This window comes from Salmo salar, chromosome 01, assembly GCF_965601325.2.
Source record: "Salmo salar chromosome 01, fSalSal1, whole genome shotgun sequence".
Classification (NCBI taxonomy): domain Eukaryota; kingdom Metazoa; phylum Chordata; class Actinopteri; order Salmoniformes; family Salmonidae; genus Salmo; species Salmo salar.
This window is the reverse complement of record NC_138291.1, coordinates 55,549,500-55,693,678: the sequence shown is the minus strand read 5'-3', so window position 1 is coordinate 55,693,678 and position 144,179 is coordinate 55,549,500. Positions and strand designations below refer to the sequence as shown.

Here is a 144,179-nt window from a genome sequence, read left to right as displayed (position 1 = left end):
TCAGAGACTTGTCCTGAAGCCACTCCTGCATTGTCTTGGCTGTGTGCTTAGGGCCGTTGTCCTGTTGGAAGGTGAACCTTCACCCCAGTCTGAGGTCCTGAACGCTCTGGAGCAGGTTTTTATCATGGCTCTCTCTGTACTTTGCTCAGTTCATCTTTCCCTTGATCCTGATTAGTCTCCCAGTCCCTATCGCTGAAAAACATCCCCACAGCATGATGCTGCCACCACCATACTTCACCGTAGGGATGGTATTGACCAGGTGATAAGCGGTGTCTGGTTTCCTCCAGACGTGACACTTGGCATTCAGGCCAAAGAGTACAATCTTGGTTTTATCAGACCAGATATACTTGTTTCTCATGGTCTGAGAGTCCTTTAGGTTCCTTTCGGCAAACTCCAAGTGGGCTAATATGTGCCTTTTACAGAGGAGTGGCTTCCGCCTGGCCACTATTTGATAGTTTGCCCTCCGACGAACCATCAAACAGGCAAAGCATCAATACAGGACTAAGATCAAATCGTCTACACCGGCTCCGACGCTCGTCGGATGTGACAGGACTTGCCAACTATTACAGACTACAAAGGGAAGCACAGCCGAGAGCTGCCCAGTGACACAAGCCTATCAGATGAGCTAAATTACTTCTATGCTAGCTTTGAGGCAAGTAACACTGAAACATGCATGAGAGCATCAGCTGTTCTGGACAGCTGTGTGATCAAGCTCTCCACACCCGATGTAAGACCTTTAAACAGGTCAACATTCACAAGGCCGCAGGGCCAGATGGATTACCAGGACGTGTACTCCGAGCATGCGCTGACCAACTGGCAAGAGTCTTCAGATATTTTCAACCTCTCCCTGTCTGAGTCTGTAACACTAACATGTTTCAAGCAGACCACCATAGTCCCAGTGCCCAAGAACAGGTAACCTGCCTAAATGACTACAGACCCGTAGCACTCATGTCTGTAGGCATGAAATGCTTTGAAAGGCTGGTCATGGCTCACATCAACACCATTATCCCAGAAACCCTAGACCCACTCCAATTTACCACCCCAACAGACCCATAGATGATGCAATCTGTATTGCACTCCACACTGCCCTTTCACACCTGGACAAAAGCAACACCTATGTTAGAATTCTATTCATTGACTACAGCTCAGCGTTCAACACCATAGTGCCCTAAAGGTAATCACTAAGCTAAGAACCCTGGGACTAAACACCTCCCTCTGCAACTGGATCCTGGAATCCTGACGGGCCGCCCCCAGGTGGTAAGGGTAGGTAACAACACATCCGTCACGCTGATCCTCAACACTGGGGCCCCTCAGGGGTGCGTGCTCAGTTCCCTCATGTACTCCCTGTTCATTCATGACTGCATGGCCAAGCACGACTCCAACACCATCATGAAGTTTGCCGATGACACAGCAGTGGTAGGCCTGATCACCGACAACGAGACAGCCTATAGGGAGGAGGTCAGAGTCCTGACTGTGTGGTGCAAGGACGACAAACCTCTCCTTCAACGTGATCAAGACAACGTAGATGATTGTGGAATACAGGAAAAGGAGGACCGAGCACGCCCCGATTCTCATCGATGGGGCTGTAGTGGAGCAGGTTGAGATCTTCAAGTTCCTTGGCATCCAGATCACCAACAAACTAACATGGTCCAAGCACACCAAGACAGTCTTGAAGAGGGCACGACAAAACCTATTCCCCATCGAGAGCATCTTGACTGCTTGCATCACTGCCTGGTATGGCAACTGCTCGGCCTCTGACCGCAAGGCACTACAGAGGGTAGTCGTACGGCACAGTACATTCCTGCCATCCAGGACCTCTATACCAGACGGTTTTGGTATTTTTTTAAAAACTGCATTGTCGGTTAAGGGCTTGTCATTAAGCATTTCACTGCAAGGTCTACATCTGTTGTATTCGGCGCATGTGACAAATAACATTTCTACCATAAAGGCCTGATTGGTAGAGTGCTGCAGAAATGGTTGTCATCCTCATCTCCACAGAGGAACTCTGGAGCTCCCTGACCAAGTCCTTTCTCCCCCGATTGCTTAGTTTGGCTGGGCGGCCAGCTCTAGGAAGGGTCTTGGTGGTTCCAAACTTCTTCCAGTTAGGAATGATGTTCTTGAGAACCTTCAATGTTGCAGAAATGTGTTGGTACATTTCCCCAGATCTGTGATTGACACAATCCTGTCTCGGAGCTCTACCGACAATTCCTTCGAACTCATGGCTTGGTTTTTTCTCTGACATGCACTGTCAACTGTGGGACCTTACATAGACAGGTGTGTGCTATTCCAAATCATGTCAAATCAATTGAATTTACCACAGGTGGACTCCAATCAAGTTGTAGAAACATCTCAAGAATGTTCAATGGAAACAGTTATTCTTGACATTTTTGCAAAATGAAATTGAGTTCAGATGCATCCTGTTTTTGCTTTGTCATTATGGGGTATTGATAAATACCGAATGCACTGTATGTGTTCAGACAGCAGTCATTTGCTGGCATGTCTAAGCTAATTATCATAGTAAGCACGGGTGTGTGCCCACTGGTGTAAGCTGATTGGTTGTGGTGCACTTGTTTCCTATCACTCAGAAGTTATGTAGCAAGCTAAGGTGACAACAATGGCTGCCATGGACATTTCCCAGTTGCTTTGAATGTTCAAAATCATACCATAAGAACACCTTTAAAGCCTCAAAGGATAAGATGATCCAACTTTCAAAACAAGTCCTTTTTGGCTAGCCAGTACCTTTTTAGCTAGGTAGCTGTTTAGCTTTGTAGCACATTCACTAATTTGTCTGTAATCAATGAACATGCTAGTTAGCTACCACATGCATAAGGGATAACGTACATCAGGGTTCATCAACTAGATTCAGCCGCAGGCCAAAAATTTTTTGAGTGGGGGGCCGGAATATAATTACAAATAATTTGTAGACAGCAAATTGACCGCAAGAAGCCCAAACAGATATAATACTTGACTAAAACAATAATTTCAAACCTTGCTTACATTTGTATATGATCATTTATATACTGCTCAAAAAAATAAAGGGAACACTTAAACAACACAATGTAACTCCAAGTCAATCACACTTCTGTGAAATCAAACTGTCCACTTAGGAAGCAACACTGATTGACAATAAATTTCACATGCTGTTGTGCAAATGGAATAGACAACAGGTGGAAATTATAGGCAATTAGCAAGACACCCCCAATAAAGGAGTGGTTCTGCAGGTGGTTACCACTTCTCAGTTCCTATGCTTCCTGGCTGATGTTTTGGTCACTTTTGAATGCTGGCGGTGCTTTCACTCTAGTGGTAGCATGAGACGGAGTCTACAACCCACACAAGTGGCTCAGGTAGTGCAGCTCATCCAGGATGGCACATCAATGCGAGCTGTGGCAAGAAGGTTTGCTGTGTCTGTCAGCGTAGTGTCCAGAGCATGGAGGCGCTACCAGGAGACAGGCCAGTACATCAGGAGACGTGGAGGAGGCCGTAGGAGGGCAACAACCCAGCAGCAGGACCGCTACCTCCGCCTTTGTGCAAGGAGGAGCAGGAGGAGCACTGTCAGAGCCCTGCAAAATGATCTTCAGCAGGCCACAAATGTGCATGTGTCTGCTCAAACGGTCAGAAACAGACTCCATGAGGGTGGTATGAGGGCCCGACGTCCACAGGTGGGGGTTGTGCTTACAGCCCAACACCATGCAGGACGTTTGGCATTTGCCAGAGAACACCAAGATTGGCAAATTCGCCACTGGCGCCCTGTGCTCTTCACAGATGAAAGCTGGTTCACACTGAGGACATGTGACAGATGTGACAGTCTGGAGACGCCGTGGAGAACGTTCTGCTGCCTGCAACATCCTCCAGCATGACCGGTTTGGCGGTGGGTCAGTCATGGTGTGGGGTGGCATTTCTTTGGGGGGCCGCACAGCCCTCCATGTGCTCGCCAGAGGTAGTCTGACTGCCATTAGGTACCGAGATGAGATCCTCAGACCCCTTGTGAGACCATATGCTGGTGCGGTTGGCCCTGGGTTCCTCCTAATGCAAGACAATGCTAGGCCTCATGTGGCTGGAGTGTGTCAGCAGTTCCTGCAAGAGGAAGGCATTGATGCTATGGACTGGCCCGCCTGTTCCCCAGACCTGAATCCAATTGAGCACATCTGGGACATCATGTCTCGCTCCATCCACCAACGCCACGTTGCACCAAAGACTGTCCAGGAGTTGGCGGATGCTTTAGTCCAGGTCTGGGAGGAGATCCCTCAGGAGACCATCCGCCACCTCATCAGGAGCATGCCCAGGCGTTGTAGGGAGGTCATACAGGCACACGGAGGCCACACACACTACTGAGCCTCATTTTGACTTGTTTTCAGGACATTACATCAAAGTTGGATCAGCCAGTAGTGCGGTTTTCCACTTTAATTTTGAGTGTGACTCCAAATCCAGACCTCCATGGGTTGATAAATTGGATTTCCATTGATTATTTTTGTGTGATTTTTGTTGTCAGCACATTCAACTATGTAAAGAAAAAAGTATTTAATAAGATTATTTCATTCATTCAGATCTAGGATGTGTTATTTTAGTGATCCCTTTATTTTTTTGAGCAGTGTATATCTCTCTATTAAGCCTGGGATTACTTTGGAACAGATTTCCAAAATTAAAATCACTCAGAGCTGATTTGCTGTTGTTTTTACAATATTTATTTATTTTTTGCTCAGAACTTGGGGGGCCAAATAGAATCCCCCAGGGGCTAAATTCGACCTGCGGCCCATCAGTAGGGAAACCCTGGCATACACAGACGTTTTGGCTTTGCAGCCTTATTCAGTGTGTAGATCACTTCAAACTGCCAATGTGAACAAGGCTTAAGTGTGAGATGTGAGGCATGAAACCTCAAGTGTATTTGCTTTAAATGGCATCCAGGGGATAGAGTGTGAGCAGCTCTGTGTATCCTTACATTTAGGTTCAATAGTTTATTGAAATATCTATTAATATCTTTGAATCTGAGCACGATCCATTCATTTTAAGTTGCTATGCATAGAGCACAGCTCCTTCTCAGTTTATCCGCTAGAGGCTCATTAGAATTATGCCCTTAATTGACTGAAAGTGAAGTGTTTATTTGTCGACTGATCTAGCCCTTATTCTGTTAAATGAAATCTCAGGCAGAGAAAAAAGCAATCTAGTGCTCGTCACCAGACATCCGGCATTACTGTGAACCGCTGAAAAGGTAAAGGTGGAAGGTAAAGGGAAAGTTGGAGCATTTAGACACACTGATGCTATCTTCCTACATTTCAAAACACACTGCAGGCAGACAGATGGACGGACATGCAGGTGCACACTCCCTTCTACAGCTGCATTACATCTCCCACACTTAGCACAGGTCCCCGAGAGCAACTTGGGGGAAAAAATGCACAGGTTACATTCACTCTGTTAGTTATGAGAATGTACAGACGTCCATGGTAAATTGCAGGGAAGCACTGGAGAATTTACCCTTTGTCCCTGCAATTGACTTTGGCTACATTTAGCTGCTCTGCACTTTGAGCTGTGACACTGAATTCTCCTTTGTAACATTTGTACAGTATCACAGCTCAATTACTAATTTGTTGTCCTTCATGCCAATATTCGGTCACTGGTGTATTTCACAGAGGTTTCATGGTGTGAACAGTGAGACCATATCTCCATAATACCCACCATCTGGACGCTAGCCCACTGGTATCCACCAGCCATGGTTCTGTCTCTGACCTTAATTCACAACTCTCCATAGACCTCCTCCTTTATCGAAATGCATGTACAAAACCTAGCTGTTTATCTCTCTTGAGTCAGCTATGTCCTTCCAGTGAGGTGATTGTTAGGAGGAAGGTGGAAGGCTGAGAGGCACCTGGGCCGAGGAACCGTCTGCCTGCCTGCCTGCCAGCACCAGGAGTCTGAAGCCCCCGGGGACGCTGCAGGAACATTTATTTGCATTTATTTATTTATTTATTTATAGTCCACCATCCAAATCATCCTCATTCTGTCAACCACAATGCGCCAGTGTGCTCCGCCACGGCTCCATGACTGACATGCAGGCAGGCTGACCCAGTCAACGGCGGGGGTTGTCACGGCAACACTGACGCAATGCGATCGAGATGACCCCTCTGAATGCTCTCAGTTGCGGCACACTTTATTTGCGCCGTGTAACTTCATATTACATATGGTGTGTTGATTTTCTCCACTGTCTCTTGATGTAATCAATGGTGAAGAGGATAATAGGCCTTTAAAATGCAGCTCAGGGAGGATCTCTTTATAATTGGGTATAGAGTGAGAAGCATAATGGAGCCATGAGGTAGTGTAGACAAACAGAATGTTCGGTACTTATTTCCTTCTCAGTCTGTCCAATTACATTCCAGCTCAGTTTTTTGAAACACTTAGAATGCAGTTGTCAGCGGCATTCTATCTAACGTATTGCTTTTCTTTACACAGGAAAAACGATGTCTCTTGTCAAGATTGGTCTAATTATTGAATCCCAAAGCTTTTACATTATAGTGGTTATCTTTCAATGTCTCCCCCCCCGGTGAATTACAGTGTGTGCGTGTCCAATCTGTCATCTCACAGTTCCTATACTTCTTCCTCTTGTTCATCAGAGAAAAAGGGCCAATTTTATATTCCCTGAGTGAGCCACAGGAGGCTGCTGAGGGGAGAACGGCTCATAATAATAGCTGGAACAGAGCAAATGGAATGGCATCAAACACATGGAAACCAATTAAGGTGCCACCAACCTCCTGTGCATTTGGGAGAGCTGTTCTGTTCGACTCATTATTTTTTAATAACAAATTATGACGTGTGTAACTGTATTCTGTGGCTATGACTGTGGGCTTACACAAAAAAAAGACAGGAAGTGCTTTAATGGTACTGAATAGAATATTTCACTTGTGAGAGAACATTCTGACTAGCTATACTGTACTCACAAACCATATTGTTTTTATATCATACTTTTTACATTTTGGTTCCAGAAACTGGTCATTGTTACTGTTAGAGCCATTTTGCATATATAAAATGGAAGAAGCCTTATAGAGCTACAGTTTTCTACCGTTTCATTTGGATGTAATTTGCCTGCTTCTTACATTTTTGTGTACCTTTTGGATCCTACATTTTTGCTATCTTGTCTATTTAAATAGTTTTCTCACTGATTGAGACAGGCGGGTGTCCACCCCAAAGTGCAGCATGTCATAAGCACGACTCAGAAATCAGGTGTTGCGTTGAAGGACACTCACCTGCCTCAATCAATGAGAAGATTTGAAATATACAATATGTTGGATATTTCATGGAGAAAAACATGGATTTAATTGAATAACGGAGCATTTTCTAAATTCAAACGGACCACCATTGGCATGTATTCGTGGACGCCAAAGGAACCCACGCTTGCACAAATATTTGACCAATAAAAACATTTAAATGATAAAATAATTAATTTTTAGTCTCTGTGCTTTCATAATTTTCCTTCAAATTGCAAGTGGCAGAATCTCACAGGAAAATCATCCAAGTGAGGGAAGCAGATCCCCTCTGTCTATGAATGTGTAGCACATGTATCTGATGCTGTCTGCAACTAGCCATGGACGTTTAGAAGGCGTTGTCTTCCAAGTCGGAAATTGAGTAAAGCGGTCGAAAATAGTAAAGCGGTCGAAAATTCTCTGTGCTCTGCTTTACACTACTTGAGTAATAATGCCTATCAGCCAGCTGAAACAGTACTGTATTACTGGTCTGACTAGGCAGTCTTTTTAATAGCTACCCTTACTGTATATTTGTGGACAGCAGAGATGCATTCATGCACATTTATGCAAGTCTTCTATTGACATCCGTAGATTATATATATGAATGTCCAACCATATGTCAGGATATTGGCTGGATGGTACCTTTTTTATACTATTGTCCCCTCCTGAACATTACTGTGCTGACAATGATATTTTCTTTGCACGTCGTCCTTTTCAGCATGGTTCCAGCAACTAAGGAGGATGCTTAAGCAGGCCAGTACAGTACAGCTTGGCTCGGTTTGGCTTGGTTCAGATCAGTAGTGTGAAAGGATCTACCTGATTCCCAGAGCAGGGCCCATCTCCTTTCCTCCACTCCCAGATCCTCTGTGGGGACGGTCTGGCTTGTAGCTCCTCCCCTTGGCTGGCTCCTCCTCTTGGTGCTATGCTCCACGATGTCACCAATCTTTTCCACGGCAAACTCATACTATTTCAGCTACATCTGCTGCTCCACTTTGCTCTCCTTCTTTTGCAGTCCTGTAAAAGGACAGTTCCTTTGGAGTCTGAGGCATAGAAATAGAACGACTAGAATGGGAGAGCCTCTGACCACATCCCTGACTGCACCGTCATAGGTACACTCAGTAATGGCTGACAAGACATTGTGAAGCATGTAGTTCTATTTCTATGGTCTGAGGACTACAACTGTAGCTACCAAAATGGAAGAACCATAGAGATCCTATTAATTATATGGGAAGCACACTGTGCCCTTGAAACTACTCACCCTATTCCATTATAGAAATGTTTCGGGCTTGCCTGGTAGGTCCAGGGGCTTGTGGTACAACTTAACAAAGCCCTGAGAAACCTTATCACAGGGCTCCGTGCTCTCTTTTGACTCACACTCGAGGAGGTAAGGAGCAGCAGCACAGTGTAATCTATATTCACACACCAGGCACAGTAACAAGTAACATTCAGGGACTGTTGTTGAAGAGATGCCCAACACCAATCAGATGCCAAGGCGTAAGTAGGGCCAGGAGTTTTTCCCGACCACATGACCTGGCCTGAAATAGCTCTGAGCCTTAGTTCTAGACTTGTCAAATCACATGGTAAATAAAGACTCCTGGTCCACATTCATTGGACACCAAATGGAATAAAGGGTGACTAAAAGAGGGAGGGACAACCTGAACTTGTCCAATAAGAACCATCATTTTCCTTTTCTTTTGCAAAACAGTTTGTTACATTGTGCCCTGATGAGCACAACCCTTACCCTGCTTATGCCATCAGCTTTGGTGCTAGGCCTGGGCATGTCTAGGTATGATGAATGAATCAATAGGTCACATGGAAAAATAGATAAAGAACAGAAAAGGCAAACCAGTTTGTAGAAAGAAATCTATTTCAAATGTTATTCTATGTTTTTAACGAGAGGTAGAGAAATATCACTTAGTTTTGCCCCTTCAATCAACAGGCTCGTCATTTTCAAAATCCATCGGTAATGACAAAACAGTAGAGAGCTGGAAGCATAGGGTGTCTGAGGGCCACACTGATCATGTTAGATGGGGAACTCTGATTTCAGCCTCTACTAATTTGTCGGTCAGTGGCATTCAGACAAAGCATGAAATACGCTGTTAAAGTAATATACGAGCACTCCATTTGCACTCTATTTACAATGTATGCATTGTTTTGTAATGTGGACTAGGTGTATATACTGCCATATGGCATTGTATTGTATTAATGACCTTGTATTAAAGGAACAAAAGTCAGATTTGCATATGGTGTAAAATGAAATATGAGCTATTTTGCTTTTGGGAGAGAGGGAGAGTGATGACAATGGCATTCCAAGAAATTACAGATAATGCTTATAGTATCTTTCAAGTAAAACACATCATTTTAACTTAAGTATATGATGTGAATACAGAATTTGAAACAAGTTTCTGGGGGATAGTAGAATTTAGTAAAAGTTAAAGGCCGATCACCCCCAAGGATTGGGAACAACATGAATCAGCAGCACACCTCTGTTATCCTCAGCTTTGAGAAAACTCGTGTCATTTCGTCTGACTTTGGTCTTCTCCTGGTGGAACTGTTCTATTTTCTGAGTGTGGCACAGCCATCTGTGGAGCTCCCTCGCCTCTCCCTGTCCTTTAGCCGCTGATCCTGGCCTCTGAGGAGGCGGATCTGAACTTTCTCCCTGAACGAGGGGACAGAAAGATGTAAAAAGATTCCCTTTCCACAGCAGTGCACCTCAACAACATCAAACATCCCTGTATGAGAAACCAATATGAGTGATGCTACTTTGACATATTATCCTGATAGGGCCCGATCGAGGCTTTATAGCACAGCGAGTCTGATGGAAGGAGGAAATGGTATCACATGATATTTCCATTCCCACTGTGGCGGAGCCTGCCCTAAATGACTGTAGGCCTACTTAAAGGCTTAATAAAGCACTACGCACAAGTACACCGAGAGCTGGAGGAAGGAAGAGTACTGTACCTCATGTTAATGTGTTCAATGGCCTCGTCCAAAAACATTTCCCTTTTGCCGACAGGTCTCCGATAGTTTCTGTTGTGTCAAACCCAAACCCAGTAAAATTGCCAAAGAAACTGCATTGCAGACAAAACTTTGGAAATCAACTCATTCTCTTTGTAGAATGTAGAACTTTCTCCCTCAGAACTACGGATTTCAACTCCTGGACCCCAGACTTGACAAAAAAACACATTTTCTAAATGTTGAAAAGAGGTTTCTCCCCTTCGTACCCTTTTCAGCTTTCTGTGTAGCTGTTGAAACTTCTCCTTCTCTCCTATCATGGTCTCAATGTCCTGACGCAGGGTGGAATTGGTTGATACCAAGGAGCTGAACCTGCCATTCACCTGGTGTATTCAGAGGGCAGAAATAAGGGCCTTGAGCAGATGAATGTACTGTACTCTCTTTGCTTTGGTCAAATCATTAAAAAGCTTGTTTTAAATAATTATGTGTGTGTTTGTACACAGTTGCATGTCATATTTTTCGGGATCTGCAAACTGATATGCACTGTGGATTATTGCATTGCTCCTTAGTTGGAAAATGCTGTTATTTCTGTTTAACATGCAAGAAGACAGACATGGCCATGCAAAGGAAGCAAACAACATTAACATCATCAAGAGATCTGTAATCCTTTCACTCAATTACTGTGTGCACTGCTCTCAAGCACCAGAGTAAATGTACTATTCTGACCTCCTGCTTCTAAAGACTTGCAGACTGGAACCTGGTCTGAATATAAACTCTTTGGCTATGTTGACTACGCTAGTAAAAGACTATCAGAGTGTTAAAGCATGGCTGCATCTGAAAAGGCACCATATTCCCTATATAGTCCTGGTCAGAAGTGGTGCACTTTGTAGGGAATAGGGTGCCATTTCAGACTAAACCAATCTCTGCTCTCCTTGGCTATTGTCTCATTTTAGTGGGTGAAAGCTGTAAATAAGATTACGAGTGCTTCTATTGAGAGTGTTGTTCTCTATTGCCAACCTGTGGCAATCACATTGGACCTATTGTCAATGACTCATGGAAGGTCAGAGTGTTAATTGCAATGGAGCACCAATTGCGTCATTGCAATGCCACAAGTCAAGGATGAGTCAATGAGAATTGCTCTACTTCCATACTGCCTTGAACAACAAAAAGGCTGCTATTCTACAAAGCCTTTGAGGTGGGATGTCGTTGCAATAGTGTCACCAGGCAAGCTTTAGATACTGGCCCAAACCAGCTCAGGAGATTCGAATCAAGTTTTGTTTCAAAACACTTGTGAAACGGCAGGAAAATGTGTCAATAATGGATCCTTTTCACAGCCATTCACAAGGCTGCAATCAATGAGCTTTGCATGAACAGAACGGTGTATTCTACAAAGCCTTTTAGGTGGAATATTGATTAAAGTCACTAGATAAGCTTTAGATACCAAACTAAATGGAGAATTCAGGGACATCAATTCAGGTAGAGAATGACTGCGGGGTAGATTTAGCAAATTTACATTGACAGTTATGTTCCAAAGACTTTTGAAGTGGCTAAAAGTTCTTAAATGTTTTCTTTTTGAATTGATCCATTCAACAGTCACTGACAGGAAGCCGCAATCAATTTCCTGAACTAGATCCAGTTTAGATACAATATGTCAGCAATTCATAAACAATGTCATAACATACTCGTTAAAGAATTAGACAAATATACATTTCTTATTATATTAACATATTAGGAACAACACTGGAAGTTTGGGAGAAGGGCTGAAGTTTAGGAGAAAACATTGAGAGTGAAAATAGTCAATAGAGGCCTGGAACAAAGCAGGCGGCATCACAGCACCGTCACGGCAAATGGAGTGTGATGGCTTGTTAAGAGGAATCTAATTAAACTATGCAAAATCAATTAACTTATATCTGAAAGTGACGAAGTTCCCCAAACAGAAAACAGGTCACACCGTATAGTTACAGATATGTCACACGTATGAGTTTTGATATCGCGGACTGGGAAATGTTACGGGTTGCCTCTGAGAATAGTATTGACGTATAAACTGACTCGGTGACTGAGTTCATCAGGAAGTGCATTTAGGATGTTGTTCCCTCTGTTATGATGAGAACTTATCCAAAACAAAAAACGTGAATAGAGAGCAGAATTCGCGCAAAACTGAAATTGTGAACCATGGCATTTAACCACGGCAAGGTGACTGGGAACATGGATGTTTCAAACAAACCAGCTATGCCCTCCGTTAGGCAATCAAAGAGGCAAAGCAACAGTACAGGGACAAAGTGGAGTCACAATTCAACGGCTCAGGCAAGGGAAAGCCAGCCACGTCGTGGACACTGACGCCTCACTCAAAGACAAGCTAAACACCTTCTTCACCCGCTTCAAGGAAAACAGCGAGCCGCAGACACGGGCAATCGCCACTTACGAGGATTGTAAGCTCTCGTTCTCTGTGGCCGACGTGAGTAAGACATTTAAACATGTTAACCCTCGCTAGGCTGCTGGCCTAGACGGCATCCCAAGCCACGTCCTCAGAGCATGTGCAGACCAGCTTGGTGGGGTGGTCTGCGTAAACAACTTGCAGACTTGTTTACGCTGCTGTGTGTTTTTGTTGCCGATCTTACTTTGCTATCTGACGGTTTTTACTTTTTCATTACCGTATATTTTAACTTTTTCCCTCACTCAACTTTTTTCATTCAACTTTTTTTACCCCGGAGGTTTTATCTGGACATGGTTCGTCAGGACTTCAAACAGCCGAAGCTAAGTAACATTAACATGATGCCTTCTAATTGCAGTCGTTGTACTTATAATATACAGGAGAACGATCGCCTTACGGCAAGGATAGCTGTGCTGCAAGCCCAGCTTCAGACGCAATCGTTAGGCAAGGGTAATTTCAGTGTAGGAAAGGATGAAACGGCGTCTGTGCCACCAGTAAGTACAGATAGTAACGTTAGTATAAACCCCCTCGCACTGTCCCCGCAGCCGGACATCTTTCTCATGGCTTCTGGAGGGAAACGCTGTAGGAATGCTCAACCGGTGTCGCTTATTCAGCCGACAAACTTTCAACCGGTTCTCCCCATTAAGCGAGTCGGAGTCGGAGGCCGAGACTTCTCTGGTCTCTACTCCTCCCGTTGTGGGGTCTGAGACGCCGAAGGCTCCCACCATTAGCTCTGACAAATTGAAAACCCTAGTCATTGGCGACTCCATTACCCGTAGTATTAGACTTAAAACTAATCATCCAGCGATCATACACTGTTTACCAGGGGGCAGGGCTACCGACGTTAAGGCTAATCTAAAGACGGTGCTGGCTAAAGCTAAAACTGGCGAGTGTAGAGAGTATAGAGATATTGTTATCCACGTCGGCACCAACGATGTTAGGATGAAACAGTCAGAGGTCACCAAGCGCAACATAGCTTCAGCGTGTAAATCAGCTAGAAAGATGTGTCGGCATCGATTAATTGTCTCTGGCCCCCTCCCAGTTAGGGGGAGTGATGAGCTCTACAGCAGAGTCTCACAACTCAATCACTGGTTGAAAACTGTGTTCTGCCCCTCCCAAAAGATAGAATTTGTAGATAATTGGCCCTCTTTCTGGGACTCACCCACAAACAGGACCAAGCCTGGCCTGTTGAGGAGTGACGGACTCCATCCTAGCTGGAGGGGTGCTCTCATCTTATCTACGAACATAGACAGGGCTCTATCTCCACAATGAAATAGGGTGCAGGCCAGGCAGCAGGCTGTTAGCCAGCCTGCCAGCTTAGTGGAGTCTGCCACTAGCACAGTCAGCGTAGTCAGCTCAGCTTTCCCCATTGAGACCATGTCTGTGCCTCGATCTAGGTTGGACAAAATTAAAAATGGCGGTGTTCGCTTTAGCAATCTCACTAGTATAAAGACCTCCTCCATTCCTGCCATTATTGAAAGAGATTGTGATACCTCACATCTTAAAATTGGGTTTATTAATGTTAGATCCCTCACTTCCAAGGCAGTTATAGTCAATGAACTAATCACTGATCATAATCTTGATGTGATTGGCCTGACTGAAACATGGCTTAAGCCTGATGAATTTACTGTGTAAATGAGGCCTCACCCCCTGGTTACACTAGTGACCATACCCCCCGTGCATCCGGCAAAGGCGGAGGTGTTGCTAACATTTACGATAGCAAATTTCAATTTACAAAAAAAAAAACAATGACGTTTTTGTCTTTTGAGCTTCTAGTCATGAAATCTATGCAGCCTACTCACTCACTTTTTATAGCTACTGTTTACAGGCCTCCTGGGCCATATGCAGTGTTCCTCACTGAGTTCTCTGAATTCCTATCGGATCTTGTAGTCATAGCAGACAATATTCTAATTTTTGGTGACTAACATTCACAGGGAAAAGTCCACAGACCCACTCCAAAAGGCTTTCGGAGCCATCATCGACTTAGTGGGTTTTGTCCAACATGTCTCTGGACCTACTCACTGCCACAGTCATACTCTGGACCTAGTTTTGTCCCATGGAATAAATGTTGTGGATCTTAATGTTTTTCCTCATAATCCTGGATTATCGGACCACCATTTTATTGCGTTTGCAATTGCAACAAATAATCTGCTCAGACCCCAACCAAGGAGCATTAAAAGTCGTGCTATAAATTCTCAGACAACCCAAAGATTCCTTGATGCCCTTCCAGACTCCCTCTGCCTACCCAAGGACGTCAGAGGAGAAAAATCAGTTAACCACCTAACCGAGGAACTCAATTTAACCTTGCGCAATACCCTAGATGCAGTTGCACCCCTAAAAATTAAAAACATCTGTTATAAGAAACTAGCTCCCTGGTATACAGAAAATACACGAGCTCTGAAGCAAGCTTCCAGAAAATTGGAACGGAAATGGCGCCACACCAAACTGGAAGTCTTCCGACTAGCTTGGAAAGACAGTACCGTGCAGTATCGAAGAGCCCTCACTGCTGCTCGATCATCCTATTTTTCCAACTTAATTGAGGAAAATAAGAACAATCCGAAATTTCTTTTTGATACTGTCGCAAAGCTAACTAAAAAGCAGCATTCGCAAATGGAGGATGGCTTTCACTTCAGCAGTAATAAATGTATGAACTTCTTTGAGGAAAAGATCATGATCATTAGAAAGCAAATTACGGACTCCTCTTTAAATCTGGGTATTCCTCCAAAGCTCCATTGTCCTGAGTCTGCACAACTCTGCCAGGACCTAGGATCAAGGGAGATACTAAAGTGTTTTAGTACTATATCTCTTGACACAATGATGAAAATAATCATGGCCTCCAAACCCTCAAGCTGCATACTGGACCCTATTCCAACTAAACTACTGAAAGAGCTGCTTCCTGTGCTTGGCCCTCCTATGTTGAACATAATAAACGTCTCTCTATCCACATCCACCGGATGTGTACCAAGCTCACTAAAAGTGGCAGTAATAAAGCCTCTCTTGAAAAAGCCGAATCTTGACCCAGAAATTATAAAAAAACTATCGGCCTATATCGAATCGTCCATTCCTCTCAAAAATTTTAGAAAAAGCTGTTGCACAGCAACTCACTGCCTTCCTGAAGACAAACAATGTATACGAAATGCTTCAGTCTGGTTTTAGACCCCATCATAGCACTGAGACTGCACTTGTGAAGGTGGTAAATGACCTTTTAATGACGTCAGACCGAGGCTCAGCATCTGTCCTCGTGCTCCTAGATCTTAGTGCCGCTTTTGATACCATCGATCACCACATTCTTTTGGAGAGATTGGAAACCCAAATTGGTCTACATGGACAAGTTCTGGCCTGGTTTAGATCTTATCTTTCCGAAAGATATCAGTTTGTCTCTGTGAATGATTTGTCCTCTGACAAATCAATTGTAAATTTCGGTGTTCCTCAAGGTTCCGTTTTAGGACCACTATTGTTTTCACTATATATTTTACCTCTTGGGGATGTCATTCGAAAACATAATGTTAAATTTCACTGCTAAGCGGACGACACACAGCTGTACATTTCAATGAAACATGGTGAAGCCCCAAAATTGCCCTCGCTAGAAGCCTGTGTTTCAGACATAAGGAAGTGGATGGTGGCAAACTTTCTACTTTTAAACTCGGACAAAACAGAGATGCTTGTTCTAGGTCCCAAGAAATCTTCTGTTGAATCTGACAATTAATCTGGATGGTTGTACAGTCGTCTCAAATAAAACTGTGAAGGACCTCGGCGTTACTCTGGACCCTGATCTCTCTTTTGAAGAACATATCAAGACTGTTTCAAGGACAGCTTTTTTCCATCTACGTAACATTGCAAAAATCAGAAACTTTCTGTCCGAAAATGAAAATTAATCCATGCTTTTGTTACTTCTAGGCTGGACTACTGCAATGCTCTACTTTCCGGCTACCCGGATAAAGCACTAAATAAATTTAAGTTAGTGCTAAATACGGCTGCTAGAATCCTGACTAGAACCAAAAAATTTGATCATATTACTCCAGTGCTAGCCTCCCTACACTGGCTTCCTGTTAAGGCAAGGGCTGATTTTCAAGGTTTTACTGCTAACCTACAAAGCATTACATGGGCTTGCTCCTACCTATCTTTCCGATTTGGTCCTGCCGTATATACCTACACGTACTCTACGGTCACAAGACGCAGGCCTCCTAATTGTCCCTCGAATTTCTAAGCAAACGGCTGGAGGTAGGGCTTTCTCCTATAGAGCTCCATTTTTATGGAATGGTCTGCCTACCCATGTGAGAGACGCAGACTCAGTCTCAACCTTTAAGTCTTTACTGAAGACTTATCTCTTCAGTAGGTCCTATGATTAAGTATAGTCTGGCCCAGGAGTGTGAAGGTGAACGGAATGGCTGGAGCAACGAACCACCCTTGCTGTCTCTGCCTTGCCGGTTCCTCTCTCTCCACTGGGATTCTCTGCCTCTAACCCTATTACAGGGGCTGAGTCACTGGCGTACTGGTGTTCTTCCATGCCGTCCATGGGAGGGGTGCGTCACTTGAGTGGGCTGAGTCACTGACGTGGTCTTCCTGTCTGGGTTGGCGCCCCCCCCTTGGGTTGTGCCGTGGCGGAGATCTTTGTGGGCTATACTCGGCCTTGTCTTAGGACGGTAAGTTGGTGGTTGGAGACATCCCTCTAGTGGTGTGGGGGCTGTGCTTTGGCAAAGTGGGTGGGGTTATATCCTGCCTGTTTGGCCCTGTCCGGGGGTTTCATCGGATGGGGCCACAGTGTCTCCTGATCCCTCCTGTCTCAGCCTCCAGTATTTATGCTGCAGTAGTTTGTGTCGGGGGGCTAGGGTCAGTCCTGTCCTGTGTGAATTTAAATATGCTCTCTCTAATTCTTTCTTTCTTTCTTTCTTTCTTTCTTTCTTTCTTTCTTTCTTTCCTTTCTTTCTTTCTTTCTTTCTTTCTTTCTTTCTTTCTTTCTTTCTTTCTTTCTTTCTTCTCTTTCTTTCTTTCTTTCTTTCTTTCTTTCTCGGAGGACCTGAGCCCTAGGACCATGCCTCAGGACTACCTGGCATGATGACTCCTTGCTGTCCCCAGTCCACCTGGCCGTGCTGCTGCTCCAGTTTTAACTGTTCTGCCTGCGGCTATGGAACCCTGACCTGTTCACCGAGGGTGCTTGTTGCACCCTCGACAACTACTATGATTATTATTATTTGACCATGCTGGTCATTTATGAACATTTTAACATCTTGACCATGTTCTGTTATAATATCCACCCGGCACAGCCAGAAGAGGACTGGCCACCCCTCATAGCCTGGTTCCTCTCTAGGTTTCTACTTAGGTTTTTGGCCTTTCTAGGGAGTTTTTCCTAGCCACCGTGCTTCTTTCACATGCATTGCTTGCTGTTTGGGGTTTTAGGCTGGGTTTCTGTACAGCACTTTGAGATATCAGCTGATGTACGAAGGGCTATATAAATACATTTGATTTGATTTGTTTATGTACATATTCAATCTCTTCTTATCCCAGTCTGTTGTCCTCACTTACTTCAAGATGTCCACCATTGTTCCTGTACCCAAGGAAGAGAAGTTAACTGAGCTAAATTACTATTGTCCCATAGCACTCACTTCTGCAATCATGATATGCTTTGAGAGGCAAGTTAAGGATCATATTACCTTCACCTGACCCGACACCCTAGGCCCACTACAATTTGCATACCGCCCCATCGCACTGCACACTGCATCCCATCTGGACAAGGGGAATACCTACAGTTGAAGTCGGAAGTTTACATACAGTTAGGTTGGAGTCATTAAAACTCGTTTTACAACCACTCCACAAATTTCTTGTTAACACACTATAGTTTTTGCAAGTCGGTTAGGACATCTACTTTGTGCATGACACAAGTCATTTTCCAACAATTGTTTACAGACAGATTATTTCACTTATAATTCACTGTATCACAATTCCAGTGGGTCAGAAGTTTACATACACTAAGTTGACTGTGCCTTTAAACAGCTTGGAAAATTCCAGAAAATGATGTCATGGCTAAAGAAGCTTCTGATAGGCTAATTGACATCATTTGAGTCAATTGGAGGTGTACCTGTGGATGTATTTCAAGGCCTACCTTCAAACTCAGTGCCTCTTTGCTTGACATCATGGGAAAATCAAAAGAAATGAGCCAAGAAGTCAGAAAAAAAATTGTAGACCTCCACAAGTCTGGTTCATCCTTGGGAGCAATTTCCAAATGCCTGAAGGTACCACGTTCATCTGTACAACTAATAGTACGCAAGTATAAACCCCATGGGACCACGCAGCCGCCATACCGCTCAGAGATGAACGTACTTTGGTGTGAAAAGTGCAAATCAATCCCAGAACAACAGCAAAGGACCTTGTGAAGATGCAGAAGGAAACAGGTGCAAAAGTATCTATATCCACAGTAAAACGAGTCCTATATCGGCCTAACCTGAAAGGCCGCTCAGCAAGGAAGAAGCCACTGCTCCAAAACCGCCATAAAAAAGCCAGACTACGGTTTGCAACTGCACATGGGGACAAAGATGGTACTTTTTGGAGAAATGTGCTCTGTTCTGATGAACCAAAAATAGAACTGTTTGGCCATAATGACCATCGTTATGTTTGGAGGAAAAAGGGGAATGCTTGCAAGCAGAAGAACACCATCCCAACCGTGAAGCACGGGGGTGGCAGCATCATGTTGTGGGGGTGCTTTGCTGCAGGAGGGACTGGTGCAAAATTGATGGCATCATGAGGCAGGAAAATTATGTGGCTATATTAAAGCAGCATATCAAGACATCAGTCAGGAAGTTAAAGCTTGGTTGCAAATGGGTCTTCCAAATGGACAATGACCCCAAGCATACTTCCAAAGTTGTGGCTAAATGGCTTAAGGACAACAAAGTGAAGGTACTGGAGTGGAAATCACAAAGTCCTGACCTCAATCCTATAGAAAATATGTGGGCAGAACTGAAAGAGCGTGTGTGAGCAAGGAGGCCTACAAATCTGACTCAGTTACACCAGTTCTGTCAGGAGGAATGGGCCAAAATTCACCCAACTTATTGTGGGAAGCTTGTGGAAGTCTACTTGAAACGTTTGACCCAAGTTAAACAATTTAAAGGCAATGCTACCAAATACTAATTGAGTGTCTGTAAACTTCTGGCCCACTGGGAATGTGATGAAAGAAATAAAAGCTGAAATAAATCACTCTACTATTATTTTGACATTTCACATTCTTAAAATAAGTGGTGATCCTAACTGACCTCACAGACAGGGAATTTTTACTAGGATTAAATGTCAGGAATTGTGAAAAACTGAGTTTAAATGTATTTGGCTGAGGTGTATGTAAACTTCCGACTTCAACTGTATATCCACTGCTATATCCCTTAAACAATGTAAACTATGCTTTATTCTATTATTGCTCACACAACTTCTATTTGGCACAAAATTTAAACACCATGTAACTGGGAATCGAAATGGTATGCCCATACTCCAATATTTCCCAATAATGCCTAGCGATCTGGAGGGCAGCTTTTTGCATTCCCCCAATTGTCCAAATGTGGAATCCGTACCCTTGCCGATATCATGGACAGTAATGGTTTGAGAACATTCCAAGATTTGAAAGAAGCATACATATTACCAGGAAACTCCTTTTTACTATATGTACAACTTAGGAGTCCCTCGGGAAACCCAACTACCGAACCATCCAATGATGGAATTTAAAAATAAATGATCGGGCCTCCCAAAAGGACTGATCGCTATAATATATAAACAACTTTTGGAAAGCTCAAATTCTGAGCTAGCCATTAAAAAAATATGATCAACAGATCTAAGTGAATCTGAACAACACTTTAACTGGAACAGAATATGGAAAAATATGACCGTAATCCCAACCATCAATTTATACATTTTCAATTTGTTCACAGACTGTATTTAACACCTAGAAAAAGTTTAACGATGAAATTGGCCCCAACTCCCAACTGTTCACTGTGTTCCCTAAATCAGGTAGGCACATTCCTTCATATGATGTGGAGGTGCCCTGCAGTTAATGCTTCTGGGACAAAGTTACTAAATTCATTTTGAAGTGCAAGAATGCAAATATTCAATGCATTGCATCTACATACCATGTTACTTAACGATGATAGGTCCTTGAATCTCTCAATCAATCAGAGACGATTGATACTGGCAGGCAGCACTGCCGCAAAAAAAAAGATGTACGCTCTTAGATGGTAATCACCCCACTCTCTCTCCCATTTCGCAAGTGGATACAGTTACTATTAGAAGTTATGACATTAGAATTACTGAGAAAGAATGGTGCTACTGAAGGAACAATTGAGGCCTGGGTAAATATACTTGACTCTGTAAAGAATAATCTCAGCTAAAGCCCAACACAAACAAATAAACAAAGCCCAACACACACATACATTGCATTCGTAAAGTATTCAGACCGCTTGACTTTTTCCACTTTGTCACGTTACAGCCTTATTCTAAAATGAATGCAATCGTTTTTTCCCCTAATCAATCTACGCACAATACCCCATAATGACAATTCAAAAGGAGGTTTTTAGAATTTTAACAAAAAATGTAATAAAAATTAAATACCATATTAACGTATCAGTTACTCAGTACTTTGTTGAAGCACCTTTGGCAGCAATTACAGTTTCGAGTCTTCTTGGGTATGATGCTGCAAGCATGGCACACCTGTATTTGGGGAGTTTCTCCCATTCTTCTCTGCAGATCCTCTCAAGCTCTGTCAGGTTGGATGGGGAACATCGCTGGACAGCAATTGTCCGGTCTCTCCAGAGATTTTCAATCGGGTTCAAGTCGGGGCCACTCAAGGACATTTAGAGACTTGTCCCCGAAGCCACTCCTGCGTTACCTTGGCCGTGTGCTTAGGGTCGTTGTCCTGTTGGAAGGTGAACCGTCGCCCCGGTCTGAGGTCCTGAGTGCTCTAGAGCAGGTTTTCATCAAGGATCTCTCTGTACTTTGCTCCGTTCATCTTTCCCTCGATCTTGACTAGTCTCCCAGTCCCAGCCGCTGAAAAACATCCCCACAGCATGATGCTGCCACAACCATGCTTCACCGTAGGGATGGTGCAATGTTTCTGGCCAAAGAGTTCAATCTTGGTTTCATCAGACCAAATAATCTTGTTTCTCATGGTCCTTTTGGTGCCTTTTGGCAAACTCCAAGTGGGCTGTCATGCGCCTTTTACTGAGGAGTGACCATTGGGTTCTCGGTCACCTCCCTGACCAAGGAGGTGACCCGATTGCTCAGTTTGGCCGGGCAGCCAGCTCTAGGAAGAGTCTTGGTGCTCCCAAACTTCTTCTTCCATTAAAAAATTATGGAGGCCAATGTGTTCTTGGGGACCTTCAATAATGCAGAAATGTTTTGATACCCTTCCCCAGATCTGTGCCTCGACATAATCCTGTCTCAGAGCTCTACGGACAATTCCTTTGACCTCATAGCTTGGTTTTTGCTCTGACATGCACTATCAACTGTGGGACCTTGTAGAGACAGGTGTGTGCCTTTCCAAATCATGTCCAATCAAATGAATTTACCACAGGTGGATAGATATAAAAGTATGTGGACACCCCTTGAAATTTGTGGATTTGGCTATTTGCTGACAGGTTGCTGACAGGTGTATAAAATCGAGCACACAGCCACACAATCTCAATTGACAAACACTGGCAGTAGAATGAACATTCAATTCTCTGGCAACAGCTCTGGTGGACATTCACGCAGTCAGCATGACAATTGCATGATCATTCAAAACTTGAGACATCTGTGGCATTGTGTTGTGTGACAAAACTGCACATTTTAGAGTGGCCTTTTATTGTCTCCAGCACAAGGTGCACCTGTGTAATGATCATGCCGTTTAATCAGCTTTTTCATATTCCACACTTGTCAGGTGGATGGATTATCTTTGCAAAGGAGAAATGCTCACTAACGGGGATGTAAACAAATTTGTGCACAACGTTTTTGATAAATAAGCTTTTTGTGCATATGGAAGATTTCTGGGATATTTTATTTCAGCTCATGAAACATGGTACCAACACTTTATATGTTCCATTATATTTTTGTACAATGTATATTAAATGTAGAGTAGTGTAATACTTGCCTGACAACTTTGCATTACACTTTAAATATCTCAAGTATAGAATAATTACAGTATTGTCCCCAATCTTCAAACCAAGAAATGCCCTTGATTTGGCTTGTACGCACATACTGTACTTGCAAAATACTTGACATTCAGTGATATGTTGACAATAGTCTATAGATTGAATGCAGTGCAATCATAAGCATCTTGTGTATACTGGAAACTGGGAAGAGGAAGTAAAGGTTGGACCCCTGGTACACAGTGTTTGCCTACAGTAACAGACCTTGAGCCGCTCATCTCAGGGCCTTATCATAAACAAGGCATTTTTATGGCTCTAAATGTTGGTATGGAATGGGCACATGTTTGTATGACCACAGTTACATCAATTGAGAGTTGTCTGATAAGCTAATGAGACAGCTCTTCCTTCCTCACTCTTACTGAACATAGTATCAAAATGTATTACTCCAAACAGAGCTGTTCAGGGGTAATAATCTACAGATACCAGTTTGAGCCTGAGGCCATACAAACCATATACAGTACGTTATATAGGAAGAACATACGTTGCCTGCCCATTGAACTGATATTATCTGAACAAGGGAAACAGGGATGAATGGGCGTTCTCATTTCTCCCTCTATTGGAACCCAGCCTTTACTGTACCTTCTTTATCACTGTCCGCCTCCTTCTCTCCCACTTGTCTCCTGGATTCCCAGAACGCTCCTTGGAGGAACCTTCAACCACAATGACACACACACACACACACACTGCCACGACCTAGCAGGGCCTTCTATTTTGATATAAAGTAATTGAGGACAGCTTCACATCCAGAGTTCATGGACCTCTTAAAGTATAAGACCATTATCCACCCACCACAAGACAAAGATGTTTGAGGGAGCAAACATTTTTACCAATTAACAACCATTTTTCAGCAGGATAAAAGTCAGCAGGATATAACAACAACTACTGGGAAACTGAGGATTACAAGCTTATGGTTAATATTCTGGTTGCACTGCATAACCACATGTCCCTGAATTAGAATCAATAAACCCCACACAAAAAGCCCCATTTAATTGAAACAGTGAATCATGTTCTCTCAGACACCATGTGAACTGACAAAGCCTCTGCTTTGTTCATGTCGACAGAATGTTGATTTACCGTAGAGTACAAAATCCAATTTTTATTTAAAGATACTTGTGTGACATGCATGTTACAGAAATCAGAGAACATCGAAAAAGAAAACAATTATCTTAGTTCAAACATCTCTACCAAGGGTGCTTACAGCTAAGACTAACCTTAACGTTAATTCAAAGATGGCTCGCATTCACTTTGCCTTGAGATTCAGGTGGTCATACTTAAAAATCTGCCTCAAGGCAAACATTCACTCAATAAGCATTGAAGCCTCTACAATAACATACAACATACCTGCTTTACGAGAAGTAGATTTTCTAGAGTTTTTGGACTTGCCCATGGCTCCTCTAAACTATGTTTGGTCAGATCAGTTTTTAACTCATTGATCATTCAGTCCTTTATGTTAATCTGAGTGATCTCCAAGAGATGGATAGAAAGAGACATAGAAATATGGAAAGAAAGGGCTGTCAAGAGTTTTACAGTGACTCTTGGATACCAGATAACAGCCAACATCCCACTTATCATCTAGAGTAGACTGTTAAGGTATATCTTGAGTAAACACACAACCAAAAGACAACACGGAAGCGAGCACCATAAACAACATGGTTGCTAACAATGTGTGATGTATCGACAGGGTGAAAGATCTCAAGAGCAACACACACAACTACTTCAGTTGCATCTGCTGGAACGTCAAGGGGCACAAATGTTATTCGTGACCAGGGGCCGTATATATCCAGCGTGTCAAGAGTGCTAATTTAGGATAAGATTAGACTTTTAGATTACAATGAAATAGGTCACAGACAGCATGGGGGGGCCTGATCCTAGATCAACCCTCCTACTCTGAGACGCTTTATACATACAGCCCCAGGTGCTGTCCTGTGGCCTACTGTAGACTTAGTCCTCTCACAACCAACCCATGTGGTCCAAATATTATGTACTATACATCCCTATGTTTTTATAGAGTTTTATTACATTATTGGTTTTGATAACAGTGTAATTCCAAAGCATGGCAGAGCTCCATAGGGGAGAACGCTTGGGGAGTGGATGATAATGCTTTAGAGAGTTCCTTCTTACCCAACCCTGTCTATCCCACCACTGGCACCAGGTGCATTAGATGGCTTATTTCTGCTAGGCGCAATAAAACAGATGAAACAAGTGGAGGCAAACAATATATTTATTTATTCACTGAAGCCAAGCAATGAATGGTGAACTGTCTCTTAGAGAAACAGCTAATGCATTTTTGGGATCTGTTTGTAATTGTACAGCCTTAGGAATAACTGTGTTATTAGATGACATTGTGTTGATGTTTATCTTTAATAAAACAATTTTATGAATATCCTTAAATTTGAAGGAATGTTACGAGGGACTGAAGTGGATCATGTAATAACTAAGTTAGGCAGTCCATAGATGACACAATTGAAGGCTGATGGTGAAGTGGTCAGTCTTGGTTGAGCATCATGAGCATTCCCATCTCTATTTACTGAATCCTCATGGCATATGGTATCTGTAGAGAAAAGAGAGATGGAGTATGAGAGAGAGAGAGAGAGAGAGAGAGAGAGGGTGACTCATTAGGACTAAAAGGGAGTGAGAGTGACATAGGTAGCACACGCAATGTGCTCCGTCTTTTAAATCCTAATAATTTACAGAGTATTCCGTTTGAAGAACATTTTAATTCTAGGAATTGTGTCATGAATGGGATAAGCAAAAAATCACATTTTGCTTGGTGGCAAGACTAATTGACATCTGAATACATGCACTTAACCCTTTACACTCGTACTCGTATACAAGTTGAAAATGGCAGATTTGGGCACTAATAAGCACCTACATTGGAACGCAGTGGCTGTACAGTAACATGCTATACATGATGTTGAGTACAGGTTCTCCGCTTCACAGTGCTGTATGGGTTTTGACTGAAAGCCGTACTGAACTTGAGCATCATGAACTTGAGCATCATGTGACCAAAAGTTGCCCCCATCTATCCCGGTTAATTGGGCAACTTTTGTCAATGTTTTGTTATCCGACTTAGGGAAATGCTGTAAATGAAGATGACTCGGTGTATTCTGAAAGATGAGACGTTGAGGATTATAATAAATACTGCTTTGATGCCATAAAAGCAAGCCAAACACCAGTGAGTCCAAATGTGCACTTCACATTTCCAAACTCATGTCATATACAATGTCAATATTCATGATCACTATGTTTGATGTACAGTTACAAGATTACATGGCATCATACCCTGGGTTGTTCTGAACATGAGCCTGTTTGTTTATTGTGAAGAAAATCCACAGCTGCATACACACCTGAATATACTCATAACTCATTTCTATGCACACCAAAACTACGAACAATGTATTTTAATTGCCTTGTGAAATCCTAACACTGTAAAATTATATTTTATAACTTACCTAGTCATATTAGGAATAGAACAAGCTTTCAAGTCATGCCGACCTGACCCAGATTGTGATTTATAATTGACCGTTTTTGGATTGTGTAAACAACAGTAATTGTCTGATGGCAGGGAAGCAGGGTTGTGTTCCAAATTAAACGACTACAAGTATGCTTGCTCTAGTTCCTCAACGGCAGTTACAAAAGCTAAAAAAAAAGTACCTTATAGTTGAAATTGCTTAGGAACTGTGCACACTTTGGAGGTGTATGGCCACGTGGGGACACCAGTTAGTCGTCTCACTCAAACCCCTGTAATTTGTATTGCACCTACCCCACATTTTCCAGGAATATTCTTATTAGGTTACTGAATGTATCCAGAACATTTTCAGATTTCGTTATAAACAAATACAGCAAAAAAGTACAGTAAAAGTAAAATGCACATAAAATCAACAGTGTAAGGTTTGGATTCAGTCTTGTGTCAGGTGAACTGTTCTGTACTCACCTTTGGTCTAATAATTTTCCCATTATCTCCAAACTGTTGCCTTTCAATTGCAACCATGGTCATGCATATGCCATTCATATTTATTCTGTAAGAAACATTTCAATTTAGCCCTATCCATATAGGCCAATTCCCACTAGTGTAAAGGATTACACTAGTAATCCTAGTAAAGGCTCACTTGATGAATGGCATTATTCCCGCATAGTGCCACCAACAAAAATGTAAACAACGGAGCAAATGCATCCCATGGCATTTTTGTAAGCACTCAACATTCTTCCAAATGGGTATATTTAACTACATATCAATTTCAATATATTTGCTCACTGCCTTAACAGAATACTACCAGATATGATTGAATATGGCCCAGCTCCAGAGTTGTAGTGATGGTATACAGTATATAGCCTACCATCTGATCCTGCAGTGTTTGTCTCTTTCTCTGTCCTCTGGACTTCTCCCTTCCTCAGTGCATGGACAGTCTGGCCAGAGGTCAGGCCCACCCTCAGGAGATCTACAACACATGAAAACACACAGTACACAACACATAATATGGCTATTCTTAGACTTCATATCACACCTTAAATTTAAAGCTGTCATGTCCCAGTTTAGGTTTATATGAAACTGTGTTTAATTTACATACAGTAATGTGCATCAGTAACAGTGTATTGAACTCACTCTCCATGACGGAGTCCATGTTATTTATGTTCCTTTGGGGGCTGCTGTGCCACTGGTTGAGCAAAACACAACGGACGCCACTCAGAGTGAGTAGCAGGGCTGTCTCCAGGGGCCTCTCCAGGGCCAGGTGCCCATCACTATAGGAGAGGGAGAAAGCGAGAGAGATAGAGAGCGAGAAAGAGAGAGAAAAAGAGATGGATAGAAAGAGAAATATAGATAAAGGGGAGCGAGAGAGGGGGAGATAGAGAATATATAGATAAGAGGTAGAAAGAAGGATAGAGAGACGGAGACACATGAGGTCTAAAAAGGAACTGTCCAACGTCTTATATCCATCCTGAGACTAAGCATCAAACAGCTGTGGTGTATCAGCTGTGAAGGAGGGGATGCAACTTAATTCACTTCATTGGATAAAGTCATAGGAAGCTCATGCAATTACCTCTTTTGCACATCTAGCTTGGATTGCCGTAGCATGCTGGCACTGTTCTGGACGAGGTCGAAAAGGACAGCCATCTGGCACTCTGAGGACAAATAACAACACATTATCATCATCTGGTCATGGGTCGTTCCACAAAGTGACTTTTGTGTCCCTTTGATATTTTATGTAAAACTGGTGCACCAATATTGCATTTTAAAAGCCAATGTTATATTAAATGAAGTGCCCCTAACATAAACCACATGGACAATTCAATGAACTCAGATTTTTTATATGAATAAAGACTTGCTAAAGTGCATGTTTTTCCGACTTCTAGGAAGATTTCAACCCTCTTGACCCCAGAATACGGAAGATTATTATTTATTTCACATTATTAGTGATTTATTTACATTTGTCCCTCATTTGAAGTTAAACCCTGTTTCTACTGAACTCTCATTTTAATATTGTCAAACTATTCCATTAAATGATATTTTCAAAAGATAGTGTAAATCATAGTGTAAAAGCATGTCAGCTGGTTTGACTCTTTTTGACCATTTTCTGGTGTTTTGTGGTGGAAAACTGAACGGGTTGAGCATAACACATCAACCCTGTTACCCATTGATAGATAGGCTAGAAATGTTTAACTTTATATATACAGTGCCTTGCGAAAGTATTCGGCCCCCTTGAACTTTTCGACCTTTTGCCAGATTTCAGGCTTCAAACATAAAGATATAAAACTGTAATTTTTTGTGAAGAATCAACAACAAGTGGGACACAATCATGAAGTGGAACGAAATTTATTGGATATTTCAAACTTTTTTAACAAATAAAAACTGAAAAATTGGGCGTGCAAAATTATTCAGCCCCCTTAAGTTAATACTTTGTAGCGCCACCTTTTGCTGCGATTACAGCTGTAAGTCGCTTGGGGTATGTCTATCAGTTTTGCACATCGAGAGACTGAAACTTTTGCCCATTCCTCCTTGCAAAACAGCTCGAGCTCAGTGAGGTTGGATGGAGAGCGTTTGTGAACAGCAGTTTTCAGTTCTTTCCACAGATTCTCGATTGGATTCAGGTCTGGACTTTGACTTGGCCATTCTAACACCTGGATATGTTTATTTGTGAACCATTCCATTGTAGATTTTGCTTTATGTTTTGGATCATTGTCTTGTTGGAAGACAAATCTCCGTCCCAGTCTCAGGTCTTTTGCAGACTCCATCAGGTTTTCTTCCAGAATGGTCCAGTATTTGGCTCCATCCATCTTCCCATCAATTTTAACCATCTTCCCTGCCCCTGCTGAAGAAAAGCAGGCCCAAACCATGATGCTGCCACCACCATGTTTGACAGTGGGGATGGTGTGTTCAGGGTGATGAGCTGTGTTGCTTTTACGCCAAACATAACGTTTTGCATTGTTGCCAAATAGTTCGATTTTGGTTTCATCTGACCAGAGCACCTTCTTCCACATGTTTGGTGTGTCTCCCAGGTGGCTAGTGGCAAACTTTAAACTACACTTTTTATGGATATCTTTAAGAAATGGCTTTCTTCTTGCCACTCTTCCATAAAGGCTGATTTGTGCAGTATACGACTGATTGTTGTCCTATGGACAGAGTCTCCCACCTCAGCTGTAGATCTCTGCAGTTCATCCAGAGTCATCATGGGCCTCTTGGCTGCATCTCTGATCAGTCTTCTCCTTGTATGAGCTGAAAGTTTAGAGGGACGGCCGGGTCTTTGTAGATTTGCAGTGGTCTGATACTCCTTCCATTTCAATATTATCGCTTGCACAGTGCTCCTTGGGATGTTTAAAGCTTGGGAAATCTTTTTGTATCCAAATCCGGCTTTAAACTTCTCCACAACAGTATCTCGGACCTGCCTGGTGTGTTCCTTATTCTTCATGATGCTCTCTGCGCTTTAAACGGACCTCTGAGACTATCACAGAGCAGGTGCATTTATACGGAGACTTGATTACACACAGGTGGATTCTATTTATCATCATTAGTCATTTAGGTCAACATTGGATCATTCAGAGATCCTCACTGAACTTCTGGAGAGAGTTTGCTGCACTGAAAGTAAAGGGGCTGAATAATTTTGCACGGCCAATTTTTCAGTTTTTTATTTGTTAAAAAAGTTTGAAATATCCAATAAATTTCGTTCCACTTCATAATTGTGTCACACTTGTTGTTGATTCTTCACAAAAAATTACAGTTTTATATCTTTATGTTTGAAGCCTGAAATGTGGCAAAAGTTTGAAAAGTTCAAGGGGGCCGAATACTTTCGCAAGGCACTGTATTTTTTACTTACATTCAATTTAAGTAACTCATTCCATTCCCCGTCACAAAGGGAGTTATGCCTGATTTAAGATGAAATCGTCAGCCTTATTACGTCAATCCTGTTACTTTAAATGGCACTTCATTCTTAATTTAATCCTTTTGAGATGTGAATACATGCTTTTTATCAAATCAAATTTTATTGGTCACATACACATATTTAGCAGATTGCGGGTGTAGCGAAATTCTTGACTATGTGCTCTTTATGACAACATTTTGAAATTAGGTGAAATAAATTGTTTTTTTGGGACCAAATTACACTACCCAAAAGGCACTCTATGGGTGGAATGGTACACTACTGTTCAAAAGTTTGGGGCCACTTAGAAATGTCCTTATTTTTTAAAGAAAAGCACATTTTTTGTCCATTAAAATAACATCAAACACCAATCTCAACGTCAACAATGAAGAGGCGACTTCCGGATGCTGGCCTTCTAGGCAGAGTTGCAAAAAAAAAAGCCCTATCTCAGACTGGCCAATTAAAAGAAAAGATTAACATGGGCAAAAGAACACAGACATCAGACAGAGGAACTCGACTCCGGCTCTTCACTGTTGACGTTGAGACTGGTGTTTTGAGGATACTATTTAATGAAGCTGCCAGTTGAGGAGTTGTGAGGCGTCTGCTTCTCAAACTAGACACTCTAATGTACTTGTCGTCTTGCTCAGTTGTGCACCGGGGCCTCCCACTCCTCTTTCTATTCTGGTTAGAGACAGTTTGCGTTGTTCTGTGAAGGGAGTAGTACATAGTGTTGTACAGGATCTTCAGTTTCTTGGCAATTTCTCGATTGGAATAGCCTTCATTTCTCAGAACAAGAATAGACTGACGAGTTTCAGAAGAAAGGTATTTGTTTCTGGCCATTTTGAGCCTGTAATCGAACACACAAATGCTGATGCTCCAAATACTCAACTAGTCTAAAGAAGGCCAGTTTTATTGCTTCTTTAATCAGAACAACAGTTTTCAGCTGTGCTAACATAATTGCAAAAGGGTTTTCTAATGATCAATTAGCCTTTTAAAATTATAAACTTGGATTAGCTAACGCAACGTGCCATTGGAACACAGGAGTGATGGTTGCTGATAATGGGCCTCTGTACGCCTATGTAGATATTCAGTTTAAAAAATCTACCGTTTCCAGATACAATAGTCATTTACAACATTAACAATGTATACACTGTATTTCTGATCAATTTTATGTTATTTTAATGGACAAAAAAATTGCTTTTCTTAAATTTAAAAAAAAAAAAGACATTTCTAAGTGACCGAAACTTTTGAACGGTATTATTTATTTATGGGATTTATTTGACAGGGACCGTGCACATTGATGTAAACAAGGAAATGTTAATTAATGTAAATGCACCAGAGTTAGTAAAAGGGCTAATTCTCGTCTGTAGCCCCTAGATAGGTTATGAAGGAGGTCAATGAATTTAGGTCAGTGTGTGTAAACGAAAGGAAAAAGAGAAGAGAGCTGCTCTAGATCAGTTCTGAACATCTCGGTCTGATGCAAGAAAGACATTTCCCTGTACTTGTACTTGTGCATGACATTAAAACTTGAAACTATCTATAACATCTGCAAACACCTTGTACCTGCTGGCTTGTTAACTGGGTGGGGTTGGCTTGTTATCGAGTAACAGCTGTTATTCAGACGAGGCAACATAGTCTGAACATTCCTCACCACTTTGTTGGGTTAGAAGTGCCAAAGCCCAGCCTGTCTGTGATAGTGGATGGTATTGTGAGGCCCAGGGTGATGTGTAAGGTCATCCTGACTTCCCCTGTCAATCAGATCAAATACACCCAGTGTCATCCACACCCAAAACGTGTGTGGATGTTTTGTTTTGGAGGAAGTAAAAAAAAAAAATCAAGCAACGCCAAGAGCCATGCCTGTGAAAAGGGTTTGATTGTTGTGAAAAGGGTTTGAAAGGTGTGAAAAGTCAGAAGGCTTTTTGGGGTGTGTGATCAGTTATTTAAGGAAGATTAGTGAAAAAGTATCGTAACAAAGGAATCAAGACAGCAGCCACTGAGGAAAGAGTGGAGTCTCTGTCTCCAAAATACCAAAGGCATGCAATATGAACATGATGAGAATTACCCCCCCCCCCCCCCCAATTTTTTTTGTTACATCTATGAAGAGTGCCTTGTTCCTCCTTTCTTTTTGATGACCAATTTACCCCTTTTACCCAAGAGCACCTTCTGTCTACCAAAATCTACTATTGTGTACCTTAGCAGCGCTTCCCTTCATCCTTGTTTTATACAGGCTGCTTTATGCTCCATTTAGACACCAGTATTGAATTTCACATAATGCAAATGAGAAGAAAAACATGGCTATTCTTTTCACAACATACTGTAAGTTTGACAAAAACATGTTATTATTTTTTGTCAATTAATGTGTTAGTCAAGTGTCTATTTCCATTTACTCTTAAATGTACTACAGCACTACGACCTTGTACAGATTTTTGAGTGGCAATTGGTGTAATCAATGTTATAGACAAGGCCCCTAGTCAATATCAATTGCGGAGGTGTTTGTCAATGGATCTGCCAAAGTGTGACACACCCGGGTTAGGCCACAGGTGGGGCACTGTCAGCTCCAGACTGTGATCTGCTGGATTGGGAACGCCAGTGTTCCTGTCCAGGGAACAGTTCAATGTGAGATTAACGTCAATTGACAGTTTGCTCTCTAGTGCCTATAATAACTACAATCAGAACACTACATCTGATGAACATCTCCAATGCACACATTAAACCTACATCAAACAATTACTAGGCCTATATCATGTTAATAAATCATCTAAGCCTAGTGATTATCCCTAATCCATTCATTCCGAATCGCTGTATAATTTCTACAAGTGCTTGGTGAAACTTGGAAAATGTAACAGCAAAGGGCCTATAATGAAATCTAATTGATGTTACATTGCTGTCTTTCTAATTATAACCACTCGGGGAATTAAAGATTGATGTGTTTAAAGAGATTAAGTCTACTGCTCCATTTACGTACATAAGCTACACACAGTACTATTTAAAATGTATATCTGGGTTTTTGTTTCTCCATCACTGACATTGGAAAATCCTTAATTTGATTAAATAAATCATATTATCATCACATAATATCCAAAGCCCCTCAAATCTTTGACATAACGTGACATTTTTATATAATTCTTTACAAATATTCCCCGTCATAACGGAAGAGTTATGTCCCGTGTTCTGAACTTATAGCCTAATGCCTTTGAATACCAGTCTTTGGAGTTGAATGAATTTTTTTACATTCCAGTGGAATAGTAGATGGCAGACAACAAATCTCTGACACACAGGATGCATCCTAAATGGCACCGTATTCCCTAAAGGTAGTGATCTACTTTTAACAAGAGGCCCTGGTCAAAAGTAGTGCACTACATAGGAAATAGGGTGCCATTTGGGACGCCTTTTCAGACGAATGGGTCACTTCAAAAGGTATGTTGTGCTAATTCTGCAGTGGTGGCATATATACAACAGCAGCTTACTGGGAGGGAGGCATAGTTGGAATGAGGCAGGTTCTGGTTATTTATTTGTGTTCTGGTATTTGAGCTTTGGCTTTGGTTAAGGGCATGCTTGTTTTCTGATCCAAAAATTGAAACGGTCGGTATTTGATGGAAAAAGCTGATACTATAAAATAAAATCTACCTCAAAATCGTCCAACATCTTCACAAGAAGGTTCTTGAAACTCAGACCAAACAAACTCAAACCACAAACAAAAGTAGGTAGGTATTGGATACAGTACCAGAAAGGTTGAGGGCAGCCAGCTTGGATGGTGGGATGTTAGCGAGAAAGCGCTCCATTCCATGGAAGATGAAAGCACTGCAGTTTGTCAGCAGCTGCTCCAGCTCTGCGAGACTGACACACACATCAGTGTTAGTGGCTTAGAGTGCAGCATGCCATGAAAAAACATCACGTAAAACACATCAGCCATCAGATTGGTATGCCAGTGGACAGGAATACATGACATACATTTGTGACTCTACTGGAGCACTTGTGTCATTACTGCTAATGAGTGTGTTGAGTGAAAGTGACTTCTGACCTGGGAGTGCGTTCACTCCCCAAAAAGCCCTCCCACAGTGGGGTGAACTGCTGGCTGTATGCCTCCAAAGTCCTCTTCATCCTCTCTGTCAGGCTGCTGCCTTCTGAAATATACCCCCCCCCGCAACGTACACACACGCACACGACACACACACAGAGAATAAACAACAGTTCCAGCTACTTCATCATTTATTATCATTGGATGAGGTACATTACTGTAGGACCACCCAATCTATAGTAGAAGCTGGATGGAATAATCTAAATCTAAGTTGTATCTAAAAATTGCACTGACAAAATGAACAGTGTGAAGGGAGTTTGGGGACCCGATGGTGGAGGGAGGAGGACACGTCAAGGCCAGTCAATAGTCCATTGGATTTTGGCAAACAGCACATTAATCATTGCAAAATTCTCCTTGCTGAGAAGGAGTCTTAGCTCTAAACACAGAGGCTGTGTCCGAATACCCATACTAGCGTACTACATACTGTACTTAAACCGCATACTATGTACGCATCGTTGCATAGTATTTAGCACGTACTGTACTGTTTATTAAAAATTATGCAGTATGCCATGGCCGCAACGCAGGCAGTATGTGGGTGGATTTTTCCAAATTTAACAGGCATGAACCACATTAACCAGCATGATAATAGTTCATTTTAATTTGATTAATTTCTCAAAACTCTGAATAGAATAGAAATGGAGTAATAGGCCTTCTGAGGCTGGTTATAGGAACACTATCACATTCAACTTATACCATAGTAGACCATATCGCCCATCTATCCTGTTTAAAAAGGACTGAAGACAGAAATGTATAATCTGGTTCCATTTCAACATATTTATTAGTGAAACCTAAGTGCTGTAACATATATACATTAAATCAAATAGCCTATATACATTACATCAAATAGCCACACCAAAACTTTTCAAATGCTCAAATCAAAAGGCTATTGCACAGAACAATTTGGACAGTTGGGTGCGTCGCAAATTCAGAACCGTTGGACAGCAACGTAATAAACTAAAGCACTGATCATTGGGAGCGAGATGAAAGTGACTGCTAAGGCTCGATCCATAAATGTAATAATTCAATAGGTAGCCTAGCCTACAAACTATAACAATCCATATGTTCAAATCAAAAGGCCTGACTAACATGACATCAATAACGTAGCCACATCCCGAGTCCCCTGTGTCGACACGTTCAGAAATCAAAAGATGGTTTAATATTTAGTTTAAAAGCTCTGACGAAGGCCAAGAGAACAAGAAACACTTTTCAATGAGAAAGCAGAAATCCATCTTCCTAATTAACCACTACGGGATGGGTGCCGCCCCCTCGCGGGAGGCTTGAGCTAACGTAGGCTAATGTGATTAGCATAAGGTTGTAAGTAACAAAAAAAATCCTCAGGACATAGACATATCTGATATGGGCAGAAAGCTTAAATTCTTGTTAATCTAACTGCACTGTCCAATTTACAGTAGTTAATACAGTGAAATAATACCATGCTATTGTTTGAGGAGAGTGCACAATTATGAACTTGAAAATGTATTAATAAACCAATTAGACATATTTGTCCAGCCTTGATACAACATTTTGAACAGATATGGAATGGTTCATTGGATCAGTCTTAAACTTGCACATACACTGAAGCCAGCTATTGACCAAAATCTAAATTGCGCCTGGGCTGGAATAATACATTTTGGCCTAACTTTTGCATTTCAAAGATGATGGTACAAAAGCTTTTTCTTTGTATTATCTTTTACCAGATCTAATGTGTTATATTCTCCTACATTCATTTCACATTTCCACAAACTTCAAAGTGTTTCCTTTCAAATGGTATCAAGAATATGCATATCCTTGCTTCAGGTCCTGAGCTACAGGCAGTTCGATTTGGGTATGTCATTTTAGGCAAAAATTGGGTCGGATCCTTTTATGTACTCTAGTTTTGTTGTTTGGCTACATGAAGAGAAGTAGGGCCTATCAATCGCAGCCCACCGCTTCCAATGCATTTTGGAAAAGTGTGCATTGAATTCTACTAGATGAAAATCAGAAATGAGTATAACATCCTGGCATTTAAACCATACTCGATTTTTTTTAAATGTACATACTATAAAACGTTCTATTTTTGCATACTGAGAATGCATCATGCACGATTGCGTTGTTTTGTGTTATTGGTTAACCTGTTGGGTCTAGGGGGCAGCATTTGCACGTCTGGATAAAAAAAATGTACCCGATTTAATCTGGTTACTAATCCTACCCAGTAACTAGAATATGCATATACTTATTATATATGGATAGAAAACACTCTAAAGTTTCCAAAACTGTTTGAATGGTGTCTGTGAGTATAACAGAACTCATTTGGCAGGCAAAACCCTGAGACATTTTCTGACAGGAAGTGGATACCTGATGTGTTGTATTGACTTTAAACCTATCCCATTGAAAAACACAGGGGTTTAGGAATATTTTGGCACTTCCTATTGCTTCCACTAGATGTCACCAGCCTTTACAAAGTGTTTTGAGTCTTCTGGAGGGAGATCTGACCGAACAAGAGCCATGGAACGGTGATGTCCCATTAGACACCTGGCGCGCTAGTTCATGTTGGGTACCCTCGTTCCAATACGTTATAAAAGAGTATGCATTCGTCCACCTTGAATATTATTCATGTTCTGGTTAAAAAAGGCCCTAATGATTTATGCTATACAACGTTTGACATGTTTGAACGAACGGAAATATATTTTTTCCCCTCGTTCATGACGAGAAGTCCGGCTGGCTTACATCATGTGCTAACGAGACGGAGATTTTTGGACATAAATGATGAGCTTTTTTGAACAAAACTACATTCGTTATGGACCTGTGATACCTGGAAGTGACATCTGATGAAGAGAATCAAAGGTAATTGATTATTTACATAGTATTTTCGATTTTAGATCTCCCCAACATGACGTCTAGTCTGTATCGCAACGCGTATTTTTCTGGGCGCAGTGCTCAGATTATTGCAAAGTGTGATTTCCCAGTAAGGTTATTTTTAAATCTGGCAAGTTGATTGCGTTCAAGAGATGTAAATCTATAATTCTTTAAATGACAATATAATATTTTACCAATGTTTTCTAATTTTAATTATTTAATTTCTGACGCTGACTTGACTGCCGGTTATTGGAGGGAAACGATTTCCTCAACATCAATGCCATAGTAAAACGCTGTTTTTGTATATAAATATGAACTTGATAGAACTAAAAATGCATGCATTGTCTAACATAATGTCCTAGGAGTGTCATCTGATGGAGATTGTAAAAGGTTAGTGCATCATTTTAGCTGGTTTTATGGTTTTGGTGACCCTGTCTTTGACTTGACAAAACATTACACACAACTCTTGTAAATGTACTGTCCTAACATACTCTAAATTTATGCTTTCGCCGTAAAACCTTTTTGAAATCGTAAAACGTGGTTAGATTAAGGAGATGTTTATCTTTCAAATGGTGTAACATAGTTGTATTTTTGAAAAATTTGAATTTTGACATTTATTTGGATTCAAATTTGCCGCTCTTGAAATGCACCTGCTGTTGATGGAGTGCACCACGGGTGGCACGCTAGCGTCCCACCTAGCCCCAAGAGGTTAATTTTGGTAGCACATCCCCATTCCATATCTGATTATCAGCTGTTGTAAAAGCCGAAATGAGAATGACATCCAGGCATTTAAAGCATACTAGATTTTCATAATTTCACATACTATAAAACGTTCTTATTTCGCATCCTCAAACAGCCTACTATCTACGATGCAAGTATGGGTATTTGAACACAACCAGTCCAAATACCCATACTAGCATCGTAAACAGTAGGCCATTTGAATATACTAAAAAATGACCTTTTATAGTATGTGAAATTTTGAAAATCAAGTATACTTTAAATGCCCGGATGTCATACTCATTTCGGCTTTTCATCTAGTAGAATTCGCTTCACAGAACTGAATAGTTCTTTCACACTCAAGTGTGTTCGACACCAGCTGATAATCAAAATAGGGGACGTGTTCTACAAAAATGTATGAACGTCGGTGAAAAAGCGCGATTGCGCATTCAATGAGGCCATCTCAATAAAGATGAGTAGTATATTGATATTTGTTGCTTACTGCATATGATTTTACTAAACAGTACATTCTATATAGTATTTGGTATGATTAGTACACAGTATGCAGTTTAAGTAAGTAGCAGACTTCACCCATGCGTAGGGACATCAACATAAAAGTCGGCTAAAGGCTAAAAACTCTGACCACTACAACCACGTCTATTTGGCGCTGGCAACATTTTCATGCTTATTAAAACAAAAGATCAAATCAATAAATGGGATTGGAAAACAGTGCTATCTTGAATCAATTACTTTTTGGGGGCATATTCTACACTAGATTGGAGGCACCTCTTTATGGTATTCTTGGATGTTTCGTTCAGGAGAGCCATGCCCCTAGGTGTCTACTGCAACAAAACCCATCATAGCACAGTTTACAAAGATATCAGTAGAGATCAGGGTCTATACTCATAAACTGTCTCAGAGTAGAAGTGCTGATAGGATCAGGTACCCCCTGTCCATATAATCGTATACATTATGATATAAAAGTCAAATCTGATCCTAGACACTTTATGAATATGGGCCAGGGCTGTCAGAACAACATAGCTTATCGTCTGGGGCCGTATCGTGATCAACGATTCTCTTAGGAAATTATTAGCAAAATCAGAAACATAATAATGACAACTGAGATCATGCTTACTTACCATATTCCTCTTCGTTGTAAGGGTCTATGATATCTTAGATGAGGTGTATTAAGGACAATTTTCTCCACAGTATGTCACTGGTCTGACATTACAAACAATCTTATTTCCCAAATCCAATTTCATAAAGCCATTTCTACATAAGCAGTTGTCACAAAGTGCTTTACAGATACCCAGGGTTAAACCCCAAAGAGCAAGCAATGTATAGGTAGAAGCACAGTGGTGAGGAAAAACTCTAGAAAGCAGGAACATAGGAAAAAACCTAGAGAGGAACCAGGCACTGAGGGGTGGCCAGTCCTCATCTGGCTGTACCGGGAAGATATTTAAGAAATACCTATCTAGGAATTCCTAGAAATACAGATTATCTCACCACTGAAAATCTGTGAAATACTTATTGGAGGTGTTAAAGGTCATTATTAAAGTCAAACAAGTAAAGTATACATTTGAAGTTGTGTGTGTCTACTGGGAGGGTGTTGGGGGGCAAGACACGATTGACCGGCACCTGGGTAACAAGAAACACAGATTAAATCAAGGTAGACTAATATTGGATAGAGACATCCAAACAAATATCGGTGACAGCAAGAGCGGAAGAGACAAATTTGACTTGGGAGTGAGAGAGTGGAGTAGTGAGAGGGAGATAGAGAGCGCGGGATTGAGAGAGCGAGAGAGAGGGGGAGAAAGAAAGGCAGAGGAAGAGAGAGAAAGAGAGCAAGAGTGAAAGGGTGACAGGGAGTAAATATGATTTAGAAGCAAGACACAGGATCATTACAGAAACATTATGTAATTGATTGAGAAGTCACAGGCGGGCAAGGGGACTTAAATAATTTCCTGTGCTGAAGGCAGGTAAAAAGGCAGGCCTAGATTTATTTACTGAACTCACCATTTTGATGGCTTTGCTTTGATCTACCTTCCCCTTGGCTCCCTTTCCACCTTTGGTCTCCTTTTTGTTGTCACTTTCAACTGCCACAAACAGAATGCAGAAATAATAAAGGAAGCAGTTGTCTGGCAGTTTAAATTACACAGCATTTTGACAAATCCTAATGACTTTACTTTAGTTTCAGGTTTATTGCCAAAGCCAATGACATTTAGGTATCATTGAAGACGCTGAAAGAATACAGAAACTCAGAAAGTTTTCCTACGACCCATAAATACTTCCTTCTGCAGTGACCACTAGCAAACTAGTAATCTCTCGCGGACAGACTACGTCTGACCAAATTAAGCAAGATTATAGTTCCATGTTAACCGAGATTAGCAAACTAGTGAACTGCAAAGCATTGAACCCTTAAACGTCAGGCCTTGTAGAATTCCTTTTCCGTAATTGTACCCTATGATTAAATCCAGAAACAACAGACAGACACCTAAACAAAATAACCATTGCTTTCCCAAAGGAAGTCTTTTGTATGCTCAAATACATCCGGTGCATGTTTCATGCAAACTACTGCGTAGAATAACAAATAGCGCTTTCCAAAAGGTGCTTCAGGCACTACATCTTCTTGACACAGTGGTAAACTATAGATGTCAGAATTATGGTAATGTTTGTCCTAGGTGTGGAAAGTAAATGTCACTTTTTTATATATACTCCAGCCACCCTCATCCACATACAATCTCTGCTCAGTACGACATGTGTGTGCCCGCGTCTCTCTCACACACACACACACACACACACACACACACACACACACACACACACACACACACACACACACACACACACACACACACACACACACACACACACACACACACACACACACACACACACACACACACACACACACACACACACACACACACCAGATTCCAAATGCCCTATGTCCGTCTCTGCTCATTTAAGTCGGTAACCTTTGAGCACCCACTGGTGTTATGCAAATCATTTAACCTTTTTAAAGTTAATTAAGCTTGCTCAAACATAACATGAATTACTTTTTCTTTTGGAAATTCCAAATGTGCATATTTTCGGAAAGGTTAAGAAAACATCATCCTTCAAAAGAACTACAATAAAACATTTAAATACAATTTACTTACTGTAATTTTACATGTGAAGACCATTTCAGAGGTTCAAAATGTTGAATGCATGTCTGATGTTTGTTACACTTGTTTTACATCCAGACAGGCTGCGAGATACACTGCAAATGCCCATGTATAAATAAAACACAAAAATAAAACAAGTCTTATCATGAAAAATGATAAGGCTTAAAAATCCTTCTTTAACCTGTCTCCCCTTTATCTATACTGATTGAAGTGGATTTAACAAGTGACATCAACAAGGGATCATAGCTTTCACCTAGATTCACCTGGTCAATCAATGTCATGGAAAGAGCAGGTGTTCTTAATGTTTTGTATACTCAGTGTATGCCAAATACTCGGTCAGACAATATAGTTTTGTATATGGCTAATTTATGTGCTAACAGGAACTTTGCAGCTCGCTGGCGCTTCAATACCACTCTCTTACAAAATAAAAGTTTCAAACATCAATTTGCAATAGATCTCGCAGAATTCATTAGCATTAGCATTAGGATCGGTTGACGATCCAAGCATACTTCGGGATGCAATTCAAGGCTTTATTAGAAGCAATGCCACTTTATTCTCTATTCTCATGGCCACCACAGCATTCTGTAGTGATACGCCAACCCATCTGGTTTAATGGCTATTTGACCAAGAAGGAGAGTGATGGAGTGCTGCATCAGATGACCTGGCTTCCACAATCACCTAACCTCAACCCAATTGAGATGGTTTGGGATGAGTTGGACCACAGAGTGAACGAAAAGCAGCCAAGAAGTGCTCAGCATATGTGGGAACTCCTTCAAGACTGTTGGAAAATCATTCCTCATGAAGCTGGTTGAGAGAATCTGAAGAGTGTGCAAAGCTGTCATCAAGGCAAAGGGTGGCTTTGATGGAAAGTTATATTTGAGTGTCATTGAGTGTTCATTCCAATCTCCTTTGCATTAGCGTAGCCTCTCCTGTAGCCTGTCAACCATGTGTCTGCCTATCCCTGTTCTCTCCTCTCTGCACAGGCCACACAAACGCTTCACACCGCGTGGCCGCTGCCACTCTAACCTGGTGGTCCCAGCGCGCACGACCCACGTGGAGTTCCAGGTCTCCGGCAGCCTCTGGAACTGTCGGTCTGCGGCCAACAAGGCAGAGTTAATCTCAGCCTATGCTACCCTCCAGTCCCTCGACTTCTTGGCGCTGACGGAAACATGGATTACCACAGAAAACACTGCTACTCCTACTGCTCTCTCCTCGTCTGACCACGTGTTCTCGCATACCCCTAGAGCATCGAGCATCACTGGAATCCTCATCTCTCCCAAGTGGACATTCTCTCTTTCTCCCCTGACCCATCTGTCTATCTCCTCATTTGAATTCCATGCTGTCACAATCACTAGCCCATTCAAGCTTAACATCCTTATCATTTATCGCCCTCCAGGTTCCCTTGGAGAGTTCATCAATGAGCTTGACGCCTTGATAAGTTCCTTTCCTGAGGATGGCTCACCCCTCACAGTTCTGGGTGACTTTAACCTCCCTACGTCTACCTTTGACTCATTTCTCTCTGCCTCCTTCTTTCCACTCCTCTCCTCTTTTGACCTCACCCTCTCACCGTCACCCCCTACTCACAAGGCAGGCAATACGCTTGACCTCATCTTTACTAGATGCTGTTCTTCTACTAATCTCACTGCAACTCCCCTCCAAGTCTCTGACCATTACCTTGTATCCTTTTCCCTCTCGCTCTCCTCCAACACTACTCACTCTGCCCCTACTCAGATGGTATTGCGCCATCGCAACCTTCGCTCTCTCTCTCCTGCTACTCTCTCCTCTTCCATCCTATCATCTCTTCCCTCTGCTCAATCCTTCTCCAACCAATCTCCTGATTCTGCTTCCTCAACCCTCCTCTCCTCCCTTTCTGCATCCTTTGACTCTCTATGTCCCCTATCCTCCCGGCCGGCTCGGTCCTCCCCTCCTGCTCCGTGGCTTGACGACTCATTGCGAGCTCACAGAACAGGGCTCCGGGCAGCCGAGCGGAAATGGAGGAAAACTAGCCTCCCTGCGGACCTGGCATCTTTTCACTCCCTCCTCTCTACATTTTCTTCCTCTGTTTCTGCTGCTAAAGCCACTTTCTACCACTCTAAATTCCAAGCATCTGCCTCTAACCCTAGGAATCTCTTTGCCACCTTCTCCTCCCTCCTGAATCCTCCTCCCCCTCCCCCCCTCCTCCCTCTCTGCGGATGACTTCGTCAACCATTTTGAAAAGAAGGTTGACGACATTCGATCCTCGTTTGTTAAGTCAAAAGACACCGCTGGTCCTGCTCACGTTGCCCTACCCTATGCTTTGACCTCTTTCTCCCCTCTCTCTCCAGATGAAATCTTGCGACTTGTGACGGCTGGCCGCCCAACAACCTGCCCGCTTGACCCTATCCCCTCTTCTCTTCTCCAGACCATTTCCTGAGACCTTCTCACCTCGCTCATCAACTCATCCTTGACCGCTGGCTACGTCCCTTCCGTCTTCAAGAGAGCGAGAGTTGTACCCCTTCTCAAAAAACCTACACTCGATCCCTCCGATGTCAACAACTACAGACCAGTATCCCTTCTCTCCAAAACTCTTGAGCGTGCCATCCTTGGCCAGCTCTCTTGCTATCTCTCTCAGAATTACCTTCTTAATCCAAATCAGTCAGGTTTCAAGACTGGCCATTCAACTGAGACCGCTCTTCTCTGTGTCAATTAGGCTCGCCGCACTGCTAAAGCTAACTCTCTCTCCTCTGCTCTCATCCTTCTAGACCTATCTGCTGCCTTTGATACTGTGAACCATCAGATCCTCCTCTCCACCCTCTCAGAGTTGGGCATCTCCGGCGTGGCTCACTCTTGGATTGCGTCCTACCTGACAGGTCGCTCCTACCAGGTGGCGTGGCGAGAATCCGTCTCCGCACCACGTGCTCTCACCACTGGTGTCCCCCAGGGCTCAGTTCTAGGCCCTCTCCTATTCTCGCTATACACCAAGTCACTTGGCTCTGTCATATCCTCACATGGTCTCTCCTATCATTGCTACGCAGACGACACACAATTAATCTTCTCCTTTCCCCCTTCTGATAACCAGGTGGCGAATCGCATCTCTGCATGTCTGGCAGACATATCAGTGTGGATGACGGATCACCACCTCAAGCTGAACCTCGGCAAGACGGAGCTGCTCTTCCTCCCGGGGAAGGACTGCCCATTCCATGATCTCGCCATCACGGTTGACAACTCCATTGTGTCCTCCTCCCAGAGTGCTAAGAGCCTTGGCGTGACCTTGGACAACACCCTGTCGTTCTCAGCTAACATCAAGGCGGTGACCCGATCCTGTAGGTTCATGCTCTACAACATTCGCAGAGTACGACCCTGCCTTACACAGGAAGCGGCGCAGGTCCTAATCCAGGCACTTGTCATCTCCCGTCTGGATTACTGCAACTCGCTGCTGGCGGGGCTCCCTTCCTGTGCCATTAAACCCTTACAACTCATCCAGAACGCCGCAGCCTGTCTGGTGTTCAAGTTCTCGCATGTCACCCTGCTCCTCCGCACACTCCACTGGCTTCCAGTTGAAGCTCGCATCTGCTACAAGACCATGGTGCTTGCCTACGGAGCTGTGAGGGGAACGGCACCTCCGTACCTTCAGGCTCTGATCAGTCCCTACACCCAAAGAAGGGTACTGCGTTCATCCACCTCTGGCATGCTCGCCTCCCTTCCTCTGCGGAAGCACAGTTCCCGCTCAGCCCAGTCAAAACTGTTCGCTGCTCTGGCACCCCAATGGTGGAACAAGCTCCCTCACGACGCCAGGACAGCGGAGTCAATCACCACCTTCCGGAGACACCTGAAACCCCACCTCTTTAAGGAATACCTTGGATAGGATAAAGTAATCCTTCTACCCCCCCCCCCCCCCCCCAACAAAAAAAAAAGATATAGATGTACTATTGTAAAGTGGTTGTTCCACTGGATATCATAAGGTGAATGCACCAATTTGTAAGTCGCTCTGGATAAGAGCGTCTGCTAAATGACGTAAATGTAATGTAAATGTGGCTACTTTGAAGAATCTCAAATATATAATATATTTGGATTTGTTTAATACTTCTTTGGTTACAACATAGTTTTGATGTCTTCACTATTATTCTACAATGTAGAAAATAGTAAAAATAAAGAAAACCCTTGAATGAGTAGGTGTGTCCAAACTTTTGACTGGTACCCTATGTAAGAGCACCATGATCTATGTGCAGTACATAACTTATTGGATAGACACTGCAGCTTGCTAATAAAATATATTGATTGAACACTATCTGACACTTATTTTATTGTATCCTCAAGAATGTGAGGCTCACATTTCTCTGCGTCATTATCAGAATTACCTTCCCAGATATAAATGTAAGTTCACTTGTCATGTGAATTTTACAACCAAATTACAAATTAATTTGGATACGCAGGCCATATTAGGAAAGAATAGAGCAGGTACTCAAATACTTTTTGAGAAGGTCCGGTCACACAAATTTCCTAGGCGACAAAGGTCCGGATGGATGTTGTAATTTATCAGCATCGTAACAATGACTACCGCCCTGTAGCACTCACATCTGTAATGTAGTGCTTTGAAAGGCTGGTCATGGCACACATAATCCTGGACACCCTGGACCCACTCCAACTTGCATACCACCCCAACAGATCCACAGACGACGGCACTCCACTCTGCCCTCTCCCACCAACAAAAGTGAGAGTGAGAAAGTTACAGACGCACACGTATATCCTACTCCCCCAAAAACGCTAACTTCCCCTGTTATTGTAATGGTGAGAGGTTAGCATATCTTGGGGGTATGATATTTGTGCTTCTAACTTTGTCACTCATCATTATTCACGATTCAGTCAGAACTAAATGTAACCATGGTAGTATCCACATTAATGTAGAAGTGTTTAAAAATATAGAATATTGTTATTTACAATAACAGAGACTTCAAAATGCCACAGTACGTTATTTACCATTCATTTCTATTGAGCACAAAATAATCTGAAACACAACCAAAACAAACAGCAAATGCGTCCAACAAGTTTGTAGAGTCACAAGCTTGATGTAATCATTGCGCGCTAGGAATATGGGACCAAATATTAACTTTGTACTACTTTAAAACACATACAGTGCATTCGGAAAGTATTCAGACCCCTTGACTTTTTCCACATTTTGTTACATTACATTCGGAAAGTATTCAGACCCCTTGACTTTTTCCACATTTTGTTACGTTACAGCCTTATTCTAAAACTGATTAAAAAAAATACATGTGAATAAAAATAAAAAAAAGCCCGGACTTAAACCCGATCGAACATCTCTAGAGAGACCTGAAAATAGCTGTGCAGCGATGCTCCACGTCCAACCTGACAGCACTTGAGTAGATCTGCAGAGAAGAATGGAAAAAACTCCCCAAATACAGGTGTGCTAAGCTTGTAGCGTTATACCCAAGAAGACTCAAGGCTGTAATCGCTGCCAAAGATGCTTCAACAAAGTACTGAGTAAAGGGTCTGAATACTTATGTAAATGTAATATTTTATTTACTAAAATGTCCCACCCTTAAGTTGCTACCATACCGTTTAATATTAGTGATCCTGCTACCCGCCACTTTCGCCTAATATTTATTTTTATTTGTATTAGTTATACTATTTTGATATTGATTATTTTGGGTAAAGCTATTTCGGGTTTACCACTTTGGGTAAAGCTTGCAAGGCATTTCACTGTACTTGTGCATGTGATAAAACTTCAACTTGACACATTGTTCACAACCCTTTTTTTGGCGGAGAGAACATTTTGTCACTTTAAAGATTATTTCCTGCATTTCTACACATTTTGCCATGTCTTATGTGTGTTCATATGATATCTGAATGACTCAAACATTACAACCGAATCAAATAGAGGCCTCAGCAGAGAATCTGGCCATGATAACTACAAGGTTTAGATAGCTGGTTAGCCTAACTTACCTAGCTAAAAAATGGGCTAGATGATTTCGATAATTGCTTCTTTTGCATTCTTTTATTACAGTAAGTTTCACTCAACAGTAAGTTTAAAGCCCGAATGCGTTTCTTAACACATTGTAGGTCTGGATCGGGGGTATTATAGTCCGCCTATTGAGTATGGCTGGAATGGAGCGTTGTAGCCAGGCAAACACTGTCAAAGTCATTCCAACTGAGGTTTGAAGAGATTACAGTGTGGGAGAGGGTGTTAATCCTGCCTGAACAAATTGTCATGAAAACATCATTAGTATTCCAAAAAGTTTAATGAAGCTTTGCCAATTGGATGGAGGGGTAAGAATAGATGAAATGCTTGTATAGTACAAAACCCTCTGGACGGACTTAAATACTAATTTGCACTTGCAAAGTTTGCAAGTTGCCTAATTTATGCATGTGTGATGAACTACCTTAAATAATGTTTTTTGTTAAAGGTAGACTCAGCTAAATGACGTTGCCACGAGCAGCACCGGAGATATTGAAATGAGCGAGGGCAACACTTCGCTCGCACACCGTCACACACAGTATCTGCGCATGAATGAAAACTGAATTAAATGAAAACTGTACTTGCAACTCCATTTGTGTGTGTGTGTAACCCCTCACCTGGTTCCTCTCTCTGCAGGCGAGTGTGGAGGAGCTGCAGTGAGAAGTCACGAGATACAGAGCTCAGCCCCTCTTCTTGCAGGATTGCCAACGCTTCCAGAGGTAGTTCCATGAGCATCCAGTCAGCCAGGAGCACGACATACTCCCCGAGCTCTGCAGGAGACCCCACTGTTCACACAAACAGACACAGATAAATGTGAGCACACACACCCGCACACACAGTGTACAAACATCAATACAATATGCTCAGCTTGCTGTGAAAATGTTTATATTAGTGTATATATAGTTTTTGTTGCCATTCACACATTCTGATTAGTAATACAGTGAAAATAAAATGTGATCGCAAAAGCCATACAACATACTTTATACACAGAGTACAAAACATTAGAAACACCTGCTCTGATAAGCTATGATCCCCATCCAGCCAACTTTGCACAACTGTGGGAAGCACTGGGCATTGGCGTCAAAATGGGCCAGCATCCCTGTGGAACGCTTTCAACACCTTGTAGATGAATTGAGGCTGTTCTGAGGGCAAAAGGGGTGCAACTAGGGCTGTTACAGTGACCGTATTACCTCCACACCGGCAGTCACGAGCCATGAAGGAAGTTAAATTCCATGTGACTGTTTAGTCACTGTAATTAGGCTTCTCCAAGCACTGATGCTGCTGGTCATTAGTAGCCTACCAAACTTGCTAACTCACTTGTGAATGATATAATTTATCACTTGTGAATCACGCCCAGGTTGTGTGCAGTAAGGCAAGAAACAGAGCATGCCATTTTGCGAATTTTTCCAATAATAGTCACACACCTAGCCCATAGGCTTATATATTTTGGTAAGGTTTATATCACAACAAAAGCGGCCAAATAACTTAAATTTAAGCACATGAATCCACTTTACAAGGGGTATAGAGCCTAACTGGCATACATACGCAGTGCATGAGTTTCAAGTTTGGGGAAGATAATTTTCACCATAAAAATGCACCTTTTTAATAAAAGCATTACATGCATAATTACATTTGCGGTCACTTTTAAAAATTGTGTTAATAGCCTACTCCCGTGTGCACATTCCTGCGCCTATAATGTGAAGAAAAAGCCTAATAGTTTATCAACATTTTAAGCTAAACGTTCTGATCAGTTGCGTCAGCCTCATTGCTTAATAATTTTTTGGGATGCCAGTGGTTATACTGTATTCACTTGTATCAATGACGTAAATGTAAATCTATCGCATCCCACAACTGTCCCAGACTATGTTTGGAATATTTCTTTCTCGAACAGAATAGGTCAACTTTTGTACTATGAGGCATAGTAGATTGACATAGCAGCCTAAACTCAGCAAAAAAAGAAACGTCCCTTTTTTAAGACCCTGTCTTTCAAAGATAATTCGTAAAAATGCAAACAACTTCGCAGCTCTTCATTGTAAAGGGTTTTAACACTGTTTCCCATACTTGTTCAATGAACCATAAACAATTAATGAACATGCACCTGTGGAACGGTCGTTAAGACACTAACAGCTTACAAATGGTAGGCAATTAAGGTCACAGTTATGAAAACTTAGGACACTAAAGAGGCCTTTCTACTGACTTTGAAAAACACCAAAAGAAAGATGCCCAGGGTCCCTGCTCATCTGCGTGAACCTATCTTAGGCATGCTGCAAGGAGGCATGAGGACTGCAGATGTGGCCAGGGCAATAAATGGCAATGTCCGTACTGTAAGACGCCTAAGACAGTGCTACAGGGAGACAGGTCGGACAGCTGATCGTCCTCGCAGTGGCAGACCACGTGTAACAACACCTGCACAGGATCGGTACATCTGAACATCACACCTGCGGGACAGGTACAGGATGGCGACAACAACTGCCCGAGTTACACCAGGAACGCACAATCCCTCCATCAGTGCACAGACATTCCGCAATAGGCTGAGAGAGGCTGGACTTAGGACTTGTAGGCCTGTTGTAAGGCAGGTCCTCACCAGACATCACCGGCAACAACGTCGCCTATGGGCACAAACCCACTGTCGCTGGACCAGGACTGGCAAAAAGTGATCTTCACTGACGAGTCATGATTTTGTCTCACCTGGGGTGATGGTCGGATTCGCGTTTGTCGGCGAAGGAATGAGCGTTACACCGAGGCCTGTACTCTTGAGCGGGATCGATTTGGTGGTGGAGGGTCCGTCATGGTCTGGGGCGGAGTGTCACAGCATCATCGGACTGAGCTTGTTGTCATTGCAGGCAATCTCAACGCTGTGCGTTACAGGAAAGACATCCTCCTCCCTCATGTGGTACCTTCCTGCAAGCTCATCCTGACATGACCCTCCAGCATGACAATGCCACCAGCCATATTGCTTATTCTGTGAGTGATTTCCTGCAAGACAGGAATGTCAGTGTTCTGGGGCCATTCCCCCAAGAAATGTCTGGGAACTTGCAGGTGCCTTGGTGGAAGAGTGGGGTAACATCTCACAGCAAGAACTGGCAAATCTGGTGCAGTCCATGAGGAGGAGATGCACTGCAGTACTTCATGCAGCTGGTGGCCATACCAGATACTGACTGTTACTTTTGATTTTGCCCCCCCATACAAATATTTACACATGTTAAGTTTGCTGAAAGTAAACGCAGTTGACAGTGAGAGGACCTTTATTTTTTTGCTGAGTTTATGTCACTCTACTATCCCCTGTAGTACAAAAGTTGATAGCCTAGTGCTTTTGCTGTTCGTTAGACCTACTCATCTTGCTGGCTGACGAAAAGCCTGCGAGTAAGACCTGATCACGTGACAGCATTGGCTAATAAGAATTGAGCTGAGAGACCCATGTGAGTGAGAGGTGCTTCTTCGGAGCACGTAGCCGGGAGAAGGGAATTCTAATTATTATATTCAGCCCAAGGGATTTTTTAGGGGGCATTACGGCCACACAAAGGGGATGCCGCCGGGCAATTCGAGGCATTATCAACTGTTGTGAATAAGAGACTGATGAAATGTGTGCAACCTGCGCAAATAACAACAGAGCTCATGCCTTTCATGCAACTTTTTTCAAATCATCATTAGAGTCGTATCATGCAGCCTTACAATGTATTAAAAATACAAACGTTGGGCTATATGTTTTGATCACAACTAAAGTTGCATAAATAACTCTAAATGAAGCATATAGGAGGACCTGTTTCTTTGTTAACCGCTCAACACAGAAGTCACATGTGCGCACACCCTCAGAAATCGTTGAGAAAATATCCTTTCTATTTTATTCATCTGTGTTCAATTCTATTCTTCATACTATCAACCGGGCCACGGAATTCTAAGCAAATTTTGTCTGCTAAATGAACTAGTGTAGCCCACACCCATATGGCTCAGCCAGATCAGGGCCTAACATAAGGGCAATGAGTATGCTATTCTGTTCTTCTGAAATATACAACATTTTCACCATATCATGTTTCCTTAGACCTGTCTAAAATACATAATGGATTTATTGTGATCGTGTAGACTATGGATTTATTAGACTTTTTAAAATGTAGCTGGTCCAAAAGGTCTGCATCAGTGGCTTGTAGTCTATACGTGGAAGCCAGGAGGTGCTAAATGTGTTTATGTTAATTAACAGTCAATTACCGTGAGACTGGCAGTTATTTGCTTGACAATCACCGGCTGACAAAATGTCAGGACCGCCACAGCCCTAGGAGCAACTCAATATTAGGAAGGCGATCCCAATGTTTTGTACACTCAGCGTATACTTATACATGTAATGGTGCGAGGGAAAATCCAAAGTACAAATCACCATCTGAAATGGGTCTCTTAAGCCCTGGTCCAGTTAGCTATGTGGTAAGTTATATGTTCCATTACATACACTATAGCTGTACTGTATCTCGCACTAGAGTAAATATTTGAACATCATATATATTTCAGTTAGTATTGTGTTTAGGGAATTAAATACCATTTGCGTTTTGCGTAAAAACATGCTGATGTTGCTCCACTGTACATCATTTAGTCAATAAACAAACTGGTATAACAAAAATCTAAAGAAATGGGAGATGGGGGGGAATTAGTAAACTCAATCTAATCTAAGTAAATCCAGCTGTGGGCTAATCACAAGCAATGAGCAGGTATAGTACAGTACATAACCACACATCAAGCACTCTCCGGATTCTGAACATCAGTCCCCTGATCCTTACACTGCATATATCCGTTTCTGGGACAAGCCATACGCACCCGCTAGACCTTTATCTGGGCCTGCTTTCTCCTCCTTTTCTTTGGGCCGGATGGACTCCGGGATGGAAATTGATGGCGTCTGGTGTCTGAGTGAAGTAGATAAGGACAGGGAGGATCAGGAGGGATACAGTGGAGACCTGGTCCAGACATGAGAAAATGAATGTACAAGGCCCAGAGAAGCACGAGGAGGCGGAGAACACAGAGGAACGTCACAGCTGACACCTAACTCGACAAATAGACAGACTGATGCATGCAGACACATACAGTTGAAGTTGGAAGTTTACATACACTTAGGTTGGAGTCATAAAAACTTGTTTTCAACCACTCCACAAATGTCTTGTTTACAAACTATAGTTTTGGCAAGTCGGTTAGGACATCTACTTTGTAGAAAGTCATTTTTTCAACAAATGTTTACAGACAGATTATTTCACTTGTAATTCACTGTATCACAATTCCAATGGGTCAGACGTTGACATACACTAAGTTGACAGTGCCTTTTAAACAGCTTGGAAAATTCCAGAAAATGATGTCATGGCTTTAGAAGCTTCTGATAGGCTAATTGACATCATTTGAGTCAATTGGAGGTGTACCTGTGGATGTATTTCAAGGCCTACCTTCAAACTCAGTGCCTCTTTGCTTGACATCATGGGAAAATCAAAAGAAAATCAGCAAAGACCTCAGAAAAACAATTGTAGATCCCCACAAGTCTGATTCATCCTTGGGAGCAATTTCCAATCACCTGAAGGTACCACGTTCATCTATACAAACAATAGTATGCAAGTATAAACACCATGGGACCACACAGCAGTCATACTGCTCAGGAGGGATTGGTGCACTTCACAAAATAGATGGCATCATGTGGTAGGAAAATTATGTGGATATATTGAAGCAACATTTCAAGACATCAGTCAGGAAGTTAAAGCTTGGTCGCAAATGGGTCTTCCAAATGGACAATGACCCCAAGCATACTTCCAAGGTTGTAGCAAAATGGCTTAAGGACAACAAAGTCAAGGTATTGGAGTGCCATCACAAAGCCATGACCTCAATCCTATAGAAAATTTGTGGGCAGAACTGAAAAAGCGTGTGCGAGCAAGGAGGCCTACAAACCTGACTCAGTTACACCAGCTCTGTCAGGAGGAATGGGCCAAAATTCACCCAACTTATTGTTGGAAGCTTGTGGAAGGCTACCCGAAATGTTTGACCCAAGTTAAACAATTTAAAGGCAATGCTACCAAATATGAATTGAGTGTATGTAAACTTCTGACCCACTGGGAATGTAATGAAAGAAATAAAAGCTTAAATAAATCATTCTCTCTAATATTATTCTGACATTTCACATTCTTCAAATAAAGTGGTGATCCTAAAACGGGATTTTAACTAGGATTAAATGTCAGGAATTGTGAAAAACTCAGTTTAAATGTATTTGGCTAAGGTGTATGTAAACTTCTGACTTCAACTGTACATGCACAAAGAAACCCACTCCCACGCACGCACAAACATACACACCAGTGGAGGCTGGGAGGAGGAGCTATAGGAGGACGGGCTCATTACAATGAGCCTGTCCTCCCCCGGGTTAGGGTTTGGCCGGGGTAGGCCGTCATTGTAAATAAGAATGTTCTTAACTGACTTGTCTAGTTAAATAAACATAAAATAAATACCTCACGTGCGCCGCACAAGAGACTCGCCGATAGAAATAGAACACTATGGACTCACCAGCACCTGCTTTCTCCCGTTGTGCTATTTACAAACAAACACGTGACTGGCTCAACTGTTCTGGGGAACTACGGTAAGCTTCATAATGTAAAATAATGTGATAGGTGAAATTAAGAATGCAATCTGCTTTATCTCCTAACGCATTGCACAAGTTGACTCCAGGTATCAACTTAAAGTAGCTATAAATATAAAAATGTATTGAAAAACTTAAAAGAAATTGTTTTGATGGTATTGAAAAACCATCCGTTGGCTTTTTCCAACGGATGGGGGGGGGGGTATATGGCCAATATACCACGGCTAAGGGCTGTTCTTACGCACGACGCAACACGGAGTGCCTGGATACAGCCCTTAGCCGTGGTATATTGGCCATATACCACTAACCCCCGAGGTGCCTTATTGCTTTTATAAACTGGTTACCAACATAATTAGAGCAGTAAAAATAAATGCTTTGTCATACCCGTAGCATACGGTCTGATATACCATGGCTGTCAGCCTATCAGCATTCAGGGCTCGAACCACCCAGTTTATAATATACGATATACCACCCCAGTCTAACCATTAACCTAACCCTATCCTTAACCCTAAACCCCTAAACCTAAGCCTAATTTTTGAAATTACATTTTTGCACTTTTTCTCCACAATTTCGTGATAACGATCTTATCTCATCGCTGCAACTCCCCAACGGGCTCGGGAGATGCGAAGGTCGAGTCAAGCGTCCTCCGAAACATTACCCGCCAAGAAGCGCTTCTTAACACCCGCTCGCTTAACCCGGAAGCCAGCTGCACCAATGTGTCGGATGAAACACAATGTCCCTGGTTTTACTATCCTTGTGAGGACTTCTGGTCCCATAAGGATAGTAAAACCAAACCAACACAGAGAGAGAGAGAGAGAAAAAGATCACAGGCCACACTGACACAAAACCTTGCAATGTGAATGTCTAGCTGATACAACACATGAATAAGTCACACATGATGAACTAGACCTGGGAAGGTAAACAGAAAATAATCAACACTGACCATACCGATCATAGACTATACTAGAGAAGTTTGAAATGAAATAAGTTTGCTAATATGGGTGATGTTAATGGGACAATTGATGGCTACAACCATCGAATTGCTAGTAGTAGTTTAACGGATAAAAAAAAAAATGTGTTGCACATTAATGTTGTAGTCTTATCGTTCTATTTATCGTTAATGCATCAATTCAGGCAATTTATTGCAATATGGCTTTTTGCCCATATTGCCCAGCTCTATAATGAACTGTAGACAAAATCAACTGCATTGGAATTTTCCTTATTCAATCTTTCCTTATTCAAGCTCTGCCTCAAGGGCAGAAACAATGTGATTGGTTGAGTGGTTTAGCCAAGAAAAGAGGCTGGTCATGTTTAGATACAGTAAGTTCCCAATTGGTTAAGGATAGGGTAAGGGGTTGGGTTTAGTTTAAGTTCTGCAATAAACAGAACTCAGCAGCAGAATGTTTTTGACCTCCCAGTACAGCTAAGAAAACGGTATAAAATTGTTTTACCCTAAAATGACCATTGTACAATAAAGGACAATATCTGGACTTGTACTGACTTACCTGAAGCATGAGAAGTCAAACTGAGAGAGGATTGGACACAAATAGTCCTCCATTTCTTGTACAATGGCTTTGAAATGAGATTCCAATTTCTCTTCTGAGTTCGATTTCTATACAGGGACAAAAAGAAAAAGCCTAGCTGACATGTAAAATCAACACTTGTCTCGAGCACTGACAACGATTATACAGACCTACATAACTTGAACAATGTTTGGACATTAAAATCCGATATCGTCAGAAAGTGAGGGAAGAGAGAAATTCAGCTCCAGGATATTGTTGTAGACTGGTTTATTTATGAGGCCAGTCGATCATTTTAATAGAGAAAAAGAGAACAAGGGGTTGTAGAGGGTTTGTGGAGGGGTAATAGAGCAGGGCCACTAACATTTTCAGTTGGTGGCACCAGGTCATGATTTGGTCGCACCATAATCTTGTTGAGGGGTCATGCAATATATATATTTTTTTGCAATCATCTCATAAAGTAATTCACAGTGCTACCTAGACGGTATGTTTCAAGAAATAAGTTGAATTTAACATGTCCAAGCAGGAATGCATGATCAAGATATTTTTGTGTGCAATCTGAAAAAGTGATTGCCATGAATTTTGGGTTGACAATTAGGCTATTGTTGCTATATTTTACTCTCAAAATAGGGCTCCAGAATTGCAGATTCCTTTTGTTCAATAGAGATTTTTTTTTTTTGTGTGTGTACCAATATCATTATTCATTTTGGGCTAATTCACCATTGTGTAATTAATAAAACTAACAGTACATGTAATATATTAAAAAAAGCAACAAAAAAAGCCAAAGTTTTCAAAGAAAAGAGAAACCCGCAAACTTCTCTTGCTCGTGTCACTGATTAAAGCTCAAAGCTCTGACGAAGGCCAAGAGGCCGACACAAAAGCTTTAATAAAATGTATGATGCGAGTTTCTCTTTTCTTTGAAGTAATCATATTATTCCCATGCACCTGTTTCTGGATACATTAACACAGCTTTTTTGAATTAAGCATACTAGCCAATGAAATCACTGAAAATGGCAGATGCACACTTCCCATGCTCCAGATTTCTCAAACCCATATAGATGGTTAAAAAAGGTGCTAATACAGTCAATATTGAGAGATGAGAAATAAACTTAATACCTACAGGAAGCTGAGACCCCCCTCTCTCTAACAGTCACAACAGTATGTGTGTTGAAACAGTTCATTCCCTGCGATTGCATTTTGAATGTTGTTCCAAAAGCACATCTGAGTTATCTTGTTTGAGCTACTGTTCGACCCAATCATGGTTTTAGCTGCCCCCCAAATATGTTTTGAATTTGCAGGTCGCATTGATGCGACCAATTACAAATGTTACTTGCACAGCCAAGTCAAAGGGTCGCAAAGGGTCGTAGTGGGTTCATAAACGGGTTGTAGAGGGTTTGTGACCTACTAGGTGAACGTGACGCTCGCTCCCCGCCCTGCCCTCATTGCCAAGCCAATGCGCCTCTTTCAACAAGTTGTGTTTGGTCTCGCGTTTGAAGGCTTGTGTTCTGTTCCGGAGATCAAGCAGAGCCCTGGGCTGGACAGCAACCTTGGCGACCCTGGTACAGACCAGCATACCTGCAACAAAAGAACAGCACAGCCTCTGTAACTGGTCCCCCCGAGCCCACATCCTCCTTCTCTGCCTCTCTTTCCTTCTCCCTTCCATGTCTCTCCCTCCCTCACTCTCTCCATACACATTTTGAAAGATAGAATTCCATGACTTTTCAATGAGTTCTCCACGACTTTTAACCACATTTCCATGACCAACAATTGGCAGCGTCTCTGTGTACGTATAAAAAAGTAAGCATAATGTGGTATCGACACCATGGGTGGTACCATCTTCTGTCATTGAGCAAGGCACTTAACCCCCCATAAAGTATAATACCTGTTAGGCAACTGTATAAAACACATGTGGTCAACCCTCAGTCTGGAGAGCTACTGGTTGTGCAAGCTTTTGATCAAGCCCTGCTCAAACACACCAGAGCTAGTTTATCAAGGTCCGGTTGACCAGCTCATTTTCAAAATGTAGTTTGTTAGAGGGGGACTGGAATAAAAGCCTGCACACCCATTAGCTCTCCTGGAGGATGGTTGACCACCCTTGATGTAAAACATTGCAACAATACAATCAAATATGTTTAATGCCTTTTTAAATAATGTGCTCATTCAACATATCAAAGATCAAACGGCTATGGTAAGCTACAAATCTTTTTATTCTGCTGAAGCAGGCACACACATTTTCTTCAGGAAATAAACCTTTTATTGTTTAGTCATATTTATCTTAGCCTATAGCCTGATGAAGACATATTCGCTGTCAAAACATTGTTATTACATTTTTGCATCTAAGCTCCTCGCCTTTTCAAATATTTATCTTAGCTACTTTAGAAGTATTTACTTTGCTGGCTGACTAGCATCTATTGAGTTGCAATGTCCCATACATTGGATGCCCAATAAACCATAAAATCTAAAAGAAAGGCTAAATCTAATATTTTTTCCTAAAATTAATGTTCACGATTCCCATTTTATTATTTTGATTCACATGATTCGATTCACCACGATTGAACTGGATCCCAACTAATACAATGGTGAAGTGAATCATTCATTTCATCAAAAATAATCATTTAAATTAATCATATGAATCGTTCAAAAAATGTAATCAATTTTGTATGGGCTTATTCGCAAATGTAGGTGGAAAGTTTTTTGGGACATGACGAAAACATGAATACATGCTATCAATCGCTAAACAGTTAACTAGAGGGTACAAGTTTTGTTTTGAATTGGCTGCCTAGTTAGTCTGTTCTCTATCATATTTTATAGGCTAGGTCTACCTGCTGCTGCATGTCCGGCTGTTTCTCTCTCCATGGGCAACGGCCCACTCGTCTCGTACACACGCAGGTGATGCTCGCAAACACAGTGTCGTTCCGATCCTGGATGATATGTTGATTTTTATTTGATTGATAAAATATTTAAAAACTCTGCTTAAATAAATTGAATTAACAGAAATTAATTTCCATTACTTTTTCAGGCTTGGAAAACACCATTTAAAAATTCCATTACTTTTCCAGGATTTTCAAGACCGTACGAACCCTGTCTCTCCATCCCTCCCCCTCTCTTCTTTGTGATGAACGTATTTCATCTCATTCTCCCGAAACAAGCCCAGATGCTAGCCTGTGCCTTTTTGAACAGCAGAGTCTACAGAAAGGTCATTTGAGGAGGTAATATGCAAACGTTACTTTGTTTTTTAGAATTAGAAAATCTGCTATTCCCATGCTTGGCTAGCAGCTGCAGACGAAAGGTGAAAGGGTCCGTGTCCAGGTATCTTACTATTCAGTGTTCATCTTTGCATGTGTCTCTGTCTAAATTAGCTCTCAACCTTTCATGGGCACTGTTGTTAGGGAGAGACCCGGCATACTAAATGTTACGCTGGAATGATTTATTTCTTTATAGTTTAATTCTGAATGCTGATAACACTTAAGTGCATTGCTGCAGCATATCAATGGAATATTTGCCTAGCCTTAAAAAACGAATTGCATATCAGAGCAATGAAAATCCCACCCACACACAAAAATAAATAATAAACCTCTAAAGGTTGGCATCCATCTTCTTATTCCATAAATGCAAGCGTGCTACTGGTTACCACCTACTGAATATGTACTACATGAAAATATCCCAAAGGTTGAGAAGCCTCACCAGAAACCTGCATGGCCTTTCCTCTCTGACTCTCTGTAAGTTTGCTCCTCTCATAGAAAGCTCCATAGAGAGTTGACCTAAAAAAGAACACACATTTCACCTATTTGCCATGCAAACCGTGTCACGGCAGAACTTTATATGTATGGGTGGCATTTACAGTAAAGTATGTTTGGCATTTACAGTAAAGTATGTTTGGCATTTACAGTAAAGTATGTTAAATGGTATAGCAGGAGCCCGACTGTGCTGATTCTACAGAGGACATAGGATGAGAGTATCCCTCGTGTGGCGTCATCAAATTTACATTTTACATTTTAGTCATTTAGCAGATGCTCTTATCCAGAGCGACTTACAGTAATGAATGCATACATTTCATTTCATGCTTTTTTTTTTGTACTGGCCCCCCGTGGGAATTGAACCCACAACCCTGGCGGTGCACACACCATGCTCTACCAACTGAGCCACAGGGAAAAATTGCACCCAGCTCCAGAAAATGTGTGTTAACTAACCCAATGTGAAATGTGACCACACGTGACCAACAGATGGGGCCAGAGGAGACTCGTGGGCTTGTGTGTGTCTGACACACGGTAGATAGACTAAAAGCCCGTGTTGATATGTACCTGTCTTGTGTGTGCTGAAGCAGCAGGATTTTCAGGTTAGAGGGCAGCTCTCCCAGGAGACTCAGGTGACTTGGGTTGATGGTCAGGTGGCTGTAGGTCTGGGCACAGATTTGCTACATGTTGATACATTTTTTACCCATTTATACTGAGCACATTATTTATGTTGATACATAATTGAAATGGCAACTGCAAATACATATTCTTTATCCTAAGCTTGTAATGAACACTCTAAAGGGCAATTAGCCAGCTAAGAAAGATAGATACACCACAGAGAGACCACATGGAGTTCAATGTATGAAACAAAACAAGGCATATTTAATCTATTGTAATACATTCATGGGGAACCACTAATGGGGGCTCAAGTGAATCTCTATGGTGCCTAGAAAACATCTGTTGTATTGAGGGTATTTTGTGGGACAGTACCTTGGAGAGGCCATTGAGTGAGTCCTCCACTCCCTTCAGCAGACTAGTGGGGGTCTCCTCCTGTGAAGGGAGCAGGTTGCTGTGTAGGTTGAGTAGCGCAGAGAGCTGGGACACACGAGTGTCAGTGCAAGCAGATCTTAGAATGTCAGCCATCATAGCCGTGCAGGAGCAGCTCTGGGAATAGAGATTAACAGAGATTAGCAAAAGCACACAATATCTAATTTAAGGGGAGTAGGGGCACTAACACAAACATTTAGACTGTGACAGAACATCTTAGAGTGACCAAGACAGCCTCTAACTACGCACACTTGCACAGCAGACATGCAGACATACACATGCATGTACACAAACACCCCTCCCTACACACATACAGTTAAGGTCGGAAGTTTACATACCCCTTAGCCAAATACATTTAAACTCAGTTTTTCACAATTCCTGACATTTAATCCGAGTAAAAATTCCCTGTTTTAGGATCACCACTTTATTTTAAGAATGTGAAATGTCAGAATAATAGTAGAGAGAATGATTTATTTCAGATTTTATTTATTTCATCACATTCCCAGTGGGTCAGAAGTTTACATACACTCAAATAGTATTTGGTAGCATTGCCTTTAAATTGTTTAACTTGGATCAAACGTTTCGAGTAGACTTCCACAAGCTTCCCACAATAAGTTGGGTGAATTTTGGCCCATTCCTCCTGACAGAGCTGGTGAAACTGAGTCAGGTTTGAAGGCCTCCTTGCTTGCACACGCTCTTTCAGTTCTGCCCACATATTTTCTATAGGAATGAGGTCAGGGCTTTGTGATGGCACTCCAATACCTTGACTTTGTCGTCCTTAAGCCATTTTGCCACAACTTTGGAAGTATGCTTGGGGTCATTGTCCATTTGGAAGACCCATTTGCGACCAAGCTTTAACTTCCTGACTGATGTCTTTTCGATGTTGCTTCAATATAGCCACATCATTTTGATGCTTCATGATGTCATCTATTTTGTGAAGTGCACCAGTCCCTCCTGCAGCAAAGTACCCCCACAACATGATGCTGCCACCCCCTGTGCTTCACGGTTGGGATGGTGTTCTTCGGCTTGCAAGCGTCCCCCTTTTTCCTCCAAACATAATGATGGTCATTATGGCCAAACAGTTATATTTTGGTTTCATCAGACCAGAGCACATTTCTCCAAAAAGTACGATCTTTGTCCCCATGTGCAGTTGCAAACCGTAGTCTGGCTTTTTTATGGCGGTTTTGGAGCAGTGGCTTCTTCCTTGCTGAGCGGCCTTACAGGTTAGGTCGCTATAGGACTCGTTTTACTGTGGATATAGATACTTTTGTACCTGTTTCCTCCAGCATCTTCACAAGGTCCTTTGCTGTTGTTCTGGGATTGATTTGCACTTTTCGCACCAAAGTACGTTCATCTCTAGGAGACAGAACGTGTCTCCTTCCTGAGCGGTATGACGGCTGCGTGGTCCTATGGTGTTTATTCTTGCGCACTATTGTTTGTACAGATGAACGTGGTACCTTCAGGCGTTTGGAAATTGCTCACAAGGATGAACCAGACTTGTGGAGGTCTGCAGTTTTTTTTCTGAGGTCTTGGCTGATTTCTTTTGATTTTCCGATGTCAAGCAAAGAGGCACAGACTTTGAAGGTAGGCCTTGAAATACATCCACAGGTACACCTCCAATTGACTCAAATTATGTTTAATTAGCCTATCAGAAGCTTCTTTAGCCATGACATCATTTTCTGGAATTTTCCAAGCTGTTTAAAGGCACTGTCAACTTAGTGTATGTAAACTTCTGACCCACTGGAATTGTGATACAATAAATTATAAGGGAAATAATCTGTCTGTAAACAATAGTTGGAAAAATGACTTGTGTCATGCACAAAGTAGATGTCCTAACTGACTTGCAAAAACTATAGTTTGTTAACAAGAAATTTGTGGAGTGGTTGAAAAACAAGTTTAATGACTCCAACCTAAGTGTATGTAAACTTCCGACTTCAACTGTACATACTGTACCTGGAGCAGGGCCAGGTATTGACCAGTGGCACATGGGTCAAACTGGCCGTGACACTCCAGCATATTGAGGCAGGCTTCTGAGAGGATGGAGCTGGGGAGTTTGTGTTGGAGGGAGAGGCTGACGGCCTGTGCTAAAGTCTCACTGGCCTGAGCCAGAAGTTGCTGGGCAGAACGTCTTCTTCTCTGGAATACACATGCACACGTACACACGCACATGTGCGCGCACGCACACACAAACAGAGAGAGAAAACAAGTAGCTACAAGTTGTGCATGCCACCATGCTATCATAATGCCACCTGCTGCTATTAATCTATTGCACCAACTTCAGAGTAACATTTCTGAATGGACTTGACCTTCTTAGGTTACTTTTAATATAATCTCTCGTGGACAGATGAAACGGGGAGAATCTGTCAAAGCGCACATAACATTTTCTGATTACGAGCAACAGTAGTTCTTGGTTTGGGGTTTTTGTCATTGATTATTTGGATGAATCAGGATTGGACGAAGGCGGTGCTTAAACTGGTGTGGTGATTTTCAAGCCTGTGTGCGGATGATAAACGGTTTCCAATAGATTCCACAGTCACAAAGTCAAAATTGGCTGTATCATAAAAATTCATTAAACAATAACATTTCCTTTTTGGCCATGATAAACACGGGTGAAATTAGCGGAAGGGAGGGGTTTGGCCGAGAGTTTCCGTTTGCGAGGGAGGAGACTTCGCTTCCTTTCTTTGCACCAGTGGTGTAAAGTACTTAAGTAAAAAATACTTTAACGTACTACTTAAGTAGTTTTTTGGGGTATCTGTACTTTACTATTTACATTACTTTTACTCCACTACGTTCCCAAATAAAATAATGTACATTTTAATCCTTACATTTTCCCTGAAACCCAAAAGTACTTGTTACATTTTGAATGCTTAGCAGGATAGGAAAATTGTCTAATTCACGCACTTATCAAGAAAACATCCCTGGTCATCACTACTGCCTCTCATCTGGCGGACTCACTAAACACAAATGCTTCCTTTGTAAATTATGTCTGAGTGTTGAAGTGTTCCCCTGGCTATCCATAAATAAATAAAAAACAAGAAAATCGTGCCGTCTGGTTTGCTTAATATAAGGAATTTGAAATGATTTATACTTTCCTTTTCCTTTTGATACCTAAGTATATTTTAGCGATTACATTTACTTTTCATACTTAAGTACATTTAAAACCAAATACCTTTAGACTTTTACTCAAGTAGTATTTTACTGGGTGACTTTTTCTCGAGTCATTTTCTTTGAAGGTTTCTTTACTTTTACGCAAGTATGACAATTGGGTACCTTTTCCATCACTGCTTTGCACAAAGATAATCACAATTGTTAATGTCATTCCCCCAAAAGTAAAACAGGAAACGACAAACTTTCACGAGAGAATTTTACTTCTAGGTATCCAAGATTACTTTTAAAATAAAGACTGTCTTTTACAGTATATCAAGACTAGCCAAGAAAGTGACTTCTGTTGAAGATAAGAACGACTAGATTTGTCTAAAGACACCAGATTAAAGAGGAGGAAAGGTTCCAGGTAGACTATACAGTACCTGTAACTCAGCATATTTGGCTGCATACTGTCTGGGCTCCGTTCTGCTTGACTCTAGGCCATTCTCTCCGGTTAACTCCTCCTCCTCCTTAGGGCTGGCTTTAGACTCTGACCGGTCCTCCTCCTGTTCATAGAATCAAGATTAGTTTACAATCTGGTCATGAACACTGACATTTTTTTTTTTAGCTCTTAGATTTTTGTGAAGAGGAATGACATCTCTAAAAGTCACTTCGAGTCCCCTTAAAAGTAACTTTTAGTCAATTTTTACTGTTTTTGGTATTGTCTGTCAGTGTCTGTACCAGGTTGTGTCCATCCCAGAGGGTGAAGGGGTAGAGCGGGTCTCTCTGCATGGCTAGCAGCCTCAGGCACTTCCCCATCAGGCTCAGAGAGCTGGCTCTGGTCTCCACACAGTCAAGGGACATGAAGTTGACCGTGGCCAGCTGGCTCAAAGCTACCTGCCCCAGGGTCCTCCCTGTAGTTATCCACTCCTACAAAGGGAACAAAGGGGATGGGGTGGTTACTGGGGGACACAGAGGAAATGGAGGGATATATAAATGAAGAAGGGAGGGAGATGGAATACAAAATTCTGCAGCACACCTAAAATGTCCCTATTAATTTATTTAGTGGTAATGACCATCTCATCTGATCCAACACTGCAAATTATCTATTTTCTGTGACTAAAGTTTAGACATTAAATAGGGTTTATTTGAAATATTTGAATCGTTTTGATAGTATGATAGTTCCTTACTCATGTTAATTTGTGTGTACCCCTGTAAGAGCGTTCCGTGAATCTGCACCAAGAAGAAAATGTAGCTCTGGTAAAATAGGTCTTTAGTTTTGAACAGTTTGAGCTACAGACGAGCGGTTTTAGGCATTATAAAGGTGCAACCACGGACACAATGTCATGCTCCGTTTGTTTCTATGGCCGAGGCTGTGGTAGAGCTAAGCCCAGAGCCATGTATTAAGAAATAAATGACTGACTGAACCTAAATCAGATTTGCATTTGCTAATGGTTTTCACAGATGAAGAAAAATGATACAAATTACTGCGCACCCCTCAAATGATACAAATGTAATAACAGCCTGAGGTCACTGGACTTGAAACAACGATACAGTTGTAACCATGTGCCATTTAATGTATTATCTGACCGGCACTAGTGCCCCCAAGTAAAAATTCCATGTGCATTCGACAGGTCACTTTTATAAGTGAGTGTACACTGGTTGGGAACCACTGCACTATGTCACGCCTGCTCCAGCTCTTCCCCCCTGGCAATCGAGGGCGCCAGGCTCCCCAGCATTGCGCACTCCTGCCATCATCATAACGCACACCTGCCTTCCCGTCACGCGCATCAGCGATTATTGGACTGACCTGGACTCAATCACCTCTGTCCTTACCTTCCCTACATATGTCTGGTTCCCCACTCTGTTCCCGGCTTCTGCTTTAATGTCCGTATGTCTTTGTACACCCATGTGCCGACGCTGTTCCTGTCCTGTTACCTGTCTGTTCCGCATTCAATGTTCAACTCCCCGTACCTGCTTCTCATCCCCGGCGTCGATCATTACACAATAGGTAGTCCTAACCCTTATTCCAAAACCAACGTGGACTTCCTCTAATGGAGGAGGTTCTCCCTCCCGTGTACCAACTTTGGGAATTTCATGACTAACACAAACACCTCCCAATCGAATGCACAATGGTTTAATGAATCATCTTGGTTGCAGAAGACGGGCCATTTCTCAACCAAAAAAACCTTAAAGGTTATAGCTACAGACCAGATCTTACTCATAGTGAGATCTCGCATTGTTTTTTTCATGGGGGAGCTGATATGACGGGGAGCAGCAACAGAGAGAAACAACATGAAGCAAGTCATCAAGCAATAAGCTTAATCACTGCCAGTATTGATCAGATCAGTCCCATTATAGCGGTGGAGATTTCACTTTGGGAGAAAAGCTCTTTACTATCAGACAGACATGATTGCAGTCCTCCCACAGAACTACTGAAGATTGACCAGAGGAGTGTGTGTGCTCTGCAGTCTGCATGCCCATATCCTACGAGCCTGTCCCTGTCTGAACCTGATCATTAGCTTCACACATTAATATTAGATGGAACATTTGCAATTCAAAGCGCTAGTTGATGAAATCGGCAATCTCCTCTCCCGCTCTCACAAGTCGGCATTGACTTGTAATAAGCCTCCCAGAATTGAGGAAATTGTTTTGTTTGTAACTTGTCCAATAACTGTGTAGGCCAGTAGTTTTCTTTCGCTATGTCTATCCACCAGTCTCAAATTGATCCCTATCCCTCCCCCTTGGCACTAATCCCTTGATGTTAGCATGTCTGTATAGGTGTAGTGGTAAAGCGTCCATCATATTGCTTCCACCTTACAGATCTGCAAACATTGAAGGGGTAATTAGGGCCAAGGGGAGGGGTACCGATCACATTGGAACTGGCTTATCCCCGTTTCCATTGGGACTTTGAAGTCAACCCAGGTTGGGTTGGCCTTGGTGGACTAACACATTGTGTTTACACTGCCTCCAGAAATGACGTCATGTTGCTAGGCAGCCAATATATACCTGCAGCTAGCTTTGCTAATGTTGCTAGCTAGCAAGATGTTGAAGAATTGAATTCACCCTCACCATATTGTAACTAACGTTACCCCATACTCCTGCCAGTGCCAGCCAGACTCAGAGCCATGTATTTAGCTTGCTGAAGTTAGTTAGCTAAACGGTAAGCGTCGTCGCTAGCATAACAGGCTAGCTAGCTAGCTTAGATCGTAGCCTGCTTGCCATGGCATTGACTATTAGCTAGCTAGCTATCCAAGCAAATCAAACAGGTTTGAAAATCGCGCTTGTTCGCTGCTATTCGTAAAAAAAAATTGAGGGCATCCCCTATTCTGATTATCAACTGTTGTCAAACACAAGTGAGTGTGAAAATATGATTCTCTTCCTCAACAGTGTGCAACGAATTCTACTTGATGAAAATCGAAATGAGTATGACATCCTGGTATTTAAAGCATAAAACATTTCAGAAATGTCACATACTATAAAACGTTCAATTTGTTCGCATACCCAAAAGGCCTACTATTTAGAACGCAAGTATGTGTATTTGGACACGACCTCTGTCTATGCCCTTACCTGCTCTACAGAGCCGAGGTCTGGTGTAATGCGTACAAACTCCTCCACGGTTCTCTCCACAGAGGCTTTCCTGTCCTGGGCCACGGCTAGTCTGTTCTCCTCAGCACACACCTGTTCCAGCATGGCTAAGGACAGCTCAGCCAGAGCCAGTCTGACCTGCAACAACCTCCTCGTGGCTGGAAGAGACAAGGGCTGACACTGTGGAAGGTACAGAGGGCAGAAAGAGAGAGCGAGAAAAAGACAAAGATTATGACAGACACGACAACAAGAACACACACACGACTGTAAATGCAAATGCAAGAAGTTAAAATGTGTTATTGTGCCCCAGCTCATTTTTCAACCCAGTGCAAGATAGCTTTAAAAGCCTTAGATCTGAATTTGATTTCCTTTGTAATGGAAAAGTACATCTTCAGACTGAACAAAAGTGACACCTTCATTTACAACGTAACGAAAGGGAAGGAACCAAGAAACAAATGTAGATTGGGTCAAATAAACTCAAATCTTGCGTGACAGACTTTATATGCAATTTTCAGACACTCGTCTGGTTCCACGAGAGTAAGTGAGTTCATATACACTGCTGTTTTCATATTTGGTATGTCATTTCAATGTAACTTATTGGGGCAGCAGTATCATTTGCTGAAAGCACAGGGATATAGACTGTGAATCCTTATTGCAGAATTGGGCCTTCAAAGTAGATTGTATCTAGCTAACTGGATTCTTCCGGATTTCAGCAGGTGGTTTAATAATGAAGCAAGATGCAATTTCAATGTCCTTTCATGATTAGATCAAGATGCACTTCAAAATGGCAGTGTGCAAGTCATGTCTGCTCCATCTTTGACATTGACTTTTGGAATGCTTTTTCTACATATGGCAGTTTGGATGTTGGCCTGTTTGAAAGTTGGCTCTTAACCATCAGGTGTTTCTGAAAAAATAAAACGTGTGTGTGTGTGTGTGTGTGTCTGTTTATTCTGTAGGCTATATCGGATATGAACTGAGGTCTGGAGCAAATAGGTGGATCCACCAGAGTCCACACACATTCAGTAATGATTTGGCTGAGATACCATGTTCAGTAAAAAAAAACAGATTATGCCATTTTTATTGAGCATATTTATAATGAATGGTTCTCTCCTTTTCAGGAATTCCTTGTTCTATAATTAAATCATCCATTTGGAAAATGTAACAATGTAGATCCCTAGTGAAACAAAGGGCAAAATGAATTCAATAAATAATTTAGCAGCACTGGCTTGGACTTGGCAGCCCTGGGTCGACAGGAGTCCAAGCAGCGAATCAGGCTTTCTGACAAGCCATATATGGACTTTTCACAAGCAAATCTAATATCGCAGCCCTGTCAACATGTTCAGTTACTCTCTAAATAGAGTGTAATTTGTTTGCAAATGCTTTCAGTTCCAGGACAGATAGCCAGAACTCTGTTTTGAGGAACTGTAACAGCTGAGAAAAATAGGATTTGCACGCTTATTAAGACAAATTCCTTCACAATGAAGAACACTGCTGAGATATGGTTCCAATTAATGCGTTGTGGCCTCCCGAGTGGCACAGCGGTCTAAGGCACTGCATCGCAGTGTTGCGGCTTCACTACAGGGTTCGACCCCAGGCTGTAGTCATTACCGGCCGTGACCGGGAGTCCCATAGGGCGTCGCACAATTGGTCCAGTGTCGTCTGGGTTAGGAGAGGGTTTGGCCGGGGTAGCTTTACTTGGCTCATCGCGCTCTAGCGCCTCCTTGAGGCGGGCCAGGCACCTGCAGGCTGACGTTGGTCGTCAGTTGAACGGTGTTTCCGCCGACACATTGGTGCAGTTGGCTTCCGTGTTAAGTGAGCGGGTAATAAAAAGCGCAGTTTGGCAGGTCATGTTTCAGAGGACGCATGACTCGACCTTCGCCTCTCCCAAACCCGTTGGGGATTTGCAGCGATGAGACAAGATCGTAATCCCGAAATTGGGGAGAAAAAGGGGGTACAAATTATAAAATAAATACATGTGTTCTGTTTCATACATACGTCATCCTTAGATCAGAATCTAACCGAATAACTTGACTCAACCTGGTGGTGATGATTAGTAAAATTACAACATGTTTTAAAATAGGTCAAAATTATTACCTAAGAGTTTGAACTGTGTGGTATGTTCTGACATGAAGGCTGATATTGGGAAGGTATACAGTATGTGCTTTACCTCTTGTGATGGGAACAGGCTTTGGGCGTTCAGAACCACATGTTCCTGTACGGAGACGGCCTGCTGCATGAAGGAGTAGGCATCCAGCAGGTGGCGCAGTTTTCCCTCATTGTCAGTGTGTTTAGCCAGTATCCTACAAAGTAGAACATGCTGTGAATGATTTGAAGCGGACCAACAGAGGAATTGTAGACACAAATGAATGAATGAACGTTATTGATCCCAAATTGGATAGATCATACTATGATGTGTTGTGTTGATGTCTGACCTCAATGCCTGTGCGTGCTCCAGGAGAGCTTCAGCAGCTTGCTCTCTGTGGCCCAGTCGGAGGAACTCACTGGTGCTCGCTCTCAGGGAGTCACAGGCAGTCATGAGATTCTGTACTGACTGGGTGGACAGAGCCTCACCTGGCTCGACAGGGCTGGCTGCATGTAGACGCTCCACCGCCCCTCTGAAAGACAGACATCACAGTGAGTCAATGACATCTAGAGGTCTGTTTTGGTCACAGCACAGGGGAGAACACTGTACACCAGGGCTTTTGATCCAGCCCTGCAGTACCACACCTGATTCAAATATCAAACTAATCAAGGTGGTGAGTCTGACTCTGGACCATAAGGTGATTTACAGCGGGGCTGGATCGAAAGCCTGCACAACCCAGAAGCTTTCCAGGACTGAATTCGGAGAACACAGACATCAAAGAGCCTTACCTGCTCTCCAGAGACGTGATCAGGAACCTGAGCACGGGAGCTCGGTTCCGCCTCTTTTCCAGCATCGATTTCAGGGCTCCACAGCCTTGCTTTACTATTTGATCTGTCTGTAACGGGAGAGAGTGGTCACATTGAAAAGGACAATATTTGCTTCAGAGGAGACAATTGAGCAGAGGCTTGTAGGAGCTTCAATAGAATAAACTAGAATAGTTTTGACCTTGGTGTCTGTATCCTGGCCCCTCTGGGTCACCGTAGCTGTCAGCAGGGCCAGGGTGAGCTTGTACCAGAAGTCCTCATCACCTCCCATGTCTTGGGCTTTCTCCAGCAGTGCCAAGGCCTGAGAGTGGTTCTGTTCCTTATTGGCCAGGGTGGCAAGAGAGAGCAGACTCCTCCCTGCTGCAGCCTGATCTCCCAGCTCCTGAGCACACAATACAAGAGACCACAAAAATATAATAAAAGTGAATTGCTAAACTGTTATGACTTCACATACACATAAATAGGAGTCACATTTCAACCAAAACAGAGAAACACTTCACAAATATGCAGTGGACTACTTAAGAGAAATATTGAAAACCAAACTATTGACAAAATTACTCAAAATGAAATAACCTTAGCCACCAGATGGGCCTCTGCCAGTAGCTGTCTGGCGGGTTGGTACAGTCCCATACCAAGGCATATCTCAGCCTTATCAAGCCAGATATCCTGACTCCACAGATCCCCACACTGCTTTCCAGACAGACAGATGTTGTCAACCTTAGACTTCTGGAAACAGAAATGGATAAAGGCAGCAATGTCAGAATTCTGATCCTTAAATTCCATTCAATCCCCTGGCCCTGCACCTCATGGAAAATATGGAATGAACTCAATAAGTTAAGTCTGAACATACTGTAAATCTAAAGGATTGTTCATGGGCTACATAACTCTGGGTAAGGCAATGAAAAAATACAACCATTAATAATGCTCGTAAAAAATGAGGATCATCGTCATGCCAGATTGACATGAGTGACGGCCATTTGATATTTAACAAGCCACTAATTAAACTCTCATGAACCTGTGATATGTGTTATGGGTTTCACATTATGAAAGTGCAGTTTAGACTTATATCCCTGTCTGGATTTGACTGTAATCAACCTGTGCTGCTTGCCAATCATGCTTTAAACTATAATAAAAGTTGAATAAAACTAAGAACTACAGTTATTCATTTCAGGGGTCATTTCACTTTCTTTCTCTTCAATTCAAGGTCTATAAACCCTTACGGTGATAATACACCTTGTATGGTATGCTTCTTAATTTCAGCTATGACGCTTTGAAACTAACCTCATTGTCCGTTTTGCCATTATAATCCATATACAGGCTGTTTCTCTCTCTTTGTAAAGCTATAGCTTTCCGACACCTGCAATGAAATAATGCATGGACAGGAGATCAAAACACTAATAACAGAATCAGGGCAAACACTACAGATCCAATACAAATGAGTATTCAGTATGTACAGGAGCTGGTGGAAAAGAGTGAGGCACACATACTCCATTTGTTCCTGCTCATGGATACCAGTCAGGCTCAGGAGCTTCTTGTGGTACACTGTAGACGTCTCCATATCCAGCTGAGAACAGCTCCTCACAATTCTAAAACGTTAGAATGAGGAAATAAATGGGAAAACTATTAGGTAATATTTCACAATAAATCAATGATTCTGAAATGGGCAAGGATTTGGACCACGCATGTGGAAAACCTTTCATATTGAATGTTTAGCTCTACACTGTTTTTCAAAAATTGACAAGCCAAAAGTAAAAGCAGTAGCCTTAACTAACATTCACTGAGTATACCAAACATTAGGACCACCTTCCTAATATTGAGTTGAACATTTTTTTGTCTTGCCCATTCACCCTCTGAATGGCACACATACTGTACACAATCCATGTCTCAGTTGTCTCAAGGCTTAGAAATCCTTCTTTAACCTGTCTCCTCCCCTTCATCTACAATGATTGAAGTGGATTTAACAAATAACATCAATAAGGGATCATAGCTTTCGCCTGGATTCACCTGGTCAGTCTGTCAAGGAAAGTGCATGACAGACTGTGTTCTTCATGTTTTGTATACTCAGTGTATATGCACCATTTCCTGGACACATTAAGTCTAGTCCTGGACTAAAAAGCAAGATAAATGGAGAATCTCCATTGAAAATGCTTTTTAGTCCAGTATTAGCTTGTTGTCTGGTAAAATGCCCCATAGACTATTTGCAGTGAAAGTAGCAGTTTTGCACCTGTGCACGAACAGAAAGAATAAACTCTAGATGCGAAATTGGCGTTATTCACCTGAGACGGTAGAGGTCAGAGAGGCTCCTTCTGTCCAGCAGGTCATGGGCAATGACCTCTGCCAGGTGCAGTATGGGAAGAGTCAGGTGGGTGAGTGAAAGAGACTGCAGCTCTTTCACCAGCAGGTCCAGGAAGAACAAGCTCTGAGTCTGCAGCCACCCAGACACAGGGAGAAAAGGAAGTAAACACATGACTTAATCATTACTATTTCGTTTCATTAACATCCTGCGTTTGTAATTAGTAATTTAATAAGTAGTTCAAGTGCAGGACAGTGGTTAAATTTGATGTGTAGAACGTGTAGGACAAACTTTGAGCCATAGACAATAAGACTTTATCCACCTGTATCATGTGGTGATACAGCTTGTGGAACAGGACAGAGAAGAAAAAAACACTACAGTACAGCCTGATATCACATGAAGTGTTGGACTGGTCATCGTTTAGCATATATTTGACACTGTGTAGGACTGCACCATCTGAGCACGTTCTCAGTTAATTTGTATGATTACCAAGCATAATTGTGTCACCTAATACTGTCACACTGGAGTGTCATAAGATAAATGAATCACTACGCGTCTTTAATTTAAAATAAGCTTTTTTTGTCTCTGCCAACATTCTGATTTGCTCCCAAAATCAATGAGTAGACATCCTCTTCCAACAAACAAATTATGACTTGTCAAGACAAGGATCAATATCGAGTCAATGTTTCCGGCTTTCAAGCCTTCGACTCTAAGCCATCACGGCCAATTGAAACAGTCCCTGTTCCGATAATGACTCAATAATTTATATTGATCAGGGACCAAAAGGACGAAAACAGACTGAAAGACTTCAGGGAGAGACTACCTGAACTTGTCAACTATCGTTACAAAACGTTTTGCCACGGTGTGCCCTAATGAACATGACCCCATTGGGCTCTATAACAGAGGCAGTCAGAGAGAGCTTAGTGGTGCCTGCCTGTTTGCTGAGGCTGTGTCTGTTGATGCAGTGGGGGCTGGTGTCATATCTGAAGGCCTGGCGGACATCCTCGGGACAGTCGTACTGTGCCCACTCCTCTGGGCTGGAGGGCAACACGTCATCCTGTGGCCTCCGGGCTTTGGGCTTCTCCTCAGTAGGGGGTGGCTGTTTAAACACAGAAGAGCTCTGGTATTCCTTGGCCAAATATTCATTCCTAATTGCTTTCAGCTGGCAAAAGTGTACAATTGAACTGTACATTGGCAAGAATGTACAATGGTAAAATAACATATCTGTCACGTCCTGACCACAGAGAGCCCTCGGGGTTCTCTATGGTGTTTTAGGTCAGGGCGTGACTAGAGGGATTTCTAGTGAGTTTATTTCTATGTTGGTGTATGGTTCCCAATTAGAGGCAGCTGAGAATCGTTACCTCTAATTGGGGATCATACTTAGTGTGTTATTTTTCCCACCTGCAATGTGGGATATTGTTTTGTGTGAGTGCCTTTGTGTGCTACGGTTTGCGTGATCGTTATATCGGCGTCGTTTTTTTAAAAGTTTAAATAAAAAATGTGGAATCTACTCACGCTGCGCCTTGGTCCAGTTATTTAAACGACGGTCGTGACAATATCGTATCATTCAATACTTGTCATTTGCAATGCTATACAATGACTTCTCTGAAGGTGGTCAGGCCTGGGTGTTCAGGTCTACCTCTTTAGATTTTTTGCCTTTGTCCTTCTCCTTATCTTTGTCTTTTTTGGCTGTTGCAGAGGGACATGGCCGGGACGGTGGGATTAGAGGATTCTTCATCTCCCCGATTACCTCACGTGCAGTTGCCATGGACACCTGCAATGGGAGTACACTGCTATCACTCGTCTTTTTGTTACCCGTAAATCACATTTCTTTTAAACAGAGAAACCGTTTTGTGGCTTATACTGTATGCATCTGCTGGTATAAAACATAGTGAAATTACTGGCTCGTGTTCAGTAAACATGAAACGTAAAGGTACTATCTGAACCTATTGTCCATTACAAAATGTTTTGCTACGGTGTGCCCTCATGAACACAACTTAGGTGTGGTAGTTTTAAAGGAGTCCCTACCTGCCAGATCTGCAGCACTAGGCTATAGGCCCTGAGTAGGTTCTGTTGGTGCTGGGGGGATGCCCTGTCCCCCATGGCAGCCAGCAGAGTGTATGCTCTGACCAGGCTGTCCAGACACCTCACCTCCCTGAGGTCAGAGAGACAGGGCCCAGACAGGGCCCCCTGCACCCCGATGTGGGACTGAACCTTCACTGGTATCAGCCCTGTCCCTTCTCCTGACTCATCTGTAAGGGAGGAGGAAAAACACATAGGGCCCGTTTCAGACTTAAGAAATGTACGCCTTCTTACACACACCTTTCCTACGCACTAGTCAGTAGTTGGTATTCAGACTTACCTTATGCAGATGCGTAAAGGGCTTTGCAGGCATGGTTCCCTTGCACGTGCTGAATAAAAGTAATTCAACTGCTGAAAACCCTCCACTTGCTAACAGATTTTCTGGTGGAGTTTTCATTCAATAGAGTTTTCAGTACACTTATCTGAAGCAATCCCAAATTAATTTGGGTACCTTTAGTTAGACTTTTATCGACAGACTCACTAGAATATATGGAGAGAACGATTCAGAATATTAGGGATCAATTCAAGAAAGCCATGTAGGACTAAATACACACATATTTGTCTCCTTTTCAGCATCAATTGGTAGATTTAAAAATATTCTGATCTTGAATATTATTTAGGGTTAGAAGGTATTCATGAATGATTAAAAAATATATATTTTGAGAGCTTTTACACACTAAATATTTTGGCGAATCAAAAATACAGTGGTTTGATTCATCCTGAAGTTGCCATATTCAATTGTTCAATAGTTGAAATATTGGAAGGTGAGTGTACAATAGGTGAGTGAACAGTAGTCGTATGAATCTACCCTAATAATACTCACTCATCATGGATCTGTGATGACAACGGTCGTCGTGAACCATGCGCTATGCTCCAGGTTTAAACTGCTACGTATGGTCTGCGTTCCATAATGACACAAATAGGCTACACGACCCCTATTATTGCACAGCTTGTAATAAGTTAGCCTAATATGACCCACTATTGCTAGCAACCCTAAGGAACAACCACACGAACGTGACAGAGGAAATAAAGGTAAACTAACGATATAATGGAATCCAGCAAAAAATAAATTAAAAAAATAACAAAAGTGACAGTAATACATGAATGTAGGGATAATTGACGGTGGCTACCAATAGTAGCTAATATTTAACACCATTTTTTGTTGTTAGATACAGTGAAAAGTCTGGGAATAATTGAAACATTTTAGAAATCATAAATCAACTTGGTAGGTTTGGCGCTATAGGCCTGTCATTTGCTCATGGCTACAGAAGCCTATAGCTTTGATCTCCAAATGTCATTCTTACATGTTATAAGGCCAGCATTTCATAAACTTCACTGTGGTGATAAAAGGTGACATGTTGATATGCTTCAGTTTGCTGCCATATGACTGGTTTCACATGTCTACAGCGATCCTAAGATCTAAAACGATTGTGATTTATATTTACAATCCCCTTATCCAAACGGCTTAATCCATTTCCCTAGCCCTTATCAATTTGTAAATTACAGTGCAGGGAGAATGGTGTTATTTCCCAAAAATTAAGTGGATGTTGTTCCACTTGGGACCGACAGGTTGCTCGACCTTAATCATAATTTCATTGTGAGTAAAGGTGGTGGAATTATGAGGGAATTAAGTCAGAATGAGGCGTATCTGTAGACACACCTCTTAGATCTCAAATGGTGAATAGGATTCTATTCTCATGCTTAAAGTTCAAGGTCAGAATACGCATAGAGAGTAAACTGCATAAAAAGGGAATTTCGTTCCAGTTACGCGTGCTTAACTCGGGTCGGATTTCCCCACATACTGTCCACCTGGGTTCAAACACATTTTAAATCTTTAAAATACTTTCCCATTCGCTCTGGTCTGTCTGTAGTGCTAGTGGCAGGGTTGCAGTTTTGAAAATATTATTTTGGGTCCAGGCAAGCTCAAGCAACCCCTGCTAAAATATTTGAAAACATCTGAAATAGTATTTGAACACAAGTCTGGTGTCCATGTACAAGCACGCACGCACAGCATTCAACATAAATGTGTAGACTCATCCCAAGAGAAATCAGTACCTCCTTGGGAATTTTCTCTCCTCTCCAGTTCATTCAGTTTGCTTCCCTTGGAACAGGTCTTCTCTATTAATTAAAATGAAAAGAAAAAAAGGACATTGTTTACGATTCTTCAGTAACTAAACAGACCTTTACATAGCAATCACACAAACACATAGCAAAAACATACCATTGCTCTCTTCCTGGTCAGTGATCATGTGCAGGAGGATGTCGATAGCCCACTGTATCTGGTGCTGGGCATCAGCAAGGGGAAAGTTCTGACAGTACAGCCACTCTCCAAACTCCAACAGGAAATCCGCCTTCTGCCACTGACTCTTCACACTCTACACAAACACAACAAACCCATAAGGTTCACCCATACAAAGCTACAGCGTAAGCAATGCACAGAGCCTGGCTGCAATAGCACTAAGCTTCCACTAGATGCTACTAGAGTCCCTTAGCTCAATAGGGCCACTTGGATTCAGACCTGGCAAGGAACTGCGGCAATATTTCACACTTCGAAGAGCACACTGAAGAACTGTGTGTATGTAAAGTAATCAAAAGTGAAACATGCAAAAGTGAATGTGTATGTGTGTGGTGTAGGTGTGTGTGTGTGTGTTTGCTCATGAATGTGTCTTTCGTGTGTATATGTTTGTGCATGTGCAGTGGTATAAAGTACAGAAGTAAAAATACTTTAAATTACTACTTAAGTCATTTGTTTTGGTATCTGCACTTACTTTACTAATTTATATTTTTGACAACATTTACTCCACCACATTCCTAAAGAAAATAATGTACTTTTTACTCCATACAGTTTCCCTGACACCCAAAAGTACTCATTACATTTTGAATACTTAGCAGGACAGGAAAATTGTCCAATTCACGCACTTATCAAGAGAACATGCCTGGTCATCCCTACTACATGATCTGGTGGATTCAGTAAACACAAATGCTCTATGCCCACGCCGATGACGTGGACGTAGTTTAACCTGTTAGGGCTAGGGGGCAGCATTTGCACGTCTGGATAAAAAAAATGTACCCGATTTAATCTGGTTACTAATCCTACCCAGTAACTAGAATATGCATATACTTATTATATATGGATAGAAAACACTCTAAAGTTTCTAAAACTGTTTGAATGGTGTCTGTGAGTATAACAGAACTCATTTGGCAGGCAAAACCCTGAGACATTTTCTGACAGGAAGTGGATACCTGATGTGTTGTATTGACTTTAAACCTATCCCATTGAAAAACACAGGGGCTGAGGAATATTTTGGCACTTCCTATTGCTTCCACTAGATGTCACCAGCCTTTACAAAGTGTTTTGAGTCTTCTGGAGGGAGATCTGACCGAACAAGAGCCATGGAACGATGATGTCCCATTAGACACCTGGCGCGCGAGTTCATGTTGGGTACCCTCGTTCCAATACGTTATAAAAGAGTATGCATTCGTCCACCTTGAATATTATTCATGTTCTGGTTAAAAAAGGCCCTAATGATTTATGCTATACAACGTTTGACATGTTTGAACGAACGTAAATATATTTTTTCCCCTCGTTCATGACGAGAAGTCCGGCTGGCTTAGATCATGTGCTAACAAGACGGAGATTTTTGGACATAAATGATGAGCTTTTTTGAACAAAACTACATTCGTTATGGACCTGTGATACCTGGAAGTGACATCTGATGAAGAGAATCAAAGGTAATGGATTATTTACATAGTATTTTCGATTTTAGATCTCCCCAACATGACGTCTAGTCTGTATCGCAACGCGTATTTTTCTGGGCGCAGTGCTCAGATTATTGCAAAGTGTGATTTCCCAGTAAGGTTATTTTTAAATCTGGCAAGTTGATTGCGTTCAAGAGATGTAAATCTATAATTCTTTAAATGACAATATAATATTTTACCAATGTTTTCTAATTTTAATTATTTAATTTGTGACGCTGACTTGACTGCCGGTTATTGGAGGGAAACGATTTCCTCAACATCAATGCCATAGTAAAACGCTGTTTTTGGATATAAATATGAACTTGATAGAACTAAAAATGCATGCATTGTCTAACATAATGTCCTAGGAGTGTCATCTGATGGAGATTGTAAAAGGTTAGTGCATCATTTTAGCTGGTTTTATGGTTTTGGTGACCCTGTCTTTGACTTGACAAAACATTACACACAACTCTTGTAAATGTACTGTCCTAACATACTCTAAATTTATGCTTTCGCCGTAAAACCTTTTTGAAATCGTAAAACGTGGTTAGATTAAGGAGATGTTTATCTTTCAAAGGGTGTAAAATAGTTGTACGTTTGAAAAATTTGAATTTTGACATTTATTTGGATTCAAATTTGCCGCTCTTGAAATGCACCTGCTGTTGATGGAGTGCACCACGGGTGGCACGCTAGCGTCCCACCTAGCCCATAGAGGTTAAGGCAGCCCTCCGCACCTCTGATTCAGAGGGGTTGGGTTAAATGCGGAAGACAGATTTCGGTTGAATGTATTCAGTTGTGCAACTGACCAGGTATCCCCTTTCCTTACCAGTAAAGAAGTAATGGAATTCTGGTAGCAGGCCAACTGCTGTAGCATCTCCCCAGAACACAGCGCCACTCGGTGCCACATGTGGGAGCAGTAGAGCTCCCCTTCATCCCGGAACTTCTGCATGTCTATCACCACACTCTCCCCCAGCCGAGCCTTCACCAGCACCCGGTGCTTGAACAGGAGCCTAGGGCACAGTCATGGGGAAAGACAAGCACAGTTTCACATTCTCATGCCCTTTTCCCACCATTGTGCCAACCCAAACCATAATGTGCTGGCCCAGACATTTTCTTTTCATATTGTCATTTCCAGTAACTATGTGGATGTGTAACCAGGCCAGCACAGTACAGCTTATCTTGGCTCAGTAGTGTGAAAAGGGTATCACATTCTCACACATGGGTAACTCCACAGAAATATGATTGTGATAATTGCCATGAAAAAGTTACGTTTCATATTTCCTTTTCAAACACTGAAAAACGTGTGTGATGCTTTATTAAGGGCATAATTTCCTCCGGCTAAACTATCAAGACCTAATGTTTTCATTACTAAGGATTTGACGCTCTGAAAAGCCCTCACAAAAGCTGAAACCCCCCCCCCCCAAAAAAACTAATTGTTTAAGCAAAGGATTTGACAAATCAAACATATTTTATGCTTATTCACCCAATTAGGGTCAGGCTTTTTTTGCTGAGGCCTCCATAATGATGGAATTACCCATATCCAAAATAAAACACACATAATTATTTATAGCGTCATATTCATATCGAGGCATATTAACATGCGTACAAATAAGCACACAGAAATGTGATGACGCAGTGATAGGAGTCTGCAGTCCTGTATAACCTCTTCCCTCTCTCGCTCTCTCGCTCTCTCGCTCCCCCTCTCCTCTCCTTTCACCATTTCTATCCCCTGTTTACTCCTATTGTCAGTGTAGTACTCACGGCCTTTAACCGATTTCATCTCTCTCCTCTCTCCCTTTCCTCCTGGCCTTCCCCATTATTTTCCCTTATTCCCCGCATCATTTCTCTCCAGCACTCACAGCCTGTGTCTGGTGCGGGGCATGTCTCTGATAGCCTGCTCCAGCAATGTCAGAGCTCCTGTCCAATCTGAGCTGTCTGCGTGGATGTGGAACAGCAGGCTGTACATGGCTGCTCTCAGGGTCAGGTCATCCTCAGGGCTCCCCATGCCTACACACGCACACACAGACAGAGGCGCACACACAAAAATGTATAGATAAAACACACACACACACACACACACACACACACACACACACACACACACACACACACACACACACACACACACACACACACACACACACACACACACATGCAAACACAAATGCACAGACACAGAAAGAGAGGAATAGAGAATGAGAATAAAAAATCATTTGGATGCGCACACCAGTAGGCCATTAGATCTGTTGCATTTACATCCAAGCAGTCACATAGAGTAGCGTTTTTTCCTGAAGTTCTCTGTAGAGAGTGAATAGGTTGGGTGACAGAACTTAACAGAACTTCAGGAAAAAGCACTACTCTATGTGACTGCTTGGATGTAAATGCCACAGATCTAATGGCCTACTGGTGTGCGTGGGAATGGGACTTCATCTATCATGTCTACTAGTGGTGTTTGAGAATGATACAGCACAAGACAGGCCGTTTTGGAAATAAATAAATAAGCAGGCTTATGGAATTAAAGTCATAAACAAGATTATAGAAAAAAAGTAGTAGTTAGCTGTGAAACAGCAGTCAAAGGTTTGTGCGGTATGAACATTTGAAGTTTGTGTGGGGACTCACTTGAGGCTTCCAGCGATGAGGTCACAGAGGGCATCACAGTCAGGGAGGCCCCTCCCTTCTCTTCCCCCTGCTTAAACCACCAGAGAAAATGAATCATACACATGAACACTTCAAACCCCACTTGATTGAATAGGAGTATTTTTACAGTGACAGCACCAATGATACATATACTGTACAGAAGCCAATGTGGAGAGGGGCTTGTACCAGAGAAACATGACAAATTCGACAGGAGTTTGCTATAAAACTAGATCTGCGACCAGGCTAGTTCAAGATGGGGTTCTTACAGTTGGGTCTTTCTTGCTGGTGTGGACCAGGGCTTTCAGGATCTTCTCTAGAGGCTGTCGGAGCTGCTGTCTCTCCAGTGAGGTCTCAGTCAAGGGCAGGCAGTTGTTCCAGTAGTGGCGCGCTGTAGCCATACACAGGACAGAGTTACCTGCCCGCTCCGCATAGCTGAAGAAGAGAGAAAGCATTGGTTGCTATGGCACGAATGGATATGAAGATGGTTGAAATGGAGAGTAAAATAAAGACAGATCGAGAACGAGAGAGAGAAAGAGATACTGTAGCCAAAGCAACAAAGTGAAATAAAGGTAGATGTAGGGGAGACAAAAAGAGAACAAAGTAATGAGCAGTCTATTGTTTAGGAATTACAGAAAACAGAAACTAACCTGACACTGGACTGGAGCATCTGCAAGGCTTCTCTGTAACTGTGAGGATGTCCATTTGACTTGTGGACCATGCTCAATCCTCTTAGACATGCAGCATTGCTCAACATCTCCTGCACGGCCGACCGGCTGTAACTTGAAAAGGTCAAACATTTTTTTATTAAATAAGCTGACAAATATGCCATTCAGAGAATCAGTCAGCCAGTCAGGAATTTGACAAAATGTCACTGCTACAGTAACGTAGACACTGACAGTCACCATTTTTTTTACAATGACTGACTGTCAGAATCCTACAAAGAGTGGGACCTTAAAGCCGTGAAGATAACCATTAACTGAAGTAATTCAATGATAGTATATTGCACATTGTTGTAACATAAAATGATTACTGCATATATGGCCCTGAGTATATTGTAATGTTCTCTTGTGGACATTACTGTAGGTGTCATTTGCACCTCAACTTGCTATGTAAAAAAAACACTTGATCCCATCCCATATTTTGATTTAAAAGGCAAATTGACCGAAATGGGTAGATATCAGGTAAAACATACAGGGAAGATCTGACCATTTCAGCCTTGGTAAAACAGACGGAATCAAAGTCACCATAGTGACCAACACCTACAGAGCATAGGCCATGACCTTCAACCTCTGAGCTGCAGCGGCCTCCAGCTGCAGTGCATTGTGGCTGCAGGTCATGACCAGGTTGTGGTCCTGGGCCTGGTGAGAGAAGCAAGCCAGGTGTGTCCACACCTGCAGCTCGACCACAGGGTCACTCCACTTGCAGTCTGACGCCATGCGGACCAGCTAGAGGAGAGGATGGAGAGAGGAGAGGTGAGGAGAGCGGAGAGGAAAATAGTAGGGAAGGAGGAGAAGAGGAGGGAGATGAGGGAGAAAGAGGCAATGAGTGCTCTGTCCTCTGCATCCATAGAACTGGGGTTTAATGATGCAAGAATGCAGGACGGAAATGCATACAGTCCTATAGGGCTAGGAAATGAAAACAAAACATATCAAATAAGATGTTTGTTTGAGGAAACATTTTTTTGACCAAATTCACAGACATAGACATGAACAAACGCTCTGATTACCAGTACGGTCTCAAGGCATCTGTTGCCGCCTGGCCAAGAAAGCAGGACCTACCGTAGAGAGACTAGGGACAGAGAACTCTATCTGCCTGGGGTGACTGTTGCATAACAGCATTTCCACTCCTACCAACACACGTGTCATGGCTGACACTGCCTCATTCTTACACTGGAAAGACAAAAAGAGATAAAGATACAACTGAATATTTCATCACAATGGTACCGTGGCTTACCAGTCAAAACCATAGAGATGTCTTAACAACGCTATCTCTGACAGGCACAATCATACATCTACAGTATATCAATGAGACTGACATTTGCAATGAATAAATGACTCACTATCCCCTTGTGATACTGTACAGTCGTAGCCAAAAGTTTTGAGAATGACACAAATATTAATTTTCACAAAGTCTGCTGCCTCAGTTTGTATGATGGCAATTTGCATATACTCCAGAATGTTATGAAGAGGACCGGCTGACATCATGTCAGTGATTCTCTCGTTAATACATGTGTGAGTGTTGACGAGTACAACGCTGGAGATCCCTCTGTCATGCTGAATGAGTTCGAATAACAGACTGGAAGCTTCAAAAGGATGGTGGAGTTTGGAATCATTGTTCTTCCTCGGTCAACTATGGTTACCTGCAAGGAAACACATGCCGTCATCATTGCTTTGCACAAAAAGGGCTTCACAGGCAAGGATATTGCTGCCAGTAAGACTGCACCTAAATCAACCATTTATCGGATCGTCAAGAACTTCAAGGAGAGCGGTTCAATTGTTGTGAAGAAGGCTTCAGGGCGCCCTAGAAAGTCCAGCAAGCGCCAGGACCGTCTCCTAAAGTTGATTCAGCTGCGGGATCGGGGCACCACCAGTAAAGAGCTTGCTCAGGAATGGCAGCAGGCAGGTGTGAGTGCATCTGCACGCACAGTGAGGCGAAGACTTTTGGAGGATGGCCTGGTGTCAAGAAGGGCAGCAAAGAAGCCACTTCTCTCCAGGAAAAACATCAGGAACAGACTGATATTCTGCAAAAGGTACAGGGATTAGACTGCTGAGGACTGGGGTAAAGTCATTTTCTCTGATGAATCCCCTTTCCGATTGTTTGGGGCATCCGGAAAAAAGCTTGTCCGGGGAAGACAAGGTGAGCGCTACCATCAGTCCTGTGTCATGCCAACAGTATAGCATCCTGACACAATTCATGTGTTTTTGGTTGCTTCTCAGCCAACGGAGTGGGCTCACTCACAATTTTGCCTAAGAACACAGCCATGAATAAAGAATGGTACCAACACATCCTCCGAGAGCAACTTCTCCCAACCTTCCAGGAACAGTTTGGTGACGAACAATGCCTTTCCAGCGTAATGGAGCACCTTGCCATAAGGCAAAAGTGATAACTAAGTGGCTCGGGGAACAAAACATCAATATTTTGTGTCCATGGCCAGGAAACTCCCCAGACCTTAATCCCATTGAGAACTTGTGGTCAATCCTCAAGAGGCAGGTGGACAAACATAAACCCACAAATTCTGACAAACTCCAAGCATTGATTATGCAAGAATGGTCTGCCATCAGTCAGGATGTCGCCCAGAAGTTAATTGACAGCATGCCAGGGCGGATTGCAGAGGTCTTGAAAAAGAAGGGTCAACACTGCAAATATTGACTCTGCATCAACTTCATGTAATTGTCAATAAAAGCCTTTGACACTTATGAAATGCTTGTAATTATACTTCAGTATTCCATAGTAACATCTGACAAAAATATCTAAAGACACTGAGGCAGCAGACTTGAAATGAATATTTGTGTCATTCTCAAAACTTTTGGCCATGACTGTAACTTGAGTTAAAACAATGATTTACTATATACAGACGGTTGGGTGATGAATCATATTTCTTCTCACATTAACACTGCACTGACTCAGAGTCTGGGGAAATAACCACATTTTGTAATTTAGTCATTTAGCAGACGCGCTTATCCAGAGCGACAAACAGTTAGTGCATTCATCTTAAGATAGCTAGGTGAGACAACTACATCTCAGTTATAGTTTCCTCAAAGTAGCTATTAACAAAGCCAGTGCTAGTAGAAAAAAGTAAAGTGCAAGTTTTAGTTTACAAAAGGCAAGGGTGTTAGTTAGTTGTGTTTTGGGGGGGGGTTCAGACATTTTCAAAAGATGGGCAGGTACTCTGTCCTTCAGATTCAGATCAACTTTATTGATCAGGGGAAATTCATTTGGTCATGTGCTTAAAAAGACAGTACATAAAACATGAAACAGAAACTACACCATAGAATTCATTCAAAGTGCTATAGCTACACATTTAAAGTGAAAACGCAATATGCTGTATACTCGATGGAACAACAAACTATCTATTATACAGCCTAATGGCTGTTGGAATAAAATAATCCCCATACTTGAAGAAGTCTCTTTCCCCTTGTCTGGCAGCTGCTGTGACTGACTTTTGAGTGAAGGGGATGGGAGTCAGGGGGAAGCTAGTTCCTCCATTGGGGTGCCAGGACAGAGAAAAGCTTTGACTGGGCTGAGCGGGAGGTGGCAGAACGGAGTGGCAGAACGGAATGCTTGGGTTGGGGTGTAGGGTTTGAGCATAGCCTGAAGGTAGGGAGGGGCAGTTCCCCTTGCTGCTCCGTAGGTAAGCACCAGGGTCTTGAAGCGGATGCGAGCTTCAACTGGAAGCCAGTGGAGTGTGCGGAGAACTGGGGTGAGATGGGAGAACTTGGGAATGTTGAACACCAGGCGGGCTGCGGCGTTGTAGGGGTTTGATGGCACAAGCGGGGAGCCCAGCCAGCAGAGAGTTGCAGTAGTCCAGAAGGGAGATGACAAGTGCCTGGATTAGGACATGTGCCTCTTCCTGTGCGAGGTAGGGTTGTACTCTGGATGTTGTAGAGCATGAACCTGCAGAAGAGTCATTGCTTTGATGTTTGTGGAGAACGACAGGGTTGCCCAGGGTCAAGCCAAGGTTATTTGCACTCTGGGAGGGAGACACTGTGGAGTTGTCAACCGGGATGGAGGTCTTGGAACGGGCAGGCCTTCCACAGGAGGAAGAGCAGCTCCGTCTTGTCGAGGTTGAGCTTGAGGTGCTGGGCTGACAGCCAGGCAGATTCATGAACAGCTCATCATACTGACTAACTTGAATGGGTGAGCATGTTTTTATTTGATTTTATCTAACCTTTATTTAACCAGGAAGTCCCATTGAGGTCAGAAAACATATTTCTCAAGGGAGACTTGGACTGTTGTAAGGTCTGTCGTCAGGAATGGACCAAGGCGCAGCGGGAATGTGGATACTCATATTTTTAATAAACACAAGTAAAGCATCCACAGGAAGAAAAAAAACAATAAACACGACAGGAACAGTTTTGCAGGCACACAAAACACAGTGCAAAAACAACTACCCACAACCCCAAAGGAAAACACACACCTGTTTATAGGACTCCCAATCAGTGGCAACTAGAACCACCTGCCTCCAATTGAGAGTCCAACAACCAATCTACACATAACACAAAAACCCCTGCCACGTCCTGACCAAAACTAATACAATTGCTCTCTCTGCTGGTCAGGACGTGACAACTGTTATGTTACTGTACCTCATCATCAATGTCCAGCTTCTGTCCAATCTGCTGCTGGAGGAGCCTCTTGGTCCACACCCACGTAGAAATTACCTGCTTCCTCGCTGCGATAGGGACGCTCTCTCCCGGCACATTGCCATTAGACAGGTGCAGTGCATAGTCACACAGCTAAAAGCCCATAAAGTGGGGGAAATAAAAGTTAGCATAGTAACCATAACAGCATAAGGGTTACATTTACATTTTAGTCATTTAGCAGACGCTCTTATCCAGAGCGACTTAGAGCAGCAATTAGGATTACGTGCCTTGCTGAAGGACACAGACAGATTTTTCACTTAGTCGGCTCGGGGATTCGAACTAGCGACCTTTCGGTTACTGGCCCAACACTCTTAACAGCTAGGCTGTCTGCTTTGCAAAAGGGTTAAAAACTGTTTGCATAACCATAGCAGTTAGCAAAGTAACTAGCTTAACCATGTGAATCTGCACAATACTCTTTTCGAATCCACATACACTCATAACCTTGGGACTCCATAGCCGGGGCTTTGCAGCTCTGAGTTTCACATATGACAGTATCTAGAGAAAATCCATTGCATAATCTGAGTTTGTTTAAGTCAGCTATCTAAGACTTATCTGATATATAGGCCTATATGTTGAAAATGGAGAACCATTTTTATCTTCAGTTCTGAAAGAGAACACTAAGTTAATAATTCACTGATAAAGTTACTTCTATCCAGAGTATGTGCTGATGATATAGCAGACCCTTTGGAGAAAAGCAGAATAGATGGAGGAAATGGGATTCAATTGGGAACAAATGCACTTCATTCACATGAAATATTTAAAACAAAGCAGATCAATCTCTGTAAAAGATGGATGAATGTCAGAATGAGTCACTTGGGTTTCACACAGACTAGGGGCTCTAATTTTGGCTGCCTCTAAGGCGGCGCTATTGTCAAATGCACGGTATTTGGCAATTTAGGCTTGTAAAAACTGTCGCTCTGGCATTTGCCATAACCTGCAACCAAGTTCGGCAATTTACCTGTCTAACATCAGCTTCCTTGCTTAATGAAAAATAATAATAATGTATGTGTCCATATGGTCCGAGAGATTCGATGATGCCGGTGACCCTCATATTTAGAAATATTTAAGTTATTTTCCTGTCCAATTCCTTGTTTTCTATTTTATTTTATTAAAAACCAAGCCCGCAGTAGGCTACCCTACTATAAGTCTGGTTCAACAGCAATGTGTCTTTGTATCTTTTTTGTTTATTCTGGCCATACATTAGCCAAGCAGTCTATCAATGAAAGGTTCTAAAATATTCTACTCGTGAGAATGCCTTGAAATATTTGAGGTTTTTGCCCTCATGCTTTTGCTAAATTCACAATTTATAGGAGCTAATGTTATTTTCTTTCTGGAGAAGTGAAAATGTGATACGTAAAGACATTTAGGCCTACATGTTGAAGCCAAATAGAACAATGTAGACCGCAAATATGCCAAACATTAAGCAAAACAATGTATTTTACTGTTACTGCTATTATTTGTTGCTGTACACTATTTAATAAACAGTATCAATCCACAAAGGACTAGGACGAGAATATTCCATTCCCTCCAGACGAATTGGAGCTGATGATAACGCAAAGACTGTCAATAGCCTAAACAACTTGAGACAACAGCATGCAGTATTAAGCTATGGAGAACATTTATTAGCCAGTGAGTGGTCAAGCCCTCGCCACACCTGCAACTTATTTATTCATCAAAACCCAGCCTTTCCTCGCCACCGCCAGCTATTGCGCCCATGATTCCCGCTGTGAAAATAAAATAAATATTTAAAAACAACCACAACTCAACAACGGCTGCACTAAGATTTACCATAGCATACCATAGAAATATTGATTTGTTAAAATAGAGCCCTAGTTGTAGAAATATTGATTTGTTAAAATAGAGCCCTAGTTGTATTTAGAGTATTTCAGGAAAAGCATAATGTATCAAAGTGCCTTGATTCTTTCATTTTTTTTGCCCCCCCCCTTTAAAAAAAAAAATGATAGGAGAAAGATACTGCAGATACTAAGATGTAAGACAGAAAGAGTTTCAACAGGCTTCAAGGAACTTATTTAGAGATCACTTATTCAGAGAAACTTGGGAAACCTGAAGACCAGAGGCTGCCCTTGAGGAATACACAGGCACAGCTCTCTGATCCCTCAAACTGCCCTGCAGTAATACAGTCCAGGTCTCTATGCAGGTCCACCTCTGCCCTCTGCCTATCCCAATAAGCTCAGAGTGGGAGAGAGGGTGTTTGTTTTTGCAGAGCCCAAATTAAGACCACTTCAGGGGAGGGAGTACCCTTGACAGCACATTGAAGGATAATAGAACCTGACTCTCTGCCAAACCCAATTAGCAAGTCACCTTTAAAATCTCCCATGGCCCCGTCTCCTGGCTAGCTCACTACTTGACCCACACACACACACACACACACACACCTCCAGAGCCTTCCGTATGTCCTGGAGGGCCGCATGGTCGAGGGGGAGGCTGTGGATGCTGCCTGTCCTCTCGGCTCCCTTCCCGGCTCCTTTCTTCCTCAGCTCCCCCCTGCCTCCGCTGTCCTCCCTTCCCTGGCCAGTTCCCGGCCCAGCAGCCGACACAGACCAGGGCTGGATCAGCCCCTGGGACACCGCATCACACAGCATAACCAACAACACCGGCTCCCTGGAAGCACAGAAGAGCGTCATACTCTGTACATACAATCTGATGTGTGGAGACATTTCACTGCAGCTAATGTAGAAGGAAAAGCTGTGTACATTTACAAATACTGTGCCAAATCATATATGTGAAGAATGCAACAAAGATGCAGAATCATCTGGCCAAGTGCATAAAGTTCCCTCAGTGCTCACAACAAGCAACCTCTGACAAAAGTTCCTCTATTTCTATTCAAGGTGAAAATGATGAACCAGACACCCTATCGATAGCAACAGCTTCTTTTGACCCAAATAGAGGAACATAGTGAGATAAATGCTGATGAATGTCTTGCCCGAGCAGTGTATGCAACTGGTTCACCTCTGATGTTCACAGGCAATGTGTATTGGATAAGATTTCAAAATGTTCTTCGCCCAGCATACACCCCTCCAACCAGACATGCTTTATCTACTAATTTGCTGGATGCAGAGTTCAACAGAGTTCAAGTGAAGGTCAAGCAAATCATAGAGAAAGCAGACTGTATTGCAATCATCTCTGATGTATGGTCGAATGTTCGTGGGCAAGGAATAATTAACGATATCATCTCCACCCCTCAACCAGTATTCTATAAGAGCACAGACACATGGGACAACAGACACACCAGTCTCTACATTGCAGTTGAGCTGAAGGCAGGCATCAATGACCTTGGACCACAGAAGGTATTTGCACTGGTGACAGACAATGCTGCGAACATGAAGGCTGCTTGGTCTAAAGTGGAGGAGTCCTACCCTCACATCACACCCATTGGCTGTGCTGCTCATGCATTGAATCTGCTCCTCAAGGATATCATGGCACTGAAAACAATGGATACACTCTACAAGAGAGCCAAGGAAATGGTTAGGTATGTGAAGGGTCATCAAGTTATAGCAGCAATCTACCTCACCAAGCAGTGAGAAGAATAAGAGCACCACATTGAAGCTGCCCAGCAACACCCGTTGGGGTGGTGTTGTCATCATGTTTGACAGTCTCCTGGAGGGGAAGGAGTCTCTCCAAGAAATGGCCATACCACAGTCTGCCGATATGGACAGCCCCATCAAGAGGATCCTCCTGGATAATGCATTTTGGGAGAGAGTGGTAAGCAGCTTGAAACTCCTGAAACCTATAGCAGTAGGCATTGCATGGATTGAGGGAGACAATACCACACTGTCTGATGTTCAGACTCCGCTTGCAGATGTATGAGAAGAAATCCGTACTGCCCTGCCCACTTCACTGTTGCTCCAAGCAGAGGAAACTTCAGTTCTGAAATAAATTAAAAAGCGTGAAGACTCCTGCCTGAAGCCCATACACGCCCATACATGTTGGACCCCAAGTATGCTGGCAAGAGCATCCTGTTTGGTGCAGAGATCAACAAGGCCTATGGTGCCAACATATCTCATCAGCCACCTGGTGGAAGGGACTTTGTGGATCTGAGGCTCTTTCCCCTGTTGCCTCCATCATCCTCCAAATCCCACCAACATCAGCTGCCTCAGAGCGCAACTGGTCCTTGTTTGGGAAAAACACACCAAGCACACAACAAGCTGACCAATACAAGGGTTGAAATTGGTGGCCATCCAGGCAAATTTGAGGCTTTTTGAGCCTGACAATGAGCCATCCTCAACAAGGTTGGAAAGTAACAGTGAAGATGAGGCCTCAGAGTCTGATGTTCAAGCGGTGAACATTGAGGAGGTCCAGGGAGAAGACATGGAAGCCTGAGAGGAAGACAACCAAAGCTTTAGTTTCTAGACTATCATTTTACAGATATATGTTGAAAACGTTTTTGGGAGATGCAATGGATCATTGGGGATAATTCAATATTCCCTTTCTTTTGTTGTTCAGTGAAATCATCCCATGTGAAGAGTCAACTAATTTAATTAAAGTTCAATTCGTAACTAAATAGTTTTTTTTTGTATTTCTATTGGAAGGATTTAATCATTTGCAATTATGTGTACTTATGATAAGGTAAAAGGTTTATGTTTCTGTCTCCATACGATATGGTAAATATATCCAATGCAAAAAACATCTACATTTAAATGATATTAATATTAATTTGCATATATTTCCGTTCATTTCCATATATTCCCGTTAATTCCCACGGAAAGTTTCCACCTCTGAATATTCCCCAAATTGTGCAACCCTACATACAAGTTTGATATTAAGGCAGATGAAAGTTCACATGTTCGAGAAGGCATTTCTGCCAAAAAACGCATTTTGATTATTATTTTTATTTTACGATCAAACAGCTCTCCTGTGAAGTCGTGACTTGCGACATACGCCTAGGTTCCTGAATCGGGTCACATATGTACTATGTCACTAAAAGGCTGATGAGCATTAAGTGTGTGACAGCAACAAGAAAATGTTACAATTTGTAGTGTTTAAGTGTTACCGTCCAGTGAGATGTTCCTCTTAGACTTACCCAGCGTGTCCGGTCTGTCTCAGCAGCTCCACGGCTCTCTGGAAGGTGGGCAGGAGGCGTCGGTGCTCCCCAGCTGCCACCAGGTGGCTGTTGTAGTTCCATAAGTACACGGCTGCGTTGACCACCACCCAGGCCTCGCGAATCTCTGCTCCCAGCTCGGCTGCCCGCAGGAAGTTGGAGGTGGCGTAGGCAGATAAGTCCTGGATCCAATCTCTGGGAGTGGGAAGGAGGGGAACAATAGTTATGTTGTCGGCAGTGCATAATATATGAGAAAACAAAGGAAGTCACACTACAGTTTTAATATACTTGTCACGCTCTGAACTAGAGAGCTGTTTTTTCTCTGTTTAGTTAGGTCAGGGTGTGATAGAGGGTGGGCATTCTATGTTTGTATTTCTATGTTTTGGCCGGGTATGGTTTCCAATCGGAGGCAGCTGTCTATCGTTGTCTCTGATTGGAAGCCATACTTAGGCAGACTTTTTTCCTTTAGTTTTCGTGGGTAGTTGTTCTCCGTTTAGTTGTATTTTGCCTGATGGAACTGTTTGATTTCGTTTTTGTTTCTTTTGTATAAGTGTTAGTTTTTCATTAAAATATATTATGAGCACGCAACACGCTTTGGTCTCCTCTATACGACGCTTGTGACAATACTGTATAACACACTACATATTACATGTAACAAACTGGTGAACCAAGCTCCGTAACTACATATACACACTTGACTGGTCATATTGAGAACCACAAATAAGTTATAATAGTGTTTAAATTTAATGTAAAATTATATGCTGTGCTTTGTCCATTTATCTGCATGTTTTGTGTGTGTGTGTGTGTGTGTGTGTGTGTGTGTGTGTGTGTGTGTGTGTGTGTGTGTGTGTGTGTGTGTGTGTGTGTGTGTGTGTGGTGTGTGTATTCTTCCAGCCTTGTGGGGACCTAAAATCCCCAAAAGTCCCCACGAGGATAGGAAAACACGGAAAATGTTCCACATACCCATGAGGACAAAAGCAATTATAAGCTTAGGGATTAGGTTTAGAGTTACAATTAGGGTTATGGTTAGAATTAGGGTTAAGGTAAGGGTTTAGTGGTTAGGTTTAGGGTTTGGGTGAAAGGTTAAGCTTAGGGTAAGAAAAATAGGATTTTGAATGGAAATACATTTTAGGACAGAATAAAAAAAAAACATGAGTGTGTGCAAATCTCCACCCGGCACAGCCAGAAGAGGACTGGCCACCCCTCATAGCCGGGTTCCTCTCTAGGTTTCTTCCTAGGTTCTGGCCTTTCTAGGGAGTTTTTCCTAGCCACAGTGCTTCTACACCTGCATTGCTTGCTGTTTGGGGTTTTAGGCTGGGTTTCTGTACAGCACTTTGTGACATCAGCTGATGTAAGGGCTTTATAAATACATTTGATTTGATGATGTGTCCTCACCTGTAGACAGCCCACTGTGGATTGTCCTCAGAGAGGCGGAGTCCTCTCTCCTCTGGAGGGGCGGCTGGGGTGTTGAGCTGTACCCCCTCAGAGCGGAGCTTGTGTATGGTGGCCTGTAAAGGACAACCTCGGATGATATTGATGATGACTTGCCCTCCCCATAACTCTGCCTCAAAGGAGCAAATAACACCACTTAGCAAATAGCAAAGAGACAAACGGGCAGCTACACAGCCATAGTCATCGAAGGCAGCAAATATAACTGGTGAACTCAGAGAACAATGATTTTAACTCCTGTGGCTGTCTGACAACTGAGGTGAAACTTAAAACGTTTTGTGTATCGTCACATGGGGCACTTTTTTTTTTAAGAGTCAACCTCTCTAAGAACAAATGGAAATAAGACAGATCTTGCTTCTGTTGTCTGTTTGAGTGTTTGGTTGATAGGCTACTGATTCCGTGAGCACCAAGCCTCACGCAACGATTTCACAAATTTGGCTGTTTTTAATCTTTGCTATGCTGTAATAAAGGCTTTACACTTTTTGTTAGACCAACATCTCTGATATTATTTATTTAGTGTTGTTTACAGTGTTCCAAATTGTCAGAAAAAATTATATTAATAATAATAACCCTCCTTTTTCTTTGATCTCCTTCTACAGACTCTCTGGTACACTTATAATTTATTTTGTGTAGTTTACATCATTCCAAACTGTCAGAATTGTTTTATTGTAATTTAACAGCACCTGTTTGGCACACATAGGCCTAATATACACACAGCGCTTGCTCCATACCTATTTTCCACAACTACTCAAATTTATTCCACACATCTGACTTCCCCTTTACCTCATGAGCAACCAATAAACCTTCCCCCATTTCGAGTTTATTTGTCACGTCCTCTGCATCCATTTTGCTGTCACATGTGTTACAGTATTCATAGTTTGATATAACCAGTTTATTGATGTTATCATGCTATAGGTCAGGCCCTATTGGTCACGTGCATGCGAAGAATACATGTGTCACGTAAAGAGAGCAAGTGTTGAGGGAATATGCAATCTATTTCCTAAACAAATTAGGGATTTTGGTAAGATAACTTTTCAGTCAGAAATGGATGTAATTTTGTTGCAGCTTCAGCAACACAGACAGCACTATACACACACTGATGTTCTGTGGTGGTCGCTGCAGCAGGGAGGAGAGAGAGGCAACGAGGGCTAGTCACAGTCACTCGCTGTATTTTTTTTTAACAGCGCATCAAGTCTGAGCCAGGCGGCACAATCAAATCAACTGCGGTCAGACTCCCTCTAGTCATGTGTGTCTTAAATATTTCATCAAACAGGTCGCTTAAAGCATCAGAAAAGCTCAGGTCATATAGTTGATTTGATTAAAATGTGTTTATGTATGGAAATATACAAGTAAAACAAATGTTGCCCAATATATTTTTTGGGGTCGGGGACAGCCCTAATCATTACACAGGTCCACCTTGTGCTGGAGATAATACAAGTTTTGTCACACAACACAACGCCACAGATGTCTCAAGTTTTGAGGGAGAGTGCAATTGGCATGCTGACTGCAGGAATGTCCACCAGAGCTGTTGCCAGAGAATTGAATGTTCCGGCATAAGCTACGGATAATGAACACAATTGCATTTTATTGATGGCAATTTGTATGCAGAGATACGGTGACGAGATCCTGAGGCCCATTGTGAGGTCATTTTTTTTAAAGGTATCTGTGACTAAAAGATGCATATTTGTACATGTTTATTTAACCTTTATTTAACTAGGCAAGTCAGTTAAGAACAAATTGTTATTTACAATGACGGCCTACCCCAGCCGAACCCTAACCCAGGCGATGCTGGGCCAATTGTGCACCGTTCTACGGGACTCCCAATCACAGCCGGTTGTGATACAGCCAGGAATATCTATATTCCCAGTCATGTGAAATTCATAGATTAGGGCCTAATTTATTTATTTATTTCAATTGACTGATTTCCTTATATGAAATGTAACTCAATAAAATATTTTAAATTGTTGCATGTTGCGTTCTGTTAAATAAACATCATATCGCTGACTCTACCTTTACTCAGTTGTTTTTCTCAAATGAAGGGGATGATGACGCCATCTTTGCAAGAAGGGGAGAATCTGATTTCATTCAGGATAATTGGAGTTGGCCCTGAGTTAGTCTTCCCCGGAGCAGGTAAGTTCTGAAGGATTCGTTGCCATTAAAGGTGAGCCACTTTCAGGTGCCCGGTTATCCTGAGTTGAACTCAGAGTTGACCAAAGTTAGCTCTCTAACTGTTCTCTCTATCTCGCATCATAATACACCCTCCTCTGTGGATTGGGGGGGGGTTCTAGTAAGCTAACATATGGAATTATTTTAAGATGGTCATACCAAGGATAGTTTAGCAATTTGATTTTGGATTTTAGAATCAACATTATTTGATGAAACACTGAATTTGGCCTTACTGCTATTAGCCCATAGAAAAGCATTGAATAACAGATTCATACATAGAAAAACAGACAGTCCAAAAATAAATCAAAAGGAAGTTTGTTTTAAAGTGTCTGTCCAATATCAGAGATATAAGAAAGATCATGAAATGATTTATATTTTTTGGGATCCATATTTCCCCCCCCAAAATTGGCCACTAAACTACTTCCGAATACACTTCCATTCATTTTTTTTAAGTGGTACCGGGCAACCTTCAGATGAGTCTTAAGGCTTGTGAGCGTAGCCCAAACTGTTTGTACGCTACGGAGAGAACTTGGCAGATCGACGGTACCGACATCAGATGAGTTCCGTGATGCTTGTCGAGAAAAATGAAGAACAACATCGTGTTCGTTAGTCTCATCTTACCATAGAGTGGTCATAGCAGTTTGTAAGCCAAACCGTTTGAAGGCTACAGAAGTTTTCGTTAGAAGACAGATTTTCTCAGCATATTAAGGGACAGGGGTCAAGGGTCAAAGGTGGTCATCTGACCTCAGCATTGATGAAGCAGACTTCAGCCAGCAAACGGAGCAGGTCCTTCTCCGCACTCTGGGCCAGTCGCCCTGCTGATGGACGCCGGTCACCATGGAGTCCACCCTCCACCGGGCTCTCGTCCCCCGCCTTGTGCTCACCTGGGGACCAGAGGGTATCGAGTGAGCCAGAGTGAGCATGTGCAGTTATGCATCAGTGGTTCTGTTAACAACCCAGTCTCTCCTCCCTCCTACACTAATCTCCATTACCGCTGACACTAACCAGTGAGCCACTTGCTAGTTATCAATATCATTGGTTGATAACTAACTAATTTCCACCCAAATAAACAGGTAAGATGATTTAATGATTTCAATTAAGCAGTTGAGCGCTGTGGATAGACTGGCTTAGTGAAATCAATTAGGCTGTGAAAACATGTTTTACACATACATGTAAACTCAAAGAGTATCGGACACTACAATCCTCCAGAGATACCCACTACTTAGGTTTAATCAGTTACTAGTCTAGGATTCATAATCAATTCCTCTTGATACAATTAGTTAATCTTAATATATATATATATATATATATATATATATATATATATATATATATATATATATATACACATCTAGTTTGTGTGTGTGTGTATATACACTGCTCAAAAAAATTAAGGGAACACTTAAACAACACGTCCTAGATCTGAATGAAAGAAATAATCTTATTAAATACTTTTTTCTTTACATAGTTGAATGTGCTGACAACAAAATCACACAAAAATAATCAATGGAAATCCAATTTATCAAGCCATGGAGGTCTGGATTTGGAGTCACACTCAAAATTAAAGTGGAAAACCACACTACAGGCTGATCCAACTTTGATGTAATGTCCTTAAAACAAGTCAAAATGAGGCTCAGTAATGTGTGTGGCCTCCACGAGCCTGTATGACCTCCCTACAATTCCTGGGCATGCTCCTGATGAGGTGGCGGATGGTCACCTGAGGGATCTCCTCCCAGACCTGGACTAAAGCATCCGCCAACTCCTGGACAGTCTGTGGTGCAACGTGGCGTTGGTGGATGGAGCGAGACATGATGTCCCAGATGTGCTCAATTGGATTCAGGTCTGGGGAACGGGCGGGCCAGTCCATAGCATCAATGCCTTCCTCTTGCAGGAACTGCTGACACACTCCAGCCACATGAGGTCTAGCATTGTCTTGCATTAGGAGGAACCCAGGGCCAACCGCACCAGCATATGGTCTCACAAGGCGTCTGAAGATCTCATCTCGGTACCTAATGGCAGTCAGGTTACCTCTGGCGAGCACATGGAGGGCTGTGCGGCCCCCCAAAGAAATGCCACCCCACACCATGACTGACCCACCGCCAAACCGGTCATGCTGGAGGATGTTGCAGGCAGCAGAACGTTCTCCACGGCATCTCCAGACTCTGTCACGTCTGTCACGTGCTCAGTGTGAACCTGCTTTCATCTGTGAAGAGCACAGGGCGCCAGTGGTGAATTTGCCAATCTTGGTGTTCTCTGGCAAATGCCAAACATCCTGCACGGTGTTGGGCTGTAAGCACAACCCCCACCTGTGGACGTCGGGTCCTCATACCACCCTCATGGAGTCTGTTTCTGACCGTTTAAGCAAACACATGCACATTTGTGGCCTGCTGGAGGTCATTTTGCAGGGCTCTGGCAGTGCTCCTCCTGCTCCTCCTTGCACAAAGGCGGAGGTAGCGGTCCTGCTGCTGGGTTGTTGCCCTCCTATGGCCTCCTCCATGTCTCCTGATGTACTGGCCTGTCTCATGGTAGCGCCTCCATGCTCTGGACACTACGCTGACAGACACAGCAAACCTTCTTGCCACAGCTCGCATTGATGTGCCATCCTGGATGAGCTGCACTACCTGAGCCACTTGTGTGGGTTGTAGACCCCGTCTCATGCTACCACTAGAGTGAAAGCACCGCCAGCATTCAAAAGTGACCAAAACATCAGCCAGGAAGCATAGGAACTGAGAAGTGGTCTGTGGTTTCCACCTGCAGAACCACTCCTTTATTGGGGGTGTCTTGCTTATTGCCTATAATTTCCACCTGTTGTCTATTCCATTTGCACAACAGCATGTGAAATTTATTGTCAATCAGTGTTGCTTCCTAAGTGGACAGTTTGATTTCACAGAAGTGTGATTGACTTGGAGTTACATTGTGTTGTTTAAGTGTTCCCTTTATTTTTTTGAGCAGTATATACACACACACACACACACACACACACACACACACACACACCACCCCCCCCCCCCCCCCCCCCCCCCCTTCAAAAGTTTGTCCTTGTTTTTGAAAGAAAAACTACTTTTTTGTTCATTAAAATAACATCAAATTGAACAGAAATACAGTGTAGACATTGTTAATGTTGTAAATGACTATTGCAGCTGGAAATGGCAGATTGTTTTATGGAAAACCTACATAGGCGTACAGAGGCCCATTATCAGCAACCATCACTCCTGTGTTCCAATGGCACGTTGTGTTCGCTAATGTCACGCCCTGACCTTAGAGAGACGTTTTATTTCCTCTAGTTTGGTTAGGTCAGGGTGTGATGTGGGGTGGGCAATCTAGTTTTTGTATTTCTTTGTGTTTGGCCGAGTATGGTTCCTAATCAGAGGCAGCTGTCTATCGTTGTCTCTGATTAGGAATCATACTTAGGCAGCCCCTCCTTCAATTGTGGGATCTTGTTTTTGTACAGCTCAGTGAAAGCCTGCAGAACGTGATGTTCGTTTTCCTTTGTTTGTTGTTTTGTTTAGTGTTCTGAGTTATAATAAAATGTATAATGAGCACTTACCACGCTGCACCTTGGTCCACTCCTTATGAACACCGTCACAGCTAATCCAAGTTTATCATTTTAAAAGGCTAATTGATCATTAGAAAATAATTTTGCAATTATGTTAGCACAGCTGAAAACTGTTGTCCTGATTAAAGAAGCAATAAAACTGGCCTTCTTTAGACTGGTTGAGTATCTGGAGCGTCAGCACTTGTGGGTTCGATTACAGGCTCAAAATGTCCAGAAACAAATAACTTTATTCTGAGACTCGTCAATTCTTGTTCTGAGAAATGAAGGCTATTCCATGCGAGAAATTGCCAAGAAACTGAAGATCTCGTACAACGCTGTGTACTACTCCCTTCACAGAACAGCGCAAACTGGCTCTAACCAGAATAGAAAGAGGAGTGGGAGACCCTGGTTCACAACTGAGCAAGAGGACAAGTATATTAGAGTGTCTAGTTTGAGAAACAGATGCCTCACAAGTCCTCAACTGGCAACTTCATGAAATAGTACCCGCAAAACACCAGTCTCAACAGTGAAGAGGCGACTCCGGGATGCTGGCCTTCTAGGCAGAGTTGCAAAGAAAAGCCATATCTCATATCCCACATCACATTTCTAAGTGACCCCAAACTTTTGAACGGTGGTGTTTATAAACTCAGCAACAACAACAAAAACGTCCAATTGTCATGACCCTTTCTTTCAAAGATAATTCGTAAAAATCCAAATAACTTCACAGATCTTCATTGTAAAGGGTGGACCCAACTTCTTATCTTGCCAAATTTTTAAGGTTTTTTGTTTACACACCTCCTTGACAGTCAAGGAACCATAAACATACTGTCAAGGAACCATAAACAATTCATGAACATGCACCTGTGGAACGGTCGTTAAGACACTAACAGCTTACAGACGGTAGGTAGGCAACTAACTAAACTTAGGACACTAAAGAGGCCTTTCTCTTGAAAAACACCAAAAGAAAGATGCCCAGGGTCCCTGCTCATCTGCGTGAATGTGCTTTAGGCATGCTGCAAGGAGGCTTGAGGACTGCAGATGTGACCAGGGCAATAAATTGCAATGTCCGTACTGTGAGACACCTAAGACAGCGCTACAGGGAGACAGGATGGACAGCTGATCGTCCCCGCAGTGGCAGAACACGTGTAGCAACGCCTGCACAGGATCGGTGCATCCGAACATCACACCTGCGGGACAGGTACAGGATGGCAACAACTGCCCGAGTTACACCAGGAACGCACAATCCCTCCATCAGTGTTCAGACTGTCCTATATAGGCTGAGAGAGGCTGGACTGAGGACTTGTAGGCCTGTTGTAAGGCAGGTCCTCACCAGACATCACCGGCAACAATGTCGCCTATGGCACAAACCCACCGTCGCTGGACCAGACAGGACTAGCAAAAAGTGATCTTCACTGACGAGTCGTGGTTTTGTCTCACTAGGGGCGATGGTCGGATTCTCGTTTATCGTCGAAATAATGAGCGTTACACCGAGGCCTGTACTCTGGAGCGGGATCGATTTGGAGGTGGAGGGTCTGTCATGGTCTGGGGCGGTGTGTCACAGCATCATCGGATTGAGCTTGTGCATTGCAGGCAGTCTCACCGCTGTGCATTACAGGGAAGACATCCTCCTCCCTCACGTGGTACCCTTCCTGCATGCTCATCCTGACATGACCCTCCAGCATGAAAATGGCACCAACCATACTGCTCGTTCTGTGCGTGATTTCCTGCAAGACAGGAATGTCAGTGTTCTGCCATGGCCAGCGAAGAGCCGGATCTCAATCCCATTGAGCACGGCTGGGACCTGTTGGATCGGAGGGTGAGGGCTAGGGCTAGGGCCATTCCCCCCAGAAATGTCCGGGAACTTGCAGGTGCCTTGGTGGAAGAGTGGGGTAACATCTCACATCAAGAACTGGCAAATCTGGTGCAGTCCATGGGTAGGAGATGCACTGCAGTACTTAATGCAGCTGGTGCCCACACCAGATACTGACTGTTACTTTTTACCCCCCCCCCCCCCCTTTGTTCAGGGACACATTATTCCATTTATGTTAGTCACATGTCTGTGGAACTTGTTCAGTTTATGTCTCAGATGTTGAATCTTGTTATGTTCATACAACTTTTTACACATGTTAAGTTTGCTGAAAATAAACGCAGTTGACAGTGAGAGGACGTTTATTTTTTTGCTGAGTTTATATCACACTCACACTCACACACTCACACACTCACACACACACACACACACACACACACACACACACACACACACACACACACACACACACACACACACACACACACACACACACACACACACACACACACACACACACACACACCACCAGTCATAGGTTTGGACACACCTACTCACTCAAGGGTTTTTCTTTATTGTTACTATTTTATACATTATAAAATAATAGTGAAGACATCAAAACTATGAAATAACACATATGGAATCATGTAGAACCCCACCCTCCCCAAAAAATATTTGAGATTCTTCAAAGTAGCCACCCTTTGCCTTGATGACAGCTTTGCACACTCTTGGCATTTTCTCAACCAGCTTCATGAGCTAGTCACCTGGAATCCATTTCAATTAACAGGCGTGCCTTGTTTAAAGTTAATTTGTGGAATTTCTTTCCATCTTAATGCATTTGAGCCAATCAGTTGTGTTGTGACAAGGTAGCGGTGGTATACAGAAGATAGCCCAATTTGGTAAAAGACCAAGTCCATATTATGGTAAGAAAAGCTCAAATAAACAAAGAGAAACAACAGTCCATCATTAATTTAAGACATGAAGGTCAGTCAATGCGGAAAATTTCAAGAACTTTGAAAGTTTCTTCAAGTGCAGTCGCAAAAACCATCAAGCACAATGATGAAACTGCCTCATGAGGCCCGTCAGCGGTGTCTATGTGAGACGCAGAGTAGGTAAATGGATGATCTCTGCATGTGTGGTTCCCACCATGAAGCATGGAGGAGGAGATGTGATGGTGTGGGAGCGCTTTGCTGGTGACACTGTCAGTGATTTATTTAGAATTCAAGGCACACTTAACCAGCATGGCCACCACAGCATTCTGCAGCGATACGCCATCCCATCTGGTTTGCGCTTAGTGGGACTACAATTTGTTTTTGAACAGGACAATGACCCAACACACCTCCACGCTGTGTAAGGGATATTTGACCCAAGAAGGAGAGTGATGGAGTGTTGCATTAGATGACCTGGCCTCCACTATCACCCGACCTCAACCCAATTGAGATGGTTTGGGATGAGTTGGACCGCAGGTTGAAGGAAAAGCAGCCAACAAAAACCCTTGAATGAGTAGGTGTGTCCCAACTTTTGACTGGCACTGTATATATATATATTATATAAATATATAGTACATATAAATATATATATCCCTTCTGTTGTCAAAAGGGAAGTTCCTCACAGTCTGATTTAGGAGCTTTCCATCGTCCATCGTCGTAGAGCAGACAGAAACGACAGGCAGCTCGACACACATCCCAAACCTCCTGCTTCCTAGCTGTCTTTGCCAAGGCTGCCCACAATTTCACCCTGAAAAAAATGTATACAATTATCCATACTTTGTTTCCGTTAGCTAGTTCGACTGCCCTGGTTGTATGTTCTTCCCCCAGTGTGATTCCAGATCTTTTTGATGTGTTTATTCTTCAGGGTATTACTGAAGCCTGGTGGAAGGCTGGTTGTGCTGCTACACATCATCCCATATCCTCACCCTGAAAAACCTCCTACTAATGATATTCAGTACCAGTAGTATTCAGAAAAATTGAATAAGCCACATAGTTCAGCTGGACTTCATCAGTGTCCTAGCACATAGAAACGTATTTAAAGTTGCTAGCTACCAAATGGTTCATGTTCATAAAATGTTGATTACGCACCATGTTCATTCATTTGTATTAATGCCGGTAAGATATCAAGACAAGAGCATATGTTTGTAGAAAACCTTGATATATTCTCACTCACTCACTCACTCACTCACTCACTCACTCACTCACTCACTCACTCACTCACTCACTCACTCACTCACTCACTCACTCACTCACTCACTCACTCACTCACTCACTCACTCACTCACTCACTCACTCATAAACACGCATGCACACACACATTCACTCATATTTACATGATACACACCTCTCCCTGTCATTCTTGCCAGCTCCCTGTCTGGTCAGGTGTCCCTGTACCTTCTCAACACATGCAGAGTGGTGCTGAGCCTTAGCAGAGAGATGAGCCACACCGCCAGGTCCACTGGTGCCTGAGGGGACTAAACACATTTGAATACACATTTACATGAAGAAACCAACTGCATTGGAATAGTGATAAATAGTCCATCATATTGGTGCCGTACACACAAACAAATACAAAAATACGTCATATGACAATGATGGACAATCACTTTCAAATTGGAACGAATCCAAGGAGCCTACAACTTGCCACAGACACTTCCCAGCCCTTACAAACAGCGTTGTGATTGGCATAAAATCAAAAAAAAGTAAGCTATCGGCTTCTAAAAAGAAAATTAACTCCGAAAATCCAGGAATCAGTGATTAATCAGAAATCAAGAAACGACATCCCTGAACAAAGGATCCACACAACTGTGTCTGCAACAGCGAGAGGCACATAGTGTTCCTGCTTGAATAATGTAAAAGAGGTCTCTGCCTCCGTCTGATTGCAGCGTTTTAAAAGGCAGAGTGCTCCAAGGTTAGTCCCTTGCTCTCGCTTGCGGAGTTCGCAGACAGCCAGACACGTCTCACTACAGCACATTGCCGATGACAATCTGGGGACCAATGACAGCATGGTACAAACACTACATCCTATTATTCATTCGTTCATCTTCAGCACATTTCTCCGGGGTCACTCGGGTTGCTTAGATGTTCAAACGGCTTCATCATCGGGTTTCTTTGCCTTTATGCCTCAAAAGCCAGTTTGTGCTTGAGGTGTTAGTGTCGTAACACAGGAGGTATCGCTAGGTAAAAGTAGTCATGACCCGTGTCTGTATAGGCAACTAGTCTGCTCCAGTCTCATGGCCTGGCTGTCAGATGTAGGGCCCTGGCTGGGTCGTTAGGCAACTGAGTGTTCATTTGATCCTGGGCACAAGGGGGCCAAAGAGGGGAGAGATCAAAGAGTGCCAGCCCCTTAGCCCCAGGGCTCCATAGGTTCTTTGATCCAGTGCATATGAGCTATAGGGTTTTTGTCATGCAGAAATATCGAACCAAGGAGTCAGTCAAATCCTCCAAGAAATGGTTCTAGTACTTGGATGCTGGGCTGTGAAGTAAGTAAGCCTTTCTTTCCAACTAAGCCCCCTCCAAACTTGGTCATAGTTTTGAGGGTACCTTTATCACCAATAATGAGCTTTACATAGGAGGATTAGGCAATCCTATAGACGGCTGGTGAAAGACGAAAGTCATTCTAAAATGAAATGGCTATTCAAAAACATAGTTTGTACTTTTTGCAGTGCTTTCTGCGTCGAGCACCACCTGGAAAGCGTCGGGGGCCAGGGTGAGGCCTGCGTTGACCAGCATGGGCCGTCTTTTTCTCACCTCCTCCTGTGGCTGACCATTCTTAGCCTTCAACGAAGAGAGAGAGACAGACAGACAGACAGACAGACAGACAGACAGACAGACAGACAGACAGACAGACAGACAGACAGACAGACAGACAGACAGACAGACAGACAGACAGACAGACAGACAGACAGACAGACAGACAGACAGACAGAGATGAGAACAGAGACTGACACCCATGCTGTTTTCACCTACTATGATCTCTCTTCTCTGCAAGGCCGACTCTGATGTCTACTCAAAGCATTTTACCAACTGACTGACCATCTCACAGTTTGACATATCATCACAGTTTGACTTTTCATCACACAGTCGGGCAACAACAAACATGCCTATCAGGAACATCACAATCTATATTTCACAGCAATTATAATGAATGCCTGCTTCACCCTACTGCCAGGTTTCACCTTACAGTAGGATAAGTCAGGTCAAGTCTCCCCAGTCCTGCTTTGTATTTAGTGTAAAGGGGCCCGCAGACCTGCTGGATGAGCATGGCAGCCTTGTCCTCTGTGCTGCTGGGGGTCTGATATAGGGTGCCGCGAAGCTGCAAAAGGTTAAGGGCTGAGGTGAGCCGCTCGTGGTGCACCCCCCTCTCGTCCAGCAGCAGTGCCCTCTGGAGGTGGAGCAGAGCGGGCTCCAGCCTCCCTTCCTCCTCCTCGATCACTGCCAGCTCACTGTGGACCTGACAGCGCATCTCCAGCTGCACACTGAGCGAGAACAAAGTTAACACTAGATTGGACACACAAGCAGGCATGAAAGTGCACAAACACACATAATGGCCTCTGTGTGTGGGTTAGTCACCTGTATGTGTCCTCCAGGACTTGGGCCACTTTGAGGAGCGCCCCCTTGACATTCCTCCTGAGGTTGTGCTGAAGGAGGGGCAGACAGGTGTTCCACTGTGAGGCACACACCGCCTGCATCACCTTGGCATCCCCCTCTCTTACTGCACTCTGCAGCACCTTGTCCAGTCTGCCTATCACCTTCAGCTGGGCCTAAGGGACCAGGCAACAACTACAGCAAGGACTGCCTAATGCATCTACAGATTCTACAAAGTATGGTGCATCAAATATATTGAATCACGCTAACAGTATAATAACTAGATAATACTGTAACATCATGATACTACAACACACATTCCCAATGACATCCACAGCTTGGTTTGCAGTAAAAAGAATGAATGCGTAAAGGGTGCTAGGCTCTTCTGAGCTCAGTTAACACTGTATTGATGAACTATAATATGTTCTGGGTGGCAAACTGGCACATTAACGTTGCTAACTCATGCACAGGAGAGGGCACCTCCACATTGGCTTTGGAGTAGTCCTTCATCCCCCCCTCCTGCTTCTTCTGGAGGTCCAGGTCACACTGGACACACTCCATCATGATGCACTGGCCAACACTCTACAAATAGAGAATTTCAAAACATGTAAGGAGCATGGCATTTCTACTACTAAATTATAGTGAGACCAGCCATGTGTATCCACAGTGTCTCAGAGTAGAGCGCTGATTCAGGATCAGGACCCCCATGTCCATAATCGTATTCATTATGATACATTTTCTATAATAATGATCCTTGATCAGCATTATTTCTTTGAGATGCTCTGTGGGAAAAAAAGTGAGAGTGTAGATGACGTTGTATGTCTAACTTTTATCCTTACCCAATACCCATTTCCACCCACACATGTAATGTAGAATTACTGAGAAATACAACTGATGGTAAAGGGAATAAGTGGGCCTCTTCTAGCTAATCAAGTCTCTTGTCGAGACCTCGACTGAAAAATTGGGTCAATTTACGTGCATGTGTTTGCATAATTGCATTACTCTATATGGAATATAGAGACATGATAATAGAGTTATCTGTGATTGGCCGCCACTCACAGTGACTCCCGCTGTCTTCAGCTCTCTCAGACAGTCCGCTGCCATCTGGTGATGTTTCAACTGCAAGGCCAGAAAGGCTAGCTCCAGGAGGAAGGCAACTCTTTAGAAACAATGTATAAGATTAACATGGTTAGTCAGACATTCATAAGACATTCACAATACTTTGATCATCTGTAAGAGTAAAAACTATTTATCGATGTAATATTCAGACTGATGCTACTGAGATGTAAAGCAACTGTATAGGTGTTGAAGATAGACTATCAATTCACATGAATTCAACAACAGGTCAATAGAGTCAAACGAAATATGGGCAATTACTAGGCCAATTGTAGTGATGATAGTAAGTATTGCAACAGGAGAGGAGATGTAGACCTGTCAGCTGGAGGGATGGGTGAGGGGCTCTCAGCAAGACAAGGGCTGGAGCCACGAGCTATAACAGGGGATTGGGCTGCAGCAGAATGCATAAGGATCCGGAAAATCTCATTAATCCTGGCAGCGTCCTCTTTTCTGGCCTCGCAAACGTCATCAACCTTACTGTGGAACACAGAATGAACACACACACGCACACGCACACACACACACACACTGAAACCAGGGCATGTTAACCTACTGTTTATAATTCTCATGATGATGGTAGGGTCTGGGTGATGTATGACTCATGCTGCCCATGTCTATAGCTCCGCTTGTTAACCGTGAGATAGTCTGACATGTAGAGTACACGCCTGCGGAGAGGGTGCTGGTCTTCCTCTTAGTAGTACCAAAAGCCATACTAACGGGCAATAAATATCAGTGGTCTAATAACCTTGTCCCCTCTGAGATGCTCCGGGTCTAGCTGAGAGACAGCATATCACTAACCCAATGACCTAGGTCCAGTGGGTACAGAGGGTCCAAATCAACTTATGCAACATGATCTTTAGGACCACTAATAAAGAACAGCCCACTCGCAACTCATTAAACCATGGCAAACAAATAAACAGACATACCACAGCAAACAATAACCTTTTAGTCTTTAAAAAGCACAATGTGTATGGCTGCAAAAAAATGATATCAAAGCTTTTCGCTTCTTGTAAACAATTTTGGGGAAAAAATGACAGTGGCTGCAGTATGATTCTTCAAATGCTTTTTCAAAGGAAAAGACTATCAATATGCACATCACAACCTAATCCCAGAAGCACTTTCAAAATATGGAGCTGCAACTTGTTAACGGTTATTGTGGTTATTGCTTTTCAGTCTCATCAATGAAGATACAGAATACATCCATAGTTGGAAAAGAAACATACTCTGATGTGTAATCTCTTGTCGCAAAAAAAAACATTGAGCCTACGAAGACGCTCAACGGGGCATGGAAAAGTTAAGTGACAAAGAACTCTTAAGTTGATTAAACCAAATAATATCATGTTAGATAAAGGTGGGGAGAACACTTACTGTTTGAGCTTCTGCATTTTGTAGATGACTGATAAAACAGGACTTGCTTCAGTTTTTTGGGGGGTTTTAGTGAAGTCAAACAGCTTGTGTCGTACCTAGGAGTAACGTAATTGTATTAGTAGATAAATAGAACGACCCAGTTTAACCCCACATGTAACCATGCTCTACCAAAAGACAGTCAAAACAAGGGAGACCCTAGTTGTGTCTTTCCAGACTCTGACACCACATTCGAAAAAAGAGTTCATGACTTTAGTCAGCACATAAGAAAAAGAAAAAACGAGGCTTTACCTGTAGGGAAAATATCTTTGGATACAGGTCAGGGATATGTGACTCTATGAAGTCTGAGGTGGCCTTGGCAAAACTAGAAGCTTCTTTCCCTTTCCCAGCATCCACAAGGCATTCGACAAGGTGTCTGCATGTAGAGACAATGGATACAACAATCACTATACTCTGCACCTCAATACAAATCGTTGTACTGAAATATATTTAAAAAAAATCTTGATTCATAAATGTTCAGTGTCATAATTGAGGGACATTTGGCATTACTGATTGTTACTGTATGATGAGACAAAGCATGACAGTTAGAGCCACCTACAGCATGAGCTGAGCCCTCCAACTGTAGTCTTGTTCCTCAACCTCCTCCAGTGCCTTGACCACCTGAGTGAGGGTGGGCACCAGGTGCTGGCGTGGCCCGGACCGCAGGAGCGGGCGGACCATCTGGAAGTAGAGCACTGAAGCATTGAACACCAAAAAGTGGTATCTGCCCGAAAGTAAAGAGTATGAGAGAAAGAAGAAAACCTGTTGTTGAGATCAATAATTTACACAGCAGAAAAACAGTATCTGATCTTTTTAGTACAGTTATACAGTACATTTTTAATTTAAGCCAAGTGTTGACTTTGGGATGAAAATTCCTATAAATTAGCAGTCTTTCAATGAGTGACTGGAGAGTTTAGCCCTATGGTAAATCTTACAGGCCACGAGGGTGGAATTTATCAACTAAAAAGGATGCAGAGATTACTGGAGTTTTTCTAACATAATTAAAACTAATTTATCCTCCAGGGATGAAGGAGTACTTTAGTCTGGGCTGTGTTAGTCATTCCCTTTGGTCTTAATTGGGATTGTTCCAGCAGCCCTTCATTGACACATATAATTACATATTAGATCTGTAATTTAATAGGATCTCTGTGGGCCCTATATGATATTATGACTTAATAATGCACCTCTTACTGTCTGTAGAGCCTTTTGCATAAATCTCATAACATATCTGTGTACAGTCACAAGGCATATAAGCCAGTAGATAATTCAGTTTGATATTCTTATTGCTTTGCTATTTGCTTATGGCTAGCCTTTTCACCCTTAAGGTGAAACAAATATGAATCTTAAGAGCAACTTCATACTTGTACCATATGTTTGCGCACCAAGAGATGAACTATATCGAAAAAAGGCCTACATTTTCACTAAGTCTCCCACTCCTGGATATTTCTGTGCCCCAGCAACAGAGTAAACCTTCATCCCCCATACTCCCCACCTAAGCCTGTCGTCATCCTGTGAATATTTCCCCTCTATGATCTATTTTAACATAGACTGACATGATGCCACTTTGTGCTAGACAATATGAAAGACGGACCACATATCAAATAAATAATTCAACTTTTCTGTCACAAAGAGTGTGGGTACGGCTCACTTTGGTCAACTATGGAGACAGGAAAATGACTCATGTTAGATTGCATACCTTGGTGTGATCTTTGAAATCTCAATAGCCTTCAGAAAATAAATCACAGCCTTTTCAATCTCCTCCTAAGAGTGAAATAATGAGTATGAAAGGGAGGGGTCACAATAACAAAGAGGCAGAGGAGGAATATCATAATAAACACTATAGATGTATGTTATATGAGTCATTCATCGTATTTATATCAAAGCTTGGGATCTGGGCCTGGTTGCACAACATATTTTAAGTTAATTCCCACTTATCTTTTCCCTTAAAGTTACACAAAACATTTCAAGGTGCATTTCCCCCTTATTAAATGAAGTGAAAAAGTTAAGGGTGCAGGTCCCTTACGCGCTTCATTCATTACGGATCTCAATGTAAACAGAATTTGTGGAGGTGAATGTTGCTTTCCTCTGCCCTGGTTTCAAAAGGAAAACATCCACCAGCTAAATAGATATCTAGCTAGCTACATAGCTAAACAATGGAAGGTGCGCAATCCATGGCTACAAAGCTAGCTGGCTAGCTAGGTACCTAAGTTACTCTGTAAGTTAGCTTGGCTTGCTAGAAAGTCATAGAAACAAGTTGAGACAAAAAAAGTTGAAGAAACGCGTTATTATTATCATCTTCTGAATCAATTTGTTTCTCCTGTCTTGAACGTAGAACTTCTATTTTGCAATCATCCAAAATAAATGTGATCTCTTTGAAGAGACATTGTCAGTGAATCAGGTCGTCTCTATGGTAACCAGATACTCTTTCTGCTTTACGTGCCTTCAAACTACCGTAAAACCTTTAAAATAATGCCCTTGCATAAGGAAATGTTTGAGGGGCTTTATGCAACACCCTTACACAATTCCCTTAGGTAAGGGAAAATGATTTATTAAAGGTAAACCCTTAAGAGAAACACTTTTATGTAAGGGTGTTGCATAGAGGCCCTCAAACATTTCCTCAAGTAAGGGCATAATTTAAGGGTTTTATAGCCATGTTTTATTCAACCGGGCCCTTAATTTAAGGGAGAAATTTGCCTTAAAATGTTTTGTGCAACTGACTTAAAGTTAAGGAAACTTTTGTGGGAAAAGATGATGGAAAAATAACCTAAGATGTTTTATGATGTTGCACAATGTTCCCTTACCTAAGGGAATTGCTTAAGGGCGTTGCATTGAGCCCCTCAAATATTTCCTTAGTCGAGGGCATACTTAAGGGGTTTTACGGTAGTTTGAAGGCATGTATGGCAGAAAGAGTATCTGGTTTCCATGGAGACGGCCTGATTGGACTAAACTTCTCTCAGATAGATTTGCTTTCATTTTGTTAGATAGCAAAATAGAACTTCTACAATCAAGACAGGATAACCAAATTGATTCAGACAATAATAAACCACGTTTCTTGTATTTACTTTTTTCTCAACTTGTTTATATTACTTTCTAGTACCTCAAGCAAGCTTACAGAGTAACTATAGCGAAATGGCCAGCTACAGTAGCTTTGTATCCATGGATTGTGCTCCTTCCATTGTTTAGCTAAGTAGGTAGCCGGTTGATGTTTTGCTTTTGTAACCAGAGCAGATGAAAGCAACATTCACCTCAACAAATGCTGTTAACCAGTGGTGGGGGATGACCAGGGATGTTCTCTGTTTAGTGAGTCCTCCAGATCAGAGGCAGTAGGGATGACCAGGGATGTTCTCTGTTTAGTGAGTCTTCCAGATCAGAGGCAGTAGGGATGACCAGGGATGTTCTCTGTTTAGTGAGTCCTCCAGATCAGAGGCAGTAGGGATGACCAGGGATGTTCTCTGTTTAGTGAGTCCTCCAGATCAGAGGCAGTAGGGATGACCAGGGATGTTCTCTGTTTAGTGAGTCCTCCAGATCAGAGGCAGTAGGGATGACCAGGGATGTTCTCTGTTTAGTGAGTCCGTCAGATCAGAGGCAGTAGGGATGACCAGGGATGTTCTCTGTTTAGTGAGTCTTCCAGATCAGAGGCAGTAGGGATGACCAGGGATGTTCTCTGTTTAGTGAGTCCGTCAGATCAGAGGCAGTAGGGATGACCAGGGATGTTCTCTGGATAAGTGTGAATTGGACCATTTTCCTGTCCTGCTAACCATTCAAAACGTAAGGAGTACTTTTGGTGTCAGGGAAACATGTATGTAGTAAAAACTACATTATTTTCTTTAGGAATGTGGTGAAGTAAAAGTAAAAGTTGTCAAAAAAATAAATGAAGTAAAGTACAGATAGACTAAAAAGCTACTTAAGTATTACTTTAAAGTATTTTTGACTTAAGTACTTTACACCACTGCTGTTTACATTGATATCCATACTGAATTAAGCAGTTAAGGGACCTCATGGGCACCCTTAACTTTTCACTTATTTTAAGGGGGAAATTCACCTTAAAATGTTTTGTGCAACGGACTTAAAGTTAGGGAAACTTTAAGGAAAAGATAACGGGGATATTAACTTAAGGTGTTTTATGCAACCGGGCCCAGAGCCTCATATGGAAGTATGCAGAGGTCAGAGCAGAGGAACCAATGCTAAGCTGCTGGTTCTATGGGAAAATACAGACAGTGCTGCTAGAGTCACAAAGGTTGTCTCTGTTCATCCATTATAAAATGTCAAACCAATGGTTATCAGAGAAGATACACTTAGACGATCAAACATCGCTGAACAACCACAAACTAGAAGACTTTTAGTCGTGTTTGTCCTCACCACACTCCCAAAGCTCTGTGGAGACTCCAGCTGGCCCTGACAGAGGTACGCTCGGCACAGGAATTGATTGGCTGGGGGTTTCACTTCAAAGTACATCATTAGGCAGTCTCGGCTGATATCTGCACATCCCAGCTAAAAACACAAAACAGACCCTGAAATATGCTGTTTTCAAACAGTATTCTACTTTTAATCTGTAATTCAACAAGTTGACAGAAATCGGAGTTCGATGTTGATTTATTTCCTTCTTTGTATACATGTGTTTTCCCATTAAACAAAGTTCACTTTGCAATGGTAGCCAGTGTTTCACGGGCAAAAGCTCTACTCAACAGGCTGACTGCGGTCTGAATCCAGAACAGGGTTTATTAAATATACAGTGCATTCAGAAAGTATTCAGACCCCTTTCCACATTTTGTTACGTTACAGCTTTATTCTAAAATGGATTAAATTGTTTACACACAATACCCCATAATGACAACCATCTCTGCAGCACTCCATCAATCAGGCCTTCATGGTAGAGTGGCCAGACAGAAGCCACTCCTCAGTAAAAGGCACATGACAGTCTGTTTGGAGTTTTCCAAAAGGCACCTAAAGGACTCTCAGACAATGAGAAACAAGATTCTCTGGTCTTATGAAGCCAAGATTGAACTCTTTGGTCTGAATGCCAAGCGTCACATCTGGAAGAAACCTGGCACCATCCCTACGGTGAAGCATGGTGGTGGTAGCATCATGCTGTGGGGATGTTTTTCAGTGGCAGGGACTGGAAGACTACTCCGGATAGAGGGAAAGATGAATGGAGCAAAGATCCTTGATGAAAACCTGCTCCAGAGCGCTCAGGACCTCAGACTGGGACGAAGGTACACCTTCGAACAGGACAACGACCCTAAGCACACAGCCAAGACAATGCAGGGGTGGCTTCGGGACAAGTCTCTGAATGTCCTTGAGAGGCCCAGCCAGAGACCTGACCAGAACCCGATCGAACATCTCTGGAGAGACCTGAAAATGGCTGTGCAGCGACGCTCCCAATCCAACCTGTCAGAGCTTAAGAGGATCTGCAGAGAATAATGGGAGAAACTCCCCAAATACAGGTGTGCCAAGCTCATACCCAAGAAGACTTGATGCTGTAATAGCTGTTAAATGTGCTTCTATAAAGTACTGAGTAAAGGGTCTGAATACTTATGTAAATGTCATCGTTTTTTTTTAACATTTTTATAAATTAGCAAAAAATTCAAAAAAACATTTTGCTTTGTCATTATGGGGTATTGTTTGTAATATTGAAGAGGACAAAAAACGCTTTATGTCACGTCCTGACAATAGTAAGCTGTTATTTTCTATGGTAGAGTAGGTCAGGGCGTGACAGTATATTTTTCTAGTTTAGTTTTTCTATGTTGTTATGTTCTAGTTTTGTATTTCTATGTTGGGTTGTTCTAGTTTTGTATTTCTATGTTGGGCTGTGTTTGGGATGATCTCCAATTAGAAATGAGGTCATCGTTGTCTCTAATTGGAGGTCATATTTAAGTTGGTGTTTGTCCCACCTGGGTTTGTGGGAGATAATTTTGAGTAGTGTATGTTTCACCTCTGCATCACAGTTTGTTGTTTTTTGTCATTCAGTTTATTTATGTATTGCATAGTTTCACAGTATAAATAAAATGTGGAACGACACACATGCTGCACTTTGGTCCGCTCCTCCTTTCGACATCCGTGTCAGTTTAATCCATTTTAGAATAAGGCTGTATTGTAACAAAATGTGGAAAAAGTCAAGGGGTCTGAATACTTTCCGAAGGCACTGTAAATATTCAGTTTGGTGTATTCAACAATTCTTATGGCACGTGTTTCTCTGGGCAAAAGCATACAATCATGATGAGTCTTTGTTGAGATTTCCCGTACGTCTTCTTAAAGGGTTCATATGAATAATGCTTAATCTTGTGAAGCATGTAGGCTTCATGCCTAAGATTTGCCCCATGTGAGCTCATATTGCTGTTGGCAAGAATTAAGCATTATTCAACCATTCTTTATGGCCCATGGATCTCTGAGCAAAAGACAAATGTGATTCTTATTCACGCTGACTTCTTCTGTGCTATCCAACCTGACCCATATATGAACAACATACATCTCAGCTCATCTTAACCACAATATATTTGTCATTAGCCTGAATCTCTAATTGCTGTAAACAAGGATGGCTCATTAGGAATTAAACAGTATTTTGATGTGTTAACTTTTTATTTACAAAACAACTTAGGCTATTCCCTTCTGCATCATATAACACTCTAATGGCTGTTGTTGAGATTATGTAAGAGAGGAATGGGGCTTGGTAGAAGCTAAAGGCACATTAAGATCTGCCAGGCAGGATTAGTTTACAGGCTAGGATGAAAATATACAGATTAAGACAAGAGGATTGTAATATCCCATAACGATTTGCATACATGTGGAAGAATTAGAAACAATGGGACTAGCAATGCGAGCAGAAATGATTGGAAGTGAATGTTAGCAGTACAGAAAGTTCACCATCGAAGTGGAAAATAAACACAATTGTAGTGAATTTCAGTCAATTACTTAGCAAACTGTGATTCTCTTCATTTAAACGTTTTTCAAATTATGTACAGCCACTTCATTACTCAGTCCCTCGGGAGATTCATGAAATGGGTTTCCATGGCTGAGCAGCCGCACACAAGCCTAAGATCACCATGCGCAATGCCAAGCTAGAGTGTAAAGATCGCCGCCATTGGACTCTGGAGCAGTGGAAACAGGTTCTCTGGAGTGATGACTCACGATTCACCATCTGGCAGTCTAACGGACTAATCTGGGTTTGGTGGATGCTAGGAGAACGCTAACTGCCTCAATGCATAGTACCAACTGTAACGTTTTGGTGGAGGAATAATGGTCTGGGGCAGTTTATGGTTTGAGCTAGGCCCTTTAGTTCCAGTGAAGGGAAATCTTAAAACTACAGCATACAATGAAATTCTAGACGATTCTGTGCTTCCAACTTTGCGGCAACAGTTTGGGGAAGGCCCTTTCCTGTTTCAGAATGACAATGCCCCCGTGCACAAAGCGAGGTCCATACATAAATGGTTTGTCGGGATCGGTGTGGAAGAACTTGACTGGCCTGCACAGAGCCCTGACCTCAATCCCATCTAACACCTTGGGGTGAATTGGAACGCCGACTGCGAGCCAGGCCTAATCGCCGAACATCAGTCCCCGACCTCACTAATGCTTGTGGCTGAATAGAAGAAAGCCCCTGCAGCAATGTTACAATATCTAGTGGAAAGCCTTCCCAGAAGAGTGGTGACTATTATAGCAACAAGGGTGGGACCTACTCCATATTAATGCACATGACTTTGTAATGATATGTACGACGAGCAGGTGTTCAAATACTTCTGGTCACGTAGTGTATTTCTCACCTGAGTTACCTACTCAGTCAGTGTAAAAACACAGTCAGATCATATCAAATCTGATGTTTTGAACAGTTCAATGTCCTATTTCAGGTATACCAGGGCTATACACAGTAAGTGCAGTATTCAGAGATGTGACATCTGCGAGTCTCCCTTTGACATCAATGAATGATTCACTTGAAAGTCTGAGTTACGCTCAAAGTGAAGTCTGAATACTGCCCTAAATAATATGGACATGGTTATTTCTGGACCAACAATACACTCCTGTGAACCAAATGAATTGGCTAGTAGAGTAGCCTAAATGTAGGGTAGAGAGTAGAGGGATATTGTTATCCATGTTCGGCACCAACTATATTAGGATGAAACAGTCAGAGGTCACCAAGCGCAACATAGCTTCAGCGTGTAAATCAGCTATAAAGATGTGTCGGCATCGAGTATTTGTCTCTGGCCCCCTCCCAGTTAGGGGGAGTGATGAGCTCTACAGCAGAGTCTCACAACTCAATCGCTGGTTGAAAACCGTTTTCTGCCCTTCCCAAAAGATAGAATTTGTAGATAATTGGTCCTCTTTCTGAGACTCACACAAGCCTGGCGTACTGAGGAGTGACGGACTCCATCCTAGCTGGAGGGGTGCTCTCATCTTATCTACGAACATAGACAGAGCTCTAACTCCCCTAGCTCCACAATGAGATATGCCGCAGGCCAGGCAGCAGGCTGTTAGCCAGCCTGCCAGCTTAGTGGAGTCTGCCACTAGCACAGTCAGTGTAGTCAGCTCAGCTATCCCCATTGAGACCGTGTCTGTGCCTTGATCTAGGTTGGGCAAAACTAAACATGGCGGTGTTCGCCTTAGCAATCTCACTGGAATAAAGACCTCCTCCATTCCTGTCATTATTGAAAGAGATTGTGATATCTCACATCCCAAAATAGGGCTACTTAATGTTAGATCCCTCACTTCCAAGGCAGTTAACTAATTAACTAATCACTGATCATAATCTTGATGTGATTGGCCTGACTGAAACATGGCTTAAGCCTGATGAATTTACTGTGTTAAATGAGGCCTCACCTCCTGGTTACACTAGTGAGCATATCCGCCGCACATTCCCGCAAAGGCGGAGGTGTTACTAACATTCACGATAGCAAATTTCGATTTACAATTTTCGTCTTTTGATCTTTTAGTCATGAAATCTATGCAGCCTACTCAATCACTTTTTATAGCTACTGTTTACAGGCCTCCTGGGCCATATACAGCATTCCTCACTGAGTTGCCTGAATTCCTATTGGACCTTGTAGTCATGGCAGATAATATAAAAATGTTTGGTGACTTTAATATTCACATGGAAAAGCCCACAGACCCACTCCAAAAGGCTTTTGGAGCCATCATCGACTCAGTGGGTTTTGTTCAACATGTCTCCAGACCTACTCACTGCCACAGTCATACTCTGGACCTAGTTTTGTCCCGTGGAATAAATGTTGTGGATCTTAATGTTTTTCCTCATAATCCTGGACTATCGGACCACCATTTTATTACGTTTGCAATCGCAACAAATAATCTGCTCAGACCCCAACCAAGGATCATCAAAAGCCGTGGTATAAATTCTCAGACATCCTAAAGATTCCTAGATGCCCTTCCAGACTCCCTCCACCTACCCAAGGACATCAGAGTACAAAAATCAGTTAACCACCTGAGGAACTCAATTTAACCTTGCGTAATACCTTAGATGCAGTCGCACCCCTAAAAACAAAAAGTCATAAGAAACTAGCTCCCTGGTATACAGAAAATACCTGAAGCAAGCTTAGAGAAAATTGGAACTCAAATGGCGCTACACCAAACTGGAAGTCTTCCGACTAGCTTGGAAAGACAGTACCGTGCAGTATCGAAGAGCCCTCACTGCTGGTCAATCATCCTATTTTTCCAACTTAATTGAGGAAAATAAGAACAATCCCAAATGTATTTTTGATTCTGTCGCAAAGTTACCTAAAAAACAGCATTCCCCAAGAGAGGATGGCTTTCACTTCAGCAGTGATAAATTCATGAAGTTCTTTGAGGAAAAGGTCATGATCATTAGAAAGCAAATTACGGACTCCTCTTTAAATCTGCATATTCCTCCAAAGCTCAGTTGTCCTGAGTCTGCACAACACTGCCAGGACCTAGGATCAAGGGAGACACTCAACTTTTTTCATTCTATATCTCTTGACACATTGATGAAAATAATCATGGCCTCTAAACCTTCAAGCTGCATACTGGACCCTATTCCAACTAAACTACTGAAAGAGCTGCTTCCTGTGCTTGTCCCTCCTATGTTGAACATTATAAGTGTCTCTCTATCCACCGAATGTGTACCAAACTCACTAAAAGTGGCAGTAATAAAGCCTCTCTTGAAAAAGCCAAACCTTGACCCAGAAAATATAAAAAACTCATCGGCCTATATCGAATCTCCCATTCCTTTAAAAAGAAAAGCTGTTGCACTGCAACTAACTGCTTTCCTGAAGACAACTGCCTTCCTGAAGACAAACAATGTATACGAAACGCTTCAGTCTGGTTTTAGACCCCATCATAGCATTGAGACTGCACTTGTGAAAGTGGTAAATTACCTTTTAATAGCGTCAGTCTCTGCATCTGTCCTCGTGCTCCTAGACCTTAGTGCTGCTTTTGATACCATCGATCACCACATTCTTTTGGAGAGATTGGAAACCCAAATTGGTCTACACGGACAAGTTCTGGCCTGGTTGAGATCTTATCTGTCGGAAAGATATCAGTTTGCCTCTGTAGGTGGTTTGTCCTCTGACAAATGTGTTCCTCAAGGCTCCGTTTTAGGACCGCTATTGTTTTCACTATATATTTTACCTCTTGGTGATGTCATCCGGAAACATAATGTTAACTTTCACTGCTATACGGACGACACACAGCTGTACATTTTGATGAAACATGGTGAAGCCCCAAAATTGCCCTCCCTGGAAGCCTGTGTTTCAGACATAAGGAAGTGGATGGAAGCAAATGTTCTACTTTTAAACTCGGACAAAACAGAGATGCTAGTTCTAGGTCCCAAGAAACAAAGAGGTCTTCTGTTGAATCTGACAATCATCTTATTGGTTGTACAGTCGTCTCAAATAAAACTGTGAAGGACCTCGGCGTTACTCTGGACCCTGATCTCTCTTTTGACAAACATATCAACACTGTTTCAAGGACAGATTTTTTTCCATCTACGTAACATTGCAAAAATCAGAAACTTTCTGTCCAAAAAATATGCAGAAAAATGTATCCATGCTTTTGTCACTTCTAGGTTAGACATTTTTACATTTACATTATAGTCATTTAGCAGACGCTCTTATCCAGAGCGACTTACAGTAGTGAATGCATTCAGTTCATACAACTCAGTCCGGCTTTTAACTTACTCTTGAAAGTTGTAATAGTAGAATGCACAAATTGGGAAGTGCATCATCAGTTTTTTCTCATCATGTCAGTCATTGCATACCTTTCCCCAATCCTGGAAGGGGGGCCTGAGTGAAAAAGTTTGGGAACACTTGACCCATTGTACAACATCAGGTCTTACCAACACAAGCCCCAGGATCTCTTTACACCATGATCACTCACTTTTCAAAACAAATGCCAGATGCACACAGAGGACATGTCTCAACTTTTCATTGAGAGGATTTTAGCATCTCAATTTTGTCTTTTCTTTAATGAAATTCCTGTACGGTTAAAATGTGTTTTGTACAGGAATCCTTATAGAATCCATTATGTTATTTTTCTTCTCATGTTTTCTTAATATAGTGTTATCCTGTTAGGTTGGCTCTGCATTCATAAACAAAATGTCATTGTTTGCTGTATATGTCATTGTTGAGTATTCAATCTTGTTCAAAGTAAATAGCCTACTTCCTGACCTTAAATAGAAACATTTTATAGAGAAGCCTAGACTTAACTATATCCTTTTAATACCAACAACCATGACATGACTGTGCTAAGCACAGAAAGAAAAGTTAGACGCATAGAATGTGGGATTAGGGACATGATTGCAGTGGCGACCCGTCATTCAGGGCAGCTGAGGCTAAACCCCACCTGTTCCGAGACACCTGTTTAGCAAAAAATATATATACAGTACCACTCAAAAGTTTGGACACATCTTATCATTCAAGGGTTTTTCTTTATTTTTTACTATTTTCTACAATGTAGAATAATAGTGAAGACATCTAAACTATGAAATAACACATATGGAATCATGTTGTAACCCAAAAAGTGTTAAACAAATCAAAATATATATATATTTTAGATTCTTCAAAGGAGCCACCCTTTGCCTTGATGACAGCTTTGCACACTCTTGGCATTCTCTCAACCAGCTTCATGAGGAATGCTTTGCTAACGCATATGCTGAGCACTTGTTGTCTACTTTTCCTTCACTCCGCGGTCCAACTCATCCAAAACCATCTCAATTGGGTTGAGTTCGGGTGATTGGGGAGGCCAGGTCATCTGATGCAGCACTCCATCACTCTCCTTAAGGGTTAAATAACCCTTAAACAGCCTGGAAGTGTGTTTTGGGTCATTGTACTGTTGAAAAACAAGTGATAGTCCCACTAAGCACAAACCAGATTGGATGGCGTATCGCTGAAGAATGCTGTGGTAGCCATGCTGTTGTCCTTAAGCCATTTTACCACAACTTTGGAAGTATGCTTGGGGTCATTGTCCATTTGGAAGACCCATTTGCGACCAAGCTTTAACTTCCTGACTGATGTCTTGAGATGTTGCTTCAATATATCCACATCATTTTCCTGCCTCATGATGCCATCTATTTTGTGATGTGCACCAGTCCCTTCTGCAGCAAAGCACCCACACAACATGATGCTGCCACCCCCGTGCTTCACGGTTGGGATTGTGTTCTTCGGCTTGCAAGCAGTTTTATTTTTGTTTCATCAGACCAGAGGACATTTCTCCAAAAAATACGATATTTGTCCCCATGTGCAGTTGCAAACCGTAGTCTGGCTTTTTTATGGCGGTTTCGGAGCAGTGGCTTCTTCCTTGCTGAGTGGCCTTTCAGGTTATGTCGATATAGGACTCATTTTACTGTGAATATAGATACTTTTGTACTTGTTTCCTCCAGCATCTTCACCAGGTCCTTTGCTGTTGTTCTTGGATTGATTTGCACTTTTTGCACAAAAGTACTTTCATCTCTAGGAGACAGAACGCGTCTCCTTCCTGAGCGGTATGACGGCTGCGTGGTCCCATGGTGTTTATACTTGCGTACTATTGTTTGTACAGATGAACGTGGTACCTTCAGGCGTTTGGAAATTGCCCCCAAGGATGAACCAGACTTGTTCTGAGGTCTTGGCTAATTTCTTTTGATTTTCCCATGATGTCAAGCAAAGAGGCACTGAGTTTGAAGGTAGGCCTTGAAATATACTGCTAAAAAAAAATAAAGGGAACACTTAAACAACACATCCTAGATCTGAATGAAAGAAATAATCTTATTAAATACTTTTTTCTTTACATAGTTGAATGTGCTGACAACAAAATCACACAAAAATTATCAATGGAAATCCAATTTATCAACCCATGGAGATCTGGATTTGGAGTCACACTCAAAATTAAAGTGGAAAACCACACTACAGGCTGATCCAACTTTGATGTAATGTCCTTAAAACAAGTCAAAATGAGTCTCAGTAGTGTGTGTGGCCTCCACGTGCCTGTATGACCTCCCTACAACGCCTGGGCATGCTCCTGATGAGGTGGCAGATGGTCTCCAGAGGGATCTCCTCCCAGACCTGGACTAAAGCATCCGCCAACTCCTGGACAGTCTGTGGTGCAATGTGGCGTTGGTGGATGGAGCGAGACATGATGTCCCAGATGTGCTCAATTGGATTCAGGTCTGGGGAACGGGCTGGCCAGTCCATAGCATCAATGCCTTCCTCTTGCAGGAACTGCTGACACACTCCAGCCACATGAGGTCTAGCATTGTCTTGCATTAGGAGGAACCCAGGGCCAACCGCACCAGCATATGGTCTCACAAGGGGTCTGAGGATCTCATCACGGTACCTAATGGCAGTCAGGCTACCTTTGGCGAGCACATGGAGGGCTGTGCGGCCCCCCAAAGAAATGCCATCCCACACCATGACTGACCCACCGCCAAACCGGTCATGCTGGAGGATGTTGCAGGCAGCAGAACGTTCTCCACGGCGTCTCCAGACTCTGTCACGTCTGTCACGTGCTCAGTGTGAACCTGCTTTCATCTGTGAAGAGCCAGTGGCGAATTTGCCAATCTTGGTGTTCTCTGGCAAATGCCAAACGTCCTGCACGGTGTTGGGCTGTAAGCACAACCCCCACCTGTTGACGTCGGGCCCTCATACCACCCTCATGGAGTCTGTTTCTGACCGTTTGAGCAGACACATGCACATTTGTGGCCTGCTGGAGGTCATTTTGCAGGGCTCTGGCAGTGCTTCTCCTGCTCCTCCTTGCACAAAGGTTGAGGTAGCGGTCCTGCTGCTGGGTTGTTGCCCTCCTACGGCCTCCTCCACGTCTCCTGATGTACTGGCCTGTTTCCTGGTAGCGCCTCCATGCTCTGGACACTACGCTGACAGACACAGCAAACCTTCTTGCCACAGCTCGCATTGATGTGCCATCCTGGATGAGCTGCACTACCTGAGCCACTTGTGTGGGTTGTAGACTCCGTCTCATGCTACCACTAGAGTGAAAGCACCGCCAGCATTCAAAAGTGACCAAAACATCAGCCAGGAAGCATAGGAACTGAGAAGTGGTCTGTGGTCCCCACCTGCAGAACCACTCCTTTATTGGGGGTGTCTTGCTAATTGCCTATAATTTCCACCTGTTGTCTATTCCATTTGCACAACAGCATGTGAAATTTATTGTCAATCAGTGTTGCTTCCTAAGTGGGCAGTTTGATTTCACAGAAGTGTGATTGACTTGGAGTTACATTGTGTTGTTTAAGTGTTCCCTTTATTTTTTTGAGCAGTGTACATCCACAGGTACACCTCCAATTGACTCAAATGATGTCAATTAGCCTCTCAGAAGCCTCTTTAGCCATAACATCATTTTCTGGAATTTTCCCAGCTGTTTAAAGGCTCAGTCAACTTAGTGCACATTAACCTCTGACCCTCTGAAATTGTGATCCATGAATTATAAGTGAAATAATCTGTCTGTAAACAATTGTTGGAAAAATTACTTGTCATGCACAAAGTAGATGTCCTAACCGACTTGCCAAAATTATAGTTTGTTAACAAGAAATTTGTCGAGTGGTTGAAAAATGAGTTTTATTGACTCCAACCTAAGTGTATGTAAACTTTCGACTCCAACTGTATCTACCGTAGCTTTGATTTGACTGTTCATGTCAACATCATACTTTCAAAATCTTAGCAAGCTAGACAAGCAGTCATCATGAATCAAGTTGACAATCTACTGGCAAATCTTTTTCAATCCTTGTCATCTGAAGAGAAATTATAGATAAAACGTATCAGTGCTCATTGGACAAACATTCTACAAGTTGGAAATCGCAAATTCAACAATAAGTGGTTTGGAAGGAATCAGTGGCTAACTGCAAGCGTTGAAAAGCAATCACTTGCCTGCTATTCAGTGGAGAGTGTGTGTGTGGTCCAGGTCTGGGTTTTAAGGGTCCCTTTTCCAAGCTTAAAAGAATAAACATTCACACTTTTTTCCCCAAGATGGCGTAGCAGTTCAGACGTCCTCTACCCTCCTCTTGTCGTGTCCCGTGTATTTATATATTTACATATTTTTTTTTTTTTTTTTCACTTATCTTTTTATATATATATATATATTCTTTTTTAATTCTAAAAACTCAACCTCAAAGCACTCTCCTGCAACCCGCCTCACCAATTTAAAAAAAAGAAAGTATTATTTACCTCATCTGAATTCCACAACAGAAGCTAGCAAGAGGTTAGCCATTTTCACTGGCTACGTTGAAGTTCAGCTAGCCACGGTTAGCTGTCCTCAGCTATCCATTAGCTCGAAAAGCTATCGCCAGTTTTTGTACAGCGCGACTCAGACCAGAGCATACCGGACCTATTCTCTCTCCTTTCCCCGATTTCTACCGCAGGCTCTGGGCATTTACACCTGGATCTTGCAGCTAACTAGCTGCTACCTGAGTGACTATTGGCAACGTCGGTCACGGAAATAACACACATTATTACGGAGCTAGCCAGCTGAAGAGTTCCGTCAGCCACTCCTGGGCTATTCCTGAGCTAGCCAGCTGAAGTGTCTCCTGGGCTACAACTCACCTATCCTGACCCGTTTTACTGCCGATCCGGAGCCCCATCGGGTCTTCACGACTGGACCACCGACGTTATCTGCCCGAGGGAGTTATCCAACTGGCCCCTCCGTCGCGACGTAACCTGATCGCCCATCTGCGGCCCGCTAATCGTTAGCTGTCTTTTCGGCTGCGATCTGAATAGGTCTATCGGACACTTTTCTTGGGCCACTATAACTAACTATTTTGCCAACTTGGACAGGTCCCCCCTTCCACACGGAACCCCACTAACCCACAGACGGAAACGCACGAGCTGGCTAAAAACAGACCTCCCTCCCATCTTCCACCAGCTTGCTACCTATGGCCCGGCTAGCTGTCTGAATCTCACTGGACCCTTTGATCACTCGGCTAAGCATGCCTCTCCTTAATGTCAATATGCCTTCTCCATTGCTGTTCTGGTTAGTGTTTATTGGCTTATTTCACTGTAGAGCCTCTAGCCCTGCTCATTATACCTTATCCAACCTCTCAGTTCCTCCACCCACACATGCTATGACATCTTCTGGTTTCAATGATGTTTCTAGAGACAATATCTCTCTCACTATCACTAAATGCCTAGGTTTACCTCCTCTGTACTCACATCCCACCATACCTTTGTCTGTACATTATACCTTGAAGCTATTTTATCGCCCCCAGAAACCTGCTCCTTTTTCTCTCTACTCTGGACGTCACAGACGACCAATTCTTATAGCTTTTAGCCGTACCCTCATACTTATTCTTCTCTGCTCCTCTGGGGATGTAGAGGTGAATCCAGGCCCTGCAGTGCCTGGCTCCACTCCTACTCCCCAGGCGCTCTCTTTTGATGACTTCTGTAACCGTAATAACCTTGGTTTCATGCATGTTAACATTAGAAGCCTCCTCCCTAAGTTTGTTTTATTCACTGCTTTAGCACACTCCGCCAACCCGGATGTCCTAGCTGTGTCTGAATCTTGGCTTAGGAAGTCCACCAAAAACTCTGAAATCTTCATCCCTAACTACAACGTTTTCAGACAAGATAGAACGACCAAAGGGGGCGGTGTTGCAATCTACTGCAGAGATAGCCTGCAGAGTTCTGTCCTGCTATCCAGGTCTGTACCCAAACAATTTGAACTTCTAATTTTAAAAATCCACCTCTCCAAAAACAAGTCTCTCACCGTTGCCGCCTGCTATAGACCCCCCTCGGCCCCTAGTTGTGCTCTGGACACCATATGTGAACTGATTGCCCCCCATCTATCTTCAGAGCTCGTGCTACTAGGTGACCTAAACTGGGACATGCTTAACACCCCAGCCATCCTACAATCCAAGCTTGATGCCCTCAATCTCACACAAATTATTAATGAACCCACCAGGTACAACCCCAAAGCCGCAAACAGTGGCACCCTCATAGATATCATCCTAACCAACGTGCCCTCTAAATACACCTCTGCTGTTTTCAACCAAGATCTCAGCGATCACTGCCTCATTGCCTGCACCCGTAATGGGTCAGCGGTCAAACGACCTCCACTCATCACTGTCAAACGCTCCCTGAAACATTTCAACGAGCAAGCCTTTCTAATCGACCTGGCCCTGGTATCCTGGAAGGATATTGACCTCATCCCGTCAGTAGAGGATGCCTGGTTATTTTTTAAAAATGCCTTCCTCACCATCTTAAATAAGCATGCCCCTTTCAAGAAATTTAGAACCAGGAACAGATATAGCCCTTGGTTCTCCCCAGACCTGACTGCCCTTAACCAACACAAAAATATCCTGTGGCGTTCTGCATTAGCATCGAACTGCCCCCGCGATATGCAACTTTTTAGGGAAGTTAGAAACCAATACACACAGGCAGTTAGAAACGCCAAGGCTAGCTTTTTCAAACAGAAATTCGCTTCGTGCAACTCCAACTCTAAAAAGTTCTGGGACATTGTAAAGTCCATGGAGAATAAGAACACCTCCTCCCAACTGCCCACTGCACTGAGGATAGGAAACTCTGTCACCACCGATAAGCCCACTATAATTGAGAATTTCAATAAGCATTTTTCTACGGCTGGCCATGCTTTCCACCTAACTACCCCTACTGCATTCAACAGCACTGCACCCCCCACAGCAACTCGCCCAAGCCTCCCCCATTTCTCCTTCTCCCAAATCCATTCAGCTGATGTTCTGAAAGAGCTGCAAAATCTGGACCCCTACAAATCAGCTGGGCTTGACAATCTGGACCCTTTCTTTCTAAAATTATCTGCCGAAATTATTGCAACCCCTATTACTAGCCTGTTCAACCTCTCTTTCGTGTCGTCTGAGATTCCCATAGATTGGAAAGCAGCTGCTGTCATCCCCCTCTTCAAAGGAGGTGACACTCTTGACCCAAATTGCTACAGACCTATATCCATCCTACCCTGCCTTTCTAAGGTCTTCGAAAGCCAAGTCAACAAACAGATTACCGACCATTTCGAATCCCACCGCACCCTCTCCGCTATGCAATCTGGTTTCAGAGCTGGTCATGGGTGCACCTCAGCCACGCTCAAGGTCCTAAACGACATCGTAACCGCCATCGATAAGAAACATTACTGTGCTGCCGTATTCATTGACCTGGCCAAAGCTTTTGACTCTGTTAATCACCACATCCTCATCGGCAGACTCAGTAGCCTTGGTTTCTCAAACGATTGCGTCGCCTGGTTCACCAACTACTTCTCTGACAGAGTTCAGTGTGTCAAATCGGAGGGCCTACTGTCTGGACCTCTGGCAGTCTCTATGGGGGTACCACAGGGTTCAATTCTTGGGCCAACTCTTTTCTCTGTATACATAAATGATGTCGCTCTTGCTGCTGGTGAATCTCTGATCCACCTCTACGCAGACGACACCATTCTGTACACTTCTGGCCCTTCTTTGGACACTGTGTTAACAACCCTCCAGACGAGCTTCAATGCCATTCAACTCTCCTTCCGTGGTCTCCAACTGCTCCTAAACACAAATAAAACTAAATGCATGCTCTTCAACCGATCGCTGCCTGCACCTGCCCGCCTGTCCAGCATCACTTCTCTGGACGGTTCTAACTTAGAATTTGTGGACAACTACAAATACCTAGGTGTCTGGTTAGACTGTAAACTCTCCTTCCAGACTCACATCAATCATCTCCAATCCAAAGTGAAATCTCGAATTGGCTTCCTATTTCGCAACAAAGCATCCTTCACTCATGCTGCCAAACATACCCTCGTAAAACTGACCATCCTACCAATCCTCGACTTCGGCGATGTCATTTACAAAATAGCTTCCAATACCCTACTCAACAAGCTGGATGCAGTCTATCACAGTGCCATCCGTTTTGTCACCAAAGCCCCATATACTACCCACCACTGCGACCTGTACGCTCTCGTTGGCTGGCCTTCGCTTCATAATCGTCGCCAAACACATTGGCTCCAGGTCATCTACAAGACTCTGCTAGGTAAAGTCCCCCCTTATCTCCGCTCACTGGTCACCATAGCAGCACCCACCTGTAGCACGCGCTCCAGCAGGTATATCTCTCTGGTCACCCCTAAAGCCAACTCCTCCTTTGGTCGTCTCTCCTTCCAGTTCTCTGCTGCCAATGACTGGAACGAACTACAAAAATCTCTGAAACTGGAAACACTTATCTCCCTCACTAGCTTTAAGCACCAGCTGTCAGAGCAGCTCACAGATCACTGCACCTGCACATAGCCCATCTATAATTTAGCCCAAACTACTACCTCTTCCCCTACTGTATTTATTTATTTTATTTATTTTGCTCCTTTGCACCATATTATTTATATTTTATCTCTGGACTTTCTTCAAACTACAAATCTACCATTCCAGTGTTTTTCTTGCTATACTTTATTTACTTTGCCACCATGGCATTTTTTTGCCTTTACCTCCCTTATCTCACATCATTTGCTCACATTGTATATAGTCTTATTTTTTTATTATTTTTTTTTTTTATTCTACTGCATCATTGATTGTATGTTGTTTTACTCCATGTGTAACTCTGTGTTTTTGTATGTTGTCGAACTGCTTTGCTTTATCTTGGCCAGGTCGCAATTGTAAATGAGAACTTGTTCTCAACTTGCCTACCTGGTTAAATAAAGGTGAAATAAAATAAAAAAATAAAAAAACATGCAACACCATGGGCATGAAAAGGTTGAATACATTGGCCATTCTGTTAATCCAGCATGATTTCTGCAGCGTTCAAAACAACTGGAAACTCGGAACTGGGAAATCTCAAACTTCAGTGAGTTCAAGACAACTGGGAACTCAGGAAAAAAACGAGCTCCGATTGGGAAAATGCATTTTGAACGGTCATCCAAATCAGAATTCCAAGTCGGGAACTCTGGCCTCTTTCTAGAGCTCTGACCTGAAGATCACTGACGCCATGATTCGAGAGTTCGATTTCCAGAGTTCCCAGTTTTCTTGAAAGCACCATAAATCCAGAGAACGCCAGACTTTGATGACCAACTTTTCCCACAAGGACTGTCGCACCACCTTCCTGTTCAAGTGAGCACAGCACAACAAGGTGAGTCCAAAAAAAATGTGTATGCTACTACATAAATGATGTAATATGCCAGGGAGATATGTATACTGTAGCTAAGAAAGCAATACTAAGTGTATGTTGCGTAGTTAGCTGTTAGTAGCCCATGTGCCACACCCTAATAATTTGGTCCCTTACCCCTCATAGCTTAACATACTGTTCTGACTTGGTGTACATGTAGCCTATAGCCTGTTTTAGAGAAATGTCATAATTTAATATTGTAAGAGCTTTCATTGTCTGCTTATAGGCCCCTTTATTTATCCTACGGTTTTGACTTGGTGTACAGGGAGAATACTGTAAGAATGGCCCATGTTCTGAATTTTGTCGCTGTACATATCATTAGCTCGTTCATTCATGTCTTAATTGAAATTACGGATTGCCTCTTATCCGCTCATCATTCCCTTATGCCATAGTTTGTACATCTCAATTGTTTAAGCAAGTCAGCCATATCAACTGAACTGTTTCCGAACAGTTTCGCTGCCAGACAAGGCACCGCTGATAGCCAGGTGTAGCGGTGGTATGGATTCACTCCCTGGTGCTGAAAAGAAATCTGAGGTTGGGACAGCTTTATGTAGGACCTATTAGTTTGTGGGCAACGTTTGGCACCATTATAGTGCAATTCATGTATTGTTTAGTGTTGTCTAGTGGCTTTGCTGACATGCATCTAAAAGTAATTTGGGGGGAGTTTGCCCCAACAAGACTAAAATCACCACTGCATGATTGTAGCAAACACTAGCTAACTACCTATGGTAACAATGCAACATTGTAACAACAATGTAACAACATTGTAACACTGTAGCTAATAGAATTGTTTGCAACATTATAGCACATCATAGGCCTACCTGTAGGGCTTGTTCTGCGCACATAACGTACAACTCCGGGCAGATGCATCGCGTATCTGACGCTGTCTCTTCAGGTGTCCCCTCTCTGATCATGTCATAGGCTGCATTCAGCGCATCAGTGTCTAAAGACAAAACCACATGATATGAAACGTGTTCAACAATATTGTCAGTCAACTATTTAGCTAGCTAAGAAACTAGCTAGTAGTGTGTTACCTTTTTGTTGGCGTGCCTTGGTCAAATACTGGCGAATGTGAAGATCCATGATGCTCAGTCTTGACAGGTGGTTGCTATGTTAACTTAGCCGAGCCTGGCTAGCTTTAGCAAATAACTAGCTTGCTAGCTAACATAACGTTAATTAACTTGGTAAGTAATTTATATGTCACTACTACTTTAATAGATACTACTAGCTAAATACTTAGCCTTACTGACAAGTTTTTGCGTCGCACCACTACTAAGCTTGCTGCTTGTTGTGGTTAGAAAATTGGGAGCGTATCTTAGCAACAACTAACGGCGGAAGCGACTCTCAGTGAGCCGGTTCATTTGGCTCCATTCATTTAATAAAGAGGGTCATTTGGCTCCCAAATCGCTCTTCGTTCAGTAGCGCTTAAAAATGTAGGCTACCTAAAACCATGTAAAAATAGCTAATGTCTAATGTAAGCCTACAAATTGTACTGCCATCATGTCAGATTGTGACCTGTGAGTTCAAATAAAGTTTTACCTCAACAAATAATTATATGGGCTGCAAAAAAAAAATGTGAACGCACTACAAAATTACGTGTGGACCAGAAAAAGTCTCTCCCCGAGTCGCTAGTGCCATCAGAAAGTAATCAGACCCCTTGACTTTTTGCACATTTTGTTATGTTACAGCCTTATTGTAAAATGGATTAAATAGATGTAAAAAAAAAAAAAAAAAAATCCTCAGCAACCTACACACAATAACCCGTAATGACAAAGCGAAAAAAAGGTTTTTTTTTTTTAATTCTTTGCAAAATTACAAAACATTCAAACACATACCTATTGACATAAGTATTCAGACCCTTTTCTATGATACTCTAAATTGAGCTCAGATACATCCTGTTTCCATTGATTATCCTTGAGATGTTTCTACAACTTGATTGGAGTCCACCTGTGGTAAATTCAATTGATTGGACATGATTTGGAAAGGCAAACACCTGTCTATATAAGGTCCCACAGTTGATAGTGCATGTCAGAGCAAAAACCAAGCCATGAGGTCGAAGGAATTGTTCGTAGATCTCTGAGACAGGATTGTGTCGAGGCACAGATCTGGGGAAGGGTACCAAAACATTTCTGCAGCATTGAAGGTCAAAGAACACAGTGGCCTCCATCATTCTTAAATGGAAGAAGTTTTGAATCACCAAGGCTCCTCATAGAGCTGACCACCCAGCCATACTGAGCAATCGGGGAGAAGGGCATTGGTCAGGGAGGTGACTAAAAACCCGAAGGTGCTTCAAAGTACTGAGTAAAGGGTCTGAATACTTATGTATGTTGCTAAACCTGTTTTTGCTTTGTCATTATGGGGTATTGTGTGTAGATTGAGGAAAAAAATATATTTAATACATTTTAAAATAAGGCTGTAACGTAACAAAATGTGGAAAAAGTCAGGGGGTCTGAATACTTTCCGAAGGCACTGTATAGTTCCTGCAGTGAGGAATTATAATCTTCAGAGAATGTTATTAACATCTGCAGTAGGCCTAGTGATGTGTGGATTGACTTAAAAAGAAAACAATACCTTACAGTCCAAAAATGTTTAATTATTGTGCAATTTATATCTATAGGCTGCATTGAGGTTTTTCTTTCATTTTAGGCTATTTGGCATTAGTGTGTAGACTCGTAGGGGTGCTGGGCGTGCTGAGCTCGGGCCGATTCTGGTGTCAGCTATCTGGCCCAAATGTATTACTTGGGGCTCGGGCCGATTGGGGCTACTCTGGCAGATGATTACACGGGCTGCTTTATATTATTTATTATTATTGTCATTATTTATTTTAACGTATTTTCTCATTGTTTCTGTGATCAAAAAAATACAATTAACATTTAAATGAAATTCTTTAAGAGTCCTGTGTAGTATTTTAGTATTTTGATACTTTGTGCAAGGCAATTGATAAGCATAAAAAACTTTGCGGATGGAGCTTCCTGTGTGGCGCAGCAGTCTAAGACACTGCATCGCAGTGCAAACTGCGTTGCTACAGATGCTGGTTCGAGACCCATGCCGGCCGCGACAGGGAGACCCATGAGGGGATGCACAATTGGCCCAGCGTCGTCCGAGTTAGGGAAGGTTTGGCCAGCCGGGATATCCTTCGTGCCACAGCACGTCCCATCGTGCTGGAGTGACTCCTGTGGCAGGCCAGGCGCATGCACGCTGACACGGTCACCAGGTGTATGGTGTTTCCTCTGACACAATTTTTTTGGGGTGGATGGGTATAATTTGTATGTATAAAATGTATAATAGTATTATTTAAAATTACTAAAGTCAGCTGAATCAACTTTAGGAGACAGTCCTGGCGCTTGCTGGACTTTCTTGGGCGCCCTGAAGCCTTCTTCACAACAATTGAACCGCTCTCCTTGAAGTTCTTGATGATCTGATAAATGGTTGATTTAGGTGCAATCTTACAGGCAGCAATATCCTTGCCTGTGAAGCCCTTTTTGTGCAAAGCAATGATGATGGCACGTGTTTCCTTGCAGGTAACCATGATTGACAGAGGAAGAACAATGATTCCAAGCACCACCCTCCTTTTGAAGCTTCCAGTCTGTTATTCGAACTCAATCAGCGTGACAGAGTGATCCCCAGCCTTGTCCACGTCAACACTCAGACCTGTGTTAACGTGAGAATCACTGACATGATGTCAGCTGGTCCTTTTGTGGCAGGGCTGAAATGCAGTGGAAATATTTTTGGGGATTCAGTTCATTTGCATGGCAAAGAGGGACTTTGCAATTCATCTGATCATGCTTCATAACATTCTGGAGTATATGCATATTGCCATCATACAAACTGAGGCAGCAGACTTTGAGAAAATGTATATTTGTGTCATTGTCAAAACCTTTGGCCGCGACTGTAGGCAATGTGATGTCAAAACGTAGGACGACCGTCCCACGGTCACCATGACACAGCAGAGGGAAAAAACAGGTGTACTGTAGCTTCCTAGAGTTATTAAAGAATAGGTACTACAACTAAGGTCGGCAAAATGTAGACTGTTTTAATCAAAGCACAGAAACCGTACAATAACAAAATGACTACTATAAGCATGTCTGCTAATTTGGCACAGGTTGTCTACCAGGCATTTACCAGTTTCTGCATGCTTGAGCCATGCCCACATGCAGGTATAAGAACATAGCCCATGGCCAGTGGCCACACCTTGGAGCGTACCATGAGGCCCATCTAAGAGGAGAAAGTCTAATTAACCTAATTAAAAATATAAACAGGCACTACACAACATTCTCATAATCACTTGATTAAAGCAGACGTAAACTAGGATACAAATATTTTTTGAATGCCTTTGATTACTCATAACAACATAATATTTGCCAGAGGTGGCAAATGTTTTTCCGTGTGGCCCATAGTTTTTCCTGATGTGTTAACCTTACCAGTTAAAACTCTGGACCCTATAGGTTATGACAGTGATTCATCTGTTTTAAAAAGGTTTTATATGGGCTATGATGGGACCATAATAATCAGGTCACATGTTTTTTTTTTTACTCCTGGAAAAACTCTTGGCCCTGGGGAAGATGAGCTGAGCTTGCTTATGCATGTTTGCAATGTGTAGGGTAGGCCTATGCAGCTGTAGGCTTAATTAAAAATGTATGTCATAACTTGATTAATTCCATTTCATAATTTTGAATATAAACCAAATTTGATCACTTTCACATTTTCTCCTAAAACAAACAAATGGACTATAATTAGCCTACATAACGTTCCCAATTAATTGAACCTGGCCAGATGGATACTGAATAGGGTGCATAGGCTGCTGTATGCAACTGCTGTTGTAGCCTGGGGAGCCGTTAGTGGGCACGAAGGTTCTATTGTCTGGGCTTAATGTGCCAAGCAGGTAATACGCTCATCCTTAACTCGATTTAATGGTGAGAAGTTGGAAAAATATGCCTACTTATTTTATGAAACACCATTTTCCACAATCATGCTAGAGCAAATAAATACTAGTCCTGGATGTTGCATATCGCATTCAGCCAATCAGGTTGCAGCAGTCTGTTTTTTCACCCCTAACCTAGCATAGAGGGTTTAAAATAAACAGAATCCCTGGTCTGATGCCTCGATCAAACAGTGTTTGTGCAAAATGCTTGGCAAATGCAGCGTTCAATTGGAAATTAATATACTTCTGGTGTACCAAAATGCAAGGCACTATCAGTGTGATCGAGGCGTGAGAGTTTCAAAATAAATGTTGTGCTTACTGAACATACATTATTTTTAATGACATGTATCAAATCAAATTTTACTGGTCACATACACATACACATGGTTAGCAGATGTTATTGCGAGTGAAGTGAAATGCTTGGGTTAAATGCGGAAGACATTTCAGTTGAATGCATTCAGTTGCACAACTGACTAGGTATCCACCTTTCCCTTTCTAGTTCCGAAAGTCCAGCAATATCTAACAAGTAATCTAACAATTCCACAACAACTACCTAATACACACAAATCTAAGTAAAGGAATTGAATAAGAATATATAGATATATGGATGAGCATTGACAGAGCGGCATTGGCAAGATGCAATAGATGGTATGAAATAAAATACAGTATATACATATGAGATGTGTAATGCAAGACATGTAAACATTATTAAAGTGGCATTATTAAAGTGACTAGTGATAAATTGATTAAAGTGGCCAATGATTTCAAGTCTGTATGTAGGCAGCGGCCTCTCTGTGCTAGTGATGGCTGTTTAACAGCCTGATGGCCTTGAGATCAAAGCTGTTTTTCAGTCTCTCGGTCCCAGCTTTGATGCACCTGTACAGACCTCGCCTTCTGGATGGTAACGGGGTGAACATGCAGTGGCTCAGGTGGTTGTTGTCCTTGATGACCTTTTTGACCTTCCTGTGACATCGGCTGCTGTATCTATGTAACCGATGTGAAATGGCTAGCTAGTTAGCGGTGGTGCGCGCTAATAGCGTTTCAATCGGTGACGTCACTTGCTCTGAGACCTTGAGGTAGTTGTTCCCCTTGATCTGCAAGGGCCGTGGCTTTTGTGGAGCGATGAGTAACAATGCTTCGAGGGTGACTATTGTCGATGTGTGCAGAGGGTCCCTGGTTCGAGCCCAGGTAGGGGCGAGGAGAGGGACGGAAGCTATACTGTTACATGTGTCCTAGAGGGCAGGTAGTTTGCCCCCGGTGATGTGTTGTGCAGACCGCACCACCCTCTGGAGAGCCTTGCGGTTGAGGGCGGTGCAGTTGACGTACCAGGCGGTGATACAGCCCGACAGGATGCTCTCAATTGTGTATCTGTAGAAGTTTGTGAGAGTTTTAGGTGACAAGCCAAATTTCCTCAGCCTCCTGAGGTTGTCCATGATGTGTATTCTGAGGAATATGAAACTTTCCACCTTCTCCACTGCTGTCCCGTCGATGTGGATAGGGGTGTGCTCCCTCTGCTGCTTCCTGAAGTCCACGATCATCTCCTTTGTTTTGTTGATGTTGAGTGAGTGGTTGTTTTCCTGACACCACACTCCGAGTGCCCTCACCTCCTCCCTGTAGCCTGTCTCGTCGTTGTTGGTAATCAAGCCTACTACTGTTGTGTCGTCTGCAAACTTGATGATTGAGTTGGAGGCGTGCATGGCCACGTAGTCATGAGTGAACAGGGAGTACAGGAGGGGGCTGAGCACGCACCCTTGTGGGGCCCCAGTGTTGAGGATCAGCGAAGTGGAGATGTTGTTTCCTACATTCACCACCTGGGGGCGGCCTGTCAGGAAATCCAGGACCCAATTGCACAGGACCCAATTGCATAGGATAAAGTAATCCTTCTAACCCCCCGCCCCCCCTTAAAAGATTTAGATGCACTATTGTAAAGTGGTTGTTCCACTGGATATCATAAGGTGAATGCACCAATTTGTAAGTCGCTCTGGATAAGAGCGTCTGCTAAATGACTTAAATGTAAATGTAAAATGTAAATGTAAATAAGTCTGACATAAGTATGACATATCAGCTCATCGCCATCGACCCAGGGCCTCAGGCTTAATGATGAGCTTGGAAGGTACTATGGTGTTGAATGCTGAGCTATAGTCAATAAACAGCATTCTTACATAGGTATTTCTCTTGTCCAGATCGGATTTGTTTACAGAACATTATTTACAGTTTTAATACGAAATATAAAAAAAATGTATTGACATTATAAAGTTAAAACAAGATTTTTCACCCCAGATGTCATAGGAAATGTAGTACCGCTTAAATCGACTTTATGGCACTATAATGCACAACATCGCCCTTACAAAAAAAAGATTGCAGTTTTGAAATTGCAGTAAAAGTGCCGAAACTGCAGACGACTGTGGTGTTTTGGAGCAGTAATTGCAGAATGACTGCAGTTACACTGCAAAACTAAAGAAAAAGGTGTAATTTTGGACGCAGTATTTGCCGCATACTGCAGTTATATTGCAGTCTCACTGCAGTTAAACCAATACGCCTCGATCACACCGATAGCGTCATTGCATTTTGGTACAGCAGAAGCACATTCATTTCAAATGGAAGGCTAATAGCCTTGCAGCATTGCGTTGCAGAAGCAGTTGCAGTGCATACATATGAATACATATGCGTCAAACTGTATGCGTAGAAGGCTTGACAGAAATGATAGCAGAAGGTTAATGTTGAACTTTTGTTGCACACATATCCAGATGCTGCTGCTTGCCATTTTGCGCAATGATGCTATCGGTGTGATCGAGGCGTTAGTGTGCTGCAGTTACACTGCAATCGGACTGCAACCTTTTTTCGTAAGGGTGGAAGCAAGGCGATGAGCTGATATGTCATACTTATGTCAGACTTATTTACATTTACATTTTACATTTACATTTAAGTCATTTAGCAGACGCTCTTATCCAGAGCGACTTACAAATTGGTGCATTCACCTTATGATATCCAGTGGAACAACCACTTTACAATAGTGCATCTAAATCTTTTAAGGGGGGGGGGGGGGGTTAGAAGGATTACTTTATCCTATCCTAGGTATTCCTTAAAGAGGTGGGGTTTCAGGTGTCTCCGGAAGGTGGTGATTGACTCCGCTGTCCTGGCGTCGTGAGGGAGCTTGTTCCACCATTGGGGTGCCAGAGCAGCGAACAGTTTTGACTGGGCTGAGCGGGAACTGTGCTTCCTCAGAGGTAGGGGGGCCAGCAGGCCAGAGGTGGATGAACGCAGTGCCCTTGTTTGGGTGTAGGGCCTGATCAGAGCCTGAAGGTATGGAGGTGCCGTTCCCTTCACAGCTCCGTAGGCAATCACCATGGTCTTGTAGCGGATGCGAGCTTCAACTGGAAGCCAGTGGAGAGAGCGGAGGAGCGGGGTGACGTGAGAGAACTTGGGAAGGTTGAACACCAGACGGGCTGCGGCGTTCTGGATGAGTTGTAGGGGTTTAATGGCACAGGCAGGGAACCCAGCCAACAGCGAGTTGCAGTAATCTAGACGGGAGATGACAAGTGCCTGGATTAGGACCTGCGCCGCTTCCTGTGTGAGGCAGGGTCGTACTCTGCGAATGTTGTAGAGCATGAACCTACAGGATCGGGTCACCACCTTGATGTTAGTGGAGAACGACAGGGTGTTGTCCAGGATCACGCCAAGGTTCTTAGCACTCTGGGAGGAGGACACAAGGGAGTTGTCAACCGTGATGGCGAGATCATGGAACGGGCAGTCCTTCCCCGGGAGGAAGAGCAGCTCCGTCTTGCCGAGGTTCAGCTTGAGGTGGTGATCCGTCATCCACACTGATATGTCTGACAGACATGCAGAGATGCGATTCGCCGCCTGGTTATCAGAAGGGGGAAAGGATAAGATTAATTGTGTGTCATCTTATAGTTATAACTTATAGTTTCTGTTTTTTCTTTAAACAGCCTAGTACCTGATTTCGGCCAAAATCAGTCAAAATTTGGCCAAAACAGTATTTAGCCAAAACATAAATATATTATCTATAATGTGCTATACTGTTCTGTAATGCACTGTACTTTACTCTACTGTGCTCTTCTCTACTGTACTGTAGTCTACTGTCAGTGGGGGAAAAATAACCCAATGGTCATAATTGAGTAAAAATAAAAGTGAAAGTCACCCAGTAAAATACTGCTTGAGTGTAAAAGTATTTGGTTTTAAATATATGTAAGTTTCGAAACTAAATGCAATTGCTGAAAAATACTTATGTGTCAAAAGTAAAAGTATGAATCATTTCAAATTCCTTATATTAAGCAAACCAGACGGCATCATTTTCTTTTCTTTCTTTTATTTACGGATAGACAGGCACACTTTAACATTCAGACATCATTGACAAAGTAAGTTGTGTGTTTAGTGAGTCCATCAGATCAAAGGCAGTAGGGACGACCAGGGATTTTCTATTGATAAGTGTGTGAATTGGACCATTTTCCTGTCCTGCTAAGCATTCAAAATGTAACGAGTACTTTTGGGTTTCAGGGAAAATGTATTATTTAGGAATGTAGTGAAGTAAAAGTTGTCAAATATGGATAGTAAAGTACAAACAAAAAAAAAGAGTTGTGTAGTACTTTAAGGTATTTTTTACTTAAGTACACCACTGTCTACTGTACTGTACTCTACTGTACTGTAATGTACTGTCCCCTACTGTACTGTATTCTACTGTACTGGATATAGTGATCTTGGTTTTGAGACCACTCAAGACCTCATACATTTGGTCTTTAACTTGTCATGGTCTCAACTCACTGAGTCTCGGTCTGGATCTTAGGACCAATGTCCTGGCATAAATCTTGTTCTTGGCTCCTGGATATTACCTTAGTCTTTGGTTTACAAACCACAGGCAACCCAATTTGAAGAAACAATGCTCTCTGATCATTGGCTGATCACTCCCAACCCATAGGAATTCCCACTCAGTTGACTACTTTTAAATGGTGGAAGCTCTCAACGGTAATGTCTATACTAAAATTAGTTACATCCATCAATAGTCTTCCATTTATCTCTATGATTGACACCGCAACGCCTGCTATTTTTCCAAAATAAAGGTAGGTAAAGTGATCATTTAAACATCAAACAACATAATTAATTTGATGCATAATCAATTAAAACAATCAAGTTTCAGGTTCATACAATCAACACTGAACATTTTACAGAAAACAATACAGATTATATTTCTCAAAAATGTAAAGGTTTTGAAAATCAGATTAAAATTCATGTTTTTACTATTTTGTTAATTTGATATGAAAATACAATTTCTAAAATTAATGTTTAATAGAAGGTTAATCAAAATTATCATTGATGTGCATGGTTCTCCCTTTATTGCAACTTTTTCACTGTTTTCGGTAGTGACGTTTTGTGGGGTGGTAAGGAATTCAGGTAAATATTTAAAATATGCAAAACAAACAAAGTGTGTGAGTAGTATATACACTGAGTGTACAAAGCATTAGAAACACCTGCTCTTTCCATCACTGACTGACCAGATGAATCCAGGTGAAAGCTATGATCCCTAATTGATGTCACCAGTTAAATCTACTTCAATCAGTGTAGATGAAGGGGAGGAGACAGGTTAAAGAAGGATTTTTAAGCCTTGAGACATGGATTGTAAAGTGTGCCCAAAGGACATCCAAACAACTTGACGCAACTGTGGGAAGCATTGGAGTCAACATGGGCTAGCATCCCGGTGGAACGCATTCGACACCTTGTCCATGCCTGACGAATTAAGGCTGTTTTGGGCAAAAGGAGGTGCAACTTAATAGTAGGAAGGTACTTCCTAATGTTTTGTGCACTCAGTGTACAGTATGTCTACCTACATACAGTATGTGCACTGAACGTTTGGGAAAAATAGGATACAAATAGTAAAATGACCCATTTAGCATCTAGAAACGATTTGGACATGCTATGAACAATTAAACCAACACATTTTAATGTATTTTAGAATATATAATGAAGGAAATTACATATAAATTGCCTAAGCTTAACTAATTCTGCTGTGCCGAATTATGTTTGTTGTGTTTGTTTGCACTCACATCCAGGTTTATCCTTGGTGCAGGAGATGCATATTAAGTCACCACAGGAGAGCATGTATTGCAAATTAGATAATTGTCTCAGCTCTCTATGTCAGACCTTTGCCCGCCAACTGTAAAATAAAGTGATATTCCAAAGATACAGAAATACTGTATCTACTACTGAAACCTGCGCACAGCAGGGATTGTGCCTGCATGCTTTACACATGATTTGGTACATGGCTCAGTTTTGAATTAGGAATTGTCAATATCGTCAATCCTCTTGTGGCACAATGAACACACAGCCTACTTTTTCTCCAAGCAGGAAGGCTGTAAGCCTGTAGTGTTGGCCTATAGAAAATAACAAAACATTTGATTCGATAGAAATGACATACTATCAACCATTATTGAATGGTATGTCTCAGGAAGCTCTCAGGATGAGGACAATAAGACAAGAAGAAGCAAAAACAATGAAATAAATACACCTTGAATGATATGTTCCTTGCGAAGATACAGTTTCTTTGTTATCTACTTAACAGTGGCCAGATCAGAGCCATGTCTGGTGAATAATACACATGGCATGTTTGTCACCACCACTGATTTCCACCAAGGTGGCAAACAAAGATAAACAATGCAGTCAATTACATTAATCACAAAAGCATTTCCAAACGACAAAGAGGGGATAACCAAAAAGCTCCTGTGTCGAGCATCACATTTGGAGGCTTCATTATCTTTCATAAACACATGCATTCAGATGAAAGCAAAGGAGTGAAGAGATTCATAAGCTATTTTTTTATTTTTTATTATGGCACTAAGAAGCTGTGATTTAACTGTTAGCTTAGAAACCTTGTAATTAGCAGGACCCTGCTAGCGAGGCTAATCCTGTTAGCAGCCTGTTCCTCAAGGGCATACTGCCTGGCAGTCAGTCTCACTCCGTTCTGGATGGAGAGATCCCACAGGACAAACTTATTATAAGAATGAGTGGCAAGATAAAAAACAAACTTTCTGTAAGTTAGGAGGTTTTAAACTAGCAATAATGATTGTCTCTGGCTGATTCTGCAATCAATGACCCAATATGAGGGATGCTGCCATGTTCATAGGAATGAGAATTGTTACAGCTTCTTGTGTGAATTACAAGAAGAGCCTTTAGGAGGAGATTTATAAAAGCCCTGAAGCTATGAGCAATATAAATTAATCATTATCTGTGTAAACACTTAAACCTAGGAAAAAGTGGCCAAATAACTTCTTAAAATGGAGCACATTAATCCACTTTACAAGGGGTGTAGAGCATAACTTGCATACATATGCAGCGCATGAGTTTCAAGTTTGGGGAAGATAATTTTCACCATAAAAATGCACCTTTATAATAAAAACATGACATGCAAATCGCGTTTGTGGTCACTTTTGAGAATTATGTTTTCCTGCTAATGGAACATTTGTGCTTATAGCCTACTGCCCTGTGCGCATTGCTGTGCTTATAATGTGAAGAAATAGCCTAATAGTTTATCAACATTTTAAGCTAAACGTTCTCATCTGTTGCGTCAGGCTAATTGCATAAAACAGATTTTTTTTTGCTGGTGGTTATATTAATTTGGAATCTACAGCATCCCACAACTGTCCCAGACTATGTTTGGAATATTTATTTCTCACACAAAATAGGACAACTTTTGTACTATGGGGAATAGTAGATTTACATGGGCTAGGGCTTTTGCTGTTTATTAGGCCTACTCATCTTGTTAGCTGACGAAAAGTAAATGTGGCAGTTCTTCCAATATCTTCATTATGCGCCTCGGAATTTGATAAGGACCCGCGCAGTTACGTCCCCAATGTGTCTGTCTTGACTTGTAGCTTGTGAGAAAGACCCGATCACGTGGCGGAGAGCCATGTGAGTGAGAGGTGCTTTGGAGCATGTAGCTGGGAGAAGGGAATTATAATTATTATATTCAGCCACTGGCCACAAAAGGCATGGATTTTTATAGGGGGCATTAAAGCCACACAAAGGGGATGCCTCTGGAAAACATTTAGACATTATCAAGTGTTTGTCAAATTGTGAATGAGAGACTGATGAAGTGTGTACAGCCTGCGCAAAAAAACACAGCAGAGCTAATACCTTCCATGCTACTTTTTCAAATCATCATTAGAGTCGCATCATGCAGCCTTAGAATGTAATACAAATCAAAACATATAGCCCAACATTTGTATCACAACTAAAGTGACATAAATACCTCTAGATTAAGCATACAGGAGTAGCTGTTTCTTTGTTAACCACTCACCACAGAATAGCTATGTGGCATAGCCAGATCAGGGCCTAACATAAGAACAACTCAGAGTATGCTATACTGTTCTTCTGAAATAGACTACATTTTCTTCATATCATGTTTCTTTAGACCTGTCTAAAATAAATTATGGATTTATTGTGATGGTGTAGGCTATATTACATGGATTTATTAGACTTTTTAAAATGTAGATGTTCCAAAGGTCTTTTTCAGTGGCTTGTAGGCTATGCGTGGAAGTCAGGAGATGCTAAATGTGTTTATGTATTTATATTTATTTGCTTGACAATCACCTGCTGACAAAATTTCATGACCGCCACAGCCCTAGGAAAGACTTATATTTTGGGGCAAATCAATAAACGTTATCTTTTCAGTGTAAAAACTAGATTATTACTGGTAGACCCAATGGACTGTAGCCTACATGTTGATAAGGAAGAATGCAGGTATAGACTAACCCAGTGGGGGTGAGAGATTTTGAACTGCTATATGCCCACGACATTCACATGCACAATTCACCTCTTATTCAATGTTGGATTAAAGGTATTATGGGGAATACAACTCTTATGCATTCTCTCACCCTCTGCTGAGATAACTTTCAACATCTTAGGAAGATTCCCACAACACATTATCAGCACATCCCTGAGATGTTAAATGAGCTAGATCAAATCCATTATTGATCAACTCCAACAAATTATCATCAATTGTCACGACTTCCGCCGAGGTCAGTCCCTCTCCTTGTTCGGGTGGCGTTCGGCGGTCGACGTCACCGGTCTTCTAGCCATCGCTGATCCACCTTTCATTTTCCATTTGTTTTGTCTTGTTTTCCCGCACACCTGGTTTGCATTCCCTCATTACTCGTCTTGCATATAACCCTCTGTTTACCCCCATGTCTGTGTGTGGAATTGTTGTGTGTAAATGTATGTGTACTCCAGGCTGGTTTGCGCCAGGTTATTGTAACCCGTGTGTGTTTAGTTTTCTGAGTGCCGTGTTTTGTTCGCCTCAATAAAGGGCTCCATTTGCTACCCATTTCTGCTCTCCTGCGCCTGACTTCCCTGCAGCCAGTTACACACTCAATAATGTAGTACATTTATTGGTGCACATATACAGCACACACACACATATTTAGGCTAGAAATACTGTACACGCTTAGAAAAAAGATGCTATCTGGAACCTAAAATGGTTCTTTGGCTGTCCCCATAGGAGATGGGTTCCAGGTAGAACCCTTTTGTGTTTCATGTAAAACCCTTTTTACAGAGGGTTCTACGTGGAAGCAAAAAGGGTTCTCCTGTGGGGACAGCCGAAGAACCCTCTTGGAACCCTTTTTTCTAAGAGTGTAGACTGATAGTAATCACAACTGCTTGTAAACACAAGGATGAGTCTGCACCCACAAACATTATTCCCATCACACTGAAACACACAGACATGAGTGTGCAGTCTAAACTACCTGACCTATTCCCTAACAGTTGGCATTGGTGTCCTGCTTTCAAAATATTTTACAGCATAAGCTAGTGCTAACTTAGAGCCTAGGCATTTGAATAATAAGCTTTCTTTGGATTGCTGTATAAAGTATTGTCATCCTAGTCGCTGTCAAAGTGTTTCCTAAACAAATGGATATAGAACTTTTTGCAATGGCAAAATCTACAGCATGAGATATTATATCACACAAGTTATGTTATGATAACAGCTACGATCACATAAACTCTGTTGTGTTACGAAACCCATAACTAGCTTACAGACATTGTTGCCTCACTCATAACTGTCTAGAGGTTATAGGTGTAGTTACATGGTCCGTAACCTGAATGAATGTGTGCATTTATGTGAGAAAGTGTTTGAGGACTGTGTTAGATGCACATGTGCCCAGGGAGACAGCAACCTTACCTTAGGTCCAGGGCCAGCTCTGTCTTGACTCCTTTGGGTCGGCGAGCCCAAGCGGGTTATTATGTTCAGAGGGTGACGAAAACCAATATTTACGAAAAGGAAAACTACCAACAGCTAAAACTAAAGATTGAAGACCAAAACAAAGGCCTTATGGCCACCAAACAAAGCCACAGGCTCTCCACGCTGGCACTCTGACTGACCATCACCCTAAGTGCTTATAAACCAGGCACAGCATGTGGACAAGGTTGCTGCTGCCCTTTGGGGTAATGTGGTAGTGAGATGTGGTTTGGTTTACACTAGAGGGACTTGGCTGCTGATTCCATCTCATTTCATCGAATCAAGCAAAGAGCAATATAGGCTCATTAATATGATATCAATCTATGCCAGCTAGCGTGGCGTTAACTGTGAATTCACACATGCAATGGCAGGAGGATTGCAATTAACAGTGCCTGGCATAACACACAACAATCAGGCCATCAATATCCCATAACACACACACACACACACACACACACACACACACACACACACACACACACACACACACACACACACACACACACACACACACACACACACACACACACACACACACACACACACACACACACACAGAGTGGTGGCTAATTTCTGCATTACCAAATGAGGAGAGTTACAAACTTCAAACACCAGTCAGAGTTATACTTAAACTACAGTGGGGGAAAAAAGTATTTGATCCCCTGCTGATTTTGTACGTTTGCCCACTGACAAAGAAAGGATCAGTCTATAATTTTAATGGTAGGTTTATTTGAACAGTGAGAGACAGAATAATAACAAAAATATCCAGAAAAACGCATGTCAGAAATGTTATAAATTGATTTGCATTTTAATGAGGGAAATAAGTATTTGACCCCCTCTCAATCAGAAAGATTTATGGCTCCCAGGTGTCTTTTATACAGGTAACGAGCTGAGATTAGGAGCACACTCTTAAAGGGAGTGCTCCTAACCGCAGCTTGCTACCTGTAAAAAAGACACCTGTCCACAGAAGCAATCAATCAAACAGATTCCAAACTCTCCACCATGGCCAAGACCAAAGAGCTCTCCAAGGATGTCAGGGACAAGATTGTAGACCTACACAAGGCTGGAATGGGCTACAAGACCATTGCCAAGCAGCTTGGTGAGAAGGTGACAACATTTGGTGCGATTATTCGCAAATGGAAGAAACACAAAAGAACTGTCAATCTCCCTCGGCCTGGGGCTCCATACAAGATCTCACCTCGTGGAGTTGCAATGATCAAGAGAACGGTGAGGAATCAGCCCAGAACTACACGGGAGGATCTTGTTAATGATCTCAAGGCAGCTGGGACCATAGTCACCAAGAAAACAATTGGTAACACACTACGCCGTGAAGGACTGAAATCCTGCAGCGCCCGCAAGGTCCCCCTGCTCAAGAATACATATACATGCCTGTCTGAAGTTTGCCAATGAACATCTGAATGACTCAGAGGACAACTGGGTGAAAGTGTTGTGGTCAGATGAGACCAAAATGGAGCTATTTGACATCAACTCAATTCGCCGTGTTTGGAGGAGAAGGAATGCTGCGTATGACCCCAAGAACACCATCTCCACCGTCAAACATGGAGGTGGAAACATTATGCTTTGGGGGTGTTTTTCTGCTAAGTAAACCAATAATCTCATAGATAACCTCACCTGAATACCATATTCATAATGTATCAAATATTCACCACAACTTCACCACATCAAAGGGACGATGGACGGGGCCATGTACCGTCAAATCTTGGGTGAGAATCTCCTTCCCTCAGCCAGGGCATTGAATTTGGGTGGTGGATGGGTATTCCAGCATGACAATGACCCAAAACACAAGACCAAGGCAGGAGTGGCTCAAGAAGAAGCACATTAAGGTCCTGGAGTGGCCTAGCCAGTCTCCAGACCTTAATCCCATAAAAAATCTGTGGAGGGAGCTGAAGGTTCGAGTTGCCAAACGTCAGCC

The 144,179-nt window shown here is 42.5% G+C and overlaps 1 protein-coding gene across 3 annotated transcripts; it reads right to left on the bottom strand.

The window, feature by feature from the left end:
• Window positions 1-24,972: 24,972 nt before the first annotated feature.
• On the bottom strand, window positions 24,973-128,607 carry cfap46 (cilia and flagella associated protein 46). Of its 3 annotated transcripts, none has more exons than XM_082975209.1 (60): window positions 128,120-128,607; window positions 127,907-128,028; window positions 110,923-111,054; window positions 108,260-108,324; window positions 107,123-107,287; window positions 106,816-106,939; window positions 106,528-106,622; window positions 105,475-105,636; window positions 105,103-105,202; window positions 104,524-104,625; window positions 104,029-104,219; window positions 103,706-103,934; window positions 103,113-103,233; window positions 101,801-101,930; window positions 101,079-101,203; window positions 94,869-95,008; window positions 91,905-92,017; window positions 90,492-90,704; window positions 87,847-88,072; window positions 85,394-85,543; window positions 81,869-81,979; window positions 81,354-81,535; window positions 80,738-80,869; window positions 80,357-80,522; window positions 80,073-80,139; window positions 79,313-79,460; window positions 78,280-78,463; window positions 75,937-76,090; window positions 75,771-75,833; window positions 73,662-73,885; window positions 73,273-73,407; window positions 72,568-72,732; window positions 71,617-71,765; window positions 70,828-70,926; window positions 70,622-70,697; window positions 69,914-70,066; window positions 69,522-69,722; window positions 69,305-69,411; window positions 68,866-69,048; window positions 68,601-68,733; window positions 66,416-66,613; window positions 63,587-63,775; window positions 63,289-63,411; window positions 61,715-61,897; window positions 59,705-59,878; window positions 59,282-59,379; window positions 58,665-58,741; window positions 56,386-56,555; window positions 54,966-55,072; window positions 51,675-51,760; window positions 47,492-47,659; window positions 39,768-39,847; window positions 39,329-39,389; window positions 38,891-38,923; window positions 34,143-34,245; window positions 33,846-33,958; window positions 27,809-27,890; window positions 27,373-27,509; window positions 27,107-27,208; window positions 24,973-25,320 (listed from the first exon to the last, which is right to left on the bottom strand). In XM_082975209.1, exons 1-60 carry the CDS (start codon window positions 128,166-128,168, stop codon window positions 25,193-25,195), a joined length of 7,998 nt encoding a protein of 2,665 aa, XP_082831335.1. In that variant the 5' UTR covers window positions 128,169-128,607; the 3' UTR covers window positions 24,973-25,192. The 3 variants fall into 3 exon arrangements, with proteins under 3 accessions (XP_082831335.1, XP_014055617.3, XP_082831337.1); XM_014200142.3 differs by having other exon boundaries at window positions 80,073-80,142; window positions 128,120-128,606; XM_082975211.1 differs by lacking the exons at window positions 110,923-111,054; window positions 127,907-128,028; window positions 128,120-128,607 and adding an exon at window positions 108,587-108,957 and having other exon boundaries at window positions 80,073-80,142.
• Between the last annotated feature and the right edge of the window lie 15,572 nt (window positions 128,608-144,179).

Bases quoted from the DNA above. Each gene is read 5' to 3' on its own strand.
- cfap46 (XM_014200142.3), bottom strand. From the start codon at position 128,168: ATGGATCTTCACATTCGCCAGTATTTGACCAAGGCACGCCAACAAAAA. The intron at 75,834-75,936 runs GTATGTTTTTGC...TTTAATTAATAG, and splicing joins TGACCAGGAAGAGAGCAATG to AGAAGACCTGTTCCAAGGGA. The intron at 69,412-69,521 runs GTCAAAACTATT...CTCCCGTTACAG, and splicing joins GCCAGGATACAGACACCAAG to ACAGATCAAATAGTAAAGCA.